This window comes from Quercus lobata, chromosome 12 (assembly GCF_001633185.2).
Source record: "Quercus lobata isolate SW786 chromosome 12, ValleyOak3.0 Primary Assembly, whole genome shotgun sequence".
Taxonomy (NCBI): Eukaryota; Viridiplantae; Streptophyta; class Magnoliopsida; order Fagales; family Fagaceae; genus Quercus; species Quercus lobata.
Window position 1 is genome coordinate 35275484 of NC_044915.1, and position 111664 is coordinate 35387147.

At 35.5% G+C, this 111664-nt stretch overlaps 6 protein-coding genes and 1 pseudogene across 14 annotated transcripts; 3 read left to right on the plus strand and 4 right to left on the minus strand.

Moving 5' to 3' along the window:
• The first annotated feature begins 1576 nt into the window (after positions 1–1576).
• On the plus strand, positions 1577–5392 carry LOC115971909 (WAT1-related protein At1g09380-like). Of its 3 annotated transcripts, none has more exons than XM_031092011.1 (7): positions 1577–1872; positions 3138–3200; positions 3392–3508; positions 3604–3859; positions 4127–4285; positions 4663–4814; positions 4986–5392. In XM_031092011.1, the coding sequence occupies exons 1-7, from the start codon at positions 1697–1699 to the stop codon at positions 5194–5196; spliced, it is 1134 nt and encodes a 377-aa protein (XP_030947871.1). In that variant the 5' UTR covers positions 1577–1696; the 3' UTR covers positions 5197–5392. The 3 variants fall into 3 exon arrangements, with proteins under 3 accessions (XP_030947871.1, XP_030947873.1, XP_030947872.1); XM_031092013.1 differs by lacking the exon at positions 1577–1872 and adding an exon at positions 2590–2757; XM_031092012.1 differs by lacking the exon at positions 1577–1872 and adding an exon at positions 2770–2818.
• Positions 5393–5487: 95 nt separating this feature from the next.
• Positions 5488–10528, minus strand: LOC115971910 (transmembrane protein 50 homolog). Its single transcript, XM_031092014.1, has 4 exons — positions 10209–10528; positions 10018–10105; positions 6556–6708; positions 5488–5855 (listed from the first exon to the last, which is right to left on the minus strand). Exons 1-4 carry the CDS (start codon positions 10339–10341, stop codon positions 5822–5824), a joined length of 408 nt encoding a protein of 135 aa, XP_030947874.1. The 5' UTR covers positions 10342–10528; the 3' UTR covers positions 5488–5821.
• Positions 10529–31373: 20845 nt separating this feature from the next.
• Positions 31374–54770, plus strand: LOC115971551. 2 transcript variants are annotated; one of them, XM_031091540.1, is made up of 19 exons: positions 31374–33088; positions 37664–37749; positions 37969–38361; positions 38467–38550; positions 38656–39039; positions 43303–43363; positions 46173–46317; positions 46489–46595; positions 46659–46907; positions 47062–47309; positions 47427–47654; positions 47738–47956; positions 48063–48116; positions 48306–48371; positions 48484–48624; positions 48698–48751; positions 51478–51537; positions 53350–53757; positions 53853–54770. In XM_031091540.1, the coding sequence occupies exons 1-19, from the start codon at positions 31696–31698 to the stop codon at positions 54021–54023; spliced, it is 4551 nt and encodes a 1516-aa protein (XP_030947400.1). In that variant the 5' UTR covers positions 31374–31695; the 3' UTR covers positions 54024–54770. The 2 variants fall into 2 exon arrangements, with proteins under 2 accessions (XP_030947400.1, XP_030947401.1); XM_031091541.1 differs by lacking the exon at positions 38467–38550.
• A 2847-nt stretch (positions 54771–57617) lies between these two features.
• LOC115971896 lies at positions 57618–62152 on the plus strand (annotated as a pseudogene). Its single transcript, XR_004087355.1, has 7 exons — positions 57618–57675; positions 58418–58618; positions 59133–59201; positions 59681–59842; positions 60691–60784; positions 60893–61035; positions 61536–62152. The product of XR_004087355.1 is annotated as a histone acetyltransferase of the MYST family 1-like (transcript).
• Positions 62153–63016: 864 nt separating this feature from the next.
• On the minus strand, positions 63017–64269 carry LOC115972024. Its single transcript, XM_031092161.1, has one exon. The coding sequence runs from the start codon at positions 63954–63956 to the stop codon at positions 63369–63371; it is 588 nt and encodes a 195-aa protein (XP_030948021.1). The 5' UTR covers positions 63957–64269; the 3' UTR covers positions 63017–63368.
• A 13534-nt stretch (positions 64270–77803) lies between these two features.
• Positions 77804–90423, minus strand: LOC115971538 (vacuolar protein sorting-associated protein 9A-like). The gene is made up of 5 exons (XM_031091521.1): positions 90194–90423; positions 88886–89033; positions 85067–85237; positions 80579–80755; positions 77804–79250 (listed from the first exon to the last, which is right to left on the minus strand). The coding sequence occupies exons 1-5, from the start codon at positions 90283–90285 to the stop codon at positions 78318–78320; spliced, it is 1521 nt and encodes a 506-aa protein (XP_030947381.1). The 5' UTR covers positions 90286–90423; the 3' UTR covers positions 77804–78317.
• An 802-nt stretch (positions 90424–91225) lies between these two features.
• LOC115972323 (beta-1,3-galactosyltransferase 7) lies at positions 91226–96435 on the minus strand. Of its 5 annotated transcripts, none has more exons than XM_031092575.1 (11): positions 96150–96432; positions 95877–96039; positions 95676–95734; positions 95338–95549; positions 95123–95186; positions 93376–93448; positions 93161–93281; positions 92977–93064; positions 92746–92871; positions 92081–92190; positions 91226–91717 (listed from the first exon to the last, which is right to left on the minus strand). In XM_031092575.1, exons 1-11 carry the CDS (start codon positions 96245–96247, stop codon positions 91569–91571), a joined length of 1263 nt encoding a protein of 420 aa, XP_030948435.1. In that variant the 5' UTR covers positions 96248–96432; the 3' UTR covers positions 91226–91568. The 5 variants fall into 5 exon arrangements, with proteins under 5 accessions (XP_030948435.1, XP_030948434.1, XP_030948438.1 ...); XM_031092574.1 differs by having other exon boundaries at positions 95338–95558; positions 96150–96431; XM_031092578.1 differs by having other exon boundaries at positions 95877–95973; positions 96150–96430.
• Positions 96436–111664: the final 15229 nt, after the last annotated feature.

Sequence of the window (111664 nt, forward strand, 5' to 3'; positions counted from 1 at the left end):
ATTGTAGCCTCTAGAAATAAAGGAGTACAATGCAAAAGATAGGCTCATGTGTGCTCAAAGTCCTCTTGGATAGCCATCATGAAATGAATAAATTTAAGGTGATCCCAATAAGTTGCAACTAGCTTTGCATCTTTTAAACAAGTTAGTTGAAGATATGTAGTAGGCGATTATTCACATAGGTTAGTGACCTGGTAACAAAAATCAACAATAGATTGATTTGAACGTCATATGTTGAAACTCTCTAAAAAAAATGGTCAATATAAATTTGGGTCTTGATTGGATATTGCAATGATGGATTGTGCGAAAGGATTATAACATTTAGGTAAAAAAAATCTCACGCGGTTTCGAGAGTCCTAAACTTTGGCAATAGGCTGTTGATGGAAGAATTGAGGTATTAATAAACCATAATAAATGTAACAGATATAACATATATAACATTTCATGGTTTAGAACTTTATATTAAATATTACAAATTTAAAGATATATCTTGTGTCACATCATTTCAGATTTTAAATGATACGACACTCTATACATTATTAAATCCAGAAAATAAAATATCTATTATGAAATGGAATGATCTTATTCCACCCAATTTATCATTTAAATTCCAATGATTTTTACATGCTAGTACTACCCTTATAGAAAGGTTGCTAGAACAAAATGCTAAAAGGTCAATTCATAATGATCCAATCTTGAAGATTAGTCATCGACAACTAATAAACTTGTATGAGTTGAATACCTTCTTACTGAAATTAGGATAAAAATCATATTAATCCAACATTGAAAGATTAGTATTGTAATATTAATGGCATCAACAACCAATAAACTTGTATGAATTGGATACCACCTTACTGAAATTAGGATCCAATTGAAGAGTGGCTAACTTCAATCACTCATGCCTCAACAAATTTCATAACAAAGTAGCAAACACATATATATGTCATATGAAGTAACATCAAATTTTACTTTTTGAAACAGGGCACATGTGACAATGTTTTAGAATATCCACAGTATAATTCAAATTTTTGAACATCCATGCACAATGCACTGTTTAATTTCGTTGCAGAGGAGACCATCCTTTCTCCAAAGACAGAGAGCTAAGTTCAATGGGTTTTCTTTTTTCCATTTTAATTTTTTTCTCACCTAACCACATTGCACCAATTGGTAAAATCAAAGGTTTAAACAACAAAGTATGATTGCTTGTAATCAAAAGCCAGTGGGCCCAGGACCCATCATTCAAAGTGGGACCCTGTTCTATCTTTATGCTGACATGGCTGAAAAGGAATTTGGTTGCTTGAAGCATGTGAATGTAAAATTGTAACCGAAGTTGGCAAAAGCCTAAAGACAAAACTGAAAGTGCCTTACAATGTTACATTGCTACGTATTTGGCGTCCACTTGTTCACAAATGATAAGCTCTGGTGTTGCAAGAATGCAAGAAATCATTCTCCAACGGTTTCCATCTTTTCCATGCAAGATTATCTTCCAGCTCTCCTCTCTCTCTCTCTCTCTCTCTCTCTCTCTATATATATATATATATATATAAATATATATACACACACCCATGGCCTGCCCATTTCTTATTCTCTAACATCTACGTATCTCTCACTCTCTTTCTCTCTCTTTCTCTTTCTTTTTCTCTCTCTCTTTCTTTAAGAAATTGCTCTATAGGCTTTGAAAAATAGTATACAAGAAACGATGGCTTGGGATCTTGTGCCTTTCTTGGCCATTGCTCTACTGCAAGTGGGCTATGCAGGATTGAACATCATATCAATGCTTGCCATGCAATCTGGCATGAACCCTCTTATTCTCGTCGTTTACCGGCTAGTTTTTGCAACCATAGCAATCGCTCCTTTTGCATATTTTATGGAGTGGTAACTATAAAAGCTCAAGAGTTGATATTTATTCACCATAGCTTTACTTTAGTCACATTTTGCTTGTTTGGTATGGTGGCGTTTAGACTTTTCAAATAGGAATTTCTTTTTGATTTCTTGAATTGGGCTTGATAAGTAACATATAATTTTTTTTCTAGACAGAAAACCAGTCTTCATTAAAAATCAATTAGAGTTTGGGCTAAGAAAACAACAGAAATGAGCAGAAAACAATATGTTGTATATATCTAGTCAAGTTTTTCATTCTTTTGGGCTTTCCTTAAGTAACTTACCAAAAAAGAAAGAGTTTCCTGGTGGAAAGAGAAAGCATTTCAAAAGAAAAGATCTTTAAAAGGTCCTTGAAGATATTGAAACTTCTAACAACATACAAACAAAAACGATTTCACAGTGCGTTACGCAAAAAAGATAAAAGGCAAGTTACATCTGATGTAACTCTTGCTTAGTATTACATCACTAAAAAACTTTTTATTAGATCACTATCTTGAAAATCACACTATTGAGTTATATGTTTTTTATGTTGTTAACATGCATGCCAAATTTCATGTGAACTAATTTTAATTTACTATTTGATTTATAAATTCATGTTCAGTACATAAATTTAAATTTCAAAGAAAAAAAAAACCCTTAAAATTTTATACATAGATAAGATAGTTATTGATTTGTTATTATTTTGATATTCTACAAGCCTATAAGTTATAGAGAGACAAAATAATTCAATAGTGAAATAGAAAGTTATTGAGTAGTACCATGTCACTTCTTCTTGCTAGTGTTAAGGGCCAGCTAGATAGCTAGCGTCTCATGGTTGCCTTGCGTACCACATGATTAGCACATGGAAGTGGATCCTTCCTGGCTATGCAAATTAGAAACGTATGATTAATATGTTTCACCTAATGCTTTCAACTCCTTTTCTCATACCAATCCTCATCAGGTTTTCCTAAAGTTCTTTAAATTCTCATTGGTGCAGTTCCTCTTTTACATGACCACAAATCTTAGCACTTTACTCTCTCTCTCTCTCTCTCTCTCATATTATATGTTGCATGGGAAGCTTGCATATTTTTTGATTCCTCATTTCTATTTAGCATTCAGTTCACAAGTCTATGCTTGTTTATAGAGGCAGAAGTACTCTGTCAACATTTTCTTTAATGGGCTAATCAAGTGCCAGGACATTTCATATCTTTCTGCATAAGTAAATGCTTGTTCATCATTAACTTTAGAACAATATATTGACATTTCATATTTCCCTGCAGGAAGACGAGACCCAAGATAACAATACCTATTTTGTTCCAGTTATTTTTGTGCTCCTTAACAGGGTAAGTTTTCAATTCTATTCCAAATGTAGGAGATGAAATATTTGTTCAATCTTTGCATAGGTAGATTAAATCTTCTAGTCTTTTTTTGTCTGCATGCCCAACACAAACATTTTAATGTGTACATTTTATCTTCTACTCTTTTGGTTTTCTTTTTACAAATTAAGTTGTCCTAAACTACACTTAAAATGCAGGGGAACTGGAAATATGCTCTTTTACCTTGTAGGTTTAAAACACTCAACCCCAACAATTGGTAGTGCATTAAGTAATACACTTCCAGCATTCACTTTCATCCTCGCTGTCCTTTTCAGGTAGTTTATTCAATTTTGTTTGTTCATGAAAATTAAACTTGGTTTCTTTCTTCCAATTCGTATGAATTGAAAGTTTTTGGCTGATGTTTTTGTAGGCAAGAATCTGTGGGAATTAAGACCAAGCCAGGGCAAGCAAAGGTAATAGGGACAATTATATGTGTAGGTGGAGCCCTTTTATTGTCATTCTACCATGGACACACCATTGGTATAAGTGTACCTAGCATGCACTGGACATATGCTGAGAATATGGAAAAGAATAGTTCCACTTCTAGCAGCCATGGAAACGCCATCATTGGCCCCTTGCTCATAATTGCTAGTTCTCTCTCTTGGTCAGTTTGGTTCATAATCCAAGTAAGTTTAGCTCCAATAATTCTATAAACTGCTCAGATGGATCTAACAAATATCACCCAAGTTTTTCTTTTGGTTGTACTATTGGATCATTTGCCAAGTTCTACTTCAAATATTTGGTATATGGTCCATGGCTCAATCAATTACTGAGATTCATACTTAAAAAGTGAGAATAGTTTTATATTGGTTTGTGTCACATTGCGTGCATGGTTCAAGTGCAAATTTTCAGATCTTGATAACTCCTTGTACTAATTCATTTTATAATTTCAGGCAAGAATGAACAAGATTTTTCCAGCTCCTTATACAGGCACCACATTGATGTGTTTCATGGCCAGCATTGAGTGTGGGATCATTGCCTTATTCGCCAAACACGACATTTCTGCATGGTCGTTGAGCAATCCAATGTGGCTTGTTGCATCTCTCTATGCAGTATGCTTCACTCAATTTGCCAACAATAATTTGCAGTATTAGTGTTTCTTTCTTTTCTTTTATTTCTCTTGGGACAATGAATGCTTATTTCCAGGCCTAGGAAATTCTCTCCAAAGAAAGCTGAGTTGACAAGGCTAACAATTTCACTCACCATAATTGGTGTCAAATATCGTTAAGCTAGTGAGCTCTCCATTTTTATGTTTCAAAACACTTCTAGCAGCCATTTCTATTAGGAGTTTGTACACCAAATTAAGTTGTGAGAGTTCTAAAAAGTTTTTTAGTTAGCCAGATGATGTTTCATACAGCCTATAAATTATCAGTTATTTGAACATTCAAGATAGTTTAAGGCCCTAATTTAATAATCATGCTGATTTCAGGGGATTTTCTGTTCTGCACTAGCATTTGTCATCACTTCCTGGGCTATCCAGGTGAAAGGTCCTCTCTATGTCTCGGTGTTCAGCCCCTTGTTGCTTGTTATCGTGGCTATTTCCAGCTGGGCCCTGCTTCATGAGAAATTATATGTTGGAACGTACGTATAAAAAGAAAAAAAAAAATTACTTACTAATTTGTTATTATTTTGAATTCATTTGAATCTGAGTTTTAATTTCAGCTTGTTGCTTGGTTATTATTATTTTGAATTCATGTTTATAACAAGTTTAATCAGCATATTTTTTTTACTAAACCTATATGTTTAATTCAGTGCTTTAGGGTCTATTCTAATCGTCCTGGGGCTCTTTGCTGTTCTATGGGGGAAGAATAAGGAGATGAAACGGATTAGTGCTATTGAAGAGATAGAAGCAGCAAAGCTAGATGATGCCATGATCCAGAAGGACGACTTGGAACTGCAGGTGATTGCTGATGATGACAATCTTTATGTTACAACAAGAAAGGAGAAGCATCAAGAAAATTAATCCAGTTCGGCATTTATTCAAGAAAAGGAAACAGTTGCACAACATTTCTTGTCACGACTCGTGACTCTCTATTTACTTTGTTGTAAAGGTAATAATGGCTTCCACATTCCATGAGGACTCCAATGAATCTTAAATTGAGAAGTTATTTCTGTAATCCGTGAAATGCATGCTTGTGTTAATGATTTTGAGTTTTCAATGGTGTTGTTGCCTTTGCTGGCTCATGTTTCTGGTTCATAGTAAGGATGATTTGTTTGGCAAAAAAAGGGTAAACACAAAAAAGACAGCTTATGGATACTCCATCCAGTTTTATTACAATTATAATATAACGTTCCAGAGTAGTTTTGTTACTCCACAATAAATATGTTATACAATCAAACATACGGCCAAAGATTTTCAACAGAACAGCATGAAAATGTTAAGGAAAGTAAAATCTACACCAGTCATCACAAATTCAAGAGTTGCCTTGGGTTTACTTTGATGCTCAAGATTGTTACCAAAACACACATTTACATAAGGTGAACTATTTTCCATCTCATTGATTGAATAAGTAAAAAGATACATGTACAAATGGCTACCCCACTTGTAATTTCAAGCACCAAATGGAAAGCATATGATTCACATTAGTTTACTCTGGGTGAGAAGTCCAATAAATCAGCCCACTGCAAGAAACAAAATTTGAGTTAGTGAAAAAACTAGCCAGTAGCACAACATTCTAAACATTACAGTGATGTATAAATATAGCTTCAGAACTGAAAGCAGTGTGATGCACGTGTGTGTGTGTGAGAGAGAGAGAGAAAGAGATGATCATCTTAGACCCACAAGGCAGCAAAACCCTTCTAAGTTATCATGAGTGTGCTCAGAAACGAGTTATCATCAATGTGCTCAAACACGGCGTTGAGTTGCAAGTTGACTGATATTTAGGGTGAAAACAAAGTCATTTAAACCAAAAGGAATTTTTTAACAAGATTAAAATTTAATTCTATTGAAGAAAAAGCCAGCCAGCAAACCTAATTACTGAAAAAATATTCTCAAAACAAAAAATTCTTTGGTAAGCTCCACATGCACCCGGTGGGTTTTGAACCCACAACCTTACCCTCCACCCATTCTTCTTATTCAAGGAAGAAGTGTCCTTTGAACTAGAACTCATTGGCAAATCAATACTCCCAAAGATGCTCTCAAAACTAGGAAAAGCAGAGGGAAAAAATTTGGCTAAAAAGTACTTATACATCACCTAAAAATACATACTTGAAAAGGCAGTACTGATATGGTAATGTGCTCTTAAAGTTGTCCCTTCACATTTATAACTAGGAGAAAAAGTACACAAATAAATCAATCTTAAGCTGAAAGACCTTTTTTTACCTGATCAACACAAACACACATTGCAAGACACCCGCAGTTCCTGTCCACACAGAAGGGCCAGTTGTTACAAGTGAATCTTGTATTAATAGGCCCACTGATGCCGCTAGAGATACAAATGACACAACATATGCGAAGAAAAGCCAAAGTTTCAATCTGTTGCAATAATGGAAGGATTAGCAGCCATCGACCCACTCAAAGAAAAAAGAAGAGGGTGCAATTTCTCATGTCAAATAAATCTAGGAATAATGCAATAGAACAGATACCCACACCACAATGGAGAGATCAGTGCTTCAAAATTATTTATTAAAAAAAAAAATCTAAGGGAGATAATTTTGGTTGAATTTCATCTGATTAAGGCATAAAAATCTTAAAGATGTCTGCACTTTCACCCAACCAATCAGAGGTCAAATCACAGTATACAGATCACTGGCTCATTGCTTAATTTACCTAAGTCAGTCATTGCTTGGTCTGACAGGAGAAAGAAGAGAATTTTTTTATAAATAAAACTTTATGTGGAACAAAAAGAAGAGAATTTTAAACCATCATACTCCAATGACAAAAGTCACATGAAAGATTAAACCCAAAATCATTCCCACATCATTTTTGTTTTATTTAATGCTTATGTAACATGAGTGTACATAAATAAACATCTGATATATATTCTTATAAGTTTATTCACATATCCATACATACTACGAATATGTATTGAAATAATTATATAAAACAATAGGCATAGACATGTGTTTAACTACAATGGACTTTTTTGATAAGTTTTATGGCAATAAAACTACCTCAGGAATATTACAAAGCACAAGATAGCTTAAAGAATTGCTATTAAAGGAATTAGACGCAAAGAGAAATGGAATTCATAAATTCCGTTAAGGTGCCACTGTCATTGAGACCCACAACCATGGACCACCCACAAAGTATTCTAAGAAACAAGAGCTTCAATTACATCTCCGACACTTCCACATTTTCAAAAGTATGAAAATTTCATTCCCTCCACAAAAGCCATATCAAACACAACAGAGAGAAGTTCCACACACCAAATGAGCATTTCCCAAACCAATTCTACCAACCAACTTGTAAATCCATCACTCTACACAGCATAGCCCAGTGTTCTCCAAAGAGACTGAAAACATAGCCCCATAGTTCACAAGCAAACTCACACTACAGTAAGAGAAGATCCCACAACTCCCCACTATGATGGACTTGATCTTGTTTTATCACAAATCTTTTTAAAATCAATGCCAGTATTTTTCCCACATTAAGAACAAACTGAAGTGCCTATCAGGTTTTTTTTTCCCGTTCACTTTCCTTCATTGGCTTCCCTTAATGACTCACTCCCAAGTAACCGGACTACTAGTGGAACTTATTCTTTTTGATAAATAACATTACTAAAAACAGAAAAAAGTGCCACCCAAGTACACTAACTGTATACAGAGGGACACACAGGACAAGAAAGAAAACAAGAAATCTAAAAATAAAAAAATAAAATTCTAGGAAAATCTCAAGGAGGCCAAATAATCTAGGAACCCCAAACATGAAAAGCTCAAAGCATGCTGAACTCCTGTTGGCAAGGGTTGTCTGGTCAGCATAAAATAGCCTCATTGGGAATGCAAGTTCACATTGCAAGATATGGAAAGGCAGAATAATAGAATTTTTGACAGTGTTAAGAAGTCTATATCAAGATCAAGTATGCTTTTTTGTGTTCTTTGTTTGAACATAACCTTGTTATTGGCAGGGTATCTTGTATTTCCTTTGTACAGTTTGTGGATTTCTCAAACCTTATATTGTAATTAATTGTATTTGATTTCTTATTTCATCAATAAAATTTGTAAGTGAATAAACACCACTAACACTAACTATTTTTCCTCTACACATTTTTTTAATTTTCTAGAACTTCATAATTCTTAAAAGCATTTTCTATATACCTATAGTGTACTAAGGTCATAACCCATTATTTGTGTTTATCTTACTTGTCAAAAAATAACATCTTTCTTGATTTCTCCATGTAATTGATGAGGTTATGCACTTCCAAAACAATATGCATAATTCACTTGATTGGACAAGTTATGATTCTTAGGTACTATGAAAGAATCTTAAGGTATGGATTTATCTTCATTTCTTTCAGCTTTTCCAACTTCATTTGAACATGAAAAAACGAGACTTCAACAAGGGAACATACTCAAGAACGTTTTTATGAGATCATTTGGAAATTTTTTGACCTCTACAAGATACGTAGTTTTCCAAAAGAATTGATTATAAAAAATAATAAAATCTAAAAAATATATGAATAAATTGGACCATTTGCTAGTATGCATTTTTATAGCTAATATATGCAACTATTCAACAAATAAAAGCCCCAGATGCATTAAAAGCCTGCACCCCCTCCTAACTCCTAATTACAAAATCTTATTACATAATGTACAACCAGGTACTAAATAACGATGTTCTGTGTTTATATGTGTGCATGCATGCACTAACGGACCTAACAATTAAGGTCCCCTAATTGACCCCATATTCTCATGAAGAGTGACTGTTGAATTTCAACTGTCTGCCTAACAACAACCCTCCTAAATTCTGTACTTGAGATTGGTTGCCCAACAATTGAGACAATTTTTATGAAATGGATGGAGTTTGCACTCTCGCACCTTCGAATTTCCAAGGACAAATGCCTCAGCAACCCATATCCAAAGCCTGCTCTTATTCCTCCTACTTTTAACCTTTCTAATCCCTTTAAAAAAACTAATCCACACTCAAGTAAAATGTCTAGCTGACTCTCACCACACACAATTGAGTCTTTGTCTTCAGCATTCGAATTTCTAGATTAGCATTCAACCAATATAATTAAACTTCCATCAATCGGTAAAACCTAGACACTACCTTGAAAAATCAGCAGTACATTTGTTGCCCGTATTCAAAATCTTCATTACACATCACCACTACTTCAAGAACACATATTCTAAAAAACCAATACCAATTTCTTTTAAATTTACAATAATTTTTTTCATTGCATGTAACTAGTATGGGTATGGACCACTGCATCAAGTCCCCAGATTCTTTTTATTATTATTATAAGTAATCATCAAATTTGTTAATGAAACAGGTTACGCATGCTCATGAAGATGAACACTTATGAACAAAAAAGAAAATGAGTCAACGAACCCCAAAATTCTAAAAGACCCAAAACAATTTTTACATTCCTTTATGATAAATCTTAGTGCAATTAGCTATTATAGACATGAAATCTTAAATTTCTGGCCAATAGTACCACAACATTGTTTATCGGTGCTCTCATTTTGATGTTTAACATCATTATATAGCATTCAGATTGAACTTCAAAATTCAATGACACATTTGAACTCGGATTGAAATATCAATGACAATTCTCGAGCAAAAAAATCACAAAATCCAAAAATAGACAAATAATAAACAGAGAGAGAGAGAGAAATTACAGACCTCCACTCGCCTTCTTCGTAGGGAGAGTAATCGATGTCTTCTTTCCTAACGCAATTGAACATCAGAGCCGCAAAAGAAGCAAAAAATCCTACGAAACCAACGACAACAAACAATCGAATCAAACCAAACCCTAATTAACACAATCGATATAATTACACAGAAACCAACAAAAAAAAAAGAGAGAGACTGACCAGGAAGGTAGTGGACGAAGGAGACCGAGACGGAGCTGCAAACGACGGCGTCCACCCAGAACCACCACCCGGCGCCGAATACGGCGCCCGCCACTCCTGGCCCGAATATTGCCCACAGCTCCGACAAATCCATTTCTGCGACTTTTGGAGCGATAAGAATTGTTGGATTTTGTTTGTTACTTTTTAAGAGCTGAGCTGATCCACTTCCAAGCCTAATGTGATGAATACTGAGAATTTGCTGCACTTCCTTCCCAGTATTCTATCCTTTCTTTTCTACTGTTATTTCTGTTTTCCTCTGTATTCCATTTTTATCTTTACCTTATATATATTTTGTCCTAGTAAAATAATAAATAAATAGCAGCCTCATCGCTCTTTTTTATTTTGAGATTAATGTAATTTTTCAATTTAAATTTATTTATTGTTAACGAGATTTTGAGATTAATGTAATTTTTCAATTTAAATTTATTTATTGTTAACGAGGTTATATAGGAAATAAATTTTAAAAAATTAAAGGTATGTTTGGTAACTGTTTTTCTCTTTATTTTCTGTTTCTAAAAGTAATTTTTTATTTTTGAGACTAAGGTTCCGTTTGAGAAGGGAATGAAATGAAATGGAATTGAATAAAAGGAATATTTTTAGAATATTCTTCCCTCCTCTTATTTGAGAGTTTTAACGGAGGGAATGGAATGTCTATTCCCTCGTTTGGGAGTTTAAGTAGGAGGGAATGCTCATTCCTCCATTTTCCCTCAAAATCTCAAATTTTTGTTCCCCTCAAAATTAGGAGGAATAGGAGGAAATGAATTTAAGTTTAATGAAATTTTTGTTAAAATCCCTAAAATACCCCTTTAATATCAACCTTTTTTTTCTCATTCAGCCGTAAGAAAAATAAAACTATAATTCTTGCACAATATTGTCCGTCCTCTACAAAGTGAAGCTGCTGCCGCTGGTCTTCTTTTTTTTTTCTTTTTTTTTTGTCTACTGCAATTTTCAGATATTGCTCAAAATAAGTATGTTTATCTTTTTCTTTTTCTTTTCGATTGTTTGCTAGTCTTTTTTTTATTTTTATTTTATGAACTATTTGCTAATGATTCATGAGAGTGATATATAGTGTTTTTGTACACCTAAAAACCAAAACAAACTACATTTTGTACAACTAAAAACCTTGAAAGTGAAAAGAAGCGAAAAAACCTTGAAAGTGAAAAGAAACGAAAACTATTGTTACCTGTACAGCTAAAAAAAAATTGTATTTAGAAATTTGAAAGTGAGAATTGTTGGAAAACTGCTGTAGAACTGCTGTGAATTTGAAACTGAGAATCGCTAGAGAACTCAAATTTTCTTTTTACTCTGTTTCCTCTTTGATTCTTCTATTATTTATGAAGCAAGTGGTGTGTTACGTACACTTGCAGTTTTAAGTCAACCATCCAATTAGTTAATAGCTCCAAGGCTTCACCATGTGTATGGTTAAGAGGAAATGTCTACAAAAGCTAGTGTACAAGTTTAGACAAAAGATAGGTGTGTGGTTAAGAAAAAAGCAAGAGTAAAAAATAATTTAAATGAGAAGAAACTGGAAAGTAATGCACTGTTGCAGAAAATCATACACTGAGTTAGCATAGAAATTTTTTTTTTTACTATTAATGCTGAACATGAAAATGATTCAGCCTAGAATCGAGTAACATGACTCTGCCCAAATTCAAATCAAGGCATTTCATTGAATATATTCTTAACCAAAAATAATTCAAACAAATTTATTGCCCACTACTTATTCATGAAATCACAACAGAATTCTTGCAATGCAAATAACAAAACTAATATCAGACCAAGATAGTTCCCTTTTCTATCCATCAATCTATGTTATAATTTATCAACGTCAATTCCCTTTCTGTCTAAACAAAATATATACATAATATATTTTATGCATTTGTTTACAACTTATTAAGATGTTAAAGCTAGTGTACAAGAACAGGTGTGTGGTTAAGAAAAAAACAAGAGTAACAAAAAATTTAAAATGAGAAGAAAATAAAATGAAAAGTATTTTAATTAAAATAATAGTAGTTTAGAACTTTAATAAGTTGGAGTAGATTATTTTTAATATAAATTTTTTTATGCCTGAAGCCTACATATTTTTTATGGAAAATCCAACATATAAAGAGACGTTCTTTGGTTGCCCAGATCATGAGCGCAAATGTATCTTATTGACACTGATGTCTAGGCCTAAAAATTAAAAAAGTGTGGGATTTTTTGGCCAACCTTAGTTTTGGAATGGATTATGTTATTTTGTTTTGTTTTGGCATGACTCATTACCGGAGTTTTTTTTTTTTAAAGATATTTGTTTGCATTGTTAGAAAATATTTATTTTGTTGAGAATAAATATGTAATGCGTGAATTGCTTTACAATATAGAAATATACATAACTTGTTTTTTTAGCTACAATAATTTTTTTTTCCTTAATGAAATTGGGAGATGGAGATGTATTAAATTATCAAATCCATTGTAAAGCATACTAGCCAAAAAAGATCCAATCTAAAACTAGCAACCCCTAAAAAAAATTTGCAAATTGAAATAAAGAAATTGTACTATTGTTAATTTTTCATGCCATTATCTTCATCTATTAAATTATTGATTAGCGTGATACAATCTATTCACCTTAACAAAACAATATTGTAATTCAATAATCTAACATAGACCCAATTGTGGCTAACTAGTTTCACATCATCCACTAAATACTAAGCATTTCAAAGCAATTATAAGTTCTCATTTATTATTTTTTATGTTCTTTAAAATGAGGGGTATAATAGTAATGTTATTATAAAATGATTCCATTCCATTCCTTCTAATGTCACTCTCAAACGGTGTTACTTACTTTCCATTCCATTCCATTCATTTATTTTATAACATCCAAACAAGATTTTTAAATCACATTCCATTCCATTCCTTTCCCTACTAAATCCATTCCATTCTATTCCATTCCATTCCATTCCTTTAATGATCATTCCATTCCATTCCATTCCTTTAATGATCATTTCATTCTATTCCATTTCATTCCTTTATAAACTCCCAAACCGACCCTAAGGCTCCATTTGGGAGGAGGGAATAGAATGAAATGAAAAAGAATAAAAAAAATAATTTTAGAATATTCTTCCCTTTTCTTGTTTGGGAGTTTTAATGGACGGAATAGAAAGTTCATTCCCTTGTTTGGAAGTTTAAGTGAGAATAAATGGAATTGGTAGGAGGAAACACTCATTTCTCTCTATTCCCTTAAAAATCTCAAATTTTTATTCCCCTGAAATTAGGAGGAATTGGAGGGAATGGAATTAGATTTAATGATTTTTTTACTAAAACTTCCAAAATACCCTTATATATTCAACCCTTTATTTTAAAATAGAGGTTTAATAGTAATATTGTCATAAAATGATTCCATTCCATTTTCTCCATGATACTCCAAAACTGGATTACTTACATTCCATTCATTTTCATTCTTTTTCATTCATTTATTTTAAAATATCCAATCAAGGTTACTTAATTCCATTTCATTCCATTATTTTCCCTTACTTAAATACATTTCATTCCATTCCATTCCATTCCTTTATGTCCATCTTATTCCATTCCATTTCATTCCCTCATGAACTCCCAAGCAGAGCCTAAGGCTTTCGCTTGGGATGAGGGAATGGAATGGAAATAAATGAAAAGAATCATTTTATAATATTCTTCCCTTCACTTGTTTTGGAGTTTTAACGGATAGAATGGAAAGCTCATTCCTTTGTTTGGGAGTTTAAGTAGGAGAGAATGAAATTGGTAGGAAGGAACACTCATTCCTCTCTATTCCCTTAAAATTTCAAATTTTCATTCCCCTCAAAACTGAGAAGAATGAGAGGGAATGAAATTAGATTTAATGATTTTTTACCAAAATTCCCAAAATACCCCTGTATATTCAATTCTTTATTTTAAAATAGGGGTCTAATAGTAATATTGTCATAAAATGATTACATTCCATTCCCTCCATGTTACTCCCAAATAAGATTATTTACATTCCATTCATTTTCATTCATTTTTATTCGTTTATTTTAAAACATCCAATCAAGGTTACTTAATTCCATTCTATTCCATTATTTGTCATTCATTTTCCTTACTTAAATGCATTCCATTCATTTCCATTCTCTTATGATTATTCTATTCTATTATATTCTCTTCCCTTATGAACTCCCAAGCGGAGCCTAAAAAACTTGTTTGGTAATCCAAAATAGACAGAAAACAAAAACTGTTATCAAAACTCAATTTTTAAAGGAAACTAAAAACATACAAAAAATTGTTTTTAGTTTCTAATTTTTAAAAGTCAGTATTTAATTTAATGAACTTGTCTCATTTAATGAGTTAGTATTAGAATTCAAATTCTAGTAACAACATATTTTATTATTTACTATTTTTTTCTTAAAAAAAAAACTATATTTTTAATTTCAACTAACCAAACATGTTTTTTATTTTAAAAATACAAGAAAATTGTTTTTTCTTTATATTCCCAAAAACAAGTTTTTGAAAATAGAAAATAAAAACTGTTACCAAATATAACCTAAAATTTAGGATTTAAAATGAAATAAACTGCTAGTATAATGTTTGCTACTTTTTAGGAAAAAATTTATCAAATGTGTGTGAGATATATTTAAAGAGAGGTGCTACGTCCACAACATTTTTACAATATTTTCACAACAAATCATAGGTGATTAGTTGTTATTGGTTCAAATTTAAATCTAACACTAAGATTACTTTTTTGCCCTAACAATAACAACCAGTAACAATCTACCACATAGAATTTGTTGTAAAAATGTTGTGAAAATGTTGTTGTGGGTACCTAAGGCATGCTCAGGCATGCTTGGCAACGTCCTTGGCTGTCCTCGGCATGCTTTGCAACGCACAGAGATGCTTGGTGGTACACTACTCTCTTTGCTTCACAGCTTATAAGGTAGAAAGTGGGGGGATTTTCTTTCGATGTGGGACGCCTAGGTTGCAAAGCATGCCAAGGTCGGCCAAGGACGTTGCAAGCATGTCGAGAACGTTGCAAAGCATGCTGAGGACGGCCAAGGACGTTGCTTGAATGCCTAGGACGTTGCCAAGCATGCCGCCCTTTTATTGTGGGTACCTAAGGCATGCTCAGGCATGCTTGGCAATGTCCTAGGCATTCAAGCAATGTCCTTGGCCGTCCTTGGCATGCTTTGCAACGTCCTCGGCTGGCCTCGGCATACTTTGCAACCTAGGCGTCCCACATCGAAAGAAACCCCCCCCACTTTCTGCCTTATAAGCTGTGAAGTAAAGGGAGTAGTGTACCACCAAGCATCTCTGTGATCACAAGAGGCTTGGTGGTACACTACTCCCTTTGCTTCACAGCTTATAAGGCAGAAAGTGGGGGGATTTTCTTTCGATGTGGGATGCCTAGGTTACAAAGCATGCCGAGGTCGGCCAAGGACGTTGCAAGCATGCCAAGGACGTTGCAAAGCATGTCGAGGACGGCCAAGGACGTTACTTGAATGCCTAGGACGTTGCCAAGCATACCTGAGCATGTCTTAGGTACCCACAGTTGTAGACATATCATTTCTCATATTTAAATAGAGAGTATGCTAATTTTTAAGAAAAAAATTCTCTAATAGTTTTTTTTTTTTTTTAATTTCGTTGAATTACAATTTTAACCCCATTTTTTATTTTGTAAGAATACAGATTATTTAATTAGATTAGAGGTTTTTTTGACATTTTTAGAAATCATAACTAACTTTCTGAATCCTCTCAATAGATGGAGATAAACCTTTAAATATAATTCATTAAAAAAAAAAAAACTCTAAATGTAATTGAGATTGGGATTGTCTAAAATAGCCTTATGTTTTATTTTAGAGATTATAACAATTTTTGAATTAGTTTATTTTATTTTATTTTGAACAAAAATTAAACTTAAGCTTGAGCTTATGAAAGTGTTAGATTAGCCATTTAAGCTCGATTAGTTTCCTTACCAAATAAACTTGAGTTTATTAATAAGTTACGTCAACCAAATATAACAATCTTTGGTTTGTTTTTCTCTAAATATGGAGTCATATATTATATTAAAGTTGAAGTGCAATTAAAATCTAAATCAAGTTAAAATTAACTTTATTCTATATAAAAATAAATAAAAGTCCAAGTTATGTCGAAATTTTTTTTTCTTAATTTGGGTTATGTGTGAGCCTTTTCCCCAATGTGACTGGTTAGGCCCTCAATTTAGTTATATGAAGCGGGTAATGAGATTCTTACAATGGGAAGACCTCCTGAGGCCAATCTGGCAGCCCAAATGAAAGAGTTTATGGTCCAGCCCATATCCTCCTACCCCTTTTATGTATCCCCCCAGGAGTCCTAGGCTTAATGGTGAGTTACTCCTCTTTTGTCGTTCCTCACAATGTTCACTCATGTGTCTCTCGCCCTGAATTTTTTCAACCTCCTTTCTCACTCCTTCGGCCTCTATTTATAGACTTCCTATTAGTGAGATTGTTATGATGATGGAGAGGCTTTTTAGGTAAGTGGGACCCCTTTTGGGACATATTCCTGATTAGATGGGGCTCACTTCTCAAGACATATGTGACAGTCTTGAAACTTACACCTGCTGCCAATTAGTTATCGACAAGCGATTTCCCCCAAAACATTACCGTTGCCTAATAGTCGTGTCCCTGATATGTAGCAGATTTTTGGACCGATGTGTCCTACTACCTATTACTGGGCTCAAGGTTCTCGGAATTTTGAGGTTGATGGGCTGGGCCTCTATATCACGCCCGTGCAATGGACTGGACCTCTATATCATGCCTGTACAATGGATTGAGCCTCTATATCATGCTCGTACAAGTTCCAACCGTGAAACCTAAGAAGACTACAATAATAACTAGCATTTAAACATTGCTTTGGGATTCGGTAGTTTTAACTTTTAAATATCTATAATTTATATATTTATTTATCTTCCCGTGTTTCATGAGGTTGTGCGGCAACATAAGAAATTATTATTTATGTTATCACCTAAGTAGGTCATAATAAGTAGCTTATCACAAGTTTTAACTAGCTACTATTGCCAGTTGTTAAATACTAGCCCCTCGTTTGGGAGGAGAGAAATGAATGAAGTGGAAATGAATGAAAAAAAATAATTTTAGAATATTATTTCATTTCCTTGTTTTGAAGTTTTAATGAAGATAATAAAAGTCCATTTACTTATTTGGGAGTTTAAGTGAGAGGGAATTGAATGGTTAGGGGGACTTATTTCTCTCTATTCCCTCAAAATCTCAATTTGTCATTCCCTCCAAAATTGTGAGCAATTGGAGGGTATGAAATTAAATTTAATGAATTTTTTACTAAATTCCTAAAATACTCCTATATATTTAGCTAATTATTTTAAAATAGAGGTCTAATAATAATATTGTCATAAAATGATTTAATTCATTTCCCTCTATGTTACTCCAAAACAAAGTTACTTACCTTTCATTCATTTATTTCAAAATATTAAAGTAAGGTTACTTAATTCCAATTCATTTCATTTCATTCCCTTCCCTTACTTAAGTACATTTCATTCATTTTAATTCATTTATGATCATTTTATTCTATTCCATTCTATGAACTCTTAAACGAAACCTAGATTATTCTGTCTCTAGCCTCTAAGTAGCTTGATAAATAATTTTTAAAACTATCACGTACAACTATCTCAAAAAAAAAAAAAAAAAAAAAAAAAAAAAAAAACTATCGTGTACAAGTTAACCTAACAAAATGTATTTATTAGTTTTTTAGTATGAAACTAACTTCTTTAATTCTAAAATACACTAAATTTAGCTCCACCCCAAAAAAAAAAAAAAAAAAAAAAAAAACTTTATAGTAATTTCTTTTACGGGCTTCTACCTTTATGAGTGTTTGGAACGCTAAATGATATTCACAAGTTAAAAAGTCTTGCTAAACTAGAAGTAGTTAAAATTGATAAAATAGTATTTGCATGTTTCAAAACCAAAGTATATGCATTTCATTCGAAACCCAATATGTTCTAGTTCTAATGTTTTTTCTTAAACATGACAAAAAAAAAAATGTTTAAATGGTAATTTGACGTGTTTCAAAACCTAACTAAAATAAATATTTTTATTTAATTACCAATTTCAATTCTATAACAACACAAAATATCTCAAAAATAAGCTCAACCACATAAGAATACTTGCGTTTTAAAAAAAATAAAATAAATAAACATTAAAAATAATCACAACTTATAAAAAAATTATTGGGTTCCAGTTAGTTTAATTGGTAAAATCTCTGATGGTTGAATAAGAGATCTAGGGTTTAATCTTTACCTACACAAAAAAACCGATTGGTGTCTTCGTCATAGTTTGAAACTCTCTCAAAAAAAAAAAAAAAAAAAAACCTATAAAAAACTAAAAGCATTAGACCACACACATAGCAATTGCATGAGGCAACTAATAAGAGTAACAACAATAACTAGCCCTTCTTAAAAAAATGCAATATATTTTAAAGTTGTAATTGGAAATTTCTAAAAAAAAAAAGAAAGAAGAAGTTTTAATTGGAAGTACTTATAGTTTAAGTATTAAATGTTTGTCATTATTTGTTTATCCTTTTATTCTTTTTTTTTAAATTATTATTGTGGGGCCTGGCCCAGAAAATAATGGGCTATTCCAAATTCAGGCCCGTCCGAGGAGCGTCCTGCCCGAAGAGAAACCACGTATGAAGCATTACTCAATCCCGATAAACGCAAGGAATCCTGTCCGAGGAGTAAATCCTCCTCGGACATCACGAAGCCCAGACGAGGAACTCTCCCCAGCCACTTCAGTTCATCCTCCCAACATATAAAATGAATAAAATCCAAAATAGCCCATGGAGAGCTACCACCACATTAATTGCGCCCCAACCACCCTCTTGGCCGCATTAATGAGGAAATGACTCCTGAACAGTACCGCCTTGGCCTCTGCAACTCACATGAGGAGAGATGAAGGCGTCTGATGGAACAGCCACTCAAGTAGGTGCTTAGATAGTCAACAAGTGTAGGGTTGAGATGAGAGAAGGAAACTATATAATGTAGTGGAGTCCCTTAGAGAGGGGGACGAAAAATTCTGTATGAGGAACTAAAGAAATAAACTTATACGTGAGAGATCCATTCTGGTGTTTTTATTTTCTGCAACAATGCTGCCCATGCATCAGACCGAATAGACTCACTGAGACCAAGTTCTTTGACCCATCCTCTACAAATATTCATTGTGGGTTGCGCTTTGGGCCAGGACTTGATCAATCGAATTTGGGCCAGGAAAATCGTGCAACTACAATTGGCGCCGTCTGTGGGAAGAACTAGAGCATCAGTTAGCACAACAGTCAAGCATGGCAGAACTAGGTCCGCACCAGGAGAATCCTCACGAGGCTGATTCCCAACAGACACAACCCGCCGAGTCCCAGAGGCAAAATAACCCCGTCAACCCAGGCCATGGGGGAAATCGCGAGGGAAGTGTGCATATTATCCGGACAAGCCAGAGTCACACTCAGATAGGTAGTCACGTGTCCCAGAAGCGAAATAGTCACCAGGCCATGCAGAGAGAGATAGATGATCTGAAAAGGAAGCTACGACGAGCACAGCGAAGGCGATCTCCTTCAGACTCAGACAAGTCCTCTAATGCGGAGGATGTGAGTTACCGACGGAGGTCAAGGATCCCCCCCAAGTGAAACCTTTACCTACGAAAAGGAACCACGCCCTGTGCGGAAGTATGAGAGCACATCTAGTAAGGGTTCGGGAAACGATGCCATGAAGAAGGCGTTGGATCAGGTTTCAAGGTCCCCCTTCACGTATAGAATTGAAGGGGCTGAGCTGCCTCGACGGTTCAACTAACCAGCATTCGCCATCTATAGCGGTCGATCAGACCCGGTAGAGCATGTGAGTCAAATTAACCAAAAGATGGCAATCTACTCGCAAAATGAGGCCCTTATGTGCAAAATCTTCCCGTCCAGTTTGGGATCAATGGCGATGAGGTGGTTCAACGGCCTGAAGACAAATTCCATAAGCTCTTACAAGCAGCTCACTCGGGATTTCTGCTCTCGCTTTATCACCAACACCAGAGTCCCCAGGCCCCTCGGTTCGCTATTGTCCTTGTCCATGCACGAGGGAGAAACTCTGAAAGCGTACTCCGATAGATACTGGGAAGTATATAATAACCTGGATGATAACCACGATGCTGTCGCTATCAGCACATTCAAGAGCGGCCTCCCCACCGACCATGGCTTAAGGAAGTCCCTCACTGGTAAACCAGTTGCCAACGTTGATCAGTTGAGGGATAGGATAGACAAGTACAAAAGAGTGGAGGAAGATCAGCTGCAAGGGAGGGGGAAGGAGAAGGTTATCCACCCCAAAGCAAATGATTTCAGGTCGGAACGGCACAATCATGGTCAGCCGAGGAGAGATTTTTCGCGACAGGTTGGGCAGAGTAGCCCGTAAACAGTGAATGCCATATTCAGAGAGCCCGTACAACAGGTACTGGAGAAAGTAAGAGATGAACCCTATTTCAGGTGGCCGGGAAAGATGGCTGGAGAACCTTCCAAACGTAACCAGAACTTGTACTGCCACTATCATCAAGACCATGGGCACACTACCGAGGACTGCAGGAATCTGTGGAATCATCTGGATCAGTTGGTCCGAGAAGGAAAGTTACGTCACCTGCTGCACCCATCGAGTGGCCACACCAGCCAAGCAACACAAGAACCTCAAAAGGACGTGACCTTAAGACCACCCACCGGGACGATACATGTCATCTTCGCTGCACCAGGAAGAACGGGACCACCCATCCCCAGGGTGTTAGCTGTTGATCGGCTCCCCTCCGGGAGCAGGCAGAGGGAACACAAAAGGTCAAAAAAGGGAAGCTCTTTGATACTGAGGTTCTCGGATGAGGATAAGAGAGGAACTATTCAACCTCACGATGATGCCTTGGTGGTCACTCTGAGGATTGGGGGCTTTGACGTGAAAAGGGTGTTGGTGGATTCGGGAAGTGCAGTAGAGATAATGTACCCTGATCTATATAAGGGGCTGAACCTGAAGCCAGAAGATTTGGCAGTTTACGACTCCCCCCTTCTTAGCTTCGAGGGAAGAATGGTTACGCCAAAGGGACAAATCCGACTACCCGTACAGACTGGGGCGGAGGTGGTGGAAGTGAATTTTATCGTCGTCGACGCTTACTCACCCTACACCGCGATAGTCGTCAGGCCATGGATCCACGCCCTGGAAGCCGTAACCTCCACACTTCATCAGAAGGTGAAATACCCATCCAAAGGACAAGTGGAAGAGATCCGAGGAGATTAGTCCGTATCCAAGCAGTGTATGGTGGCCGCCGTCTTACAACGGCCCCATGCCGAGTCCTCGGCCCCTGAAAGTTTATAGCAATCAGCCGCCTCGGCAGAGCAAAACGACGGACTGGCCGAGGAGATAGGGTGTGAAAGTTTAGATAAAATCGCTGTCAACGACGACCCGGAGAAGTTCTTTCTGGTCGGCTCGGAATTGCCCTCTCAAGAAAAGGAGGAACTGGTCGGATTTCTTAGAGAAAATGTCGACGTGTTCGCATGGGACGCCTACGATGCCTCGGGCGTCGATCCTATCTTTATTTGTCACCACCTGAACGTCAACCCCTCTTTCACTCCGAAGAAGCAGCCACCCCGACGCCCTTCAAAGGAACATGCTAGTGCCGTAAAAGACGAAGTGGCAAAGCTAAAAAGAGCGGGGGCTATCAAAGAGGTCTTTTACCCAGAGTGGCTGGCAAACACTGTGGTGGTAAAGAAGAAGACAGTGAAATGGAGGGTCTGCGTAGACTTCACGGACCTGAACAAGGCATGCCCAAAGGACCCATTCCCCCTACCCCGAATTGATCGATTGGTGGATGCAACCGTGGGGCACCCTCGAATGAGCTTCCTGGACGCCTTCCAAGGCTATCATCAGATACCCCTTGCGCTAGAGGACCAAGAGAAAACGGCTTTCATGACGCCCATCGGAAACTATCATTACAAGGTGATGCCGTTTGGGCTAAAGAACGCAGGCTCAACCTACCAAAGAATGATGACTCGGATGTTTGAACCACAACTGGGCAAGATCATTGAGGTTTATATAGATGATATGGTCGTCAAGAGTAGAAGGGCGTCCGAGCACGTGAAGGACCTCGGAACAATCTTCACCATATTAAGGGAGCACCGGTTGCGGCTGAATGCCTCCAAATGTTCATTCGGGGTCGGGTCTGGGAAATTCCTAGGGTATATGGTCACCCACAGGGGAATAGAAGTAAGTCCCGATCAAATCAAAGCCATTAACAGCCTACAGGCTCCTCGGAATCCGAAGGAAGTACAGAAGCTCACTGGTATGATTGCGGCATTGAACCGGTTCATATCGAGATCGGCGGATCGATGTCGGCCTTTCTACCTCCTGATAAACAAGTGGAAAGAGTTTGCATGGTCGGAGGATTGCGTTCAGGCTTTCCAGCAACTTAAAGACTACTTGTCCCGACCACCCATCATGTCCAGCCCTGAAGCAGATGAGGTGCTGTTTGCCTACATCGCCGTAGCTCCCCACGCTGTAAGCCTGGTACTGATACGGGATGATAATGGGGTGCAGCGACCGGTGTACTATGTGAGCAAATCACTACATGAGGCCGATGTGCGATACCTACCTTTAGAAAAGGTAATTCTGGCAATAGTGCATGCAACCCGAAAACTTCCTCATTACTTTCAGGCGCACACGGTCATCGTTCTTACTCAGCTTCCCCTCCGAGCAGTGCTTCGAAGCACTGACTATACAGGAAGGATCGCCATGTGGAGTGCGCTCTTGGGAGCCTTTGATAAAAAATATATGCCCATATCCTCCATCAAGGGGTAGGTCCTCGCAGACTTAGTAGCGGAGTTTGCTGAGCCCTCCATAGAAACAATAACCGAGAAGAGGGACATGGATGGGAAGTCGGTTGGTGCGATTTCAACAGGGAGGAACACGCATTGGAGGGTCTACGTAGATGGCGCAGCCAACCAGAGGGGGTCAGGAGTTGGGATAGTTTTAATATCCCCGGACGGTGCCGCCATTGAAAAATCATTAAGGCTCAGATTCTCGGCTACGAACAATGAAGCCGAATACGAAGCCTTACTTCAAGGGATGACGATGGTTCAAAGGTTGGGCGGAAGAATAATAGAAGCGTTCTCGGACTCCAGACTGGTAGTCGGACAGGTGATGGGTGAGCTGGAAGCCCGGGATACTAGGATGCAAGAGTATCTGGGACGAGTCAAGCGGCTGCAGACGAATTTTGAGTCCTTCAATCTGACACACATTTCCAGGAGTGTCAACACCCATGCGGACTCGCTGGCCACTCTCGCCACGTCCTCGGCACATAATCTGCCGCGAGTGATCCTGGTTGAAGATCTAGCCTAGGCAAGTCCCATCAGTAGAGGCCCTGCCAGAGTCCATCAGATCAGAAAGAGTCACAGCTGGATGGATCCCATAAAGAACTTCCTTCAAAACGACGTCCTGCTGGAAGAAAAATTGGAAGCCGAGAAGATACGAAGGAATGCTCCTCGATTTTGGCTGTCAGAGGACCAAAAACTATATCGGCGCTCCTATTCTGGACCGTACCTACTCTGCGTACACCCAGAAGAATCCGAATCTCTGCTTGAGGAGTTACACGATGGGATTTGTGGAAGTCATACCGGAGGGAGATCGCTGGCGCACAGGGCACTTACCCAGGGGTACTGGTGGCCGAACATGTAGAGAGAGGCCCAAGAATACGCTAAGAAGTGCGATCAGTGCCAAAGATTCACCCCGAATATCCACCAACCCGGAGGAGTTCTCAACCCCCTCTCGAGTCCATGGCCGTTCGCACAATGGGGCCTTGATCTAGTTGGACCCTTCCCCAAGGCCGCAGGGAACAAGCGATACATAATAGTCGGAATGGACTACTTCACTAAATGGGTGGAGGCTGAACCATTGGCCAACATTAGGGACGTAGACGCCCAAAAATTCATCTGGAAGAACATCATCACCCGCTTCGGGACCCCGCGTATACTCATTTCCGACAATGGTCTGCAGTTCGACAGTAAAAACTTTAGGGAGTATTGCCGCGAGTTTGGAATCATCAACCGATATTCCACCCCCGCCTACCCTCAGGGAAATGGACAGGTCGAAGCCGTGAACAAGGTCATAGTGAACGGACTAAAGAAGAGGTTGGACGAGGCAAAGGGGAGATGGGTAGAAGAACTCCCCCATGTCTTATGGACTTATCGGACGACGCCACGATGATCGACCGGAGAGACCCCCTTCTCGATGACTTACGGGGCTAAGGCCGTGCTCCCGATTGAGAACAACTTTCCCACACTCAGGTCTAGATCGTTTACCCCAAGCGATAACGACGAGTTATTGGAACGGAGTCTGGACCTAACCGAAGAAAGAAGGGAAAAAGCGATGATTCATGTGGCCTATTATCACCAGAAGCTGAGACAAGGGTATGATGCTAACGTCAAACCACGGCCTCTGGGGCCAGGTGATCTCGTAATGAGGAAGATTCTTGGCAGCGCAAAGAACCCCTCTTGGGGCAAGTTGGGGCCCAATTGGGAAGGACCATACCGTGTCACATCCGTGGTCGGAATAGGCGTCTACTACCTAGAAGATTTAGATGAAAAAACTGTACCTCGACCATGGAATGTAAATAACCTCAGAAGATATTATTATTAATGAGAATGGCTTAGCATACGTTTTCTTTCATGATTATCCGCTGCTTGCTGGGCTACTGACAACTATTCATAGTTTTAAACAGAACCCAAGTCCTGCATGGCTCCTCGGACCACAGACTTGGGGGAAATTATTACTCATAAGTTTTAAACAGAACCTAGTCCTGCATGGCTCCACGGACCACAGACTAAGGGGAAATTAATACTTAAGGCAACTATTCATAGTTTTAAATAGAACCCAAGTCCTGCATGGCTCCTCGGACCACAGATTTGGGGGAAATTATTACTCATAAGTTTTAAACAGAACCTAGTCCTGCATAGCTCCACGGACCACAGACTAAGGGGAAATTAATACTTAAGGCAACTATTCATAGTTTTAAACAGAACCCAAGTCCTGCATGGCTCCTCGGACCACAGACTTGGGGGAAATTATTACTCATAAGTTTTAAACAGAACCTAGTCCTGCATGGCTTCACGGACCACAGACTAAGGGGAAATTAATACTTAAGGCAACTATTCATAGTTTTAAACAGAACCCAAGTCCTACATGGCTCCTCGGACCACAGACTTGGGGGAAATTATTACTTATGGTAGATTGAGAGATCATTACTTAAAGGAAACCATTTTAATACGTGCGCGCAGTCTGGCACCATCGCAACCCTCAGATGCGCAGCCCAAAAACCCATTTTAACTTGACCGTTTATCTGTATTTACATAGTTGCAAATGTTTAAAGAAGAACGCTACTGACGTGCATCCATAGTAAGCAAAACGAAATTTTATATTAATATTCCGAGTACATTAGAAGGAGAGGTCCTTACAAAAGAGCGGGAAAATAGGACGACTCTCGGTCAAAAAAGGAAAGAGTACAAAAATCAAAAGCCTAGAAGGCTAAGCCTCAGCAGGAGGATCTCCCTTCTGCTCGGGCTGAGGAGGCGGAACCTCGATGGAAGAGTCTACGACGGGATCATTCGCCATATCGGGCACAAGGACAGCATCAGGCGTCGCCAGATCCTGCTCAGAGGCAGCTTGGACACCATCAGGATGCGCTCGGATCTCTTTAGGATAGAAAATGCTCTCGGGCAGTCTCAGCGCCGAGTCAGCAGGAACTCCTGCGGCGTCGAGGGCACGAGACCATGAGATATCGCAATACTCCCGGCATATCTCGGGGATCTCTTCGGATAGCCTGGCCTCCGTCTCTTCGGCCCCGAGTTGGCGCGCGGCACTCTTCTCAGCCTCTGTGGCTTCTCGGATCAGTTGGGCTTCCTCTTTGACCCGCCGCAGCTCATCCTCGACCCTTTGCAGAGCAGTCTTGAGATCCTGCACTACCTGTTTCTCGGTGGCAAGGTTAATCTGGGTCGAGAACAGCTCCTTGCGCTGGTCCTCCGCCTGGGCCTCAGCACTCTTCAAACCAGCCTCTGCAGACTTGCGCCGGTTCTCCGACTCCTTGAACTTGTCCATGAGTTCAGCGTGATCGTGCTGGAGGGACCCCATGGTTTTCTCCACCTCCGCTCGCGCCTGGTTCTCGACCTCAGCCCGACTACTGTTACCACGGCAAAATTCCTCAGCCACGAATACCTGCTGGGTAATCTACAAACGAAACAAGATTGCTGTAATCTCAGGTCAAATAAATTAATGAAACAATAAAAAGATTACTTACCATCGCGAGATCCTTTTTAAGGGATAGGAATATCTCGGGCTGAGAGAACCGCCTATAAGCCTCCATATCCCGAGGAAGGAGTAGGGGCTGCTCTAAGGCCTCGGCCACGTAGCCCGCCCGGCCTCGATTGTACTCTCAGATCAAAGCATTGTAGGGAATGGCCACCCCATCCAGCTCCAATCTGGGGCCCCATACACACGGGGTAGCACGTACCTCCGCAAGAGTCTCCTCGTCTCGACTCTCCGAGGAGTTGCCCCTCCTGCTCCTTGGCGCGCGAGTGGTTTTTTGCTGCTTGGTCGGCTGAGCAACCACCTCGCCCTCCTCAGGAGTGTCGGCCAGCCTTTTATTCCTTAAGTCCGGATTAACCTTAAGGCCAAGGTCTGAGGTGTCCGTAGGAGCCACAGGAGGGAGGGTCTTGCCCTGTGGTGGAGTTGGCGCCTTCGAGGACTGCCCTTTCGACAACCGGCCTTTCCCTCGGGAGGCCATCAGCTCCTTTAGAGTTTTTCCTTTTTCTGCCATGGGTTCTATCTCCTCGTCCGAAGTATCGTCCGAGCAGATAACGATGGAAGGAACACCAACTGCAGAATGCCGGTCCCGCTCTCCTTCGGGATCAGAAAATTCCACCAGGGGGGTCTATTGAACTTCCTCCTCAAAATGAAACTCGTCTATCTCTGCCTCAAGGGAAAGACGAGATGATTCAGCTTCCTCTTCAACCTGAACGGCAGCACCAGGCTCGTTTGGCGGAGGTAGCTGCTCTGCCAAGTAGGGATCTCTAACACCGGGCAACACAACTGGTGGCAGATCGTGTTCAGCTAGGAGCCCGTCCCTGGACACGTCAATTCTAGCCAACCTCGGACTACCAGCCCTTATGGCGTGACCGATAGCCTGGAAAGAGCTGCTCAGGGGTTGATAGCCCAGAACCAGATGGGCGGCACGCAACTGCCCGTCCTCGGAAACGTAGATCTCCGACCTAAGAAGGTAGTTCAGCGCTGGCACGTTCACAAAGTTTAGCCGAGGGGCGACGTGAATTTTATCTGCAAACAATCAAGGAAAAGGGGATTAGTCCGCGAAATCTTCCCATTATAAAGAAAGCAAAAAGTATAACCCCTCAATGCTAAATCCTATCCCAAAAGGGACCGATCCTAGAGACGCCACACCTGGGTTTCCTGCCCGAGTTGGACAATGAATACCGTCGAACCACTCCCCAGAAGCAATAAGGAAATCATTCTTCACTGTCTTATTGGATATTGGGAGACAAGAGATCAACCTAACGTCCTCGTTCCGGGATTTAAGATAATACCCCTCATCCCCGAGGCGATGACATTCGTACAGATAAGCCACATCGTGCCAAGTAAGGCCTAGATTCATCCGCTCGTTTAAGACATCTACACAGCCTAGTATCTTGAACATATTCGGGGCACACTGGTACGGCGTCAACCTATGGTTGAACAAGTACTCCCTTGTAATCCTACGCATGGGAAGTGTCATCCCTCCCTCTATGAAAGCAATCATGGGGATAACGACTTCTCCCTCACGCCTATCTGTCAATATTCCTTCAAGAGGACAGTACCGCAGCCCAACCCCCGGGGGAATGTGATATTTAGCCCTAAAGGCCTCCATAGCGGCGGGGGTGTTTACTAATTTCTCAAATCTACCCATCTGGACTGAACCGGGGAACAAAAGTAAAGACTCAGAAAAAAAAAGTAGAGTCCGAGGAGGAAATTGAAACAGCAAGATGAACGAAATGTACTGGTACCTTCACAAAACGTTCAATGAGGCGCCTGGGAATCTCTCGTGGACGAAACGCTTCACAAAAACGGCTACGATGGCGTAACGGTCGCAAGTGTTCGTGTATCTCTGGGGTTCGATGGAGTTCTCTGGAAGCCTCTAAGGTTTATGAAACGCAGATAAAAAGAAGGAACTAAACCCCTCTGACGTCTTAAATAGCCAGGAGGAGAGAGAAAAAAATCGTTCCTGCCTAAAAATACGAGAAAAAACGATGGCTGTTCGATCCACGCCACACCGTTGGATGAGGGAACATAACGCCTCCAGAAGTTAATGGCCGCGCCTCGTAAATTGTAGCGCGTCAAAAAGTAACGGTTCGCACGCGCGCCATACGCTCTCCTTATTTTCACCCTTTCCCAAATATCAAAACCCCGTTTTTTCCTCCTCTGAGGGAGATAGAAACCGGAGTTTTGAGGGGCTAATGTGGGGCCCGGCCCAGAAATAATGGGCTATTCCAAATTCAGGCCCGTCCGAGGAGCGTCCTGCCCGAAGAGAAACCACGTATGAAGCATTACTCAATCCCGATAAACGCAAGGAATCCTGTCCAAGGAGTAAATCCTCCTCGGACATCACGAAGCCCAGACGAGGAACTCTCCCCAGCCACTTCAGTTCATCCTCCCAACATATAAAATGAATAAAATCCAAAATATCCCATGGAGAGCTACCACCACATTAATTGCGCCCCAACCACCCTCTTGGCCGCATCAATGAGGAAATGACCCCTGAACAGTACCGCCTTGGCCTCTGCAACTCACATGGGGAGAGATGAAGGCGTCTGATGGGACAGCCACTCAAGTAGGTGCTTAGATAGTCAACAAGTGTAGGGTTGAGATGAGAGAAGGGAACTATATAATGTAGTGGAGTCCCTTAGAGAGGGGGACGAAAAATTCTGTATGAGGAACTAAAGAAATAAACTTATACGTGAGAGATCCATTCTGGTGTTTTTATTTTCTGCAACAATGCTGCCCATGCATCAGACCGAATAGACTCACTGAGACCAAGTTCTTTGACCCATCCTCTACAAATATTCATTGTGGGTTGCGCTTTGGGCCAGGACCTGATCAATCGAATTTGGGCCAGGAAAATCGTGCAACTACAATTATTTTTATATATTTTGCGAAAATGACCTTTTTGCTAGTGTGTGTGGTGTTGTTGGTGGGAGTATAATATAATGGGCAATTTTAAATTTCTCAATTTTTCCTTAATGTGCTTAATTTGTGTTCAATAAGTATTTCCAACTAAGTAATAAGGTGTTTTTTCTTCTCAAAAGAAAAGTAATAGGGTGTTTTTTTAAGCATAAAAAAAGACATTAGCAAATACATATTCTAATTATATATATATATATATATATATAGAAGTGCTGTGAAATTTGGAAATTAATGAAAAAACCTTTGAAGAATATGACAAGTGCTCAAAAGTAAGAGATAATTAATTAATGCAGGGGGGAAAAAAAAACAGCCTATAACTGTAAACAATTATAGTCACAAAATGGAGGTAATGGGCGAGTTTTTAGATAAATGATGTGTGGCCTCATTTTTTATTACTTTTAAAATTTAGTTATACTCATTTGTCTCCATTTATTAGTTGTTTATTTATTTTTTATAACTAATGTGAAGTGCATGCTTGGGAGAAATAGAAGGTGGACATTAAAAGTCTCTATCTCTCTTGCGCGTGTATACACGAGATTGTAAATGAATGAAGCCCGTTCATAAACAACCTGGCTTGACTTGATACAGAACTCATTAATTTTTTATTTTATATTTTATTATAAACAAGTCAATCCCAAGCCGTAGTTTTCGGTTTGTTTAATAAATGAGTCAAGCCCAAACTTGTAAGCAACAAAGATTAATAAAAATACAAGTTCGGCCTAGACTTGTTGTGGGCTTTGTGAGGAGCTTGAAATGTGCTAGACAAATAAACCCATATCCAAGCCGATAATTAATTAAGGGTTGGAACTACTTGTCCAAAACAAAACGAGCTCAATGATAGGCTTAGTTTGAGCTTGATAATGTTTGTTGTATTGAATCTCGAGTTTAAGAACTTGATATTGAGTTTGAGTTTAACTTAACTAATGAATTAAGCAAAGTTCAAGTTTGAACATTGTATGTAAGATTGATTTAAGTTGAAGCTGAGTTTGAATATTTACTTTTGTTGTCAAGCCAAATGCCTCTTTTTTGGGGCTAATTTAGAGTAGCCCAACATGTTCTTAGTTGTGATAGCTGAAAAGGTTTAATAATTTTTATTTTGTTTAATTACTGAATTGTATATATTAAAGCTTTGTTTAGATATGTCTCATGTTTGTTGCGTTTGCATTTTTACGTTTTTTTTTTTTTTTGCTCAACGCCTCTTGCATGAACAGTGCATTTAGACAAATGAACAGTAATTCATGCATTTATAGTAGTTTTTTAATTATTTTTTTTATTTTCAATTTTCAACAAAATAAACGATATCAAAATACACACTAAATACATAAAATATAATTATATAGTATTAGATGCGATATGGTGTGCTTTTTCGCAAATAGAATGGCAAATTGCACCATGATTTTTGCACCTCCGCCCTGGCTGGCAGTGTAGTGACAACATTTAATGATTGATTTTGGTCGGTTTAGATGTGCTCATGCGGTCGGAGTGAATTTTTGTACACCCAAATGGAAAAAAAAAAAAAAGAAAAAGAAGAAAAAACAAAATAAAAGGGGAACACAAATTCGTCGGTAAAAAAGAGAAAGTGATGCTAAGCACTCACCTAAAAAAATGCTAAAAATATTGACACGACGAGTGAGTTTGCATCACAGTCACGATCACAATCACTTAAACGACCTCCACGCTTCCCCAAAAAATTAAAATTAAAAAGAGCAAGCATCAGTGCATCACTTCACCAAGCCAATAACATAATGCCACGTGGTAATAGTTCTTTGACACACGAACGCAAATCTATGGCGTGACAACACACAAGAAAACCCCACCTATAAAAATATCTCCCAAAACGGACCGCTCTCACTAATCGAATCTCTTTCTCTCTCTAAAATATATTTTTCCCTCTCTCTCTCTCTCTCTTCACCTCGAAAGCGAAATCGAAGTACGAAAAAACAAAATCGTTTTTTTAAAATCGGATCCGAAGCAAAATACGAACCAGAATAACTGAAAACCCTAACCCTAGCCGCGACTTTATCCTCTCTTTCTCTTCTCACTCCGCATGTGAAAGACGTTAGCCACAGTGAGATTAGGGTTAGGGTTTCATTTTCGGCGTAAGGAAGGTCTCGAAGGAGAGCCAGATTTAGGATAAGGATTGGGATTGGGATTAGGGTTAAGAGTTTTGGGGGCTCCGGGGATGGAATGCGGTGGTGGGTGGTGTTGTTGTTGCTGATGACCGGAGACCGATGTCACCGGCAGAGGAAGATGATGGGTAGGGGTGCGGACGGAGGTTGTGGCACTGAGGAGAGGCCTTGCCCTGTTTCTAGGGTTCCGGCCAAAAATCCGGCGACCCAACCGGAAATTGAAGAAAAGCAGCGGACTTCACCAGATATTGATTTGTACTCGCAGGCTAGGAAAGCGCTCAGCGAGCGCTCGCCTTTCGACGCTGTTCCCGAGGAGAATTCGGCTTTGAGTTTGCTCACTTTGCCTAGTGGGTTGGCTAGTTTCTTGTGGAGGAGTTCGGATAGTCGAAGGCGGCACAAGAAGTCACATTCGGGTGCGGATAAGAAGTCTGCTCGGCCAGCTCGAGGTTCCAACATTTGGGTTGAGACTGAGGAGTACTTTAGAGACCTCACATTGCCTGATATTGAAGCCTTGTATGAGGTATCTTCTCCTCTTAGTTCTTTAGTGACTCGGAAGTGTTTTCTTATTCCGTTTTTGGAAAATGACCCGAGGGCGAGTGTAGGTAGTTTTGGAAATGAGAGTGTGAATGAGCAGGGTGGGAATGGGAATGGGAATGGAGATGGGGATGGAGATGGAAATGAAAATGGAGATGGAGATGGAAATGGGGATGAGAATGAGAATGAGAACGAGAATGGGAATGGGAATGGCAATGAGAATGGGAATGAGGATGGGAATGTAAATGGGGTTGTTAAAGAGGAGGTAAAGAGTGAGGCTGAGCAGGCTATGGAAATTGACACTGTAGGAGCTGATGTTTTGCCTCAGGATGAAAAGAGTTGTTCTGTTTCTGCTTCCCCTGGTGGGTTAGAGTGGCTTTTAGGAACTAGGAATAAGATTTCTTTAACTTCGGAGCGTCCTTCGAAGAAGCGAAGGCTTCTGGGTAGTGATGCAGGGTTGGAGAAAGTTTTAATTGCTTGTCCTTGTGAAGGGAATTCATCTTTGTGCCATTTTTGCTGTATGGGTGACACGGGCAAGGAGTCCAACCAATTGATTGTTTGCAGTTTGTGTAAGGTTGCAGTTCATCAGAAGTGCTATGGTGTACAGGAGGATGTGGACGAGTCTTGGTTGTGTGCATGGTGCAAGCAGATGAGTGATAGCAATGATTCAGTGAAGCCTTGTATGCTTTGCCCGAAGCAGGGTGGTGCTTTAAAACCTATTCATAAGACTAATGAAAATGATGGAGCTTTGGAGTTTGCTCACTTGTTTTGTTGTCATTGGATGCCCGAGGTTTATATAGAGGACTTGAAAAAGATGGAACCGATCATGAATGTGGGAGGAATAAAGGAAACCCGGAGAAAATTGGTGTGTAACGTATGCAAGGTGAAGTGTGGCGCTTGTGTTCGGTGCAGTCATGGTATGTTCTGTTGCTTCCTTTATAACATTCTTCATTTCATTTTTGGTTGGTACACCAGCGGAACATTTTAGAAACTGGAATATGAGGCCTAGTTGTGCATCCATTTGACTTCCGTGTTGGGTCAAATTTCAGTTCATTCAAGTTACATGTTATTTATTTATTTGTTTAAAGTTTTTCTGGATCTTAGAATTCTTTTTGATATATGTCTATCCCTGAGCAGGAAAATGATGGTTACATTTCCTTTTGTCTACATGATTTGTGTAACTGATGTACAAGTTGATTGGAAGAATGAAATCATTGACCCTGTTTCTCAAGTCTTTAAGGCTAGTCTGGCTATATAGTACATTATTTATCGTTGGATGCCTGAGGTTTTGTTACTTGGGAGTTGGGTAGAGATTCTTGTTCGTTCATTTTTCTATCTTGCATTGACAACTCCCCTATATCTAATTATTAATTTTAAGTAGCAACGGTTATTCTAACCTTCTAGATAAGCAAAGGAAGACATCAACATACATTGATTTCTCATTGAGTTCTATGTTCCTTAAAGAGGGAAACAAAGGAGAATCCATCTTGGGTGCTTAATCAACAAATTTAGAGTTCTCAATGGAACAAGAAAGCAAAAGAAAACCTCAATTAATACTTGAAAATAATGTATAATTCAAAACTACCTTTTGCTGTTTTTATTTTTTTGGGATAAGTTAAATTAAAGGGGTGCAACACAAGGACTCCCTACAAGGTCCCCCATCCTAGTACTACTCTTCCTATTGCTTTGTATTTTTAAGAATCATAAAACCTAAAACCCTGGAAAGAATGAACTATGAAAAAAGATATTGACTAATCCTAAACTGAACTTGGCAGTAGCTTATATTTTAGTTGCTGCCCCTGCTCCTAGCTTGTTTTATACTTTTTAAAAATTCAGCGATTCTTTCCTCTAATCCTCTCCACCTTACTTTTTCATATGCATTGTTCTACTGTTTCTAAAATTTGGAGGCTCAAATGTTTGCTTGTGTGGTGGCTTATTTCATCAAGTGATCTGTGGCCTCCTTTCCCAAACTTCTTCTTCTAACCTCTCTCTCTCTCTCTTGTTGGAGCTCATTGGGTTGTGTTACATCAAGTTCGTTCCTTCCATTCTACTTGTTTGTCATAACTTTAAATATACACATGCCAATTATGAAGGGTTGGTTTACATGTTTAGTTGGCTTATTGCACTAATTGCATCTGTTGCGGATGGATTTATTATATATATGTATATGTATATGTATGTATGTATATGCTATTTGCCTTCTTTCAAAAATTTTGGAACTTTATGAACCTAGTAAGTGAAAACGGTATTAAAGGGCAAGCATTTTTTCTCTTCTAATGAAATTCTTTTTGTATCTAATTAAGAAAATTGCTTGCCAATTACTTTTTTAACTCTTTCTAATTTATTGTTACATTTAAGTGTTGCTAATGGCATGCAAATAGGAAATTGAAGCACTTGTCATTTGCTATGCTTTGTTGGACACTTATCCTATTTTTAAAAATTTGGTGGTTTAGCACTTGAGTACATAAAGCCTGATTCTATCAAATATGCATTTTGAGTGCTTTGTTTAGAATTATAATTTGTTATACATTTAGTTAAAAACTTAAATTTTGATTGGTAAGTCACACACACGCACAACTGGGTCTTTTAGTACCCGTGACTTCACCCTTTATTCTGCTCTTACAAGGGAGGAGGTGCCATTTGAACAAGAATGCATTGGCCCATTTTAGAAAAATATGTATAGTTACTATTTCTTAGTTTAGTGACAATGTTCTTTATAGCATGCAAGAAAACATTGTAGCAAGTGAACTCTTAAACAAAGAGAAATATATATATATATATATATATTTATGCTTAGTAGTATAAATTTTCAAAGACTCCTATACATGTTCTCATGTTTAAATTTTTTTGTTAGTTGCCATGTCTGTCACCTTGTGTTCATTTATGGTCTGTTTGGTTGAATTAAAATGGAGGAGGATGAAAGATGGAAGTTGAAAAATTGTAGGATGGAAAAGGACCACCTGGGCCCAACCAAAAACCATCAGAAAAGTGGGGAGAACGTTTTTCAGTCTTTTAACTAAAGTCGAGGTCGCTAAGTGGAGTAGGAAAATAGGAAAGGATGATCTTAGTAGTTGTGAAGGGCTTCAATATTTTACTTGCTTACTTTGGAGATTCAAGTCTATGATCACAACCATTTTATCTTTTGAATTATTTATTTATTTTTTTGGGCTGAGCAAATTTAATATTATTTAGCAGAGAAGATAGTTCACATACTTAGGTTTTATATTGAATCACTCGTGAAGAAATACAATTTGTATGAAGAGTTTCTTGAAATTTATAAAAAGACAGAGTTTCCAGGAATCTCCTCCAACCCATAATGTGGTGATTTATAAAATTATCCACGCGTATTAAATCACATAGCTCATTAAATTATATAAACAAGTTATGTGACTCATTAAATAGGACAAGTGACTAAATCTACATGTGGTTGATTGTTTGAATAGCATGTTTGAATAACATCTTAGTGGATTAAGGATAAAAAAAAGAAAAAGAATTACAACTGTGGATTGGAGGAATTTTTCTCCAAACTGGTTTGGAGGTAAACTCTATCACTTGTCTTCCTTACGTTATGCAAGGCTGAAGAACGCTAGGCTTTCTTTGAAAAATGAAAAAAATTACTCAAAGGAGTGAGTTAGGGCATAGCTGCCAGCTTCCCCAACATCTCAAGTGATTAGGCGGGGACGGCCACAAGGCCTAGCATCACTGGCAGATTTGGAAGGAAATTTCAGACCAACAGATGAGGCGGGATTCATTTTGTTCTTGTCAATGAGCTCTAGCACCTCCCTCCTTGAAAAAACAAGGTAGTGGTTAAGGCAAGGTCGTGGATTCAAGACCATTGGGTGTGTGTGTAATTGCTAATAAAAATGTTTTCTAGCAACATGTACGTGTATAATATGGTGTGTTTAAATCTCTGCTCTTTTTCTTTTTGATGAATACAAGATTTTTTCCCCAAACCAAGGACATCTCTAAGGCAGGATGTAAACCAGCGAAGCTGCAATTAGTTAAACTCTACACTACCCTAAACTAGAACACGCTACACCAAACAAAAAAGATTATGAAAAACCTAACAACAAGAGATAACTAAGCATCTTCATGAGCTGAATCAGGAAACCTCCAAAAGGAGCATAGATTCTCATTTAAAACTGACTTTGGAATTCCTGATAGTTAATTGAAATCTCACAGCCCCTTTAACTTGATTAATCAACCACTACTCACTTCTAGCCCTTTTCATGGCCTATGTTTTAAATTTTTTGGCATGTATGGAGTGGGAAGTGGGGTATGAATTGAGCCTGCGTATGTTGAAGTCTTAAGGAGATCTAGAAAATCGAAAAATGACAAAAGCTAGATTTTTTGTAACACAACCATCTAGGTATACAAAGATTTTAAAGACATAGAACTCTGAATATTAGGTTGTTCTGTTGTATCCATTAAACTCTCAAATTGCATTAAGGAGCAGCACTCCAAGTTTGGCCTCATAAGAATATCCGCTTCAAACCCCAAGCTCTTTTTACCTTAGTGAATGTCTAATGCTTGTTCTCTCCGCATAGAAAGATGAGCTTTCAGTTGCCTCATTTGTAAGAATGCCATTGTTGTGAATTTTCACTGTACTAAAGTGGTTTCCATTCATTCATACCATAGGTCAGCAAGATAGTATATTTGTCTGTGTCCCTTGGCAAAGAAGCAAGCTAAAGATTGTTTAATGTTAACATTAAGTATCTTTGAATGAAGTGAGAGATCGAATCCTGATTTAAAGTTATCTTTCCTCCAAACTATGCTAGAGTGGACAAATGCTTAGGGTGTTTTTACTTTTAATTCTTTGGCTGATTTGCTTGATAGTTGTACTTTCCATACACCATGGTTTTGATGTTTTGTTGGTTCCTTAGTACACTGCCTGTGTGCTTTGGTTCCTTGTATGTTTTCAATTTTATTCAATGAAGCATTATTACTTTTTTTTTTTTTTTAATAAAAAGAATGTTAACATTAACTAGGCCAGAACTCTCAGTGAATGCATATTGAAGGATACCTGGCTTATTAGTGATCTTAACATAATGATCTTTTGGGATTTAGGGTTTATGTAATTGTTGAGGTTGTGGAATAGTATTCTTTTGTGCAAGCCTGTTTTCTTAACTTTTTTTTAATAGGCTTATTACTTACCCAAAAAGGTTTTTTATAGACTTCTTTTTCTACTCTTTTATGGTCCTTTAAATGGTTGTCTTATCTATTTCAATGATTTTTCAACTTCTTTTCTGTACGTACTTTGCAAGCTTTTAAGTTTGCTTCAATGAATTCTTTAATTGATGACACATACTTTGAGTTAATTGCTGCATCTTTCTGTACAGTTACCTCTTTTATTGCCTTACATCATTTAATATTTATTTAGTGCTGGATAATCAGTCGGCTTAAAATGCATTCTTTTTAGATGTGTTTATACTCTTTATTCTTATTCTCCCTCTGTTAACGTGTTTCTTTTTTTGGTTGTGGTTTATGTTCAGGAACTTGCAGAACTTCGTTCCATCCTTTATGTGCAAGGGAGGCAAGATTGAGAATGGAGGTCTGGGGAAAATATGGATGTGATAATGTAAGCCATCTCTATTTGCACCCTAGGATCAGAATTTCTTCTTATAGTTGTTATCAGTACTACTTCTGACATAAGTACTACTACTGCGGCTCTACAAATATAGTTAAGGGGATGTTTTTTTTAGTTTTCTTGCTCTCCAACTCGTCTTTAAGAGTTGGTTTTATGATATGAGGAGGATTTTTTGACTATGAAGCCTGCATGTTTTTGATACTTCTACAGGTGGAGTTACGAGCTTTTTGCCCAAAGCATTCAGATGTACAAAGTAGTAGCAGCACCTCACGTGTAGATGATCCGACTTTGGCTGTTGGTGGTGACTCCAATGTTGCTAACCATCTTCCGGTGGCAGTCTCTTTGAACAAACTGCACAAATCTAAGATTGACTGTCAAAATGGAGAGAACATTGCTGTCCATATAGGAACTCCTGATGCTGCTTCTAATAAATCGGGCGATAGTGGATTACAAGAGAGAGGGTTTCCTTCTTCCGGATTAAATACTGGGATTATGTCAGATTGTGGTGATGCACAGCAACTCAATAATGTGGGAACACTACAGAGGAGTACTGAGGATGTTAACCAATCTGACTCCCTTAATGTTGCACTGATTTTGAAGAAGGTACTTGTGTGTGTGTGTGTGCATGTGCTTGGGGCTGTTAATATACTCAAAACCTTTTATTTTAGCTCCAGCTTGTTTTTAGTTTGGTGTCCTCTATTTTTGCAGTTGATTGATCGAGGAAAAACCAGTGTGAAAGATGTAGCATTGGACATTGGCATATCACCTGATTCATTAACTGCCACACTTGCTGTAATACATAAACTTTATGTTTAATAATTAGTTTCTGTAAGTAGTAAGAGCACGTAGTTGTCGCTCTTTTGCCTTGTATGTAATGTCTTCACTTTCTTCCTGCAGGATGATGGCATGGTCCCGGAATTGCGTTGCAAAATATTGAAATGGCTTAGAAATCATACTTATATAAGTACTTTAGAGAAAAATCTGAAAGTTAAAGCAAATTCAGAAATTTTATGCAAGGGTCAAGGTGGAACAACTGATGGGTCTGATGCTTTAGCAGTATCAGATTCTAATAATCCAGATTCTGTTGCTGTTAAGTCAGTGCCCCCACGGAGAAGAACCAAAAGCAACGTTAGGATTTTGAAGGATAGCAAAGTAATATGTTCTCCAGAGGAATTCTTTAGTGACAATGGGATAATGATCGCTAAGAATAAAGTAGATCAATTTGGCAGTGAAGAAACAGAAAAATCAAGTAATATATCAATCCCAAATGCTACCGAAAAGGTAATAATTTTATAGCTTGCAGCTTTTTGTAGTAGTCAATTTGTGAATTTTATATTTTTTACAGAAGGGTTCATGTTCTGTTTATTGGATAGGCAAGCAACGAATTAGTGCTTTTGGATTAGAAAACTAATATATATGTTTTAGTTTGTCCTCTGATAGAAGTTCAACATGGGTTTCGCAAGCATGCTAATACCTTTTATGTGATTCCCATTATTTGTTTTATGGGTTCTTGGTACCTGTGTTTTGGTACTGCTTGAAATTTTCCTACTTGACATTGATTTCTTCTCACCAAACTACTGTGTTTCCTTTTTTATAAGGGGGGGGGGGGTGTGGGTTAAGGTTCTATTCTATCACTTATTGTGCTTTCCTGTTAGAATATAAATTTTGTTGTAAATGAGCAACATTAGAGAGATATGAGGGGAGAATGTTAGCAATGTTTTTTTGTTTTGGTTTTGATTCTCCTCAAGTTTCCTGTTCTATGGTTCTTAGGGTTAAAATCATAGTCTATATAAGCACAGTGTTATACTTGTTTGGGAGTTGTTACTAGTTTAAGAAAAATTTTCTTCGAATTTTTCCAATGGTCGTGTGCTGACTCCTAGGTTTTCTATCCCGCTTGGTGTTGACTCCTAGGTTGTTTTAAATTTTCTGTTCAGTTTTTGTGTCGCATAAAAAGTTCCTGTAGTTTTGTTTTCAGCCTAGTAAAATCCTTTTTCAATAACAACGTTTTAGTTTTGATGTCATTTTATTATGATTATTGTAGGTATAGAATTTGTTTTGCGTTTGGAAAGTTGGTTTCTTCAAGCTCTTTATGGTCAGGTACCTTCCCATGAAATCTTCCCTGCCACCCTCCAAAATTCTTCCACCCTTACTAGTTTGAGTAGAAATCATTCGCCATTTTCCTCACTTGGCCAATTCTTGAAGTCCTGAAAGTTGTTTGGAAGTGATATTTTTTGTGAGATCTGGGTCCTTTCATGTACTTCAGTGTAACATGTGTTTCTGGTCAAACCATATATGATTGAATGTATGGTGTGATCCTGCAGCACCATGGGGGGTGCCATCTAAACTCCTATGATCACAACCACCCATTGAAGTAGGACAAAGAACTCTGATTCCAAAAGATGGAACTTTGGGGGGGGGGGAGTTTTAGAGAAAATAATGAGGTCTTTGGTCTTAAACTTGGAAGATAGGTTTGATTTTAAAAAGATGGAACTTGGTGGAGGAAGGAAGAAGGATGATTCAGGGTTTGAGGAGTGATGAGAAAGTTGCTAGATATCACACCTAGAATTCCTATGCATTGTACCAACGATTTCCTTGGCTTCACACCTTGAATTAGGGTTGCATTACAATTCTCAAAGATAAAGAAAGCTTCATAGCTACTGAGATTTCGATAAAAACTCTTCTTTGAGTAGAAATCAAAGGATATATGCAACTAACTTAATCCTTATATGATTCGGATAACATGAACTTTGACTAGTTAGCCAAATTACAGAACTATTAATACCAACAAATGAAAAGCCCAATAACATAAGCAACTTATAATATAGCCGAATGGACCTAGCTACAGCCCATACCCAGAATGCTGATAATCTTGTAAATGCCCCTATCTCCTAAAATCAAATAAAAAAAATATAAATAAAACAAGCTTGTCCCTGCCTGCGTCACCTGTTTATGATTGTGTGGAAGATTTTCTGTACTGGGGCCCATATATAATTGATGGTGTTTCTGAAAAGTCAGCTTTATATGGTCATCTCAATGGTAACTATTGTAGGATTCCATAATTGACAGAACCTGATGCAGATTTATATTTTGCTGGTTATTCGTCTTCTACCTGATTGTTTTGAGGTTTGATAAAGGCGGATAATCACATGTCTGGTCTTTGCCTTGGTATGAGAAATGGTTTTTTCTTCTCTCCACTCCCCCCAAAAAAGAATGAAGAAACCCCTCTCTTCTTTATTATGCACGAGGTAGTTCGTTCAAAATAAAATCACTTTTTTATAAAAATAGAAACCCTTCAATTCATTTCAAGTTGGCATGTGTAATTGTGTATTGATTGTTAGGATGGTCATTACTCTTAAGTTATGTTTTTGGTATTATGACTGCATCTAAGATATGTATGGTAAGTATTTTTAAGTCGTTTGGGGCTTAGTGGGCGGTGCCATCGACAATTGCAGACCTAGTATTTGGATGGAGGAATCGGTTTGGGAAGCACTATTTGGATGTTTGGAATCTTACTCTGTTATGTTTGATGTGGATAGTGTAGAGGGAGCGGAATAGCCATACTTTTAAGGATATTGAGAGACCTCTTGATTGGCTGAAATCCTTGTTAATTCATTTCTTGTTTGGTTGGTTTCACGCATGCAGTTTTGCACATTGTAATTCCATTTTTGAGTTCCATGACTCACTTTGATTTCTATGATTTTCTGTATTTTTTAAAGATATTATTATTATTTTGATAAGTAATTAACTTCATTGAAAAAAATGACAGAATACAAAATCCAAGCACACAGGCAGTGTACAAAGTGAATGGGAAAACTCTAAAAAACTAGGACTCTTGAAAAGTACATCTATCTATGAAAAAAATATTTTGCCTATCAAAAAACTTTTTTGGATACATTTCAAGTAGGGGTGTCAATGTTCGACCCAACCCGTGAACATGACACGAACCAGACACGGGTTTTTTCGGGTTAGGGTTGGGCCTTAATGGGTTTGGGTTATAAACGGGTTGATCTGAAAGCGACATGATAAGAAACGTGTCATAAACGGGTCAACCCGCGTAACCTGTAATAGACACGTTTGACATGTCAATTTATTTGTGTCAACCCGAAATGACCCACTTAATACAACTTGTTTAACTCGTATAACAAATAAATAATTATTTTATTTTAGATTTGTCAAATACATTTTATATCCAACATATATTTTAAATTTAAAAAGAAAAATGAGTAATTACAAAAATTTACAAAGAATATAATTGGAAATTGAAACTTTATAGACCCTAGAACTACTAATATATATATATAATTTTTTTTTTTTGGGCATAAAACTTGCACAAATGAAATTGCATGAGCTTGTGGAAGATTTTATGAATTTGGACATCAACAAAGAATCTATGGACGATAATCGTGGTCATAGTTAGGATTAGTCTACTGTTTGCTCAAATTCTTTCAATATTGATACTTAGCATTTGGCGAGTTCTAAGGATATTATATTTTTGTTGAACTATGTTATTTTATTTTTGTTAAACTTTGTTATTTTGAATTTGGATTGAAGTGTATGCACCTTTTTTGGAGTGTAAAGAATTTATTTTTAGATGAATGTTATATTTTTGTTGAACTATACTATTTTGAATGTGGGTTGAAGACTTGAAGTGTATGCACTGCTTTTTGAGATGTAAAAAAAATTATTTTTAAATGGATGTTATATTTAATATTATACAGGTTGAAATGGGTTGTGTTACATTTGTATCAACTCGACACGACTCGTTTATTAAGCGTGTCAAATGGGTTGGGTCAGGTCAACCCGCTTTATTAACAGGTCGAGTTAGGGTTGAAGGATCATGACACGATTATTGAATGGGTCGGGTTAGGGTTGAGCCATTTAGTCAAATACTCCTACCTCTACACGACATGAATCCGACACATTAACCCGAATTGACACCCCTAATTTCAAGTGAGAGGGAGATTCAAACCTTGTACGTCTCCATTGGAAACACCAAGATGTGTCATTTGACATAAAGGCCATTGGCGCATATAAAATTTACTTCTTCTTGAAGAGAAAATGCTAGAACTATCACAAGTGATCACAACTAATTCATTTTTTACACCTCAAAATTTAATGGAAGGAATCCTAAAGTGGCCATCTGGGTTGCTGAATTCCTTTAGGATGTGTAGCCCGATGTCTGAAGGGTGGATGATCTGGTTTCTGCCATTGTTGACCTGTGGGCTGTGCTTTGTGTTCTTTATATCTTTGTGTCCTACTGTCCTGTGAGAGTGATCTAGTGAGGTAGATGGTTTGGTGTTTGTAGGAATGAGAGAGGTCAATTGAAGAAGGTGAAAATAGGAATGTGCGAAGCAAAACCTGTAGTTACCCTTCTGACAGTGGCATAAATAGGCTGTTGATTGTTAACAAACTTCCTGTCCTCCATATATGCTTTGTTAAATTTTTATTATTTGCTGAAGTTTTTTGGAGTTGCATTTATGCACTTTGGTCCTAGAGCTTATACATTTAGCTTTATACTTCAATTGAATTATTTTGGGGCTGCAGAACTCCACTGAGGCTGATGGGATTGTAGATTCTTTGCTGAGGCATTCACCTAAATCTGAAGGTATGCACTCATCTCTGTGATCTATATTCCTTTTTGTCAGTCAAATAGCTGTTCTTATTTGTACTTATAAAAAAAGCTGTTCATGTTTGTGGTTGCTTTTACGTGTGGTTTCAGGCTTTTAATTCTTCACTTCTATTTTTTTGAAGATGATAGTAGTTTGTGTGCTTCTTGATTATGGCTACTGTTCTCTTTTTATTTTATTTTATTTCTATTAATATCTGTTCTTGAGTGTCCTTTTACCTTTCTTAGCAATAGAAAACAAATCAGTTATCTGCAAAATGTAATGTTGATTTATCCTTTTATTGAAGAAGAGTTTCAAGTTCATAGTTTTCTTTATTATCACTCTTGAAGTGGTTTTAAGTCTATTATGAGGTCATGATTATTAGTCAATATACTATTTTACAGATGAGAGGCCTTGTTAGTTTTGATAGGTTGACACACTGTTGTTGTTTTTTTTTTCTTTCTAATTGTCATTTGAAACATATAACATTTTCCAGGTTTATGTTTCTTTTTTGTTTTGCAAGCAATTCAGGTATCTGCTCAGCCGTTTATATGTTCGTTGCAGGATGACATTTTGGTTTTATTTTTATTATGAAAATGCAGTTTAGCAAATTGATGGCAGTGGGAATAAAAAGCGTTTTGTAAATATTTCCCTGGTTTTTTTGTTTTTGTTTTTTTTGGTTTATATTTTAGTTATATTTTAGAAAATTTTATTAGTGAATGCATTTTAGTAAGATTCTAGCATATCTTGTGATTCTTGTCAAAATTTGATGCAATTTTTTACGATTGACATAAGATCTATTTTCTTTTTTTAAAAACTAGTATGGGTTACATTAGAATGGGGAGGTCTGATATTGACGTAGAAGTCCTCATTGAGGGATGCTGCAAAATAATAGTTTTGAAATATTGGCATGATAGTTATTAACTAGAGGACATAGGAAAAGCTCCTGTTGTTATATTAAGGGCACAGATTTTCCATTTGAGAATTTGTTTGGAAGTGATTAGACTGGCAATATTGTTGTTGACCTGTGAAGAAAATTTAATTGCACGATTTGTGATGCTATAAAAAAAAAATCTACCTCATGATAATTACTTTAGTAAATTTTATTATTTCTTGCTGTGTTTTATAGTTTTTATTTATTTATTTTAGTAGTGTAAATATGTGTTACTTTATTGATCATGCAGTTGTGAAGTTATTCTTGTTTGCACATATCATGCACGGTATCTATAGATGCTGAAATGATGATTATAATTAGGCTAAAGTATATATACTTGTCCCAAAAAAAAAAAAAAAAAAAATACAGGCTCTAACTTGGACTTGTTTTCAATTCAGTCTTTGAAGCTTCAATTTTTTTTCATCTCAATCCTTCACTCTAATCTATTTTCAATTTAGTCCTATCTAGTTCCGTCCAATCTCGCTGTTAGTTTTAGTATTTTTCACTTTCTAAAATGACACCATTTTGGTAGACTTAGCATTGCAAACAGGATGACAGGACTTCATTAGAAACAAAATGGAAGTCAAAAACTGAAATGAAAAAAAGAAAAAAAAAAAGAAACTTAAAGGACTAAATTGAAAAAAAGGTTGAAGTTAGAGGCTGTAATCTGTAATTTAACCTTATTATTACATGGATGTAGCTTTCCCAGCTTCTTAGGTCATATGTGTGTTAGTGCTTCACTCTTTGAAGTTGTTGAAAAAAAAATTTGAAGTAAATTTTTTTGTATTTGAAATAAATAGTGAAAATAAATATAGTTGCATTTTCTCCCAAAGCAAAATGAGGAAGTGTTGAGAGAGAGAGATTTACGGAAACGAAATATGATTTTTTATTTTTTGTTTATTAGTAGAATCTTACAGTTGGGACCTCCATGAATTTATTTTATTTTTTGACAAGTAAGATTACTTTTATTGCAAAAAGACGACTATGTATAATGGACACAGGAGTCTAAAGAATACAAAAGAGCTAAGCTTATGTCCAAAGAGTCAACAACTCCATAGAATCAGGAAGGGAACTGGTACGAGAGAATCCTAATGCTCGAGACCAATCAAAAAAAAAACAACTAAACCAATCTAACAATTACCAGTTGCAAATTAGCAGCATATTGGTGAAAGCATTGTTGATGCACACTTTATTTGATTGGTCTCGATGATGGGGTCTTACAAATTGTAGCACAATTATAGAATTCACAGGATCATTTCTTTTTTGTAATTCTTTTAGGTTACACAGTGCTCATGATCTTGAGCATGATGTCATCTTTTTAATTAATAAAATTTTCTTACTTATCAAAATAAAAAGGGTGTGATCTGGTAGAATTGAGTGAATATTTTGAGAATCTCATTTTACAGTTTTGATAAAGTAGATGCTGGTGTGCTACAAAGAGTGATTTAGTGGGCACTAGTGAAGTTTGAATTAGAACACACTATTCCACGTTCTAGGGCTTTGAACTTCCTGTGACCAAGTTGAAGCTTATGTTCTGGGATCACTCTTTGGCTGGATGGTTTCATTAAAGCATTTTTATATTTCCTCAATTTTTGATTTTTTGTACTTATGTTTTCCCTTTCTTCTTTTTTCCTCTTCCTTCTTAGATATCCATTCTATTTCTTGGTTTTAGTTTTTTAATAGGTAATAGAAACTTTTATTGAATAAATGTACATCGTGTTCACAATGGTGAACAAATTGTACTTGAAACAATTACAAACAAATCAAAGAGAAGAAAAAGTAGATTGTAGGAAATGGATTTACCTTGGGCGATTCTGATATTTAGTATGTATTTCTTGGTGAGTCCTTTGATACAAATTGCATTTTTTGGACAGGCAATTCTGATAGACCCTCAAATTACAGCTTTCCTGGAAGGGTTCATTTGGAGGATGTTGCCCTTTGTGAGCAGAAAGCATCAGTGAATGGAGACCAGGGAAATCCAGTTTGCTCCACTGTAAATTCAGTAGTCTCTGGTGTCATGTAAGCTTTACAATGGATCTTTTATTTTTATTTTTGTTTTAAGGATCTCTTGGCATTTGTTATGTGGTCATTTTTTGAAGCTCTGGCAAGCTACTCCTTTTTCTCTGTATTGCTAAGATGATGTGATTTCAAAAGAACTTTTATGATTTTGTTCTCATTCGTGAAATGTAGGAAAACAGAAGCAGTATCTAGTTTTTACATCCACCCTTGTATTTGCAAGAAATTGTTGCAGATGGAATGGGTGATGCTTTTGAAGCATCCAGTATATGAATTTAATGGTAATTTCTTTTCTGTTCTCTTCATGTATTTTGGATGGTTCTAAGAAATGTTTCCCTTGGCAGGTCCAAGGGGGAGAGAAATCTCTCGGTTGGAGGCATCTTCCACTGCCAGTGTTTGCTGTAATCACCAAAATCAACTTTCAAAGTGCAATAACAAGATTTGTAACTCTGATGGACTGAATTTAGAACAATTGGCTAAGGCTAGGGAAATGGGTGTTTTAGACTTGTCTCCAGAAGATGAAGTGGAAGGAGAAATTGTTTATTTCCAGCATAGGTTACTCAGCAATGCAGCTGCAAGAAAGCAGTTTGCTGGTCTCTTCTTTGTTCTCTTTAGTTTTTCAGAATATTTTGGACTTTCTGTCATTCATAAATTCTTCTACCTCTTTTTTTGGTTCCTGTCACAAGGGGCACAGGTAATTGTTATATTTCTGATGTATGACACATTGTGTATGGCTGGTCTTTGCAGATAATTTAATTTGTAATGTTGCTCAGAGTTTACCACGGGAGATTGATGCGGCACGTTGGCAGAGATGGGATTCTGTGCTTGTTAACCAATATCTCTGTGAGCTTAGAGAGGCAAAGAAGCAGGGTAGGAAAGAGAGAAAGCATAAGGAAGCACAGGCTGTGCTGGCTGCTGCGACAGCTGCTGCCGCAGCATCCTCCAGAATTTCATCATTTAGGAAAGATGCCTTTGATGATTCAGCTCAACAGGAGGTTATTAATTTATTGTTTTCTGAAATTTCTTTTACCCATTATCTAAGCAACCACTAATATTTGTTGCCTTTTGATATCTTTTATAATTTACACTTTTTTATCCCATCTCTTTCCCAGAGTTTGACAAATTTGATTACGTCTAATGGGAGGTCTGGCATCAGCTCCCAGTTGATGCCACGGGTAACAGAGACACTTCCAAGGGTTGCCCCAAGGGTTTCATCAGAAAGGCAGTCTGATTTTGTTCATTCGGTATCAGATCTTTCTAAGGAAAATCCTAGATCGTGTGATATTTGCCGACGGTCTGAGACAATATTAAACCCAATTTTAGTCTGTTTGAGTTGCAAGGTTGTCTAGTCTTAGCCACAAATTATTATTTGAAGACTTTATATTCTCTCTGCTTGAGTTTTAAAGAATTATTTTTCTAACAGGTTGCAGTTCATTTGGATTGCTATCGTAGTGTTAAAGAATCTACAGGTCCATGGTGCTGTGAATTATGTGAGGATTTGTCATCTAGAAGCTCTGGAGCTACACCTCATAATTTTTGGGAGAAGCCTTATTTTGTTGCAGAATGTGGTTTATGTGGTGGCACTGCGGGTGCCTTCAGGAAGTCGTCAAATGGTGAATGGGTCCATGCTTTCTGTGCTGAGGTGAAATTTTTTCTCTTGTTGTTTACTTATTTTTATTTCTTATTTTGACCAAAATTCTTAACTATAATTTTTTAATTTTTTTTTTTTAAATTTTATCATTTTATAGTGGGTCTTTGAATCAACATTCAGGAGGGGACAAGTAAATCCTATTGAAGGAATGGTATGTCTATTTGTTAAGTTGTGAGGGAATCTCAATTTTAAATAATTTATAGTTTGACTATATTTTTATATGGATTGAATCTGGCATGAGGCATGGAACTTGTGCTTTGTGCTGAACATTTTTGCAAGTTTAAGAGTAACCCTGCAATGATATTATGTAACATCTACAATTTCATGCAATGGAATGCAGGAGACTGTTTTGAAGGAGGCTCATGCTTGCTATATCTGCCGTCGTAAACATGGTGTATGCATAAAGGTTAGGGCCACCTTAAAATTTCTCCATTTTGTCATTTCTATTTTGGACTGCAAGGGGTTCTTTGCAATTAAGTTTATTCATGTTTGAACAACTGTAATCTCTTTATTTGCAGTGTAACTTTGGCCACTGCCAGATCACTTTTCATCCAACATGTGCCAGAAGTTCTGGCTTCTACATGAATATAAAGAATTATGGTGGCAAGTTGCAGCACAAGGCTTATTGTGAAAAGCATAGCTTGGAACAAAGGGCAAAGGTATAATATTTTATTCGGTGTTTGTTTGGGGATTTAAGGATTTACAATTCCTTAACTGATTAAATCTGTGCAGGCTGAAACCCATGAGCATGGAATCGAGGAATTCAAGAAATTCAAGCAAATTAGGGTAAGGTTTATTGTTAATGCTCGTATACTTATCTCTATTTAATATTCAGATTTAGGATCCATTTGGATAGATGTCATTCATGTTGATAACTTTGTCAGATAATAGAAGTTGAAATGTATTGGAATCTTGAAATTACTTTGTTGGAGCTATTTCTGTAAAATGAAGGGAAGATACTTGATTTGATTTATATCTGTCACATTTGTAGTCCTTTCATTGGGTCCTTTTTTTTTTCTCTGGTTTCTGGTGGCAATATGAATCAACTCCAAGTCCTCATTCCTATACCTTTTTGTGTCAAAGACATCAGCTCCATCTCCCCACCCCAACCCCCACTCCATCCTTTCCAATAGTTTTGGGGTTTTGTGTTATACTAAGTTACCATAATTTCCCTGTTGTGTGTTCTTCCTGTGCTTTTAAGGAATTTTTTCTTCGTGCCTTTCATTTGGTGGTTGTTGGCTAGCCTATTTTATTGATAGTCTTCTTGATATTTTGGATTTCCTAAGTTGCTTTTTTCCTAGAGGTGCTCCCTATACACACTGTTGTTTGCTTTAATTTGATGCTTTGTGAGCCATTTAAAAAAAGAAAAGAAAAGAAAGTACTGTAGTCTGCATGCATATTTCTTGTTGATTTTTTCATGCCTTTTAATACAGAAAATATAGGTCAAAGAAACTGTGGTTGAATCTGTTTTAGGGGAAACTTAGGTGATGAATTTAAGTCTCATTTGGGAAATCCGCTCTCCTGATCAGTCAGGGTGTATGATTTTCTCATTTTTAATCGAGCTTTATCAGGAGATGGGTTTTGGAGGACAGTGGTGAGGGTGAATAGTGTTTTTGCTGAAGTTACAGAAGGGTGTATGTGGTTAGCTTGTGGAAGAGTATTAGGAGTGATTGGGATGCATAACTGTTTGGAATTTGATTTTCAGTATGGTAGTTGAGTTAGCTTTCAGCACAATTTTTAATGTGGGGAGGTTGCATTGGAACTCATATTTACTTATATGCAGTAGATAGAAGCAATTGTTGTAGACTATATCAATTAATTTACAACGCTTATTAGAAGCCAAGATTTATTTTTAAATTAGGCTAAAATTTTGGTTTCTCAAAATTTGGGTTTGTTATAATTTGAACTTGCAGATCATCATCTACGTAACCCTTTTGTTGATTCTCATTAACCTTCTTCTATTAAATGGCACATGAATCTGAATTATGAGAGCAAAATGACATTGTTTTGATAAAAAAAATAATGAACATCAAGTACAATGGAGGTATACTAGATGTAAAGTAAACTAGATGTACAATGATCAAGAAACTCCGATAAGTTTGAGAAAGAAAAAGTCCCCGAGTCTGATAACCACTCAAAAAGTCCACATAAAATGCAATTGTAAATCTGATTTTGACCACTTACACCCTTTAAAGTTTTTGGCATTTCTTTCCCTCCAAATACTACACATCAAATGATGAGGAATCGCCTTCCAAATCTCACTATTACATTGTCACCCGGAATAGGCTTGCCAACTAGCTAGTAAATCCACCATTGGGATGGGATGGATTTTATGAGGGGTTTAAGAAGTTGAAGGGAGGCTTGGTATTAGTTTTTCTTGTTGTTAGAACCTTTGCTTAGAAAATGTGAGAAAATTATACTGGTTGGTGCTATTTGCGTTTGAGATGTGTGTTTTCTTTATTTTGGTATATGTAGGGTGATAACAGAGTAAGTTGATTTTGAATGCTGTCCCATATATGGTGCATGAATTTGGAAAAGAATTGTGAAAATAAAGGCACCGAAGGACTGTTTTTAAAGTTGTTGATGTTGTTTTTGAGGCTAATATGAGGTTAAATGAAGACAACTAGTGGCTTCTCCCTTTGTGTGTGTGTATCTGTGTAATTTGGGACTTGATTTTCCATTTTTCTGCTTTGTTTTTTTTTTTAATGTTCCTCGTGGAATTTCCATGTACTAGGGTAACGACTGTGTTGAATATTTTCTATAAATTTGATTACTCACTAGGAAAAAAAAAAGAGGAAAAAAAGGAACAAATATACTGGAGTTGTAAAGAAAATAGAGGAGTTATGTTGGCAACTATTGCAGCTAAAAATCCTTTGCTAAATGAGCAATCCTTATAGCTTAAGATATCCTCCATTTCATTAGCTTGTCAACACACTAAAGATCTTATCTAAATGGCAGATAGTTCAATAGTGTTCTGATCCTATGAGCGAATTTGAGTGGCAATCTTTCTACTGGTTATCTACTGAATAACATTATATACTATACCTTTCTACATGAGGATTAGTGCTGCTACCCTCTTTCATGGTATATTTTTTTTCTAGTTCCCTTCAATTATAGCTTGATACCTGTTCATTGTCAATTGTTGTCATAGCTTCTAATGAAGACTCTCACAGTCCATGCTCTTTCTAAGCGTGCCATGGTAAGTCTGTGATTAGAATCCTCAAGTTCCCCATCTTGGCTAGTGGTCCAGGTGTATGAACTTATACTATGAGCTTATCTTACATTTTGTGTTCTCTACATCAAAACTTACCTTGTCATATGTTCCTGTCACAAATCATTTACATTAAGTCCTCTCCTCATTTTTTTTTTTTTTTTGTGGGGAGAGGGCAGGTTTTAATTTTTTAGGCTCTGTTAATGATTGATATTTGACCGATACCTATGTTTTTAAACTTGGTTTTGCTACTTTTAGACTGCTGTAATCTAGTGATTGAATCCTTGTATGTTTTGTTCAGGTTGAACTAGAGAGGTTACGCCTTATTTGCGAGAGAATAATCAGACGTGAAAAAAAGAAGGTAAGTAATTGTAAATTAAACAATGTGGTTTGCAACTGATATTGTATTTGTAACTATGATTGTTTTCTAGAGTTGTCTCTAAAGATTCCTATTATCTTCTGATATTGTCTAAGTTAGCCGAGATATCTGCTGCCATGTTGGCCTACTTTTAAATGTGTCGATATGAAACCTCGTTGCTGTGGTTCTGAATTTTGAAACCACATTTATCTATTGTATTGATATCATCTGAGGAATCTGACTCATTTTTTCCATGTCTTCTGGGGATGCTTGGGCTGGTTTAAGGTTGACAAGACAAGATTTAAGGTCATTGTTGAGGCCTATGACCATTACTGGCCTACCCAGCTTGATGGGTTGGAATGTTCTTTTCAGTAAACTGTTAGTCATTGCAGAACTGCTTTTTTACAATCCGCTGAAGTTATTTTATTTCAAGGATGTTATAGGGAAGGACTGGAAAAGAAAGAAATCTTTTCCATGCCTCCTTTAGTGGGCACTTCAAAGGCATGAGTCATGAATTCCAGTTTACACAAGACTGGAAAAAAAATTGGGAAAATTACAATCCCTTCCCTGTGAAATCTACACTGATCCTTGAAGCTTGACTATTCATTAGTTTTCTCTTTCAATTTATGTGTTTCTCTACACTTAGCTTCTTCCATTAAGTACCTGTTAACTTGCCAATAATTTATGCCTCTCTCTCTCCTTTTTTTAATTTTTAATTTTTTATCTCATTGGTAACAAATGCACCAAGCGGATCTTAAACACAACCTCACCCTCCTCTTTGCTCTTATAAGGGAAGGAGGTACCATTTGAAGTTAGAGCTCATTGACTTAATTTATGCAACTAATTAACCAATGATGTAGAAGAATAAATCCAAATTGCCCTAGACAATATAAAAATGAATTTCATTTAGAAGATGGTGCTTACCTCCCAAATTGCTTTTGACTCTTGTTACTCGCCAATTGGTCTAGTAAACCTACTTTCAACTAGTATAGATTGGTTGAACAATGCTAGGTAGACTTCTGTTACAGTGGATGTGCACCATGAATGAAAGTTCCTGGATTATATGATTTAGATTTTTGAAGAAAAGAGAAATAGGATTCATAACAGCACAGGCCGGCTAGATAACATCCTATGCTAGTAGTTATCCATGCCTGGCCAGTGCTTGTGGAGATGACTGCGAAACATTTTGCAATATCATCTACAAGCTTACTAAATATGAGGGAGAGGGTTAAAAAGAAGAGGGAGGGGAATTGAAAGAGAGGCTTTTTTGGTTTTTTTTTTTTAAATGTATGACATTTGGGTCTTTTCCCTTTGGAATCACAGTTTCTGTTTATCGCTCATCTGACAACTTTGACTGGATTGAATCATTGGTTTTGAGACTAAAAGATTAAAGCATAAGTTCAACTCCTTGTGAAGGCTTTTCATAATTTTCCCTTCTATAACTAATCTCTGCTGGCTTTGATTTTCATCCCTTATCTTGTGAGGATGCCATCTGTTGGATCCCCTGATGCTAAGTTGTTGTATGTTACCTTTTTATTTTATTTTTAAACCCTTCATCCCCCTGCCAAAAGTAAATTTAAAATAATAATACTCCTTTCTTGGGTGGCTGTTGCTTTTACAGATTCACCTTGTAGATGTAGATGTTAATTTATGGCTGCTCACTGCACTTTTTTTGTACTGTTTTTTCTGTTGATTCTCTCTCTTTTAGACACTCCATTCCATGTAACCATTTCTTAACAGCAATTTCTATCTTTATACATGGGTGGAACTTGTTTGATTTATTTTTTCGCCTTTTCCTTTTCTGAATCATTGCAGCGGGAGTTGGTTTTATGCTCTCATGACATACTCTCTTTCAAAAGAGATGAGATTGCTCGTACTCTGCTAGCTCATAATCCCTTCTTCCTTCCTGATGTTAGTTCTGAATCAGCTACAACCTCCCTTAAAGGGCACACTGATGATTATAAATCATGCAGTGATGCAATCCAAAGATCAGATGACATAACTGTGGATAGCACGGCTTCTGTTAAGCGTCGGATTAAAGTTCCTGTTTCCATGGACACTGACCAAAAGACAGATGATGACTGTTCCACATCCCATGTTTTTTTTACCCGAAAGCTCACGGAGAGGTCTCAATGTTCTGGGAAGCAGATTCCTCAGAAGCCTTCTTCTGTTGCATCTCGTAATCTTTCTGATGAGGGTGGATGGAGGTCGAAATATAGAAAGGTATTGTTTATTTTGGTATGGTATACCGTATTGTTTCACTCTCTTTTTTCTACTGGTTCTGGACTAATGCTCCTGCTGTAATTTTATATTTACAGCATGCTGAGACGTTTGAGAAAGAGATTATAATGACATCAGATCAAGCGTCTATGAAGAATATGCGGCTACCTAAAGGATATCAATATGTTCCTGCTGATATCCTTCACAGTGGGGAGCAGATAAACCAGGATGCCTCTTCTTCTGGTGAACCATTGGAACGTCATGAGTAAGTGGAGGCATCTTCATTTGGGTTATGATTTTGCCTACTAAGGCTACCACCTTTCGAGGACAAATATATTCTGCCCTGAGGCTGCGACATTTATCTGATTATGAAAGAGAGAAGGGCAGAACGAACACCGAGCTGGGGTTCTGGGTTATGGCCAGTGTCCTCATAAATGGGAGTCATACTGGATTGGGCAGGGAAATTTTGACAAAATTGTTGTATATTCATTGTGAGAGTAATTGTACAGTGGGTGAGGGTTATTCCATTTGCATGCATTAGAAGGGCATGAATGTCTTTGTATTAATGCTTTGTCTCTCTTGGGGAGGGGGTGGAATGGAAGTTCAATTCCTGCTTCTGGTTGTATACGAGGGAATTAGAGGGTATCACCTACTGTGCCTGCTCTGTAAAGTCGGTGTATATATTCCTACACAATAGCAATCATCAAAGAAATGGCGCTCAAGATTGATTATAGCTTTCGTTTAAATGCAACCTTACTGTGTTTATATTGCTCGTTAATTGGTCGCAATTTGACATTTTAGGGTTTGTAACAGGGCAATAGGATCCTCATTAGCTATTTTTTACATGTTAGACTATTTTTTTGTCAGTCAGATTTTGAGTTCCCTATATTTTATATTTATTTTTGTATCGAACAATAGAAACATTGTCAGTGGCCGCTGTACAGTTACTTTGTACCATTAACATATTCTACATATCAAACGAGACTTAGATGTGAGACTGGCTTCAACCATGGCATCTTGGCTTTGTAAAAGGGGTCACTGCTGTCTTGTTTTTCTAACGAAGGAGAGCTGTTTGTTCATTTTCTTTGGTTAAACGAGATTACAGATTAATCCAATAAATTTCTTGTTTTTGCCTATGGCCGTGGGTATGAATGATTATGATAAGACTCTCTCTCTCTCTTAAACCGCTAGCTTGATGTAAGAAATAGTGTCCTGATTTGATGGTAAACTCGAAATTTGCAATCGGTTGATATTATCCACGTTGTGCTAAAACACAACGGCTTTTTTGGCCCTGAAAACCTCGGCAATTTCTCTTCGCCAAGTTGCCTCAGCTCTGCTGGTCCATATAATATTTCGGGGTAATCATTTTTCATTCCTTTTACCTGAATTTATCTTAGAGTTAGAGATTTGGGTTTGGTTTTTGCATGGTGGGCTAATTTTTTATTTTTAATGAAATTTTTGTGTGTAGTGAATGAGTGGAGTTATGTAAGACTATAAGCCACTCTTAAAAAAAAAAAAAAAAAAATTCCCCCAAAAAGAAGTCACCCAAATAAAGAAGTTTATAGTATACACACAGGAAAGAGAAAGCCCATGGGCCGGTCCAAAGCTCTATAATTTTATTTTTTTGGAGAAAAATTTAAATTTAAATTTATATTATTATTTTTTTTTTTGACATCAATAATTGAATTTTACTTATTTTTTAAATAAAAAAGAAAACTAGCAGCATTATCCTTCTAAATTTTCTCTTCTTTTACTTAGAAATCCAAATGACTGGGAGACGGGTGTTGTGGATGAATTCCTTCAAACCCTGGGTTCTAATTTACCTCATTCTGAACAAGGAGACCGTATGATTTGGAAATTGTCGAAGAAGGGGGTTTTTGACATCCGCTCGTTCTACGATAAACTCCGAAGTTCCCTGCCTATTATCTTTCCTTGGAAAGGTATTTGGAAGGCTAAGGCTCCTACGCACGCCTCTTTCTTTGTTTGGATTGCAACTTGGGTGAAGATTCTTACAGGGGATATTCTGTGGTGTAGAGGCTTCGATTTTGTTGATTGGTGCATTTTGTGCTGTTGTAATGGGGAGACGGTGAATCATTTGCTTCTCCATTGTGAAAAAGCTTATCAGTTGTGGAGCTTGGTTTTTAGATCTTTTGGGATTTCTTGGGTCTTGCCAAGATCGGTTGCCGATACACTTTTTGGTTGGTGGAATTGGTTTGGAAAGCACTCTTCTAGCGTTTGGAATCTAGCTCCGTTGTGCCTAATGTGGTGTATTTGGAGGGAGCGAAATTGGCGTACTTTTGAGGACAGGGACAAATCCGATGACCAGTTGCTCGCTTATTTTAGTGGCTCTCTTTTTGATTGGTCTAGGGCTTGGGGACTCACCTCTAGTGATTCTATCCCTATATTCCTTAGTTCTCTTCTTTGTAATTAGTTCTTTGTTGTTTCCGTTTGTTTTCTTGTTTTTTCTTTTTCTTCTCTCTTTTTGTTTGTTTCCTTCTCTGTATTCTTTGTTCTGCCTTATGTTTTCATGACGTAGCTTCTTGAATATATATCTTTCTTACTAATCAAAAAAAAAAAATTACTGATTTTTGATTTTATGTGAACTGAACGAAATTGAGTCAGAAATGCCGGTGTTTGTAATTGAGGTTTTGGCGAGTTCAGTTGCAAGTGGAATTATTGATAACAGTGACTTGATTGAAGGTTGCTTCAGTAACATTGGAAAAAAGATTAAAATCGATTATGAATGATAAAGTATTATCGGCTGACTAACTTATGAAAACATTTGGAAAAATGAATTGGTCTATTCGTAGTATATATATATGACTAGTTCAATAGTTGTGGATGAGGAGATTTGAATCCTTGATGTTTCCGTTGGAAACACCAAGAGATGCCAACCAATTGGAACTATAAGACGCTTGGCTATATGGATGCCTATTTTTTACTCATAAAAAAAATGATAGACACCATATATATACTTTTCAATTTGTCAAATAAGCGTCTCTTCCTTTTTTAAATAAAGGGTAGAAATCAAGGAATTGGTCCAATCTTAAAAGGGTGGCCGAGTTGTGCTTACCAATGAGAGAGAGAGAGAGAGAGAGAGAGAGAGAGAACCATGGAATGTAGAACTTTAAGGGATTATCAATTTCACAATTGGGGTACAATCATGTATAGTGCATTAGAGAGAGAGAGAGAGAGAGAGAGAGAGAGAGAGAACTTGAGGGATTGTCGTATGACAAGTAGTGTACAATCATGTTTTAGTGCACTGGTTGGTTCACTAAATTATGATCAAGGAGGATCTTTTAGAAGAAATTTAAAATAAGTAATTTTTGTGGTTGACTTAAATTGAAATTGAAAGATGTGTCAGGGATTTCATGGGGCTGTCACAAATATATGCATGCTTACAAAATAAGTCACAACTATATTTCACAGCAATGTTCTTTTTTGTGGCTGCACCCTTTTCATTCCTTTTTTTTAATGAAGATTTATTACCATTTAAGAAAAACATTTTTTTATTTGGCATTCCATTGATGTCAAAATTGTTACACGCGTTCTTTAGGTAGGTCCTTCTCTTCACAATCCACATATAGTAAAGCGAGATTTAATTTTTATTTTGTAATGTGTGTGTGTACTTGGCTATTTATTAGTTTGTGCTTTTTGACAGTCAATAGGAGGCTTGATGAATGGGTGAAGCTTGAACAACTTTATCTCGATTCTGTAGAGACTGTTGTTGATGAGAAGGTGGAGGACTAGGTAATGAGTATGTGATATTTTTCTAATACCTTTTTTATTTGCTTCTCCCACAGAATTTACTCTTTCTTATTTTTAATACTAATCACAAGAATTGTGCGTGAGTTTTTCCAGGTTACAAGCTTGAAAATGACACGCCACCAGAAGCGAAAGATTGACGAGACACATGTAGAGGTAAATACAAGTAAAAAAATATTTTCAAATATTTTTTGCTCCATCTTATTTATATTCCTCTTTGTACTGAAATCCTGTCTAAATTGAAAGCTTAAAAGAAACCATAGAGATAAAGGGAACCAAAAGGTACATGTACTGGATGGGTTATCTGATCAGCTAGGATTAAAATGAAAGTGGAATCTGTAAGTTACATACTTTTCGTCTCATTCTCTTTTATTTTATTCTCTTGCTACATCACACACCTAGAGGGTCTTAATTCCATTATCTCAGCCTCCACTCTAGTGTTATCTAAGCTAGAGCCTTTTTTTCCTGAATGTTAAATGTATTACAAGAGGAAAATAATAGAGTTAGATTTTGCATTGATGAAGCTTTGAGAAGATTTAGCAGGTACTTATATATCAGTTTTGACTTTGAGCCGTAATCAATATGTCATGGTATGTCGTGTCACATGATTGCACTTGTTCTCTCTCTCTCACACACACACATGCAGATGCACGTGCACACACACACAACACATGTATACACACATGAATTCATAACAGAGTGGAAATAATGTAACATCTTTTTAATTTCTTGTGAGAAGTAAATGATTTATTTAATGAAATACCAAATGACATGAGCTGCTTACATTTAGAATTTTATGAGCTGAATCTCTGGCTGTCATTCGAGTTTCCTGCCTCCATCATAAGTCATGTTGTAATTTGTATTTATATAATCTGAATATTTTCTTCACAACTTTTAGGGTCATGAAGAGCTTGATGCTGCCAGCTTGCGAGAACATGAAGAGTTCACAAAAGTGAAAAATATAGCAACTATAGAGCTTGGAAGATATGAGATCGAGACTTGGTACTTTCCACCGGAATACAATGATCGTGTGAAGTTGTACTTCTGTGAGTTTTGCCTCAATTTCATGAAGCGTAAAGAACAACTTCAGAGGCATATGGTGAGCAGTGCTTCATATTCCACTGTCTTCACTCACTATATACTTTCAGTTTGTGGTATAGTTGGCCTTTAAGGAGGAATTGTATTGGCAGCACTGAGCTGCATTCAGTTCATCGGTTATAAACGTTAATGTTCTGAATTTTGTTTGTCAATTTGTAGTCTACTGTAATGACTTTATATTATTGGGTTTTCTCATATGTTCTTTGATTGCTTAAGTGAAATTTGTGCTGGACATAGTTTGTCAGAAGCCTTGATGGATAGAAACCACATGGTTTGAACCTGGTCTACAGGGCATTTAGATCCCTTCCTTTTGATGTCTTTAATAGATTTAAATTTTACTATAACTTATTACTATATTATTTTAAGAAGAGATAGGAGATAGAAATTTGTGTTATTGAGTGGTTAGATTTCATTTTCTTGGCTATCTTTTCTGTTAGCGATTTCCCATTCTTCCTTTAATTTTTTCCAATTTTTGTATGTATTTGGTCTATTTAATTCTTGTTCTGCATGTGTAGAGGAAGTGTGATCTCAAGCATCCCCCTGGAGATGAGATATACTGATGTGGTACATTGTCAATGTTTGAGGTATGTTGTTTTGTTATTAGTGGTGGTTTATTTGGGTTAATAAATTTTAAACATCTAAGTACAGTTTGTACGTAAGTTGTTTTGCATGTGACTATAATTATAGTTTGTAGCTCTCCTTCATCTGAGATTTCCTTTTCCCCAATTATTTTTTGGCATTTAAAATTTAAATGTGTTTCTTCTATCGGAGATTATATATCTGTTTATAAAAAGATATATGGTGTTAAATGAAAATATCAATTTGTATAAACTTCAGTAAACAGACTTCATGTATAATTTTATCAAAAGTACTATGAGTTTGGTTTACTTTTAGAATATCTTGTTATATAGTTTATTCAATATTGGAATATACGGTTTCCTTTCTTCTTGTTTCTCATACTCTGTTTTGTATTATTTGTTTTATAGGATACCCTGTTGTATATGAGCGTATTTAAATTTTTTAGTTGATTTAAGTTTTTCTTTAATTAAATGTTTCAAAACAGGTTGATGGCAAAAAGAACAAGGTTTATGGGCAGAATCTTTGTTTTTTGGCAAAATTGTTTCTTGATCACAAGACCCTCTATTATGACGTTGACCTCTTTCTGTTCTATGTATTGTGTGAATGCGATGATCGAGGATGACACATGGTTGGTTATTTTTCTAAGGTAAATTATTTATCCATTATTTTATTTTATGTGCTGTATGAGTGAAAATGTTGTCTTGTACCATTTTCTTGAGTATCATCACATTTTTAGTAGTCAAAATCTGAAGGCAGGAATACTGGCATAAGAAGCATGGAATTAATTGGTCATGCATTTAGGTAAATCCCGCATTCATTTGGACTTTACTCAAACAGTGGCTAATCACAATCCTACAAGTTAGGATTCTTTTGGCTTACAATGTTGTAGGATTGTGATTTATCCAAAAAAAAAAAAAATTGTAGGATTTTGATTAGGATTCTTAATTGGCATGAATGGAATGTATGCTTGTAAGTTGTAAGTTATTTAATTGCTTTTATGAACTATGGTACTATATCTTGTATTGCCTCTTTGCTACAAATGTATTTAGTGGTGATTATTTTTTCTTTCTGACATTCTTCTGACTCCCAATTCAATAACAATGTTACAGTAGAGTAATGGCTATATCCCTAAGTTAATACTATGTTTGAACTTGGCTTATTTCTCAGGACTCTGATTATAGAGGGCACTAAAATTAGTTTGAAGATACAAGGTTTAAGTGGTAGATTTTAGTTTCTACGTGCTTCTTGTCTTTTGGTTCATGACAATTTTGGAACTACAAGTTGTAGGCAATATCTTCAACCTCCCATCTCTTTGTTGTTCCATTGCTGACCTTCCTCATGAACCATTTGATCCCTATTTTACAAATTTTGTTAATGTTTGTTAAATATAATGGATAAGCAGAGGGACAATTTTCAATATAGACATGAGTTTGAATCTTTCTGAAATTTTTAAATTTACATATATACATAAGCATGTTTTATCTGCTGGTGCAGGAAAAACATTCAGAGGAGTCTTATAATTTAGCATGTATCCTCACCCTTCCTCCCTATCAAAGGAAAGGCTATGGCAAATTTCTAATTGCCTTTTGTAAGTTATCTGCCTATGGAAATTCTACTTTCTATTTTGCATGTCTTTGTTTTAGTCATGTATTTTCAAGCAGAAAGAGTATCTAACAATATTTCTTGCATGTAACAGCTTATGAACTTTCCAAAAAAGAAGGTAAAGTCGGCACACCTGAAAGACCCCTTTCTGATCTTGGGCTATTGAGCTACAGAGGATACTGGACCCGGGTTCTTTTGGACATATTGAAAAAGCACAAGGGAAATATTTCTATCAAGGTAGCTTTGTTTGAATGTTTGTTGAGATCCAGACAAGTTTGCCTTCTGTGGTTCAATTGCTTATTGTCTTCTGTGGATTTGTTTGGCGTGTGAATATCCCACAGAAATGGTTTGAAATGTTATGTTTAGAATTTTTACATCTCTAATTGCTCACATTACTGTGTCTGAAATGACAACATAAGTAATCTGCACCAAATGATTTTTGAAAAATAGGAGCAATGCAAAGATTGGGCTCCGCACCCTGAAAAGTAGAAAACATTGGATTTGTCTATAGATATAGTAAAACCTGATAATTTTGTACGATATATTAGTGTAGATGTTGATCTTTGACAAATCACTCTTAGCATTATCTCATCTTATCTTATCTTTTTTTCTGTCTGGTAAACATTTCTAGAGTTATTCCATTGGTTTTTATTTTATGAACTTTTCTCGTGAACCACCTGCTTTCTGCTGGTTATTATTGTATTAGTACTTTTCTATAAATCCTTCACTCTTTACAGGAACTTAGTGACATGACAGCCATTAAGGCGGAGGATATCCTGGCCACCCTTCAGAGCTTAGAACTGATTCAGTACAGGAAAGGGCAGCATGTCATCTGTGCTGATCCAAAGGTCTTGGATCGTCATCTAAAAGCTGCTGGTCGTGGGGGTCTTGAGGTTGATGTTAGCAAATTGATATGGACTCCTTATAAAGAACAAGGTTGATGTCAAACAATTTATCCAGATACTGGCTGCCAACTTAGACTTGTAACTGACCTCCGATTGTATAAAATATAAGCTTGAGGGTATGAAACTGAGTATTCTTCCTGGAGACTTTCTTGTCATTATCCATCTTATGACTTTGTATGTATGTATCAACAAATAATGATTAGTATATTCTTACTTTAGTAGGTGTAGGCTACAACTGACTTTTTGATTTTAGATTTGTGAACTACTTGTTCAGATGCATTGTAATGCTCTTCTGATGATGAGACAAAATGACAAAAAATTGGGAAGGTGATCCGTGAGAATGGATAAGATTGAATTGCCATCTCTTTGAAAATGTTTTGTAAAACCAAACGTCTGAGATCATTTTAGGCATAATTTATATCATCCTTCTTACTTATGAGTGAAGTATCTTCCTGTCAAAATTTGAAGCAAATTTGTTTGATTTTATGGGGAAGTATGTAAATGTTTGAGCTTTAAAGGAAAAATCAGAAATTTGAAGCAAATTTGTGTGGCTGTATATGGGGAAGTATGTAAATGTTTGAGCTTTAAAGGAAAAAAAAAAATTATGCCCAGGCTTTCTTCCTTTCATGACTGCCATTTGGAATCCAACAACGCAAACAACCCCATATTGGTGTTGCCACTGGTTGAGTCATCCTGGTTTGGCTAAATTTGTATTCGGTTTGGAGTGAGTGGTGGTTGCAAGAGCTGTTTATGTCGGCAAAACGCATGTACATGTACTCCTTTTAATTCTCAGCATGAGAAAACTATGGGCAAAAGGCTTTCCTTTTCATTTGGTTCTTTTTGTCCTTGATAAGACATTGAATTCCCTATTAATGCTACAGTCGGACGATGACACCTACAATCTCCAGCTTGATTTCTGTTTTGAGAAACCTCCTTGAAATGATGAGTTGAATTCTCTTGCTCTTCGTTTGAAATCCATGCACTAAAGAGAAAAATGAACTAAAAAGCTTTGGTATTTCAATTTTCATATCCCATTCCGTTCTGCACTCTTTTTCTTTGCTTAAAGACTAGGTTTGTCTTCGTTCCAATCCAATTCTAGTATTACTATCTATTCAATCGATTCCAATTACGTATTGTAACTTTTTTCTTGAAAACCTTTTGCCCTTTCCTTAGACTCGGTTCCCACTTCCCACTATGACACTATGGCAATCACCATAAGCACTCTTTCTCTCTCTCTCTCTCTCTCTCTCTAACTGGAGTAATGTTAACTTTTCCTATTACCGGAAAGATAAAATAAGGAGATAAGTTCGATCTGTTTTGCTATCACTTGGCTTGTCTGTTTCATTTACACAAAGTCAATTCTACATGTAAACAAACTTCTGAAAGGCTTTACGAGAAAACTTCAGGCAGGATGATCTAGTGGTGGCTTTTCTCATTGACTCATTTATTATGTTAAAAAAAAAAAAAAAAAAAAATCCCTGGATCTACATGAGAACAGTAACCACATACATCATGATCAGCAGCACCAAATTTTGAGCACAGGATTAAATAATAATATAATAAAAAATTTGTAAAAACTAACTGAGAACATTTACATTACTTTTTTTCTCCCCCTTTTCTTATGCATCAATTCTATCTCACTCACCTCTCAATGAAATTTTCTCATCAAACGGTGGTAGGTTGAAGATGATGCCTAGTATGATGAATTTGTTGAAGCTGTAAAGTTTTCAGTGCAACCCCACCAGATCTTCTCTTCCAAAGACTGTCTGCATCCTCTCCTTGAGGCTTTTGCTCCTTCTTGATGACTGGCAATGGAGGATCCATATCAACAATGCTTATACAAGTACGATTCTCATTGCTACCATTCATGCTCACTTGTCTCCTGCTTCCACAGCTAGCAGTGGTGGTGGTGGCCACTGTGGTGGGCAGGTTTTTGCTAGAGAACATTTTCTTGAGCTTGGAGTACTTGACACTGTTATTGTTGTTGATGATGTTGTTAGTACTATGTCTGGTGTTTTGGTTGAGCTTGCTGTGAGTAGCTGGAAAGCCAACTACTTTGTTGTTCCTTTTCACTTGGCCCATGCAGCTGATTCTGGGGGACAAAGGGTCGCTGGAGAAGGACACACAGCGATCTTCCCATTTGGGAATTATAACATCTTTGATGGATGGTTTTGAACACAACATGGGCAAGAATGTGTTTCTTGAATGGAGATTCAGTTTTTGATGGGGGAATCGATTGTATTCATTTCCCATTTGGAGTTTAGAAAGAGAGTAAGGATATGGGATATAATAATAAGTATATAATAGTACTTCTCAAACCTTCTTGGTTATTTTAAGAGCTTGCACACACACTCACACTCAGAGAGAGAGAGAGAGAGAGAGAGAGCAGTGAGATGAAAGGTTAACAAGAGAAGGAAATGGGCAGGGAAATTGATCTTTGTTCAAGTCTCCTTTGCCTTTGTTTTGGTCTAAGCAAGGAGAGAAAAAGAGTAGTGTTGAGATTGTCAAATACGAAGAGAGTGTTGTGTACTTACGCAACAGTGAGAGGTTACCCTTTTATCTCTTGTGTTAACTTAGTCTATGAAGTACAACTTAAAACCATAAGGAAAAGGCCAAGACACCGTTTGTTGAAGACGAATTAGTCTCGGACACGAGGTAGCAAAGGGGACCAATATTTTAGAGACTTTTGGAGTAGCTGTGTATGTACGTGTAAAATTGGATGAAAAAAAAAAAAATGCTATTTGTTACTAATTATTAAAGGGAGGGTCCAGTATGCACCTTCTACCAATTTTACCAAACCATAGCCAATTGATTCATGCCAAGTTCATACGCTACTTGTGATGAATCATTCGCTGACTCTCACTTTGTCTCCTTAGGGCCCCAAGTAACAATTTGTCTTCAGCTTGGTAAACTATCCTGGAGAAAAAAAAAACACATTTTTCATGATGTAATTCATAGGTTTAGTGATTGTTCAAAAACACAAAATAGCATATGTAAATCAATTAAGAAATTATTTTTCCAAGGAAATATCAGGATTCAGGACTCTTATCATTCTGGCCTTCATTTGGGTGTTTTATCAATGAAAAATCATTTTTAATCTCTCCTCCCTCCCAAATAAGCAGATACTCTGTTCATAAAAAAAAGAAAGAAAAAAGAAAAAAAAAAAAAACTAGTTAACCACTCGTGCAATGCACGTGAAAGTTCAATAAAATATAATTTTATCTTAAAAAAATGTTTTTCTTTCTCTCTTATTATGTATGTAAAATATAAATATAAAATTTGATAATTATGATAGTTATTAATAGACATTTACTTTGATTATACTTATATATGAAATATTAAATATGAAATGTGATAACTATGGTATTTATTAATAAGCATTTATTATAATTGTGTTTTTATATAGAACTATTAATAATATAATTGTGATAATTATTAAGTAAATATTTATTATAATTGTGTTTTTATGATTCCTATCATTTAATTAGGACTTTAAATATAGAATAAAATTTAAGTCCAATTAAAAGATATATAATAGAAAACTGATATGTAAAATTGTGATGACACAAAAGCTTTTTTTTTTTTAGAAAGGATGACACAAACTGACAAAAGCTTATATAGCAAAATATAATGAGATTAATTAAAAGTTAAATGTTTTATGTTATATATATATATCATAAAATACTATTATAAATTATTATAGATTAAACTCCAAATCAATTAATATAAATATTTTCAGTTTATATTATATTATTTTATGAGTTTATTTATTTTTCAATTTATACCATATAATCGAATAACTATGTTATTCATTACATGATGAACTTTTACAACATATCAAATACTATGTCCTTAGTGTGAAATACAAAGAAAAAAACTTTAGTAATTTTACATCATTGCATATTTAAGTCGTTGTGCAGAGTCGAAAGTCATCAAGCACACACTTAGATTAGTTAATGTTAATTTAAAATGAACCCTATTATTTCCTTTGCTTTTTGCAGAAAAAACCTATGACCGTCCTTGACTTGAAACATCTTAAACCGGTCAAAGAGTCCGACAGCTCACAATAATTAATGGGAACACGTATTATTAGGTGGAATCACGTTTGCCAAGAAGCAATTAAAACACGGGCTTCACTATATTATATACTATCATCATATTAAAACTATAGAATATAATAAAAAATGAAGATTGTACCACAGAGTAAAAGACGGCAAGTTTGTCATTTTCATCTTAGTAATTCGTACGGAGCACCACATTATCATTCATTTCAACCATTCTCTATAAGTTTATCACAATTTTTCTTGCCCCGTCGAATATATATAATAGAAAGAAAATCTCTGTGTTCCTATTATTTGACCACATTACTATAGCTTTGTTATTATTTTTTATTTTTTATTTTTTTGGGTTCAATAAAGATACCATTTATATTTTATTGTTGACCTCTATCAATAGAATTTTGTTATAATTTGAGTATAGTTCAAAAGTTGTTCAAATTTGACGAGATTAAGATCCATTTAAAGATGATGAATTGATAATTTTTTTAGCAAAATCTTTTACACTATAATGATTTTTTTTTAGTCAAACTTGTTTCATTTAAAATTAAACATATAAGATTTTAAAATATACATAAATCTAAACCTAATTAGATTTAAATGAGTGAGATATAATCACAATTATTTGGAATTAACACAAATGTAGTGTCATCGTGAATTCACTTGACTATTGCTCGAGCAAAATTGCATCAATTTTTACCTTATTTAATTTCTTATCAAGGTTTTTTTTTTTTTTTAGAATACTAAGTATTAAACACACACAAAGGGAGATGGGAGATGGAAGAAAGTCTTAAAGAAACTAACAGTAGTGTATATAACTATTTCAACTATTTCATATTTTTAACATGGGGATGCAACTACTCTAACGTTGAGAGAACCTCAATTATCTTCGCCTAAATTGTCAGAGAACCTTTCACATTGTAAGTTCTCCTTTCAAGTTGATGCGGACTGCGTTTGTTTGTCAAGGAAGTTCAATAAAAGATTTATGAGTTTTGGGGCCACTAGCTAGGCCCACTACAGAGGGAGGCTAATAATTAAGTTGTTTGTCAAAGGATATGAATCGAGTTTAGTCTGCAAAACGTTTTGTGAGTATAGATCGACTGTAACGTGTTTATTCTATAGTGAATTTCCCAGAGTTTGGCTACCCCAAATTAGTTTTCTTTCAAAGAGTTCTTCAAAAGTTTTCCATTACATCACCAAAACCTTTGCGTTGCTTTAATTGTTTTATTAAATTATTAACTTAGGGCATAAGTAACAATTAATCTGTTAATTGCAATGTTCTTTTGATCAATCTCGGATTTTTCTGAATTGGGGTGTTTCTTTAATTTGAATTTTTACCAACTTTTACAGTTTTGAGCTCCTAAAAAGCTAGAGTATGTGCAACTTTATTACAACTTTTGTTAGTATAGTTGACAACTACTACTCTAAAGTGTTTGGTCTCAACTTTGGCAGCCTCAATCAAATGACTTACCCGGGATCTATTTGAGTGTTAATGATTTATAATTACTGAAAGTATGGTTGTGGAGTCCCCCTCAATGATAATATCTTTAAATCAATTTCTTTGACAATTTGGAAAGCTCTTTACACTCTTATTAGACAAAAGTTACCATTTGGTACTTTCCTTTTCACATTATGAAATGGTTTTGAAAACCTATCAAATCATTGAGAGTTGGCTCTCTCTCTCTCTCTCTCTCTCTCTCTCTCTGATTTGACAAACCAATCCAAAACTTCTGTGCTTCTTAATTTGCGGTCCTTTAGATTGAATTTGTGTGTGTGTGTGTGTGTGTGTGTGTGTGTGAGAAATTACTTTAGATTGAACTTAATAAAGCATGATTGACAAGGGTCAAGAGCACAAAGTCTAAGTAGCAATAAATTATGAGTAGATCATGCTCTTAAAGCTAAGTGGCCTAAATCTATATATGCAATTCGAAATTTTTTCTGAAAATTAAAGGACCGATCATGATGACTAGCCAATGCATATCTCTTCCTTCGTCTCTCCCCGAACTCGGCTAAAATCAAAAACAAGAACAGATTATGTTAAATTATGATTCCCAAAGTTACAACAATTCAAAATAAACAGAACTTTCTTCTCATAAAAATAGTACTTTTTTCTCATGAACTGTTCAAAGAGGATAACAGGTCAAGTCATTTTAAGCTGAATTTTTTTTTTTTAAGTCGGGTCAAGTTAACGGGTTCAAGTCCAATTTTTCCAAGTCAACATTATATCATCATGTTAAATTGGTGATTTTTGATAATGTTGATTTTGTTGTATCATCTACGTAGTATTTGTGGCTTATAGTAAATAAACTGTTGTTGTAAGGGCTATTTTTGGATCCTAGGCCCAAAAGGTAAAAAGACTAAGGCTCAAAGAGTCCAGTACAAAGAATTTGTAAAATGTAGGTTGGAAACTAGGTTTCAATAAGTTAGACAACGCTCACAATGGATTAAAGATTGAAATAAAATAAAGAAAAACAGATTTTATGCGAATAAATCCTTCCTCAACAAAGTTCGAGGAGAGTAGTTCTTGAATATATTTCTCTTAGACTTGATTATAGTTACAGTTCTTAGTGCTATAGTCTTTTTTCTTTCTACAGATTCTTAGATGCCCCTCTATAATGGTGTCTTTCTTTCTTATATCCCCCTCTTCTGATTCATCTCCACCTTCCACGTGTAGGCCAAATAGCTTGCTTTGATCCCTGTCCCATTGGCACCTTCCTCAAGTCTTTGGAGGTAGTTGTAAGGTTGCATATTACTGTTCATATATCACCTCCACATTAATATGGTCAAAGAATTAGCTAAAGAGCATTTAATGCGGTGATAACAGCTTTTCTTTAGATATTTCTTAGCCTCTCTTTGTCCTATTCCCTCTTGATATTTATCCTTACCAATAGAATTGCTTTGAGCATTGCTCTTAATGGGAGGTCAACCTTTTCTGACCTCTACTCTGTTAAGCCAAGGAGGTCTTTCTCCTCAGATTGCCTTCCCAAACCCTCATGACCATAATCCGTCTGTAACTCACTAACTCGTACTTCCTTGTAAACATATACCTATCCTCGGACTACTAAATGTCTTCGGATAGGGCCCACGGCCCAATATACACTCTTGGGCCCTTCATCCCTACAATAGCCCCTTGAAATTCTCCTTTTTTGCTTCTCGAAAAAAAGGAAGATTTCAATATTACAACAATTATTCTGCTCTTCTCATGCGTCACTTTTGTTTGTGCAAGTGTCTTTTCAACTCCTCGAAGCACGCTTATGACATTTATCTGGGACGCGCCTCACATTTATTTTCTGCGGCTCTATGTTCCCCATGTTCTACGGTACAATAGAGATCCAACGGTTGAAAATTTTATGGGGATTTGAGCGGGAGTTTTCCCGCTTGATTTTTTTTTTCTCATATATATTGCTTGAAAACTTTAACTACTTCACTTTTTGCACTCTCAAATATCAAGAGCTAGTCCGAGGAGCCTTTCTTTCTTTCTGTAAGTCATCTTTAGCAATCTCTTCTTTTCATCTTCTCGTTTTCTCTTCTGTTCCTTTTTATCTAGAGCCTTTTCTTCCTCGGCCACTCTAACTCCTTCTCGTCCACTTATTCCTTTCGTCATCTCTTCCAAATGGTAGATTCGCTTACTTAGTAGATACTCCAGAGGGCATAGAGAGCTTCAAAGCTCAATATCGAATCCTACCAGGGGTTTCATTTAGGTATTGTAAATAGGGGGATTGGCATATCCTAAGGCAAGAGGGAGAAGTTGTAATTCCTATGATTGCCTTTATAGAGGGAGGGATAAGAATCCCTATGGGTAGAGTAACTAGGGATTATTTAATTTCCCACAGACTTTCCCCCACCCAGTGCGCTCCTAATATGTTTAGGATTTTAGATAGCGTAGATGCCCTCAACGAGAAGATGGGTGTGAACCTCACCCATCATGATGTTAATTGGGTTTATAACCATCATAAACTAACAGGGCAGAGTTATTACCTAAAAAATAGAGTCCTCGCAATTAGGCTCATATCGTGTCTCCCTGAGTCCAACAAGGGTATGAATAAAGACTACCTAATCATTTCGGGGGAATGGCACAATGGGCTTCACTGTCCGACGAGAGAAGGGACACCAGGTGGGATGTTAGGTCTAGATTTATCATTCTAACAATATATATATATATATATATATTACTAACAATTCCTATGCTCATCTTTTTTTTTTTTTAAATGAACTTGCAGACAAGTACTCTACTATTTTGAACTTCAGCCTTGTCAACGAGCCAGACCTGACCAAAATACTCAAGGCTGAGATTTTTGTTCATAAAGACGAGCAATTGAGGGTAACTCATCTCATTCTCGACTACAACCCTCTGTCATCCAGCTTCCTGGCGCCAAAGCATGTGATCAAGGCAAAAGACTACCGTCTACACTTGATCAACGTAGCTGTACTTGGTTTTCTTAATCCAGGCCCTACCCTAGAAGGCGTGCAATAGATAGAATTGCCATTCCAACACACTGTCGAGGAAGAAGCCACACCTTCCCAACCAACTATCAAGGAAGAAGATGAAAAAATAGTTGAAATTTCAGAGTCCGAGGATGATTTTGAAGTCTTCAACCAACCCCAGTCCCCAAAAGTTCTAGCGGGTGACTTCAGTCATCCTCCCCCAGCCTTAGTAAGCCACACCCAGGAAGCTCCAACAATTCTTGACGCCATGGTACTACAACGTAAAAGCAGATCAAGCCTCCTGGACCTGCTAGAGTCCCATGTAGGAGGCAACATGCTCGAGAAAGCGGTCCAACCCAAGCCCTCCACTCCTCATTCTAGTCAGGTTCCCCAAGTTGACCCACTTGACAAGAAGAGGAAGCGAGACCAGAAGGGGAAAGAAGTAGTAGAGGAAGGAAGAGGCTTCTCATCCAAGAAATTTGAGCCCCAAAAGGGGGCCAAAACAGCTAAAACCATACATACTAGGTCCTCAAGTGAAGGACCTGTGGTGGAGAGAGGGCGTGGCCGCCAGAGCAAAGTCCCAACTTGGAACCCCCCGTAGTGCTGGATGGAGCCCACTTGCCCACTGGTGCCTCTATAAGGGATTTTCAACAAGGGAAGGCCGGGTATGTGGCCAATGCTTTAGAGTAGGCATTTCTGTTGCCTGGTGACATGACTAACCTCAGGTCCATGAAGAAGCATAAAGTGTTTCTTAGCCTGAAGAGGGACCTTGCACTAGTAAGTGTTTTAACTTTTTTTTTTAAAGGTTACAATTACTTCCACTAATCATCATATATGTAAGGGCTATTTTTGGATCCTAGGCCCAAAAGGTAAAAGGACTAAGGCCCAAAGAGCCTAATACAAAGAATTTGTAGAGAGTGGGTTGAAAATTAGGTTTCAATGAATTAAACAGTGCTCACAATGGATTAAAGATTGAAGTAAAACAAAGAAAAACAAATTTTATTCAAAGAAATCCTTTCTCGGCAAAGTCCGAGGAAAGTAGATCTTGAATATATTTCTCTTAGACTTGATTATAGTTACAGTTCTCAATGCTATAGTCTTTTTTCTTTCTAAAGATTCTCGAATGCCCCTCTATAATGGTGTCTTTCTTCCTTATATCCCCCTCTTCTGATTCATCTCCACCCTCCACGTGTAGGCCAAATAGCTTGCTTTGATCCCCGTCCCATCGGCACATTCCTCAAGTCTTTGGAGGTAGCTGTAAGGCTGCATATTACTGTTCAGGTATCATCTCCACATTAATGCGACCAGAGAGTTAGCTACAGAGCATTTAATGTGGTGGTAGAAGCTTTTCTTTAGATATTTCTTAGCCTCTCTTTGTTCTATTCCTTCCTGATGTTTATTCTTACCAGTAGAATTACTTTGAGCGTTGCTCTTGATGGCAGGTCAACCTTTTTGACTTCTACTCTGTTAAGCCAAGGAGGCCTTTCTCCTTGGACTACCTTCCCAAACCCTAATGACCATAATCCATCCGTAACTCACTAACTTGTACTTCCTCGTAAACGTATACCTGTCCTTGGACTACTAAATGTCCTCGGATAGGGCTTATGGCCCAATATACACTCATGGACCCTTCATCCCTACAGTTGTTATTGTTTATGTGGTCTGAGAGAATTTAATAATACAATGTGGGAAATAATTATGGAATGTATTTCACATATCTTTCTCTACACTCCTTGATTTTTTTTTTAAGGTTTCTTTTTCTCCTTCAATTTTCACTCATTGTTGCTAGTTTGTTGTGTGGATGTCATTGGATCAAACTTTAATCCAGTAATGGTTTGAAAATTTTTCTTATGGTAACAGTAAAATTTGAATTTTTTATTATTTAATTTTTAGAATTAGTAAAATTTTTATTCAGATGCTACATGGCAAAATATAGGCTCAGTGGATGTGTTTTGTTAATTAAGTGTGTACATTTAACCCAACTCGATAAATTGACCCAGATCAATCTCAGGTTTTGGGCTGGTTTTTGACAGGTTGGTAGGTTGGTTCGGGTTTGGATTGTCTATATCTTTAACCAAAGTAAATAGACTAAACTCATGCTATTAATAGTTTAACAAATACGTGTACTTTATGCTAATTAGTGTAACTGTTTTTGGATTTCGCAACTAAATTTTAAAATTTTCATTTGATTAGTGTGACTATTTTTTAACTAATTTTTATTTTAGTACTTTGAATCTTGGTTTTGATGAAATTGAAATACTAGATCCAATTATGTATGCTGCAATAATTTATTGAACAGTAAGCATAAATAGTTGAATAAAAATTTCATTTTTTTTTAAAGATCCAACACAATGTATGTACAAGTTGAGATGAGATTAATTAAGCTGTCAACATCAAAAAATATTATCCATAAAAAAAAAAAAAAAAAAAAAAAATTTAAGAACATTAAAAAGACTGTCAACAATATATGTACAAGTTGAGATATGGTTAAGCTCAAATATAAATTTGAAAGTAAGACCTAGTTTAATTGAGAGTAAACATATACTATATATAGATTACAAAACCAATGCCAACATAATTGGATTTTGGGTTCTTCTAATAATGATGATATGGTGCAGCTCGAGATTTGATTAAGATAGTGTAGTCTTTTATTAACCATATTCACGAGGAAATTGGAGTAACTGTTACTCAATTCCTCTCACTCTTTTTTGGTGTAAATTCAAAGTGGCCTCCCAAAAGTGTGGCCCACATGCAATGAAATTAGAGGGAGACCCCACATCCACCGTCGGATCCGGATCTGGATGCCCTTGCCACGTCACACATTCGTGGTAACTACAAAATTCCTCTCGAAAACAGTTATTTTTGTCTTCAATGTTTAGACACAAGCAGTTATTTCTCTGCCTTCAATGTTGTGAGAGAGAGAGAGAGCACAGTTATTTCTTTGTCTTCAATGTTGAAAGAGAGAGATTCCATGTAAAAATGATGTTTCACCCTTCACAATCGTACGTACTATTTAGACAAAATTTGTGATAAAATGTGTTATCATAGAAGAACAATAAAATGCTAATGTTGAATCACTTTAGTAACATTTGAAACTATAATCACTACTATGTTAAATACTATAATAAATATAAAAATATGTTCAATTTTACAACTTACTAATTTATACGGTTGTGATTCTTGTGAATAGTGTGTCCATTATTAATTTGTGCGACTGACTACTTTTCTTCAATAATTTACAATTGTATAAATTAATGGGTTGTAAATTGAGTGCCGTTATGTTGATAGTTATATTGTTGTAAATATTAATCTCATCCACGTGTACGGATTTGATAAGTTTCAGATATGTAAATTTATTAATTTACTAATTGGCTAAAGGATATCTTATTTATTTATTTTTGGTTGCAAAATATAGTACCAAAAAATAATCACAGGTAGGAGACAGATCACATGCAGATCACGTGTATGGAAAATTGAAAATAAAGGGTGATGCATCCATCTTGACCGACACGCCATGCATGTCAACATGTGGGAGGCACGTGAAAGGCTCATTTTGTCCTCAATTAATTCTGGAACAATTATTTACACAATTTTTATCGTAACTTACTATATGGTAAGTGATGATTGGTGAAGGTGTAAACTTATATGAATTTATTATTATTATTATTATTTACCACTCATAACTTATTACATGATGAATTATAACAAAAATTGTGAATTTTGTTATAATTTTAACTTTTTCTTTTTCTTTTTCTCTTTTTTCTCCCTTCTAGTACAAGCCTATTAGACTATTACCTTCCCCGGATAGCAATAGAATAGTAGGCTACTATTAGTTAAGACCATAAGAATAAGAGGACAAATATATGCTTCTCAGAGGTGATAGGACCATCAATAAATATGACCACTGACCTGCCTAGTTGAAAATTCACTTTGATTTGTAGCAGCCTATGGTTGGAACTTGGAAGCTTGAGTGGAAAAACTCTTCTTTGTGAAATAAGAACGAGATTTTAGAATTTTCATATAAAAACTTTTGTCCTTTTCTTTGGGGGGGGGGGGGGGGGGGGGGGGGGGGGGGTTGGTTTGGGCCTCAAAAGCCCAAAGCAGGACTTTAGTCCACCCCAAAGAGCCTTTGAACTCATAGCCAAGCCCACCATTTATGGGCCCACTAGGATTGGTTTGATAGGGCATCTTGACCGAAAGTGAGTTGCGGCTTAAACTTCATGGAGGACCCTTGATCTCCTTAATGGACGTCTAGTTGCTAGACTTTACTCGGTTATCGACCTCAAGTAACCATAACGGTCAACTTTTCTGAAGGCAATATAGTTACCTTCTTGAAGACACCTTCTCCTTAACTGATCGATTAGTACAATTCTCCTTAAAAGGCCCTAATTCCCTTGCATATCAACAATTATTGCACACCACTAATCATCAATTGTATTTGACATGACTGAACCTATCCCTTGTGTAGTTATGATTGCAATTTTGGGGGTGCTACCTTGGCACCCATCCTCCCAACCTACCAAAAATATTAATCACTTGCTTGTCAAGAAACCTGATTTTAGGGAACCATTTCAGCCAAACCCAAGTCATCTTTGCCTTATAAATAACTAAGGTATGCAACTCTTCAACTACTATTACCATGTTATTTTACACTTTTGTGTTAACTTAACCATCAAAGCATTCTTGATCAAACCCCCACCAGTTGATCCTAATTGTACTAAAGATTATTTTTTTTCTTTGTAGAGAATTGAATCTTTGATTAGAGCTACTTAGGTTGAGTCTCATTAAACATTCTTGTTATAGTTTCATCTTTCTTAAATCACCCGCTTCTATTATTAAGAAAATACAAAAACCAAAATTAGAGCGAGTCAATAGTCTCATTCTATTACTTCTTGTTGATCAATCATTCCTACAATTGTTGGTTTATTATGGCATTACAATTATTATTTTCTCGCCATTATTATTGTTAACACCACTATCACCAACAAGGTCCTATGACTATCCACCAGTCCACCACATTCTATTACTATCATCTTCTTTGACAATCCATGATTCATATTCCTCCCAAATTCGAAAACTTAGTAGAAAAGAAAAGTGCAATGGAGATAAAGTTGGCTACGAATGAAGGTACTCATAAGCCTATACAGGCTTTGAAAGAAGAAAAAGCCCAAAAACATTGGTAAAGTGCGAGTGTGCAATGGATAGCAAGTGCAGAAAGAAAACAAGTACAGGTAGAGTAGAGTTATACGCACTACTTTGGAGACACTGCTATTGTATTTGTGAGAAGCTATGTAAGAAAGAACATGCTTTGTCTTTGACTCCCATCCACGTTCATATTATTAAAGGTTGTTGGTCCCAAAAGAATAATTAAAAAGGTTCCTTTGTTGATAGAAACACTGTCCCAAAGATGTAGTAGTTGTAAAGCACGAGATATGGAGGCTGATTCGCTGCTTGTTGGTCTGTCCACCTACAATACATAAGAGCGGCCAAACAGGTTCGCATGCACGAGCCAGCATGATCCAGAAAAATCCAGATCAACAGCTAAAAAAGTGAGGGAAAGGTTTAGAAAATCGCACCCCTACGCTTTATTGGATAATTAGCCATATTTATCTTATTACACACTCATTATTGCACACTCTATATACACAAATTTTTAATTTAAATTAAATCATACTTTCAAAACGTAAAATTCGATTTATTTCAAAGAAAAATAATTGTTCTGGAAGACTGTGTTGAAAGGGTCAAATTCTCTATGATAACAAAATTATTAAAGGAATAAGGCCTAAAGAAAAATTTCAGAGAGAAGCAGACAAGGTGTGGTGCTGTTCCCCTCCTATCCCATGGTCACAAAAGAATAAGTATTAAGTAGACGATGGAATAACACCACCAAGTTTTGTGGTTTTGTGCGCAAAGCCTTGACGGCGTCTTAATGCTTTGTTCGCTACTGTTTGGATATGACATGTAATGTCGAAATTTGTTGGTCAAAGAATCATTGAAGTCTTAATCTGTAAGTATAAAATCTTACTAGGACAATTCCCAAGATATATTAACTTGGGAAATGCCTAAGAAATCTGACTCAACTCGATTTTATTGGATTGAGATCCGATGCCATGCATGCAATCTGACTCAACTCAATTTTTATACTATTAACTTTTAGATCTCACATGGTTGTGGAAATTTCTTAGTCCAGGACTCAAGATTCTAATCCAATTTTACTGGCAGAAAAATACTATTTAAAGCTCAAACCGACATATTTTCAGTATCCTAAAAATACTGCACAACTTATTTTCATAATTTTTGTTTTCAACTAGAAATAAGGTTAGTGGTTATTGATTTTCTTACAAGAGTCTACTATGATATCACTTTATTGTTTATCTTTGTTAATTTTAATTTTCAACTACAGCAATTGCAAAAACAATTGGGCGAAGAAAGCTAAGTAGGTAGACTTATTAATATGGACAGTAGAAGTGAAATATTATTATTTTTTTAATAATTATTTTATTGAGAAAAGAAAAGCTTATGTTCAGCAATGTATGCATAAACTTTCCTAAAATTTTCAACAGAGAAATAAAAGTAAGAGAGATTATGAAATCTACAACAGAATACTTTTCAAGACGACTACAACAACTTATGAAAAACGAATTTTCCAACAATACAATTGAAATCTCCACACTATCAAGAGTGCAATTATTCCTCACCCTCCATATCTTCACATTAGACAATACATCTATCTTTGCTGAGTGTAACATGGGTACAACAACAATCTTCTACCCAGAAACCACGTCTACTCAAAACATTTTGGCCTATATATGTTGACCAAAGACTTGGCTGCAAAAGTTAAGATTCACAAGATGTCGAAAGATCAGTCGGTGTTGTTTTTTGCCGGCAGTTTAGTTTAAACAACGTATGAAATAAAATAAACTTGTATAATCTTCTACGTATTAGTTTTGACTGTTGACAAATGCTACTTTAAGCAGGTAGTTGTACACATCCTGGTATGGTTTTCATGGGCTCCTCTTATTCATGCTTGTTGACAAATGTTGCTTCAAGCAGATAGTTGTACTGTACACATCCTGGTATGGTTTTCATGGGCTCCTCTTATTCATGCTTGGTCGCGGTCGGTATGTTTACAAAGTCCATACCTAATCTAATCGTAGTGCTAGTGTGCATGTGCCAGAATTGTAAAAGTCAGACTAAGCAGTCCCAATTGTAGTAGTTCATACAATCTTTGAAAAGCATTGATTGCGTGAATATGCATTCAAAATATGGGTCCGGAATGAGCATATAGTATGAAATTTCACTAGAAAGTACTACAAATATTCTTCCCCTGAGGTAACAATCAGAAAATTGAAGTTAACAAAACCTTTTCATGCTTACCATGGAAAATTCACTCTCTTTGGGTTTACTTAAGCAATCAGACAACAGAACTGCAAAGCAGTCAAGCCTCTAGGAACTCATAGGCGCAGTCCAATAACATAAAAGGGCTTGCATGCTATGGGGGCCAAGCTTATAGAAGGCCTTCAAGAGCCTATAGAAAAAGAATCCACATAAGAAGTGGGGGAAACAAAAGGCAAAAATGTGCCCCCTTCAAAGAGGAAGATCAATGGCACAGTGGCAAACTAAACCAAAAACCAGATATTCCATGTGTCTTAATACTTTCTTATCAATTTTCAATTCTACAAATATGCAACTACAAAAAACTCAGTCCTTGGTATGATGACAAGTGTCTTCTACCAAAAAACAGGGGGGGAGGGGGGAGGGATAAAACTAACCTACCAATCACCTCTCCTAGACCTTGCGAAAGTTTATGCATTGGGTACAACCTTTTTACAAATATGCATCTACAAGTACATGTCATTGCATGTTAGGATTGAGGCTTTGCCAGCTTGAGTTACAGTGACCTTGTAACTTCATGGAAATGCTAATTAACGATTTCCAAGCCATAGGCTATATTTCCCATTTCTTTCCTGATTTTTCTCATTGCACTCCCAATCAGACAGCATGGCAGCCACTCGTTGCCAACAGAAGTTAAAGCAACCGACAGTTTCACATTCACCACAGGAAAAGAGAAAGGAAATAGCTTGATGGCTGCCATTTATTCGAAAATTCAACAAACTTTTAGAAGAAACATGATTTAAGAAAAACTTCGTTGTGAAGTCCCATCATTTACCCCATCTTGAGGAGCCTCATCCTGTGGCAACTTGGATTCAAAATTTTCTTCTTCCAATAGTGTAACTCTATCTGAATCACCATCAGTCCTAGCTTGCTTGTTTGACTCATTTGGTTTTTCAGCTCTAGTATCTTCAAGTTCTTTTGTTTCTTCTGGATGCTGTTGTTTCTGAGATTCTGAGTTGGATGAAGCAAGAGGTGACTCGTTGGGTTTTACAGCTCTAGTATCTTCAGGTTCCTTTGTGGCTTCTGGATGCTGTTGTTTCTGAGATTGTGAATTGGATGAAGCAAGAGGAGTGACACCCAACCCTTTGGCAAGACTAACATACTTGAAAACAAGTTGCTTGTAATTATTTAGCAGGTCCTCTACATCGTTGACTGTTAGATCACCAACACTGGCAAAAACATATGGATAATCCCGAAAGACTTGCCTTACCATATCCTCCTTCAAAAGCATGGTTGCCCCTTTATTCTCCAAATCCGAGAGGGATGGAATTTTTGTTAACTGATCTTCTGCAAATGGGACCTCCTTACTTCGGGATTTTGATTCAGACGATTTGGATTGTATTGTGGAGTCCTTATCCTTATAAACATTCAAAGATTGATGTTTGAATTCCATTGGTTCTGCTCTAGATATGTCTCCTCCAAATCTATAATCACTTTGATCAGATTGACCATCAAAATCAGACGATATCCCAGACAGAAGTGCTCGAGCAGTTTCCATGTTACTTTCAAACTCGGTTTCATCCATTGAAAGGGCCTTTGCATTAATGTTTGAAATGAAGGACTCAGCAGAAAGCATGTTGGTAAAAAAATATGCTGCTTCTGCAACTAAGCGAGATTGACTCCTGTATCTTTGTATATACAACAGATTTGAGTGCAGTTGTGGAGGGTTTGCCTGCATAATATTGTCAATGCAATTGTAAGTACAACATTCTAAATGCCACATTTCAAGGGCCATTAACCAACAGTGATCTTATGAATCATGGAAGCTACTAGTTCGCAAAGCATTATTGATACTAAATCAGGCTTTGTGCCCTTTGATATTTTGAACTTTCCACCTTCCGCATCCTCTCCCCCTGAAATGGATAGTTTAAAGGGACACTTCATTTCGTGATATCATGAGACATAATTAATGTCTTTGATTGTATCACCATAGTAGAATCACTTCTATAACTTTATCATCATTGAATTCTAACTTTTGAAAGAATAGGAAGACATAAAATATATAACCAAAAAAAATCTTAAGGAAAATGTTTCAAGACCCATCTATGGTGGTTAATGAGTAGAAAATTTATAGGAGTACTGGAGTAGAAAGCAAACAGCCAAAAAAAGAAAATATACCTGAAAATATATCAGGACTGAGTGGTAGTAGTACTGATATTAATGAAAACATCAGGAATTAGATTAGCTAACTTTCTAATATCCAAAATTTTTAAATGGGGTTTTATTTTTAAATGCAACTTTAGAAAGCATAGCATCTTTAGGATAAAGACGTGCAGGCACATAGACATCAAGGTCCTGTCACCAAGCCAATTGGATCAGAACATGACATTATAAATGTTTTTGTGTGTGTATCTATCTATCTATATATATAGTCAAATTGAAGTAATATATAAATAATCAGCTTGATAATGGGGGTGTGATAAACCTCTATTAGGTTTGAAGTTCAAAGTTGTATATATAAAATTTTCATATTTTTAAATTAATTTGTAAAATAAAAATTATATATGTATGTTTTATTCATTTAGTATAATTCTTGGTGAAGGTTTTGAGTAACTACTCGGATGTTTGGGTTCAAATCCTCCTACATGCAATTGTAAAACATTTTCCACAAAACCTTAAGAAAGGAGACCATGGTCAAAGGGGTCAACAGAGGTAAGACCAGACCAAAACAAAGACTAATCGGCAGTTCATTCAACCAGTCCAACCAGCTGGTCCTGTCTGGTATCTGTAACTTCGACAGATTTCACATATTTCTTGTCCCCATGTCATAACCTATTTTCAAGATTTTACTATCTCCCATGTCCATGCTTCAAAGTAAATGATTATGAGAGTAAGCAACAATCAACATAAAGAATCCAAAACAGACTGAAGATACTAATTTTAGTGTTGAACACAAATACCCTATATCTGGAACCAATTGTAAGATTCTCTCTCTCTTCCGGATATATAACTGTATGGTTACAACAAGTAAATCATGTAATGGTATATATTTAATCTCACCTTTATAGTAACATAAATCAGAACAGGAAGAAATTCATCAGCTCCAGGCACGTCTTCTGAAGAAATAGAAGCATGAAGCAGCAAGTTACCGATAACCTTGCAACAATTGAGGATACAAACAAGCTTGTCTCGTGGTGCCTTGTACATGTTGATCTTCTGCAGTTCTTTCTGTGCAAGCTGCCAAAACAGAGCAAGAGATGCAGGTAAGACCCCCAAAATAAACCCCTACTCCAGTTTCCAAATACAACTAAGTGGGCAAGAAAGTGCATGGGAATAGAAACCAGTTTGTTAGCCATTTGTGGTTTCACGTCCCACAATTTAAAGGGTGTTCCATTATGCACTTCTGTAATGGATATAACAGATCTTGTATTCATGATCTAATCAACATGCCTCGTTTGATATGATTCAGCCAACATTTTTTATATTGGGAACTAGCAGTCACCGAAAGATATAAAATGGAAGGACCAATATGAAGCCAGTGATTCTGTTTAATTGGCAAATACTCGACACTCAGTACGCCATTTGTGGAATCAACATGGTAACAAATAATGATGTATAACTTCAACAATGGTAAATTTGTAATGACATCATTATCCCATAATTGGTACTCACAAATATAGTAACATCTTTTTTTTTCCTTGATTGGTAAGGTTACACATTTACTTGTTGGGCCTTTAATCCACAACCTCATTCTCCACCTTGCTCTTCCAAGGTGCCACAAGACAGAATTGCACCCTAAGTTTTCTGCCTTGTGATGGCACTAAGTATGCCTACTTAGTCACAGCCAACACCCAACACTCACATAAAGGGACACTATAACAATTTGTGTGAATCAAGTAAACACAACATAAACAAGCATGCACATCAAACACACAAAGCATATGGAAAACCTTCCAACCTTTTATTATTTGGACTCAAAGCACAGATGAAACACTAAAAGCTTTTCCTCACCAAAACCTCCCTTAGCCTAATCACAAAAACAATGCTTACTAACCCAAAGAGTATTACAATGTTTCCCCACAATGAAAACTCTGGTTTTTGCCTCATACATAAATTTACATGTTGTCGGCACCCCCAACAGCATATGTTTATTATGCGCAGGAAATAACTATCCCTTGACTTGCAACCATATCACGGGAGCAGTCTTCAGGACAAACTGCCCTGTTGTCTTGGAGCCTTTACCCTGCTATTAGCACATCAAAAAAGTTCGCATAGCATGCCATAGCTTGATAACTGCCACAACATGCTACTGCCACCTGTTAGACACGTGCACAACCTATGCACATGTTCCAGCCCACCACAGACCTTGCTCTTCCATGGCAGCCCCAAAGCTTTGCCAACATGCTTCCTTAGTCTGTGCACCACCATGTGCCAGTGCCATGTTCTAGTCTAACCACACATCACCACCCATATGCAAATTCAACCTTTCTTGGCCATGCAAACCACAACCCAATTTCATGTACACTAAACCATCATGCTACATTCAGGCAGCAGTCACACAGGCCACACACTGCATGACAACCTACCCAAGACTAAATCCACACAAGGCTACCATGGTTCATCCTACTGCACTTGCTGCCCACAACACATGCATGGCTTGCAACCTGCCAAGCCATGACCACAAACCATTGCCTTTGCAAAGCCACTATCACACTGACATTATGCCAACTCGTGTATTCATGCACTACAATAAGGCAACACGGCCTATTATTATCTCAAGGAACCTTACACAGCCCATGGCATGCCTCCCTCATGCCCATAAGTTTGTGTGGCTGACATGGATGCAAGGTGCCACCACATGCAGCTACCCTTCTCAACCATTAAGGGTCTTTTTTTCTTTTCTTTTTTCATATAATTTAATAGTTGGGAGTGGGCAAATTTGCACACTGGACGTCTTTGTTGGAAACACCAGGAGGTCTAGCACATTGGGAGCAGCTGCCATTTAAGCTAGAGCTCACTAGCCACAAATATAGTGAAATCTACATAATAAGTGCAATAAAAACCAACAAATTAGTTGTATCACACTTTACAGGTACCGAATTTATATGGAAGCAAGTTACAATCTCTTCCTGTCACTTCATTTGGTTTTTTCATGCTAAAGAAAAGATCCTCACTTTAAGGAGGATCCTCAACACCTTGAGTTTCAATTTAGTAGAAATAGATAGCCCCAAGTTAAGGATTGAAGTTTAACAAGCCTATATATGCTCTCAACCATAGTTATAAATATAATACCATATCAACCACAATATTCCGCATTGGTATATCATTCCATACGCTTAACCCCTTGATACGTACTGGTTTAAATATCAGGGTGTTTCATCCTATACCGTTGTTTCAGCCGGCATAAAATCATACTTTTTTTTTGGTAATTTTTTTAGCATGGAAGAATTTCTTTTGAATTGAGAAAACATAAGTTCTTCTTAATTTGATGATGAGTTAGATGAAAGAAAAAGATGGGACAGCTTTTTAGGCTTTACTAGAAATGTCATTGATGATGGCTTTAGAATAGGGTATTGGCATGATCTGTGGAATGGTGACACTATCCTTATTGAGATTTATTCTAGCCTTTTCCTTATTGCTAAGGATAGAGATACTATGGCGGCAGATTATTTAGAGAACAGTAATGGGTGCTTTCATAGGAACCTGTTATTCATCAGATAGGTGTATAATCAGGAATTAGAAGATACGGTTCAGTTACAGGATGACCTACACACAAAAGAGTTATGTCGCCAGGAGGAAGACACATTAGAATAGATCCCTCAAAGACACAAGGACTTAAAGTGGAGTTATTATAAAGCACTAAGAGGAGGAATGATTTTTATTCCTCGGAAGTTTTTTTTTTTTAAGGTATTCATTGTCAGAGTATTTTGGAAAGTTTGTGTTCCATCAAGGCTGGCTTTTTAGGTAAGATCATTATGGATTGGTGCTTTAGGAAGCAAGGGTTGATCATTATGGATTGGTGCTTTATGTGCAAAAGCCAGGAAAAGAGTGTGTCTCATCGTTTCCTCCAATGTAGGGAGGCTTGGGAAATGTGGTCTCTGATTTTTTGCTTGTTTGGTGTGTCCCTGGTAATGCCTTCTTCTGTGTTGGAATTATTATCTTGTTGAAAGAAAAATTTTGGTAAGAGAAGGGATCGGGAGATTTGGAACATTGTTCCTCTGTGTATAATGCAGTGTTGCTGGAGACAGATATGCTTGATGCTTTGAGGGGCAAGAGAAGCATACAGTGAAGTTAAAGTATTCAGTCATGAAGATTTTCTATGACCGTACTTCAACTTCCCTGGCTTATTCCACTGTGGACTTTCTTGAGTTCTCGGACTATTTTTAAAAAATATATATATACTTTCATTTTATTTTTTTGGGCTTCTCCTTTGTATACCTCATCGTGTACTAGAGCTCCCTTTGGCGCTTTTTCTTTTGAAGGATTTTCATTACTTTGCTCTTAAAAGAAAAAAAAGGTCAATCAAGCTCAGAATTGAGGAAGATGAAGTAATAAATCATAGGCAGAAAATAATCCAAAAGAAATAATGGGGAAAGGGATATTTTGTGCCATAATGCCCAGTTTGGATGGAGGGGAAGGGAGGGGGAGTGGAGAGAAGTAGAGTAGAGTTGGCCGGAAATTAGCTCCATCCAAACTGGCCATAACTGATATGCAACTACATGGTAAAGTATCTGCACTGTGCATAATTAATTTTAGTACAACAAATATAGCAGTCAATCTATACCAAAGATGGAAACCGTAATTTATTAGTTAAAACATACAGTACTGGCATAAACTGGGAAAAATCCCGATTCATATACTTGTCCAAAATACTATTATGGAAACTAAATTTCAAAATGCTATTTAGATTTTTTTTTTTTTTTTTTTTTTTAAATGGTTGTATCTAGTGCACAAATTTTCACTTTTGAGGGGTTTAGGAGAGGTGATTGGTAAGCAGCCTTACCTCCTCCCCCTTTTTTGGATAGGTTGATTTCCATTTATTTAGATATAAAACTGATACTAAAATAAAGTTTTATTTGAAAAAAGAATATACCCCTTAGGATGGAGAGGGGTTAACTATAACAAATCATCTTGGACAAAAGAACAAAACAATTTGACACAGATGGAAAACTTAAAAAGCAATTAGTCACAAAACTTTCCTAGGGAAAGAATAGCTATGTGCTTATTTTTGTCTATATGCAAAGCCACTTATATAAGCTTGTATGTGCAATAACTAGCACATTTATTTGTCCGCATGCTGAAGAACTATGAAAGCTGCGCCTTACAGTGGAATTAGAGTTAGAAGGACAGGAAATAGACAGTACATATACAATACCAGAGTGTGTCTTGTTGGATCCCAAACCTAAAATCATTGAAGACATTTTGGACTATGGGAAAAAGAAAAAGATCTAAAAATGCCTTGCTTCACACACAAACATGCCAAGAATGTCACTCCAAGGATGCAAACATGCGAACAGACACGGAGTATTGAATAGAATCTATACTTACTAGCCATGATGTTTCATTCTGAAAGGTCCGTTTAATATCCAAATTTTCTGGCCGAATGAATTGTTGAATCAAAGCCATCTTCTCAGAAAGTTGGTGATCAAGTTTTACATCATCTGGATGTGAAGCAAATACACGAGTAAATAACTTTGTCATGACATACTTCTCCAGTCCCTGCATTTGCAATAAAGCCCAGAGGTAACAAATCATTTTAGGAAGAAGTATGATCCTATAACAAAATACATTATGAAAAAACACACCCAAGGAAAAAAGGAGATAAAAGAATAAAATTACCAAAAAAATTAAAAATACATAAAATTCATTCGAACAAATGATGTACAGTTCAGTAAGTCTGAAGTACCCAGTTTCTTACTACTTTGATGATATGCTAACTATTGCACACATGATCCCATAAATAATTGCACCAACAAATGGGAAAATATCAGACATTTTGGGCAAAAGGCCAAAAACTCAAGCAGTCTCTTGAAAACTTGATTCAGATATAAAACTTTGAGTATTTAGAGATGCTTTCGTTATTCCCAATAAGATAGTTCGGTAACAGATCTCTTCTTCCAAAGCGCGCCCTGCTTGTTCTGCCCGCAACAATTCAATTAGTTCTCCGGGTGAAAAAACATTAGACATTCAGTTATCCTTAGCTCCAAAACTTATAGTTTAGGTGGCAAAATTAACGAAATAAATACATCTTGATTCTTGACCAAATGACATTATTTTGGTTCATTTTGGATGAAATCATAATCCATCCTACTACCCTACAATGCAAGTACCAAAGATAAAGTTGCTTAGCATACTCAGAGAAGAAGAGAATAGAATTAAGGTCATTTCTGATTTCTGAACCAGTTGATAATTCCAGGCACAAGAGAAAGATTCCTGCAGTATACATCAGGTGTCCTGGGTCACACCCTCTCCATATGCTACATTTTTTTTTGATAAGTAATAAAGATGTATATTCAAGAACACTACCTCATGCAGAAAGTCATAAGGCAGAGATAAAAAAATTACAGAAAAAGAAGATAAAAAACAGAAAGTAAAGATACTAATTACAAAGAAGAGAGCTAAGAAACATAAGGAGAGAATCACTAGAGGTGAGTCCCCAAGCCCTAGACCAGTCAAAAAGGGAGCCACTAAAAGAAGCCTATAGCTGGTCATCAAAAATTTCCATGTCCTCAAACGTCCTCCAATTTCACTCCCTCCAAAGACACCACATTAAGCACAGCAGAGTTAAATTCCAAATGCCAGATGAATGCTTTCCAGGCCAATTCCACCAACCAAAGAGAGTATCCACAACTGATCTTGGCAAGACCCAAGAAATCCCAAAAGATCTAAACACCGAACTCCACAACCGGTAAGCCTTACCACAATGTAGTAGCAAATGATCCACCGTCTCCCTATTACAACGACACATAATGTTGCCTCTAAATACTAATTGTTGATCTCAAAGAGTACACGGTATCAAGGGTCGTAAAGTTGCCTCTAAATCAAAATTACAGTTCAAACTTCAAAAAATCACAACAGAGAAAAATACAAAGGAAAAAGAAAAAAAAATCAAATGAGCTTTTTTTTAATGTTAATGTACTTTATTACAAAAAAATAATATAGCAAGAAAGAAGAAGAGAAAAGGAAAAGCTGGTCATATATGTAGGATGGGGTAATCACTGAGAAAACCAACCAAAAAAGGAGTTAGAAAAAGCTTCCATGGCCTTAATTCTACTGAGACTCCCACAGACTCACAGTAACCTGCCCGTCTGCCTGCATATTATACTCATTAGAGTTTTGTACAGAGGTGGTGTTTTGGTCTGGTGCATGGTGTGTACGTTTACTGATCATAACAGTGATCACAGGCACCTTAGTATCGTTAAAGAAAGGTTATATGCTAGTTGTTTCTATCAGAATTTGCTTCCTTTTTATCTATGTATCTTCCACTCGTTTTCCAGAGCTCTACTGCCAAAACTAGGAAGTCAGAGATGCTCACCTTGTGTTTCAGCTCATAAAGACATAAACTAACTCTAGAATAGTAAACAGTTCCTACTTATTTTAAAGAAAAATACAATTAAGAGTGAGAAAGAGTTGCTAGGGTTTTGAGCTTTTAAAATCTTTACTTAACCAGCCTGTGTAAAGTTCTTCAGATGTTTCAATTTGAAGTTTTGAACTCATCAAGTAATTCCTGTATAGTGTATATGGCTTTCTTACTATGACGTTTGGTAAATAATAATACCCTTTGCAACTATAACATAAATCCCTGTAGAGAAAAGAAACGTGGGAATTTCAGAGGATCAAAACTGATTATGAACTATCAGAAAATTCTTTTTTTTTTTTTTATAATTCAGTAAGAAGTCTTATTGTGATACAAAGACCTACACAACAGGAGTCTATTTCCCAACAGAAAACAGACCTTTTTACAACGCAGACATTTCAATTTTTCTTTTGTTTTCTTTAGTTAAATTTGAACCTAATCCAACACCCACCCACCCTAATACCATCTTAGCCAAAGGCCTGAGGCCTAGGAGCCTAGAAATTAAATTTTAACTTGGTAGCTTTAACTGAGGCTAAATTAATATTTTTTTTATGACTACTTTGCAACCTTCATTGCAGACATACTGGGCTCATTTGTTCTATTAGAGCCATTATATTGGCCTTCCCTGTACACACTCTAAGAAGATAAGCAGTGTCATAACCCCAAATACAGAAGTTAGATATTATTTATTTATAAAGTAACATAAATCAGAAATTATATCTAGAGTCATATAGCCTTCTTTCTCCATCCCTTTATGTCTTTATTTCTTCTTTGCTTGAGCTATAATTTTAACGCAATACTTCTGGAAAGAATAAGCGCGTGCAATGTGCAATGTTAAGGGTCATGACTCTATGCAATCAGGTAGATTGTTTGCATTGTATGGTAAAGCCTGCCATGCGAATCAAAAAAAAGGAGAGGAGGGGGGGGGGGGGGGGGGGAGCAAAGCCAGCTGTGAATGTAAGGGAAAATGCTAGTTGGTTTGGTAGCTTTCTCAGAACTAGTTTATTTTCAGGATTTCAAAAACTTATGTTAGTTGTTGTTGTTAATAATAATTATTTAAGATAACCAACCTTTAGTCCCAAAATTTTGGGTTTAGCTATGAATCATCAACAGACTAGTCAAGGTCAATCACATGTATTCTTTTCTACCATTCTATTCTATTCAAAATCATACTCTATATTACTTACTTAATTGACATATTCTTTTTGCTATTTCTATTAATGTTATTTTTTATCTTCCTCTACCTTTTTTTGTTTCCTTAACTTAAATTAACTAACTTTTTATCATTGGTGCATTAATCGTTCTTCTTTGAACATGACCAAACCATCTAATGCAACTCTCCCTCTTCTTTGTTTCTACTTTTACTAAACTTACATTCCATGTACTTTTTTTTAAAGTATTATTATTATCAGTAAGCATTTATGTTAGTTTCATGAATATCCAAACTAAAGTGACATAGACAGTAAAATGTAAGTTGAAAAGTCTCTACAATCAATCTTCTATGGTGATGTCACCTCAACAACTACAATTACCTCTTGGCGAAATTCCCATAAGGACCAAAAAGAGAATTGTTTTTTGGTCATTTCAATCAAGATTCTTGGATTGACTATTGCACAATATAGTAAATTTTTATCTTTTTGAAGACCTTTTCAGTAACCTATAAATAGTATTGTTCTGTAATATGGTCAGGTAGAAAAGATGTGTTCCACCAAAAAAGGAAATAGGACATCATAATAAAACAACCATGCTATCAAAGTGTGGAAATACTAGGTAAGCGTCCAGTAACTCACTTCACCAGCACTCTCCAGCTCCTCCTCTGAGCAACCAGCCCAGAGTGGGTGAGCCCTGAAAGCTACTTCCATCTTGGCAAAGAACTCCTGTACTGAAGCACCGTCCCTCTCTGGATCAGGAGCATTGTTTGAAAAGGAGACAATAAAACTGCCATATGGAACACGTCACATTCAAAACATTGCACATGACTGTTTTGTAAAAGGAAATGTATTTTCATCTCACCAACCAAAATATGCAGAAGGAAAGAACCATTTTAGGTAAATAAATATATAAACAAAGACATGGCAAATCTTTTATGGAACGGCTATCAAGAATTCTAGTCATCATGACTCCATGAGCTTCTATGAGCTCTCTACCTCTCTAGGTTCCTCCCACATATAATGACTCGCATGCCTAGTCAATGGATAGAATACTTGAATGAATATAACATTTGATTAAAGATCGTACACACTCAATCAACATTTAAAATTAAAAGAGTGTGACCAAACTCAGATGCTCTATATGATTTCCATTATGTGTCTTTTTCATTTTCAGTGCTTGGAATTCAATAATTTAGGGGAAGTATCTTCACGCAATCTATTTTACAGTCTCTAATTGCAAAGGAATTCATAACAGAAGATGGCTCAGCCGAAAATATAACTTCCCCATGAAATGTAGGTAAGGTCAACTTAGGAATTCTAAATCCATTGCCTAGAAATCCTTTTGATACATCATACATACCATAGTAATCAAATAAATGCTCCCTGATCAGCTTCCCTATATATTCACCAATTAACGCTTCATTTATACGTGCATGTATATATATATTTATATATACAGCAACAACAAAGCCTTAGTCCCAAATTTTTTGGGATCGACGATCAAGTTTTAAAAGCTTTTCGAAATAATATTTTAGAAATCTCACCATTGGATTACACTTTCCTTTTGTTCTTAACATGCACGTCAAATTTCGTGTTAATTGAATCAAAAAATCATGCTTTGTGTATAATTTTAAAGTACCAAAAAAAAAAAAAAAACTTGAAATTAAAACATTTTATAGATGAAATAGGTATTGGTCTGTAATTGCCATGATATTTTTGCAAACATTTGATAGATAATAAGATATCTAAGCTAATGATCTCTACTTCATATTCTCATGCTAAATTGAAATTGAAATTCTAAGTCGTAAGTTAAAATAGCTTAGCTAGTCCAAGTCCTGAGACACACTGGCGTGTTGGCTTGGCTATACTAGAGCATGCATTTTGGATCATTTATGAATTTGATGGAATTGAATGGAAGTAACAGTGAGAGAGTGAAAGTGAAAGTACCTTTTGATGGATTTGACGAAATCGGCGGCGGAGGGTTGTCGCATGCGATCCAGAAAATCGTGCAAACCTAAGAACCCGTCGGAGTTCTCCATTTAGCCACCACCGTCACCGCCACCGTCCGATTACTATCAAACTCGGATTCCAGAGCCTCTCTCTTTCTCTCTCTCTCTTGAGGTGGACCGTGGACGAGACTCAAGGAAAGAAATAATACGTAGTCCGTATTCCGTAATAATAATGGTGTAGTTTTTGGAAAAAAAAAATTTAAAGTTCTGATTAACGTTTAAAAATTAATCACGCTTCCGATTGAATTGCCAAGGCCCTAGACCAACTGGCAGAGTGGGCCAAGCCCAAGACCAACTGGCGGTTTTTTTTTTTTTTTTTTTTTGGGTTAAGCAAAAGCTAGGATAATTCATTTATTAAATTAATATTTGTGAGTATCATACTACTTTTTGTCTCAGTTTTATATTAAATAATTTAAATTTTTTATTTTTAAAAATAAACTAACTTTTAGTTTTTTGTCTCATGCAAATAACCAATTTTCAAACGAATATTAGTCAATGTTGATACCACATCCTAGACAAATCTAAATTAAGCAAAAAAAAAAAAAAAAAAAAAAAAACCCTTGCCTTAAATTACAATTATAGTTAGCTTAGTAGAATTGTGTAACATCACAATGTAATCAACCTGTTAAAAATACTTGTTAAAAATTCAAATTAAACACTCTTATTTCTAAATTATATGGCAAATGCCGCAAATCCAAACGTATATAGAGGTGGTCCTTCAGAAAAACTCATGCTTGATGGACTAGTCCAAGCTAGCAAGTACAGAAACTCGATCCGCCACAATGGTGCATTAAGTTAATCTTAAGTCTGTGCAAGGATATTCAATAATTCAATTTTTTTTAAAGTCAAGGAAATTAGGAATCCCACCCAACTCAGAACATGAGTATATGGGGGGTTTCTTTTTTTTTTTTCTCTTGATGATTTTCATCACAAAACTTGAAAATTGGAATTACAATCACACAATATGGTGTTGCAGCAAAAGCAATGCGATTTTTGTATTTCACTACACAAAGTAAAACCAGTTCAACCAAACGTCAATAATACAAGTAATTTACTTCTGCTAACGGGGGCTACACTATGCTGCTACCCCCCCCCCCCCCCACAAAAAAAAAACCCCTATCTTGAGATATCTGACAAGTATTGATGTAATTGAACTGCTAAAAGTTTGAATGAACAGCGTATGGACTTGAATGCCATAAATATATGCACAACTTTCACCATTTTAACGCTCTAAACTGCCTGTGTCTACATTGTTGAACCTGGTTTATAAATTTTCCAAAACCTTGTCTGTGTAAGGACCTTCTTGAATTGATTTAATATACAGCGCTCCAAACAGCGCCATCTCCTTCACCACACTTCGAGTGAACAAACTTGATCTTCTCCACTGACTTGCAGATTCCGCTGCAGCTCCAATCAAATGACGCAACGCAAACATTACCTGCCTCTGCCTTCCACTCACAATCTGCAACAATGGAGCATTAATTTCAGTTAAGAAGAGAGAAAAACACAGCTATTAGTTTACACCAATGTCCATAAACACCTCATGCATGAAAGAGAGGTGACTTGCATTTAGAAACCAAAATCTGAAGACCCCGACATTTAAACATCCAACCCAAGATGCAATAAGTATTAAGTAGTAAGAACTTCCAAAGGACTTTCTGGCAAAATCAAAGCTCAGATTGGTATAACAATGTTAATTATCTTGTGGTGTATCATCTAGTAGCAGTAAACTAGTGCCCCACCTCTTTTTTAGTTCTGAAAATTATACTCTCTTTTTTTCCCCCTTGTGTGTTCTCTAATTCTATATATCTTTTAAAAGCAGTACCTGGTGGTGTTCCACAGCACATATTGTGTTCATCAATGTGCTCAACTTCAAGACCAATAAACCATGAACCAAGTGACACATCTTCATTGGCATACTTATGCAATATAGGCCTGCAATCACAATCAACACCTCTCATAAATTTATCTGTGTTTCACAAAGAAGAATGCTTGTATGTGAAAATGTTCCAAATTTAAACACTACCACACCCAAAAAGTCTTGCCGTTTCCAGGAAAATAGACCCATAGACAGGTCTCTTTTGACTAGATTCAATACTCTTGGGTACATTGTTTCTATTTTGGGCCAATATAAAGTCTTATGAACACTCAAAATTTTATGTCAATTTCAACTAATGAACATAATTTTAAAGTTTCAACGAAATTTTCAAAATATCTTTTTGACCTAGGCAAAGACCAAATATAGTGTCAAAATTGTCATTCCAGTTTCAATGAAATTTTCAGAATATCTTTTTGACTGAGAAAAAAGATATAAGATAGTGACCAAATTTCAAAATAATTTCATGCTTTAACAGGTAAAAGAAATATCAATTTATTGGTTATCTCAGAACAAAAGCTCTAAACATAAAATCTATGAAGATGAGGTCCATGACCCTTAGTATAGCAGCTCACAGGGTACCAAATTAGGCACTTTCATATGGGAAACCTTACTGGTTGATGGAGATGTATGTGGCTAAATCCTTTGAGATTGCATATATCTGCCCAGTTGCATGTCGGAAGTATTTATTCCCCTCTTCTCCAAATTTCCAGTACTCCGGTTCGTGATATTTGACATCCCTAAAAAAAAGGAACTTAAAATGTCAACATGACACTACAGTGACAGGGCAGAAACAAAGGGAATGGTAATATTTTCATTCAACATATAATCAGTAGAAGTATTACGATCGAGAAAGAACAGGTCCAGATTTCATGCACCCAATGTAGACTCTAGGTTTTGAACGGTGACGGGCAAGAGTTGTAGCTAGCATACCTACAAAAGTAAGACATGTAAGAAACTCAAACAAAGCAAGGGTGAAATAATATTTTCTTTCCTATCACACAATAGAGATGTTGAGGCCGTGCGTACCCAAATTGACATGGACATCATCATCCACTTTGACATAGAAGTCAGCATCCCATTTTGCAACTGCGGTTGCAAAGAAAATCTTTGTTTTTGAAGACAGCTCATGATACCCTTCAACATGCTCCTACAACATAATGGAACGTATTGAAAGTTTGTTACGCTTTTCATGGCAGAATGTCTTACATATTTAATACACAACTTTATGTACATCTTTTTACCAGCCTAAGAAAGTCTTTGTGCAGAGACTCTTCTAAATCAATAGCTCGATCTAAAATGCTGTTGGCTGTTGCACTGAAACAATCATCCAAATATCAATCAGTTCAATTCCATTTAAAGCAAAAGTTTTTTTTTTTTTTCATTGAGTAAAAGCAACAAAGAAACAATGACAATATGATACTTAAATTTAATGTTCAGAAAAAGCATGAGCCCAAATGTTAGATCACAGCATACACTACAGAGATTCTGTAAAGAAATTTCAACCATAATTTCTGATGTCAAAAATCAAAATGTGATTTTATATTCTAAAACTAAATTGATGAAGCATGCGATGCAGAACAGGCTCCCACAAAATGGGCAGTTTGATTGTCCAGGACTGGGAGACACCAAAGTGACTCTGATACAGAATAATTGACTTGATTAGTTAACAAGTTACACAACTAGTCTGAAACCAAAATTGTTTTTTTTTTTTTTTTGATAAGTAGTGTGAAACCAATTATGTTACTGACAGAAAGAACCAGCAGTGGAAGAACAGCATACTACAAACTGTAAAGAGATTATTATATGGCAAATGTCACAAATTATGGATCCTATAGATGCAAATGCAGTCATCATGAATTACCATGTCATATTCTGTGGCATGGTCTAAGGTTATATAATTTAAATATAGTTATTTCAGTAAAAGGCTTTGTTACAGCAGAGCAGAGCAGAGCAGCTTACATTCAGGTTAAATGACTGAAGGTTAAAGCGAATGTAGCAGAGATTAGTGAAAAGAATGGATATCTAACAGTTTGCTTCATGCAAACCTATTGTGTTTTGGCAACAAAATGGTGAGAAGACAGGAAAAAATGGCGTAAATTATTAAGGCTAATGTGGGAGCTGCTCTTTAGATGCTTCAAATACAGGAAGAATTCAAGCAAGTATTGCTATCAATCCAAACTAAGATATTCAGGGACCATCAACGCAGGAAAGAAAGAGCAAAAAAAAATGTGCAGATACATCAAGCCTTCTTGATGCTGCCCACAATACAGTGAATTTGTAAGGCACCAAAAGTTTCAAAAGGATAGGCAAGTTCATAAATTGGTGAACAGTTTATGCAGAGTACACTTCAGAAATCTAGTCATGCACTAACCAATACTCATAATTACATTTAAAAAGGGAGTAGAGCTAGTGGATAGCTAATCTTGTCCCAAATTTGCTCCTAAAAATATATAATTATGAAGCAACCAAGAATTCATTAGTATTGTTGCCCATAGTTGTTTTAGTCATCATTAAGAACTGCAAAAGGAGTGATTCCATTGATCGAAATACTTCATAATAACCTCATAAATATCTCTTCTGCTCAGGAATTAAAGTCTTCCTGGACATGAAGTCATGGTGACATACAAAAGCATTATCAAGCCATTTTTGCTTTCCGTTAAGTTTTTACATTTGCGAGGATTATAACATGGAGAAAAGAAATCCAAAATGTTAATTGACTGAGAAATTAAATTTCTCTGGAACTTTTATTGAACCAAATTGAATTTTAAAATAAATATATATATATATATATTATTGGATTTTTTGGCATGAAAATACTCAAAGAGATTCCATTAATCCCATTATTTCAAATCCTATAGAGAGCGGACTGAAATCAAGAAGCATATGATCAATCCAGCTTCCAAAGCATACCAAAAGTTTCTTTTGCTCAGGGATATCTATTATAGAGCTAGTGCTTACAAAAAGGAACCAAACAAGCAAGTAATTTACCTGTGGCCAATCATGAACCGGACCACAATTCCCTTCTCACGCTCCAATTGGACAAGCTTTTCACCTAATCAAAATAAAAACACAGACATTCTTAACAAATGAACCTACAACAATAAACAAATGTCACTCAGTACACAAAACTATCACTTTTGCAGGATAAAAAAGGTGATTAGTAGCCAGCCTTTCCGACAATAATAATATGATGTAACAATTACCCTGGGGCATCCAAGTCATTCTAACCGAATCACGCCGCTTCCTACTACTGAAAGCAGTGTTGATTCCAATAACTACGAACGCTTTCTTCCTTGGTGCGCCATTTTGAGGCAAAAAAGAGGTGGCAGCAGAGCCATCAGATATCCCCATTTCCCGAGAACTCCGAGTTGTTGATAACTCCTTGTTGAGCATTGAAATCTGCTTGTCTAGAGATCTAACAAGCCTCCAAAAAATTCCCACAAAAGCGTCCAAATTATTAACACAAAGTAATGAAGAGCTTCATAATTATTAACCAAGGAAACTAAGAAACTAAGACAATTGCTAGTTAATTTGAACTCACTGAACTGCGTCTTGGGTTTTGTGAATACTCTCCATTACATCGCTATTCGGTGCCGGTTTCTGATTTTAATTAAAAACCAATCCCAAATAAATAAAAATATACTAATGTAAAACAATGAAAATTCAAATACAAAATACAACTTTCACAAAATAAAAAAATGGGGCTGAGAATTTTTTTTATTGTAAATAAATAAATATATACCGTTTTAGTATTGCAATCGTCGGCGACAGTTGGTAACTCCTGTTCCTGTCGACGGTGAGACATGAGCTGACCGTTGGATTCGGGTGGGGCCCACATCCTGTGCAACCAACGATCCGAAGTCACAATCTCGTCGGCTTTCGAAAACAACAATAACAAACTACAACTACAACCCAAATAAACCTTAAAAAAATCAAAACCAAACTGACTCTATTTTTTTCAAACTATGAAACATGTAACTACTAAATATTAGTCAAAAAAAAAAAAAGTATGAACCTGCTTGTGATGAGAACGCCAAGAACGAAGGAAGCGATGCAAATAATGGGTATCCATTTGGCTGAGATTCTACCAGAACCAGAGTTCCGGTTCTTCATTTTCTCTGTGTGTGTGTGTTTTTGGAAGAGAGAGAGAGAGTGACACGAAGCTAAGAAACGAGGAAGATGTGTTGGGTTTATAATCAAAGTCTATTTAAACAAGTTTGAGGCTGATTGTTGTTTTGGTTTTCGATTGGTTTTTTATTATTATTTAGTTTAGGCGCGTTGTTGTTGTTGCCTTTGGAAGGTTTGGACCGTGAAAGTTAGGCAATTATTATATGCGGCGGCCATTGAAAACTCAATGCCATAACCATCAAAAATAAATAAATAAATAAATAATAATATTTTTGTCCTATAGTAATGTCCACGCCAGTCACGGCACGAGTCAAGACCCCTCTTTTGGGCTTTTTGGACTATAATCGTGGAAACCCAAATTGTTTGACTTTGCTTAAATGGAATGGTTTAAAATACTACTGTATTACTTTCCTCTTTAATTTTTTGCAGGAATTTCGTTCTTTTTCCCTAAACCATTAAAAATATTATATTTATCCCATTTGCCAATTTCAAAATAATTATTGTAAAATAAAAAAATTCTTCATAAACTATTTGGAAAAAAAAAATTCTTTAACATATTTAGAAATAAAAAACAAATATTTTAAAGTGTATGGACTGAAAGTGAAATTCATAAAAACTTTGGACTAGAACAATATTTTAACTAAAGCGGTACATAATAACTAATAAAGGGAGGTATTCATAGATAGGGTTATGATGAAGTTACCCTTTATTCTTAAAAATTAAAAATTATACTTGATATGATTATTTGTGATGTTACATCCTTCTATAACATTTTATTGTATTACTTATTTTAAGACGTTCTCAACCATATATATATATATATATATATATATATTAAGTTGGGTTCGAGTTACACCTGATATAATTTTAAATAATATTACACTACTTAATATTTTTTTAATTTGTTGCGAATTTTGAAAAATTCACCGTTAGATTACATTTTTTTTTTGTATATTCTTCATGCTTGTAAAATTCCAAGGTGATCAAAAATTAATAGAGTTACGTCATCAATCAATTATTTAAATTCAAGTTTTTGTATTTTAAAATAATGCATAAAAGATGATTTTATGGATCGAATAGTAAATAACATCTAATTGACATGAAAATTGGCATGAATGTTTTTTTTTTTTTTTATAAGATAGAATTTCTACTCTAATCTAATCTAAGTGTATATGTGTGTGAAACTCCTTATTGAAGACTTGAACCCCGGCCCTTATCCCTCACACCCTACAAGTATTTATATTTGTGAAATGACCACCGCACCAAGAATGCGCGGTGGTAAAATTCGTATGAATATTAAGAACATGTAGAACATGTAATTTAATGATGGAATTTTCAAAATATGAATTCTATAACAAGTTATTGGGTGGTGTAACATTTCTTAAAGTTAAATAAGATGTAACTTGAACCTCTCTCTCTCTCTCTCTCTCTCTCTCTCTCTCTCTCTCTCTCTCTATATATATATATATATATATATATATTTGTTATTAATATACACATCAAACTTTATGTTAATTAACAATTATTTAACTTACGTGTGTTCAAATGCTTTTTTATTTTATTTTTCTTAAAGTCAATTTTTTTAAGTCTAAGCATTGTTCTTAAAGTTAAATTAGATGTAACTTGAACTCAACCCTCTCTCTTCCTTTCTTTCTCTCTCTCTCTGTTATTAACGTACGTACACATCAAACTTTATGTTAATTAATAATTATTTAACTTACGTGTGTTCAAATGCTTTTTTATTTTCTTTCTCTTAAAGTCAATTTTTTTAAGTCTAAGCATTGCTTTTAGAGTTTGAATTTTAAACTGTGGTAAGGGTATAACTTCCTATATATTTTAAGTGGATGATCCTTGGACATTGTTGGGGCTAGATCCTATGGTTGTACTTTGTAGGCAAAATTTTTCAAATCTTTAATAGCTATATATATATATATATATGTGTGTGTGTGTGTATTATAATTTTTTTTTTATAATATTTTGGGTCCAATCCAACACGTAGTGCCCCCTACGGTGGCTTGCAAAGTTGAGTCTAATGTTGATTGAATTTATAAAATGGAGAACCACAAAATACGACGGATATAGAAAGGCACCCAAAAAGATATAGAAAAGTGTAATAAATTATGCCATCTCCGGAATTTATGTACAAAAATAGAGTCCGTGATATAGACTACATTATGTCCAAGAGATTAGTAGTTTTTTTTTTTTTTTAATAAGAATGCTAAGGATACGTTTGGTATGCTGTAATAACTCCTGTAATTAAATAGTTATTCACGTGCAATAACAATTCGGTCATTTGGTTTCATCTTTATTACATGGATTAATTATTACATTGGAATGACTATTCTTTAAATTGAAAAATAGCTATTCCTCTTTAAAATGGATGTAATAGTTATTTCTTAGTATATATAATAGGTTTTAAAATTAATACATTTCCAAAAATATAAAGCTTCCTTATACATCATTTTTTACAAGCTTTCCATATGTAACAACCAAACTTATGAATAGTAATAGCTATTCCATTACAATGTCTTCTATTCTTAGTAATAAAGATTATCATTCCTAATGTAATCTACATTCAATATACCAAACATACCCTAAGTATTTTTAACATGCACACAGGGAGAGGAGAGAAGGTTTTTTAAAGAAACTTAGTGGTGTATATCCAAAAGAGCCTAACTCTTGGATACATAGCACAAGTTTTAAACCTTTTTAACTCACACTCATTTTCCAAAATTTCATGCAATACATTAGTTTTTCCAACTAAATTCAAACGCGTATTTGTTTTGAATTAAATTGTCTTTGGAAATGATAACACGTATTTAATTATAATACTTTTGTTTTTTTAATAGGTACGAACATATGTCATCCAATTAGTGATGATTGCCCATTGTCATCAAATTAGAAGTATTCTGTGTAATTTGATAGTTATAACAAGTGGGGAAAAGATGATATGAACCTTGGTTCTTCATATAAAATAAATCAAAAGTTATAAAGTTCTCGGTAATTAGAATTTTTTTTTTTTGGAGAAGATGGTAATTATAATCTAATTGTCATAAAATTAGAAGTGCACTTGACACAAAATTGGAGTATAATTAAAATATAATTTAGATTATTAATTGAACTTTTCACTTTTATATATTAGTATCCAACGACCTATGCAATGAATGGAAAAGATCAATAATATATTATTTTATTTAAAAAATGATTTTATCTCTCTGTTATTTTGTATATAAATAAAATTTTTGAACATTATGATAATTATTAATTAGACATTTATTTTGATTATGTTTATATATAAAATATGTGGAGGCCAGTTAGTCAGGAAGTACTATTAAGACTGTACGAATTGGGTCTATGGCCCAATCCGAGGACATTAACTAATCCGAGAATGGCCAAATGAGGTTATAATGAAAATGGTATAAAGAGAAAAATAAAAATAGTACAAAATAAGTCCAACACGCGCCCGAGGAGAAAAGCCATCTCGGGAACAAGGATTCGAGGTCAGCAAGAGTGTCATATCACCCTAGACCTTTTTCAAAATTACATCACAACTGGGAGTTGGACGTTGGACAAGGGGTAAGTAAAGGAAGGCAACAAATATCTTCAAAAGCTGCTACCTCCACATTAAATGCCTCCCAACTAACTCTCTGACCGCATTAATGTGGAGGTGATACCTAAACAGTGACCAAGCAGCCTTACAGCTACTATTTGATGGTTCTGGAAGGTGTTAGAGGGACAAGAAGGAGTTCCTAGAATCCAACCTACATGTGTATGGTAGGGATAACACAAAGATTGTAATATATAGCACGAGAAGGTGACCAAAAAGGGGGATCGAGAAAAAATCATAAACTCTAGGCAATAACATTGTGGATTCTTGTAACTGTATTCATTATCAAGATATTATAAGATAAGTTTCTCAAGCTGGGCCAAGGACAGATTTTCTTACTTTACTTGTGCTTAACAATCTTAATTCAGCAAATTTTATGGTCCATCTTTTAGAATAGAACTAGTTCTTTCACCCACGCTTTATAAATTCATTGTTTGGGCTTGTTGGACTTAAACTCAATCCCATACTGGGTCTAATCCAAATACTATCCTTACAAAATACTATTAAATATTACATATGATAACTATGGTAGTAACTAATGGGTATTTATTATGATTGTATATGGATATGTGTGTGTATATATATATTATCAAGATAATTATTATTAATATGTATTTCTAACTATTTATTACCATTTTTGAGACATTAAATAATCTTTGAAAAATTAATAAACAGTTTTCCTAACATAACCTTTTAATACACACACTGTAAATTTTATATACTACACCACATCATATCACTATAATGTTCTTTCAAAATTTATCATAAAATGAATATTTGTAATATTAAACTTACTTATGGTGTCTCATTGGCAAAGAGTATAACAGTCAGGGACGTAGCTTTTTCTTTTTCTTTTTTCTTTTTTTTTTTAAATATTATATATATATGAGTGTGTGTACTAATTTTAGCAATTTTGTTCTATAAAATTACTTTTTTTTCCCTTTAAAAAAATCAATGCTATACTCACATACTTTTTTTATAAACTGTTTTGGTAGCAAATTCGTATTGGTTCGCACATAGACCCACAACCCACATCATTTTTTTTACTTACTAGTAACCATTTATTACATCAATAATTTATTTTAAAAAAAAAGTTGGTAGCACTAGTATTTTCCTCATTTTAATGACTACAAAAAAAAATTTATAGATCTAAAATCTAAAACAAAAGAGATCCAAAACAAAATATACAAGCCCAAAAAAATAGCTTAATAACAAAAATTACCAATAGTAAAACTTAAAAATAATTAAGCTCAATAAACCAATTTTATTTAAAATAAACAACCTTGCCATTTAAAAATTTCTAAACAAAAATAATTTTGTTCTTACAAAAAAAAAAAAAAAAAAATCTCAGTAGCTAAATAATAGCAGAGTCAAAGGTTGAAATTGTTACACACAGCTAACAATAAAGTCGCCCCCCTTAACTCAAAACTCTGGCTCCGTCCCTGATAACAGCGGCAAAAAACTACAACATCAAATTTTTTTTATATAGAATATTTACTTTCTTTTTTATTAGATAATTATGTCATCAGTTAAAAAAAAAAAAAAAAAAAAAAAAAAGGGAATAAATGGCATCAACTAAAGGAATGTAAAAGCCTTGGCAGCATAGTCAAATTAGGTTAACTTGACTATATGAGGTTCGCGGGTGCGTCCATGCCAAAATTCTGGGAAGGATCCCATTTGTCATTGACTCTCAGCTCATTGACACAACGTGATAAATGTAGTCCAAGTTCAAATATGGCATTTGGACTAAGAAAATTTGTTAATAAAATAATAAAAAAAAAGGAATTTTTTTTTTTCAAGTGATATATTTATATATATATATATATATATTTTTGAGGGGATTCAAGTGATAATTTAGTGGTAGTGACATACTTTATAGCTAAAATCTCATATTTGCTGTTAAAACTTGGAACTCCACCTCTCCATGATCTATCTAATCCTGAAACAAAAAACAAAAAACAAAAAAGGAATTTAAAAGCTAAAATTTATGTGAGGGACTCTAATTAGATCTTATGAGAAACATGACGAGTTATTATTATTATTATTATTATTATTATTATTATAATTACCTATACTTAGAGTTGGTTAAATAGGGGATATTCAGATTTCATATTACCTTCATTTATTTTCTTCTTTTCTCGCTCGATCCAAATAGAGGAGGATTCCCTAAAAAGTATTTTGGTTTTCTTTATATGTGTGTGTATATTTGTTTACTATTGACCATCCAGTCAAAATTACATAAAATTAAGCTTCATATATATATATATATATATATATATATTTGACAATTAAGCTCCATAAATTAGATATATTAGCATAGATATAAAAAGAAGGTAAGAGTAATAATTTATTAGGTGAAGTTATTAAGGATCACACTCTAGATGTCAAGGAAAGGAGTTGAATAAAAATAATTATTTTTTAATACTCATTTTATTACCTTGTTTGAGAGCTTTAATGAAGAGAATAAGTTAAGAGCTTGTAATTTAACTAGTTAGCACCTCTTGATGTTTCCAATGAAGATATTTTTGCCCCGTTTGTTTTGGCAATAATGTTTTTTAGAAAATGAGTCATTTTCCAAAAAATATTTTCTATAAAACTATCTCATTTTCTTATATTTGGTAGCAAACTTAAATGAGTTGAAAAACAATTTCCTAACTTCCCTTATTTAGTTTGCTATGAAATAGAGTTATTTTCCAAACAAATTTAGTGGAAAACAATCTCAAAAAATAAGTCATCTTTTTTCTGTTAACCAAAGATAATTTTTATTTTACTCATTTTTTCTAATACTACCAAAAATTGAAAAACACGGAAAACTATTTTTATACAAGAATTTCCATCAAAACAAATAGAGCATCTATGTTCAAGTCTCCCTCTCTCCAACCATTGAATTATAAAAATAAAGATAAAATTAGAAGGAATGAAAAGACCATTCACTTATTTGAGAACTTAAGTAGGATGTAAGGGAATGAGTAGGAAGGAAGGAGACACTCATCCATTATTTTCCCCTCAAAATTCGAAATTTTCACTTGCCTCATAATTGAGAGGAATTAGAGAAAATGAAATTAGGTTTATTGAAAATTTCACTAAAACTCCTAAAATACCTATATGCATTCAACCATTTATTTTAAATATATGTATAATAGTAACGTTGATATAAAATAATTAGGTTCTATTACATATAGTGTTACTCTCAAATAAGGTTACTAACATTCTATTATTTTTCGTTATTTTATTTTAAAAATCTAAATAAGGTTACTTAATTTTATTCAATTTCATCATTTTATTTTTCTTATTTAAATACATTTCATTATATTATTTTCCATTGTAACGAGCAATTTTCTTTTTTTTAATTGCTAAAGTTACCATGAATGTTTGAATTGTTTTTTAATCATTAGTGACACATCAAAAAAAAAATATATAGAAAAACATGACATATCAATTTCTAAGTTTTATACAATAAAATTTGTAATATCAATATCATCGATTAAAATAAAAAAGTTCCCTTGAGTTATATGGACACAAATAAAAAAGTTCCCTTGAGTTATATGGACACGTGAATTTGGAAAATAAGGGGGCACAAGAAAATTTGTAAGCCTATCAAAAAAAAAAAAAAAAAAATGTAAGGGGAGTACGACTATTCAAGCAGCCAAACAGTAGAGTCTACAGCCACCTAACTGTAATCGAGAATTTCGCGCATTTATTTTGTCGTACTACTAGGCTGCTTTCTCTTTTTTATCTCCAAAAAAAAAAAAAAAAAGACTTTAAGATTAGTCATAATTTCTGTTAACGGCCACAAAAGTCAGAGATCCCAATTCCAACTCTTCTACCTGCGATTTCATCAAAGGTATTCCAGAACCTCATACTTTACCTTTATCAGTTATCACCTTTCTTTCTTTTTTTATGAAAGTTAATTAAGGTTCTCATTTTCTTAATCAATTATTATGCTCCGTACTGAAACTATTCAATACTAGTTTTTAAAGTCTTTAAAGCCCCAAAACTGGTGCTTTTATTTCAATGTAGCTTGTCTTGTCGCATTGAAACTTATGTTTCAATTTAGTTTGGTGGGTTTATAAAAATTTGTGAAACTGGACAATGATAGGAGGGTTGAATGAGAATTAAACCGACGTTGTTGTTACCAAATGAATTCCATTTTGTAATTTGAATTTCACTGACTTTTTGGATCCATTTCCTCACATTGAAACTTATGTTTCAATTTAGTTTGGTGGGTTTGTAAAAATTTGTGAAAATGGACAATGATAGGAGGGTTGAATGAGAATTAAACCAACGTTGTTGTTACCAAATGAATTACATTTTTTTGTAATTTGAATTTCACTGACTTTTTGGATCCATTTCCTCGCATTGAAACTTATGTTTCAACTTAGTTTGGTGGGTTTGTAAAAATTTGTGAAATTGGACAATGATAGGAAGGTTGAATGAGAATTAAACCAACGTTGTTGTTACCAAATGAATTCCATTTTGTAATTTGAATTTCACTGACCTTTTGGATCCATTTCCTCATTGAGCTTTGATTTTCAAGGAGTTTGTTATTGGAATCTATAAGGGCATCAGCATATTATGTTTTGATTACATTAACAATAGATAGATAGATATGGATCAGCTTCTTGTAATCTTTTTTTTTTTTTTTTTGAGAATCAGCTTCTAGTAATCTGAATGTGCATAAATATATATATATATATATAAATTAAATTTTTTTGTACATGCCATATTTATATTTATGACTTGTGTTTTTTTATTTTTACATATTCTATTACCATCTCAAAGCACTTGCATTATCGGTAATGTTAAAATCACCTTATTAGGGATGATAAAATACCGTCATTTACATTCTCCAGACCTACACCATTCTTACTTGACACCGGTTTTTCCCTCCCCAAAGAGACAAGTCGGCAGGGGCGGAGCCAAAAATTTTGGTTTGAGAGGGCCAAGTTATGGTGTTAATATATTAGTTAAGACAAACCTGTATACACACATATAAAAATTAATTTACTAAGAGAATTTATCATCTTCTACATTTTAATGAGCATACAAAAGTCATGTATTTCTTCTATCAGATATGTACAAAAATTTATCATTTTTTACCTAGTTTAATTTGTTAAACCTCTTAAATTATATGATTTTATTATAATTTCTCTTTCTTTTAAAAGTACCATTGAAATGACTCAAAATTTGGGGGGTCAACTTCAATTTTTACATGCTATATTTTTTAAAATGTAAATAATATAAATACTATAAAATAATTTTTTTTTTAATTTTGTGGGGTTGGGGGGGGGGGGGGGGGCTTGGCCCCCCACCCTTGTGTGTGGCTCTACCACTGCAACTCGGAGTTGGGGAACCCCTAATCCAATCCCACACCACCTCATTGCCGTCCCCACTACAAACCCCATAAAAGTGGAGTTTTGTGCACTAGATAAGATAGATATGAGTTAGCTTATGAATCAGAACCTGTAAAAGTGTGTAACATGTAGGAACTTCTTTTATTTATTTTTTAATAAAATCTACAAACTTATCAAAGTTGAAAGCGGTGGTTTACTATAATGTGTGTTTGTGTGAACATTTTTAAGTTGAAGTTGATTTATTTTGCTTCAACTTTCTAGCCTCACTCCAAAATAAATATAACAACAACAACAACAACCAAGCCTTAGTCTCAAAATTTTAGAACCAGCTATGAATCCTCAACAGATAAATCAAGGTTATCCACATGTATTCTTTTCCATAATTCTATTATATCTGAATTATATGGAGAAATATAAGTTGACAAGACTGATTTTTTATTTGTTTTTGGTTAGCTATTATCTTTGATATTATCAATTAAAGCTTCTACAAATTTGAATTGTATAGTAGATTTAAGGTTTCAGTAGATTCCTTGGAGAATTCTAGGGAAAAGAACAAGGATGTTTCTGGTTGAGCAGTGACTTATGTGAATGTTTAAGAGGCATTTAATTGAATGAGCCAATGATTGAGCAGGCCAATAACAAGCAAAAGCTTATTCTTTTTCTACCATCATGGCCTGCAACAGAGGAATGAAGTCCTGCACAAAGTTGTTGATGTCTTCAGAAGCAATTCTCCAAAAATCAGGTTAATTTGATTCCTTTTGTTGGTAACCACAAATTCAATATTACCCTCTGTCATTTACACCAACTTTTGATGGAAAATACTTTTCTTGAGCTTATTTTGTTTTATTCTAACTGTGTCTTACGTTATAGTTAAGTATATTTTAAGCATTATTCAGCAAAAAGAAAGTAATTATATGCTCAATGTTATACCAGAAATGCTTTGGACAAATTATGTGTGCATACCTGTACATCATGAGGTGATCATGTTGTGACAAGTTGAAGATTTTGTTGTAATGCAGAATTTTGAGTTTGAGTTTCATCTTTATTCACTGATGCCATAAAAATTGAGTTATAAAAGCCACATGCTTACAGTTTTCAGTAGAATTTTAGACAAAGCAATACATAAATTATTGGACATGCACCTGTTATTTGCATAAATAAATATTTTGTGTATATAGAGAGCCTACTATTTACAGATATTAGCAAAAAGGTCAGTAATATATCTTCTAGTTCCTATTTATTCAGGTGCATTGAAATCTTTGAACCAACACTGATGTAGGTCTTAAACTTAACAAGACAATAATTCTTGAGAGATGCATATTTGTAGGCTTCAATTTGAAATGTGAAATTAGCGAATTGAAATGATATCAAAACAGCAAAACTGTAAATGTGTTAATTTTTAGTCTGCCGTGGGTTCTTATGGGTGTCGAGTTTGTCTACTTTCCCAATCTCTACACATAGCTGAATTGTCAAAATGTCAAATTCCAAATGTTGATCAATGTTACTAACTATAACAATTACCTTTTTTTTTTGGTACAGCAAAGAGGGGACTCCACTCAACTGGGGTAAAGAGAATGGGGGGACATGGTCACGATGCACCATACTACCAACATGCCAAACACATGTATAACTTGGACAAAATGAAAAACCAGAAGTTGAAAGTGACCCTTGGAACGTGGACTCTCTTCACTATTGGAATGGGTGTTCCAGTTTTTGCTGTCTTATACCAGCAAAAGAAAAGAGTTTCTGTTTGAGATATGATGCATTTTGGCAACAATAAGGGATGCAGAATCTACCGTGATAATGAAAATGCATTCTCCACTTCTTGCTTCACCTGTCATTTACTTCTCTTGTTATTCTTGAGTTAAATCCAGCCGACGAATAAATTTTACATTAACTGGACCTCTACAGGCACAGTTCGATAAAATTGATCCAAAGAAATTCCAGATTCCATTTTTTATTTTATTCAATCCATATGGTTCCTTAATTCTTTCACATTTTTTCTCCTGGTTATGAAAAACAGTTGAACATGTTGTGTGTTTTGGCAAGCTGTTCCTCTACTTTTATGCAAATATGTTTTTATAACAGGTTCAATGTCATTGTTTGGAAACAGTCACTAACTGATTTGAATGTAAACGCTATACAAAGTGGACATGGACTAGGCCTTCATTTCTATATTGATGCTGATGCAATCAAGAATTATGGATCATTTGATGTGGATTTTTTTTTATGCTCTTTTAACTATTTTTATTATTATTAAGTTCAAATCTATGACATCTCGCATCTGATGATTTTGCTCTTTTATCATCAGACTAAGACACTAATCGGTTTTTTGTGTAAGCGTAGATTAAACTCTAGATCTCTTAGGGTCCGTTTGGATACAGCTGAAAACTGAAAACTGAAACTGAAAACTGAAAAACACTGTAGCGAAATAATTTTTAAATGTGTGAATAGTATCGTGGGACCCATTTTTAATGAAAAAGTTGCTGAAAAGTGAAATTTGTGGGTCCGTGAACAGTACACGATGTGCTGTGATTGGTCCAAAAAAATTTGAAAAGTCAAAATTTGCGGCTACTGTTCATTGAACAGTACATGAACAGTAACCGCAACACCCAAAACGCTCCAAAACGCGTGAAAAAAAAAAAAATAGACAAAACGCAAACGCAGTTTTTTTCAGCCGAATCCAAACGCTCTCTTATTCAACCATCAGAGATTTTAACAGTTGAGCTAACTGGAACTCATTTATGCTCTTTTAACTAGTCTACAATGCACAAAAAGTTATTATTGTTTTTGGCGAAATACAAAGTTCTGTTGAATTCAATGAAGAATAATTTTCAATGTCTAGGTGGAGAGCTGAAGTTATCAAACTTCTTTATTTGTCTTCCATCATATTCTCCATTCGGTACATATCATTAATCCTTGACTTCTCAGAACTTGACTAGTATTGTTAATGTACTAAGCAGCATCCAAAATTTATTTCCTCTACAGAGTTTTTGAATCTTCAAAATTCATTCAATGACTATTCTACTTGTACTCTTCGTTAATTTGAGGCCTGGAGAGCTCCATAAGGACAACTTGTAGTTACGTAGAATAGAGGGGCACAACCTGAAAATTGGCTTTAGCCTTTAGGCCTTTGAGGGAAACCGAGGGGATGGGGCAAATTTAAGTACAAAATAAAGCAGCGTTGAGCATTTTCCATGAAACAATATGAGATTACATTTGAAAATGGGGCTTTATTTTATTAGCACGACTTTCTTCGGTTAGGTTTTGATTTTTTTTTTTTTTTTTGGAAAAAAAAAATGTTAGGTTTTGATTTGACTTAAATTGTTGAGGGAAAAAAAAAGTAGGCAAGAATAATGGAAAAAATTAAATCCAAAGTCTTTACATTGCTCATAACAAATTTCATAATTGTCTTATGCAGCTAGTTGTTAATGATGGATAATAAAGTAATATCAGTAGTGAATTCATAGTTGTTGAAATGAAAATAGTTATGTTTGTAGTACTACTCTAAATTGAAATCTGACCCATGAAAAAACTTGTTGAGTATTTTTTTTTTTTTTTGACCCAACCTGTTAAATCACTAGGTTGTTATTAGTTGAAGTGATTTTATTTGAATTGTTATAAGTTGTTTAGAGTAATTGTAGGAGTGTGGTTTTCTATGAAGGGGATGTGTATTTGTGTAGTTGGTGTCCATTAGGGTAACACTAGAAGAGCTGGGATGTTGAAAAATAGTAGGGGCCAACAAAAGTGATGTGAGAAATAATAGGTGGCATTAGTAATTTAGTTTATTTACTATTGTTTTATTAACACTAGAATTCGGTATTTGCTATTGTTGTTATTATCTTTTATTTATTGTAATGTTAGAGTTTGTTTTCAATTGTTAAAGTCTTAATGGGCTGGGTAGTTGAGTCATTGTAGCTCACGTTGTGGGCAGTTCCTTGTTTTTAGATTATAAATGTAGTGGAGTTCTTATTTTTCGATTGTTAAGTTGTAGCAACTAGTATAAAACCAGCCAAGTATTATTGAATAAAGATATCAAATAAGTTTAATCAATTTAGATCCTAATTGGTTTCCAGAAGTCAGGATTTCTTTAATCAAATCCAAAAGGTTCACAGAGGTCAGGATTTCCTTAGTCAAATCCAAAATTTATCCCTTTGTTATCTTTTGTTCTTAGTTCTTATTACGTATCAAGTGTTTTATTAGAAACAACTAAAATTCTATTTCCTTACCCTCTAAATATTTAGGGTATGTTTGGTAATGTTTTTTTCCCCTTTTTTATGTTTTCAAAAACAATTTTCTATTTTTGAGACTAAAAAACTTATTTGGCAACTCAAAATGGGCAGAAAACAAAAACTGTTTTCAAAACTCAATTTGTGAAGGAAACTGAAAACATGTAAAAGGCTGTTTTCAGTTTCTAATTTTCAAAAATCAATGAAAACACGCATTTAATTTAATGAATTTGTCTCATTTAATGAGTTAACATTAAATTTCAAATTCTAGTAACAACATATTTTAGTATTTTCTATTTTTTTCTTCAAAAAACTATATTTTTAATTTCAACTAACCAAACATGTTTTTGATTTCAAAAATAAAAGAAAATTTTTTTTCTTTAAATTTTCAAAAACAAGTTTTTGAAAATAAAAAACAAAAACTATTACCAAACATAACCTTATATTTTCCCTCTCCAAAAATTGTGTACATATCATCGAACTCATAATAACATGAATTGATTTTGGGTGAATGTATTATTAAAAGATTCGTTTGAACTTGTGGGGGGAGTGGTTTCCATATTAAACTATCTGGGCCTACCGAGGAAGCAGGCCTAGCTCTACTGCGAAGGAAAGATCTGGGCCCAATGAGCATGTTAAAAGCCCAACCTTGGTCAGAGTCCTGTGTTTGTTCACCAAGGCCCATTTTGGTATAACACTTTGGATAAACTTTATTGAGTATACCAACACCATTGAACTGAAGTTGCCAAGGAAAGACTTGAATCCGAGGAGCCAGAAGAGATAAACTCCTGAATAAAGCAACAATCACATTTGCATTAATTAGATATAACTGCCTAACATAGTCGCATTTATTATTGAAAGACCGGCTTGAACTATGCTTTAAGCTTCAAAGTCCATCTTCAGCATGAAAAGAATGAGTACAAGTATCTCAAAACCTATATGATAATTACACATTTCAAGGAGGAGAAGAGAGGGGGTATAAATAACGGCTTCATGCACATGGGTGAGGGATATAGAAAAAATTGGAGAGAAAATAGAGAGAGATCCTGGAGAGTGACTTTTGTCCTTGCTTTTTGGATGTCTGTGTCTTTAGCAAGTTTTGTATTATACTTGTAATCAATCAAAAACCAATATTATTCAAATTTTATGCTTGTTCAAGTTTTTCATTGTGGATCATCCAATTCTCAGTTTATATAACTAAGTTATGACGTCAAAAAAGTATTAGTTTTCAAGATTATCATTAATTTCCGCTTTTTGACCACCACAGAAGTTGTTGAGCTAAATGATGAAAATTATATATGTTTAGTTGATTTTTTTTTTCCCCTTTGTTGGGGGGGGGGGGGGGGGGGGGGAATAATAGACAAGCAATGTGTGTCTTTTTTCTTTTTATTAAAAAAAAAAAAAAATCCATAGTTGAAGTGAAACTTATAACATTGTGTAAATTTTGCTTGTGACGCCAATATTTTCAATCATTTTTTAAATAATTTTGAAAGTGTACAGATTAAAGGAAAATATTTTAAAGTATAGAAGAAACTTTAAAATAAAAATTAAAGGTTAAAAAAAAAGGCAATTAAAAAAGGGTAAAATTTAAGTGCAATAACATAAGTGTGGTGCATTAGTTTTTCACAATTAGATTTAAAAACTTTGGTGACTCTAAAAAAAGAAGAAAAAGAAATGTAAACATTTGGTTGTTTTAAATTTAATTATTTGTTTAAAAAGATAACACTATTATTTCCTTATAAATTTAATCGAGGAAACATAAAATATTTTCCTTAAATTTTCTTTTTTAAAATTTGAGAGAAAGATCAATTATTTGTTATGATTTTTTTTCATAGCTGTTATGTGTATATGAAAAGTTTGTTTATTTATAAATATATTAATTTTAGAAATTATTACCATAAATAAGGAATAATTATTACAACATTTTTATAGAGAATATTTATTCCTCATTTTGAAGAATAGTTATTACCAAACTAAAAAATAGCTAAGCTAGAAGAATAATTGTTATATTACAATATCTATTATAGTTTACTAAACATACTTTTAGAGTTTCTTTCCAAAAAAATAAAAAAACGCTGTTAGAGTTTTTTTTTTTTTTTTAAAAAGTACTACTTACAATCATTTCTCGAAAAAAGGAAAGAAAATAGAGACAAAAGTTGTTTATTGCTTAGAGTTTGTTTGGCTAGGGCTATACTCTTTTAATCAAAGTCTT

What these genes read in the sequence shown, in the direction of transcription:
- LOC115971909 (XM_031092011.1), top strand. Translation starts at nt 1,697, where the DNA reads ATGGCTTGGGATCTTGTGCCTTTCTTGGCCATTGCTCTACTGCAAGTG. An exon ending in TTTTTGTGCTCCTTAACAGG is followed by an intron (nt 3,201 to 3,391) that starts GTAAGTTTTCAA and finishes CTTAAAATGCAG; the next exon opens with GGGAACTGGAAATATGCTCT. An exon ending in GAGAAATTATATGTTGGAAC is followed by an intron (nt 4,815 to 4,985) that starts GTACGTATAAAA and finishes TGTTTAATTCAG; the next exon opens with TGCTTTAGGGTCTATTCTAA.
- LOC115971910 (XM_031092014.1), bottom strand. Translation starts at nt 10,341, where the DNA reads ATGGATTTGTCGGAGCTGTGGGCAATATTCGGGCCAGGAGTGGCGGGC. An exon ending in CTTCGTCCACTACCTTCCTG is followed by an intron (nt 10,106 to 10,208) that starts GTCAGTCTCTCT and finishes TTGGTTTCGTAG; the next exon opens with GATTTTTTGCTTCTTTTGCG. An exon ending in TACGAAGAAGGCGAGTGGAG is followed by an intron (nt 6,709 to 10,017) that starts GTCTGTAATTTC and finishes TTATTGCAACAG; the next exon opens with ATTGAAACTTTGGCTTTTCT.
- LOC115971551 (XM_031091540.1), top strand. Translation starts at nt 31,696, where the DNA reads ATGCGGTGGTGGGTGGTGTTGTTGTTGCTGATGACCGGAGACCGATGT. An exon ending in TGCAAGAAAGCAGTTTGCTG is followed by an intron (nt 46,908 to 47,061) that starts GTCTCTTCTTTG and finishes TGGTCTTTGCAG; the next exon opens with ATAATTTAATTTGTAATGTT. An exon ending in TCAGACGTGAAAAAAAGAAG is followed by an intron (nt 51,538 to 53,349) that starts GTAAGTAATTGT and finishes GAATCATTGCAG; the next exon opens with CGGGAGTTGGTTTTATGCTC.
- LOC115972024 (XM_031092161.1), bottom strand. Translation starts at nt 63,956, where the DNA reads ATGGGAAATGAATACAATCGATTCCCCCATCAAAAACTGAATCTCCAT.
- LOC115971538 (XM_031091521.1), bottom strand. Translation starts at nt 90,285, where the DNA reads ATGGAGAACTCCGACGGGTTCTTAGGTTTGCACGATTTTCTGGATCGC. An exon ending in AGCTGGAGAGTGCTGGTGAA is followed by an intron (nt 85,238 to 88,885) that starts GTGAGTTACTGG and finishes TTGCAAATGCAG; the next exon opens with GGACTGGAGAAGTATGTCAT. An exon ending in TGATTTATGTTACTATAAAG is followed by an intron (nt 79,251 to 80,578) that starts GTGAGATTAAAT and finishes AATATTATGCAG; the next exon opens with GCAAACCCTCCACAACTGCA.
- LOC115972323 (XM_031092574.1), bottom strand. Translation starts at nt 96,247, where the DNA reads ATGAAGAACCGGAACTCTGGTTCTGGTAGAATCTCAGCCAAATGGATA. An exon ending in GGCGTTCTCATCACAAGCAG is followed by an intron (nt 96,040 to 96,149) that starts GTTCATACTTTT and finishes TTTGGGTTGTAG; the next exon opens with TTGTAGTTTGTTATTGTTGT. An exon ending in ACATACATCTCCATCAACCA is followed by an intron (nt 92,191 to 92,745) that starts GTAAGGTTTCCC and finishes TTGTGATTGCAG; the next exon opens with GCCTATATTGCATAAGTATG.